Source organism: Scyliorhinus canicula, chromosome 13, assembly GCF_902713615.1.
Source record: "Scyliorhinus canicula chromosome 13, sScyCan1.1, whole genome shotgun sequence".
Lineage (NCBI taxonomy): Eukaryota > Metazoa > Chordata > Chondrichthyes > Carcharhiniformes > Scyliorhinidae > Scyliorhinus > Scyliorhinus canicula.
Genome location: NC_052158.1, coordinates 70,369,379 through 70,497,955, shown reverse-complemented (window position 1 = coordinate 70,497,955; position 128,577 = coordinate 70,369,379). Strand labels below are relative to the sequence as shown.

Below are 128,577 nucleotides of genomic sequence, written 5' to 3'. Positions count from 1 at the left end.
CTCAGTTGTTTTAAACCGAGACTAAAATATGAAAAAGGCATGAAACCGGGTGGACCACCTGGCTTCGACCCAGGCACCGGAAATGACAACGGCAGGCGCAGCTCTGTCGACCCTGCAAAGTCCTGCTTACTAACATCTGGGTGCTTGTGCCAAAGTTAAGAAAGCTGCCTCACAGACTAATCAAGCAACAGCCTAGCATAGTCATACTCACAGAATGTCTTACCGACAATGTTCCAGAAACCACTATCACCATTCCTGGGTATGTCCTGTCTCACTGGCAGGACAGACCCAGCACAGGTGGCATCACAGTGGCACAGTCGGGAGAGAGTTAACCTGGGAGTCCTCAACATCGACTCTGGACCCCATGAAGTCTCATAGCTTCAGGTTAAGGAAACCTCCTGCTGATTACCACGTACCGTCCACGGTCAGCTTATGAATCAGTACTCCTTCATGTTGAACGCCACGTGGAGAAAGCACTGAGGGGGGTTAGGGTGCTAAATATACTCTGGGTGGGGGACTTGAATATCCATCACCAAGAGTGGCTCGGTAGTACAACCACAGGTCAAGCTGGCTAAAGGACATGACTGCTAGACTGGGACTGCAACAAGTGGTAAGGGATCCAACAAGAGGGATAAACATACGTGACCTCATCCTCACTAACCTGCCTGCTGCAGGTGCATCTGTCCATGACAATATCGGTAGAAGTGACCACTGCACAGCCCTTGTGGAGAAAAAGTCCTGTCTTCACATGGAGGGTACCTTCCATCGTGTTGTGTGGCACTACCACTGTGCTAAATGGGATAGATTTTGAACGAATCTAGCAATGTAAGACTGGGCACCCATGAAGCTCTGTGGGCCTTCAACAGCAGCAGAATTGTATTCAGCCACAATCTGTAACCACACAGCCCGGCATATCCCCAGTCTGCCATTATCACCAAGCCAGGAGATCAACCCTAGTTCAATGATAAGTGAAGGATAGCATGCCAGTAACAACACCATGTATACCGAAAAATGAGGTGTCAACCTAGTGAAGCTAGTGGGGCAGCAGGGTAGCATGGTGGTTAGCATAAATGCTTCACAGCTCCAGGGTCCCAGGTTCGATTCCCGGCTGGGTCACTGTCTGTGTGGAGTCTGCACGTCCTCCCCCTGTGTGCGTGGGTTTCCTCCGGGTGCTCCGGTTTCCTCCCACAGTCCAAAGATGTGCGGGTTAGGTGGATTGGCCATGCTAAATTGCCCGTAGTGTCCTAATAAAAATAAGGTTAAGGGGGGGTTGTTGGGTTACAGGTATAGGGTGGATACGTGGGTTTGAGTAGGGTGATCATGGCTCGGCACAACATTGAGGGCCGAAGGGCCTGTTCTGTGCTGTACTGTTCTATGTTCTATGTTCTATGGTGCACAGGGCTACTTGTGTGCCAAATAGCATAAGCAGCAAGTAATAGACATAGCTAAGTGATTCCATAAACACATTAGATCTAAACTCTAGAGTCCTGCCAAATTCAGCCGTGAATTGGTGGACAATTAAACAACTCACTGGGGGGAGGAGGCTCCACAAATTTCCCCATCCTCAATGATGGAGAAGCCCAGCATATCTGTGCAAAAGACAAGGCGGAAATATTCTCAACATTCTTCAGCCAGAAGTGCCGAGTGGATCACCCATCTCGGTCTCCTCCGGAGGCCCCCAGCATCACAGATGTAAGTCTTCAGCCAGCACGATTCACTCCACGTGATGGCAAGAAAAGATTGAATGCACTGGATATCTCAAAGGCTATGGGCCCTGACAATAATACTGAAGATTTGTGCTCCAGATCGTGAAGCACCCCTAGCCAAGCTGTTCCAGTACAGTTACAACACTGGCATCTACCTGGCAATGTGGAAAATTGCCCAGGTGTGTCCTGTACACGAGAAACAGGACAAATCCAACCCAGCCAATTACCACCCTATCAGCAAAGTGATGGAAAGTATCAGTGCTATCAAGCAGCACTTACTCAGCAATAAGCTGATTACGGACACTCAGATTGGGTTCCGCCAGGGTCACTCAGTTCCTATCCTCATTACATCTTGGTTCAAATATGGACAAAAGAGGTAAATGCTAGAGGTGAGGTGAGAGTGACTACCCTTGATATCAAGGCTGCATTTGACCGAATATGGCATCAAGCAGCCTTAGCTAAACTGGAGTCAATGGGAATCAGGAGAAAAACTCTTTGCTAGTTGCAGTCATACCTAGCACAAAGGAAGATGATTGTGGTGGTTGGAGGTCAATCATCTCAGCTTCAGGATATCACTGCAGGAGTTCCTCAGGGTCCTAGGCCCAACCATCTTCAGCTGTTTCATCAATGGCCTGCCTTCCACCCACATAGTCATAAATGGGGATGATCACAGATGAGTGCACAATGTTCAGGCGCCATTCGTGACTCCTTAGGTAAATAAGCAGTCCATGTCCAAAGGCAGCAAAACCTGGACAATATCCAGGCTTGGGCTGACAAGTGGCAAGTTACATTCACTCCACACAGGTTTTTAAAAATTAATTTATGGAATGTGGGCATCGCTAGTTAGGCCAGCATTTATTGCCCATCCCTAGCTACCCTTCAGAAGATGGTGGTGAGTTGCCTTCTTGAATCGCTGCAGTCCTTGAGGTGTAGATACACCCACAGTGCTGTTAGAGAGGGAGTTCCAGGTTGTTTCCCCAGCGACAGTGAAGGAACGGCGATATATTTCCAAGTCAGGGTGGTGAGTGACTTGGAGGAGAACCTCCAGGTGGTGAGGTTCCCAGGAATCTGCTCTTCTTGTCCTTCTAGATGGTCATGGGTTTGGAAGGTGTTGTCTAAGGAACCTTAGTGAGTTACTGCAACAGGGAATACCTGCTGCAGTTGTGGCTGATGACGCCTATCCAGAGGCCACAGACCAACATGGAGACCCGCTACAACGATGCCCATGCAGTGACCAAGGGCGTGATCAAGTGGTGGTTTGGCATCCTGAAGATGCGGTTCAGGTGCCTGGACCACCCGGGAGGGGCCCTCCAGTATAGCACTGGGAGGATCTCTCACATTGTGGTGTGTCCTACACAACACTGCGCAGCAGAGGAGTGACGTGCTGGAGGAGGAGGAGGATGAATGCAAGTCCTTCTCTACTGAGGATGATGCAGGGGAGGGTGAGGCTGGATAGGACATGGGACCTAGGCAGGCACGGGAGGCTGCACAATGTTCGTGCTTGGGCCAACGTGCACAGGACGCTCTAATTGGCTCCAGGTTCACTGACTAGGGGGGGACTGGCCAGGGGCACGACACCGCATTGCACCTCCTCACCGGCCCTTCCCCAGCCATCCCCATGCTTGCAAGACCCTCATTGATTCCTACCTGCCTCACTACGGGGTGCAGCAGTTACTGTGAGTCTGGCCCATGGGATGGAGGATGATGGCAACCCGCTCTGGGATAAGCTTGGATACTTTGCATCGTTTGAAAGCGTCTGACTCCGGCCCACAGTAGCACTTTCCACCGTCCACCTGGATGGTCCTTGTATGTGAACTGGCCATTCCAATACACAATGCTATTGAATCTCTGGGGTAGCGGAGGTGGGGACGGTGTGTGGGGAGTGGGGGGGGGGGGGGGACCGTCGCAGTGATCATAATGTAAGGAAGGGAAGGCTCGAGGGCACGAAAGGCCTCCTCTTGTTCCTATTTTCTATGTTTCTTTGTTATCCCAGTAACCTTGCACATTCTTTCTTTTCAGATAGCAAACAAATTCTCTTTTGAATAATGTGGTCAAACCTGTCTCCACCAGCCTCTCAGAAAGTTAATTTCAGACTCCAACAACCCTCTGCATGAAGGATATTTCCTCACATCCCTTCTAGAATATGATTTAACAGGAAGCTTCTCGCGAGATTTAAACGCCTCTATTCCTGCACCTCCGTTCGAGTCTCTCCCTTTATTTTATACTGTCCCTCCATATTCTTCCTGTCAAAATTAATCACCTCACACTTCTCTTCATTGAACTTCATCTGTCACTCCTCTGTCCAATGCGCTAATATGTCTGAGTCCTTTTGATGTTTAAGACTTCCTCATCACGGTTGACAGCACTTCCAATCGTAGAATAGAGATCGTATTTTGCTCACAAGTCTTTCATGTGGCACTGTATCAAATGCCTTTTGGAAATCCATATACACCACATCAACAGCATTGCCCTTATCAACCTTCTCTGTTATCACCTCAAAAAACGTTGGCAAGTTAGTTAAACATGATCTTCTCTTAATGAATCAATGCAGGCACTCCTTAATTATCCTGCACTTGTCTAAGTGTCTATGGATTTTTCCCCAAACTATAGTTTCCAGAATTTCCCCTACCACTGAAGTCAAACTGCCTGGTCTGTTATTGCTGGCATTATCCTTACACCCATTTTTGAACAAGGATGTAACATATGCCATTCTCCAATCCCCTGGCACCACCCCTGTGTCCAAGGGACACTGGAAGATTATCGCCTGTGCCTGTGAAATTTCCACTCTCACCTCCATCAGTATTTTTGTATGCATCTCATCTGGCCCTGGTGCTGTATCAATTTTACACAAAGCTAGTTCGTCTAATACCTCTTTCTTCTTCATTAGTGCTCAGTTTGGGTTTTACCTGCCCTCCAGCACTCACTTAATCCAAACATGGACCATAGATCTTCATTTTAGAGATTAGGTGAGAGTGCTGCCCTTGACATCAAGGTTCGTCTTCAGCTGCTTTATCCATTACCTTCCATCCATCTGAACTGTGCAGGGTTGTTGATGTTTACATCATGTTCAGCACCATTCATAACTCTTCAGATACTGAAACAGGCTTTGGGCACAGAACAAGATCAGAACAACATTCAGACTTGGGATGATAAGTGCAACTAATGTTCATGCCACACAAATGCCAGGCAATGACCATCTCCAAAAGAGAACCTACAATCTCTCCTCACCTTTCAGCGGCATTACTATCACTGAATCCCCAAACATCCTGGGGCATATCAATGACCGGAAACTTAACTAGGCTAGCCACATAAATTGTGGCAACAGAGGCCGTGAATTCTGCGGCAAGCACCTCAACTCCCGACTCACGGAAGCCTGTCTACCAGCTACAAGGTACAAGTCAGGAGTGTGATGGAATATTCTAACAACCCACAACCATTACCATCTAGAAGGTCACCATCACCTGCAAGTCCCCCCACCCCCCCCCAAGTCACTCACCATCCTGACTTGGATATATATTGCTGTTCCTTCGCTGTTGCTGGGTCAAAATCCTGGAACTCCCACCCTAACAGCACCGGGGGTGTACCTACACAATATGGACAGCTGCAGTTTAAGAAGGCAACTCACCCCTACTTTCTCAAGGGAAATTAGGTATGGACAATAAATGTTGGCCCAGCCAGTGACGTCCACATCTCACAAATGTACAGAAAAAAATATTTTTTTGCCTTGGTGACAAATTTTGTTTGATAACGTTTCTGTTGAGTGCCTTGGGATGTTTTAGTAAGTTAGAGATGCTATTTAAATGCACCCTGCTGTTACAGGAGGGAGCATCAGGAAAATAGCCTCCCCCCGTGCTATAAGTCTACAAACTGCTTCTTTATAGAGTCGGAGTCAATGGAGTGGCTTCAAAGTGTTGGTGCTGATCTGAGCTTAGAACAAGGTGCCTCGGGCCCTTGTGCCTATTGTGTGATCTCTCAGTTTTGATCAGGATGGCCTGTACTGGCCAGTTCTGACATGTGAAATTCAAGCACAGATTGACTCTTACTGAGGTTCTCCGTTCAGTTTTGTCACCTTCACTTGGAAACACAGACAGGAAGAGAGAACATGCTCATTAAAAGTTGCAGCAATTGCGGAGCCTTCCATACTTGGTGCAGTGCAGGAGATCGTCAGCTATAGTTTCAGTGTGACTATCAGTCAGTTATTATTATTAGTTGGTTAACACCTGTTATTACCAATCCTGTATGGAATATCAATAAGGTAATGCATTACTGTTGCCTGTGAAAGAAATCTGCATTGTTACAGTCAGGTGAGAAGTGATGGAATGGCCCTCCTGTGTTTCTGTTCCTTGATTGTCCACAGCGGGTGTTTATAAAGGAATACTCTTGCCAATTCAGTGAGTATTTAACTGTTTCAGCGCTGTGGCAGCAAAAGTCACATACAAAAAGGTTTATTTTGTATTTAACATTTTATCCAAATAAATAAAACAAAAATACACCAACTCCTACGCAAAGATGTATTTAAAGGCTCATTCATGCACACAAAAGTAAGTTAAAAAGTGAGAGGATAGGTTAAGTAAAGTCCAAAAATGCCAGTTGTATATAGATTCAACGGATTGATGTTCGGATGGTTTCAGACTGGGCTCAATGGTCTTTCCAAAATCTGTGACAGGCCAATTTAAAGAGGTTGACGGCCGATTTCTATTTATTTTTCTGGAGTCAGCAGCTGCAGGGTAGAACTTTAGAGCATTAGGAGAGGGGTGGGAGTTGGAAAGGAAATCCAGCAGGTCGGGTAATTTGGCATAATCTGTGTTCTTCATTTAAAATTCTTCACATTCGTCCAATGGCATGTCCTTTCAGTAATAATTCCTAGTTTATCTCACATTCCATGGCATATCGCTGGCCAAACAACAGGCAGGGTTCAATCTAGCAGGATGTATGGAGAGAGAGAGAGAGAGAAAGAGAAAGGGCAAGAGTAAAGGATGGCGAGAGGAAGGGAGGGAGAGATTAAGAGAGGGAGGGATAGTTGAAGAGAGGGAGAGAGGGAGGGACCAGTCAGGATCTGTGTTCCCACTGACCTGGAGAAACGCAGTTTCTTACACATCAAGAGAGTCAGCTGATTCATCACATGATCCCCACACACCATGTTGATGCACTTTCAATTACAACAAGACGAGAGTAGAGAGTAATCAAGGCTTTATTACGCAGAGATGTGATGCCTCCTACAGCTGCTGCCGAAATGGCTGCAGCTCGGTGAGCACACACAGTTATACTCCGCCTACTGGGCGGAGCCAGCAGGCAGGGATCTACCCCTGTACCTGTAGTACAGGAGCCTTACCGTATTACATCTCATATGTGTAATATACACAACAGTGGTGACTACCACACAAGTTACCAGTTACCTTAACATGGTCATAGCAAGTTGATTCCAGGCCATGTTTTAAAGATGATTAGATTATAGTTGGTGGAGTTACCTTCTTAGAGAGAGTCCATTATCCAAAGTATTGTGCCTCATGTTTTGTTCAGCTGAATACACAGGTTGATTTGTGCTTGGGTTAGAAGATGAACCATGCACAGTCCTCTAAGGTCATACCTTCTGTAGTGATCCACGGGAGGCAGGAGTTCCGTCACCACACCAATATTTATTTACAATAACGATATTACAGGAGCAGCTACAAACAGTGCTGCTAGCAGTCCAGTCAACTTAAGACTGCTCACAAAGCCTACACAGGTGATTATATGGGCCCCCTCAATGAGCTATCATTGAGGGAGCTCATACTCCAATTGGCCAACCAATAAAGCCAATTAAAGTTCATTACACCTTCTGACAGATTATTCAAGACAGCCTGGTTCCGTCTTAATGGTTTCGCAATTTGTCAGGTACATTTGTGCAAATTTTCAACCACCTCAACCTATTGCTTAAGTCATTTAAAAAAATGCTGTTCAGTCTTTTAAAACTCAACCAGTGGTATTAGCCCAATAATTAAATAAAGTAATTTTTGATAGAATATGTGAACAGAATTGCTATTGTTACCAGTGCAATTCCTCTAATCTCCCCTCTGTAAATCGCTCACCCACCCTCAGCTTTCTCTGTACACACACCCTCAGATTTCCCTGTTCCCCATCCTCAGATTCCCTTCTTCTGTTTCTTCAGTTCCCCCTGTGCACATGGATGGCCTCTCGATTCTTGGAGCTTCCCAGTTACTGGGATGAAGCCAACAAAATATAATCTCAATCACAGGGAGCCCAACCTTTATGCGGTAAATGCTATAAAATTTCTAGACGCCGCAAGGTCACGGGCCTGTTATCAGACCTCCAGAGTCAGTTACCCTTGGCCCATGGCCTCAGACTACTACCTGTCGCAAAAGACAGTACAGCCTGGAGTTAACATTTACCACATCAGCTAGCCATAGCATTGGGCTAATCCTACCATTGCAGGCCGCAGTTTAGCACCCACCACAGCAGGCAGATGTGGCCTCTGGTTCAAACCCAGCCACACAGGCTGCTGCAGGGCCACAAGCAATCACAATTATGAGGTTAACACCCATCACCGAGAAGGTTGTGAGCTTGCCTTAACACCCGTTACTGGAGGCAGTCGCTGTCTTGGGTTAATTCCCATCACTGACCTGAGTTTAACAGTTTAGCTAAAGAACAGCACCTCCCGTAAAGTGGCACCGGAATGTCAGTCTAGATTATAAACCCACGCCAGGAGTGGAATTTGAACCCATTGGTTTCTAACCTGGCACTGAGAAGCTACCACCAGAGCCAGGTTACTCATGGTACTAGTTCTCCTCCCAAAGTACAGGTATTTGCTGCATTATTCATCGAGCGTAACAAATGGAACAAAAGGCTCAGAAGGAGGGCCGGTGAAGAAGTTACAACTGCTCAAAGTACAAGATGGGAGAGCATTAGGAGAGGGGTGGGAGTTGGAAAGGAAATCCACCAGGTCGGGTAATTTGGCATAATCTGTGTTCTTCATTTAAAATTCTCCACATTCGTCCAATGGCATGTCCTTTCAGTAATAATTCCTAGCTTATCTCACATTCCATTGAAATATCTTTTGCTCCCCCCTTTCTTAGTCTCCGTCTTGCTCACCCTCTCTCTCTCCTTCGCTCTCTCTACGTCCCATGCATTTTCCCCCTTTTCTCTTTGTCCCTGTCTCACCTTGCACAGCTTTCTAACCCAAGTGTGACCTTCGCAAGTGAGATCAGCTTTCACTTCCCCTGCAATTGGAAGATTGTCAAACAATCTGATCAAGTGTGAGACTGTGAGAACTGACCAGACCGTCTGCTTATTTTAAACGGGTTAATTCACCTGGGTTAAACAAAAGGAGAGAGGGCCAGCTACACAGTGTGTTCTGTGTCTGATATTATCCCCTATAGTCATTTCTGGGCTTGGTTAGTTTCAGGTTTCATAAGTAGAACATATTTGAAATGCTCAACGGGCTGCGATGAGGTTATGAATTTGGGTGTGTCTCTATAGCAGATCTCCTTTCCATGGTTTGGTTGTGATGGTATTTATCCCACCCTTATCCCACATACTTTCAAATAAAAGTTGCCTGTTTAAAATAGTTAAACCAGCACAAATTGAATTCTGGCAAACCCTTCCGTGCTTCTGGAATACCATGGGACAATGCAATCATGGGCAAGTATAGACTTGTGCATGCCGAGAAGCCTGCCCGTTTAGATTAGTGTAAATGTGCTTTATAAAGGTTTCGGATCATCATTTAGTATCTGTCATAACCTGCATGGGATTTACGAAGTGGCAATGATTAAGCTCACTGTGAGTCTTGCGGGATACGAGCTCCCGCGTTAAAGGGGCGGTGAACTCTATCATTGAGTAGCTTAAGGAATGCATGCAGCTCAATTGTGTGGCGGCAACTTGGATTGTGCCCATCAAGATCAGAGTACAGGTAAATAGGCACCTGTTGGTCATGGAGTTTAATACCGCCGCTGCAGTGTCCGTTGTAGGACGCCAGACTTTCACCTGCATTAAAAAAAGGGATTCAATGCTTCGATTTGAGAGACCGAGGCCTGACTGGCCACTTACACCCGCGAACCGCTGGACGTAGTGGGGACCACACTGGCACTGGTGGTTTGTGGATGGCAATTGGTGCATCTCCCGCTAATAGTAGTGAAAGGTCAAGGTTTGAATTGGCAACACATCTTCCAAAAGGAATCTGGGAGCTTGAGCATAGTAATGGGAAAGTACGCTGAGGCCTTTCGGCCCGGTTTGGGGAAAGTAAAAAGCACAGTGGCCAAAATTCACGTTGACGTGGGTGCACAGCCAAGATATTTTAGAGCCCGTCCTGTCCCTTATACATTGCCGGAAGAAGTGGAGACTGAGTTTAGCCACCTGGAAGAATTAGGGATTATCCAGCCTGTGTGTTTTGCGGATTGGGCAGTGCCGGTGGTTCTGGTATTGAAGCCGGACAAGGCGGCCTGTATGAGCACATCATGTTGCCTTTTGGCATGTCATCGGCTTGTACTCGATTTCAGTACATGATTGAGAAGATCTTGCGTGAGTTACTGCAAGCCATGGTATATTTAGATGAAGTACTGGTCATCGGAGTGACCAAGCAGGAACATCTGGACAACTGGTCGTAGATTCTTCAATGTATTTTGGAGTCTGGCATCTGACTGCAAAGAGCCAAATGAGTGTTTCACGCGAAGGAAGTTGTGCACTTAGGTTATTGGGTGGACCGTGAGGGCTTACACCAGGTTGCAGAGAAGCTGCTTGTCATCCAGCAGACTCTTGCCCCTACGATTTCCGCAGAGCTTCGATTGTTTTTAGGGTTACTGAATTATAGTAGCAAGTTCATCCTGAATCTAGCAACGATGCTGGCCCCCCTATATCTGCTTTTGAAGAAAAACTAGGCGTGGGCGTGGGTTGGCCACAGGAAACAGTTTTCAGATAGGTGAAGAAGCAGCTTTCATCTTCTGTCGATTTACTCCCATCCCGCCAAAGCCCTCACTGTCACATGTGACACGTTGGCGCATGGCAATAGGGCTGTCCTCGCACATAGGATGCCAAAAGGCAGGGGTCGGCCAATCGCCTTCATCTCTCGAATCTTGGCTGTGGCTGAACTCAAGTATGCACAAATAGAAAAAGAGGGCCTGGCGGTGCTTTTTACAGTCAGGAAATTTCATCAGTACGTATATGGCTGCCATTTCACTGTCATCACCGATCACAAGTTGTTGCTCGAGTTATTCAAAAAAGACAAGGCCATCCCACCTATCGCTTCTGTGAGGATCCAGCGGTGGACCCTTTTGTTGGCCACCTATGAATACTCGTGCAAACATCAACTGGGCATCAAGATTGCTCACTCTGATCCTTTGAGCCAGCTACCCTTACCGATTCTCCCCACTCCCCCATTGCCTTCTACAATAGATAAATATGTCGCTGTTTTGTTATGCTCTTGACACAGCATAAGCTGCTTCCTTGATGTGCACTCTGACAAAGGAAGGTTCAGACTTGAAGATAGCTTTAACACGTTTATTTAAACTGTTAACAATTCTCCTACTTGGATTCGACTCTCCCGTTAATCCTGCTATAGCTACTCAGACTGACGAACCAGTCTGCTACAATCCAAGTGGTGGGTATGATGTGTTGTATCAACCCTGTGTACTCACTGAGTGATACACTGGAAAGAGGAAGATCATGTGTGCTGTTGCCTTTATATATGGGTTGGTGTAATGCCCTCCTGTGGTAGTGTCACCTTTGTGTGTATCGTGAATGCCCATTGGTCGTGTCCTATCTTACTGACCTATTGGTTGAATGTCTGTGTGTCATGTCTCTGGTGCTCCCTCTAGTGTCTAGCTAGTCTACGTGTATTTACATTAACCCCTTGTGTATTTACAGTGATGCATATCACCACAGTCGCCATCTTTAATTTTATGCACTCGTTGCCTGTCACAGCGTCAAGGATCCATGAGTGGACCTAAATGAATCCAGTTCTGTCTAAAGTTCGACATCTCATGAGCAGGAAGGTGGCACAGTGGTTAGCACTGCTGTCTCACAGATCCAGAGACCCGGGTTCGATTCTAATCTCGGGTGACTGTCTGTGCGGAGTCTGTACATTCTCCCCAGGTCTGCGTGGCTTTCCTCCAGGTGCTCCGCTTTCCCCCCACAGTCCAAAGATGTGCAGGTTAGGTGGATTGGCCATGCTAAATTGTCCCTAGATGGGGCTACGGGATAGGGTGGGGGATTGAGTCTAGGTAGGGTGCTCTTTCAAAGGATGGATGCAGACTCGATGGGCCGAGTGGTCTCCTTCTGCACTGTAGGGATTCAATGGATTTTGATGGACTGACACACTGCATAATACAGGACTAGGTCAGAGTTACGTGCAGGGTATGTGATTTCTTGGTTTCAGATAAGCTTTCCAGAGGAAAGCCTGTGAGAGGGAAGCCCTGCCCTGGACCTCGGCCACCACCGAGTGCCCTGGCCTTGGACCCATAGCCGAAATCTTCGATCCCAAGGCCTCCATTGCAGTCGCCACCCCTGCAGTGATTGCACGCATGGTTGGCACCACCTCCTGCTGTTGCATACGGTTGGACTCCTCCAACTGCACTTGCAGGTGCTGGATGGATGCAGACACCCCCCATGCAGGCCCTGGCTGTTTCTGCATCTCCACTATAGATGGGGCCGGCCTTTCCTGAAGTCCGAAACCAGCCTGGACGGCAGCTAGTTCCTGGGGTCGGGATGCCCTCCGACCATCCGCCCCTTGGTGGTAACTGCCTTCCCACCCTGGCGTACAGCGTGGCCTGCCTCTCCTCCATGGCGTCCAACAGGGTCTCAGGTTCAGCATCAGTACTCCACCTGCTGTACCGCTGTTCATGTGCGGTACTCTCCAGGTGCCTCAGGTGCCTCTTCGCTTACAAGCCCATCCAAAGTGAGTGTCTCTGGTGGAGGGTGTTGGAGACAGCTGTGATGGGAAGTCAGTGTCGTCCCCGGACTGGTGGTCTGGGGTGTCTCAGGCTCCTGGTCGAGGGCTCCCATCGCTGTCCATATCCTCTTCCTTGCTGCTCTGCACTGGATTGTGGTTGAGGTTGGGGGACACCAGAGGAGCCTGCCTCAGCGGCAGGAGATCCTGCAGGACACAGGACATGACGCATAATTGAATCGCGGGTTGGGTGGAATGTGGTGGTGGAAGGGGTGTGTGGAGATGGTGGTAGAGGCGGGGCTGTGGGGGTGGTGATGGAGGTGGTGTTGGAGGGGTGTGGGAATGGTGGTGGTGGGGTGGTGCTGGTGGAGGGAGTGTGCGGATGGTGATGGAGGTGGTATTGGAGGGGGGGTGTGGGAATGATGGTGGAGGGGGGTGTGGGGATGGTGATAGAGGTGATGGTGGAGGGGGGAGGGAATGGTGGTGGAGGGGGGTGTGGGGATGGTGATAGAGGTGATGGTGGAGGGGGGGTGGGAATGGTGGTGGAGGGGGTATGGGGATGGTGGTGGAGGGGGTGTGGGGAGTGGGGTGGAGGGGGTGTGGGGATGGTGCTGGAGGGGGTGTGTGGGGAGGGGGGTGTGGGGATGGTGGTGGAGGGGGTGTGTGGGGATGGTGGTGAAGGGGTGTTTGGGGATGGTGGTGGAGGGGGTGTTTGGGAATGGTGGTGGAGGGGGTGTGGGGATGGTGGTGGAGGGGGTGTGGGGATGGTGGTGGAGGGGGTGTGGGGATGGTGGTGGGGTGTGGGGATGGTGGTGGAGGGGGTGTGGGGATGGTGGTGGAGGGGGTGTGGGGATGGAGATGGAGGGGGGTGTGAGGATGGTGGTGGAGGGGGTGTGGGGAGGAGGGTGTGGGGATGGTGGTGGAGGGGGTGTGGGGATGGTGGTGGAGGGGGTGTGGGGATGGTGGTGGAGGGCGGTGTGGGGATGGAGATGGAGGGGGGTGTGAGGATGGTGGTGGAGGGGGTGTGGGGAGGAGGGTGTGGAGATGGTGGTGGAGGGGGTGTGGGGATGGTGGTGGAGGGGGTGTGGGGATGGTGGTGGAGGGAGTGTGGGGATGGTGGTGGAGGGGGTGTGGGGATGGTGGTGGAGGGCGGTGTGGGGATGGAGATGGAGGGGGGTGTGAGGATTGTGGTGGAGGGGGTGTGGGGAGGAGGGTGTGGAGATGGTGGTGGAGGGGGTGTGGGGATGGTGGTGGAGGGGGTGTGGGGATGGTGGTGGAGGGGGTGTGGGGATGGTGGTGGAGGGGGTGTGGGGATGGTGGTGGAGGGGGTGTGGGGATGGTGGTGGAGGGGGTGTGGGGATGGTGGTGGAGGGCGTGTGTGGGGATGGTGGTGGAGGGGGGTATGGGGATGGTGGTGGAGGGGGTGTGGGGACGGTGATGGGGGGGGGCGTGGGGAGGGGGGCTGTGGGGATGGTGGTGGCGGGGGGGGTGGGGATGGTGGTGGAGGGGGTGTTGGGATGATGGTGGAGGGGGTGCGGGGATGGTGGTGGAGGGGGTGTTGGGATGGTGGTGGAGGTGATGGTGGAGGGAGGGGTATGGGGATGGTGGTGGAGGGGGGTGTGGGGAGGGGGTGTGTGGGGATGGTGGTGGAGGGGGTGTGGGGATGGTGGTGGAGGGGGTATGAGATGGTGGAGGGGGGTATGGGGATGGTTGTGGAGGGGGGTGTGGGGAGGGGGGTTGCGGGGATGGTGGTGGAGGGGGTATGAGATGGTGGAGGGGGGTATGGGGATGGTGGTGGAGGGAGATGTGGGGAGGGGGGTTGCGGGGATGGTGGTGGAGGGGTGTGGGGATGGTGGTGGAGGGGGGATGGGGATGGTGGTGGAGGGGGGTTGCGGGGATGGTGGTGGAGGGGGTATGGGGATGGTGGTGGAGGGGGGGTGGGGATGGTGGTGGAGGGGGGTTGCGGGGATGGTGGTGGAGGGGGTGTAGGGATGGTGGTTGAGGGGGTGTGTGGGGATGGTGGTTGAGGGAGATGTGGGGAGGGGGGTTGCGGGGATGGTGGTTGAGGGGGTGTGGGGATGGTGGTGGAGGGGGTGTGGGGAGGGGGGTGGGGATGGTGGTGGAGGGGGTGTGAGGATGGTGGTGGAGGGGGTGTGGGGAGGGGGGGTGGGGATGGTGGAGGGGGTGTGTGGGGATGGTGGTGGAGGGGGTGTGGGGAGGGGGGTAGGGATGGTGGTGGAGGGGGTGTGAGGATGGTGGTGGAGGGGGTGTGGGGAGGGGGGGTGGGGATGGTGGAGGGGGTGTGTGGGGATGGTGGTTGAGGGAGGTGTGGGGAGGGGGGTTGCGGGGATGGTGGAGTGGGTGTGTGGGGATGGTGGTGGAGGGGGTGTGGGGATGGTGGTGGAGGGGGGGTGGGGATGGTGGTGGAGGGGGTGTGGGGATGGTGGTGGAGGGGGTGTGGGGATGGTGGTGGAGGTGATGGTGGTGGAGGGGGGGTGGGGACGGTGGTGGAGGGGGGTGGGGAGGGGGGTTGCGGGGATGGTGGTGGAGGGGGTGTGGGGATGGTGGTGGAGGGGGGGTGGGGATGGTGGTGGAGGGGGTGTGGGGAGGGGGGTCGCGGGGATGGTGGTGGAGGGGGTGTGTGGGGATGGTGGTGGAGGGAGGTGTGGGGAGGGGCGTGTGGGGACGGTGATGGAGGGGGACTGAGGATAGTTGTGGAGGGGGTGTGGGGATGGTGGTGGAGGGGGTGTGGGGATGGTGGTGGAGGGGGTGTGGGGAGGGGGGCTATGGGGGACTGTGAGGATGGTGGTGTGGCTGTCGGGGTGGTGACACACATACCACGGGGAACTGCAACTCAGCGGGGTCTTACTTGTTCGCCCGATGCCGACCTCTGCCTCGATGACTGCCCTCTCTCAGACCCACCAATCAGATCCAGTGCCCGCTGCTGTGCTGTGGTGAGGACCCACAGGTTTGCTTGGCCCCTTCCAGTCTTTTCCCTCTCCCAGCAGTTGTGGGCTACCTTCTCCTGGGGTGGGGTGGGGGAGGGGGGGGAGGGGGGGTGGGCAATGGAGAGACAGAAAACACACAGTGTTCAGATAATAGGACTCATGCAGTACAGGAGGTGGGTAGCTGGTGGCCTTCATGACAGGGCACCCAGCCATGGTGGCCGGTATAGGTGTTGGTATGTGGTGAAGGGTGGGGGTTAGGTCACCCTCCGGGTGGGGAAGAGGCGGGGATGCGGGTGTTTGGGATGGGTTTAGTGCCAGGGGCACAGCGCTGTCTGCTCACCCTGGCCGCCCCGAGGAGGTTGTGCGGTCCTTTCCTGCACTGCTGGCCTGTCCTGGCAGAGCTGCCCCCGGCACTCACAACCTCTGCCACCCACGCCCAGGCCCGGTGCACGGTGGCGGATGGCAACCTCCTTCCCATCCCGGGATAAGGGTGGCCTGCCTCTCCTCCACGGCGTCCAATAGGATGTCGAGTTCAGCGCCAGTGAACTGGGGTGCCGCTCTCCTTGCTGCCATCTTGTTGGCTGGGATTAGTGTGTGTGGGGAGTAGAGTCAGCCTCACGTGCCAATCCCGAGTCCGGTGAATCGGACACCGTTTTTCATTGGATACGATCGTGTTCCACATGGCACCAGCTAACCCATGAATACTGGGTGAATTTATGGAGTGGCATCAATTTTGCTGTCACAGTCCACCGGTTCAGTCCCGGCGTCAACACTTAGTCTCTGAAACAGAGAATACCGGCCAGTCTATACGGGTTTTGTGTGTCAAGGAAATATAAAGGTTTTTTTGTTGTTCGAAGAGAGATAAATTGTACACATTCTCAGCTTATGATGTCACTATTTGAATCTGGGAAAATTTTATAAAAGCAATATTTGTTTTCTTTTTAGTGTTACCTGTAATGAGTAAATGGTAATGCATATGTAACATGCAAACTCTGTTGCCTTAATTCTATGTAATTAAATGCTAATATAGAATTGGAATTAATGACTTTTTGTGAAAGATGTGCAGATGCCGGCGTTGGACTGGGGTAAGCACAGTAAGAAGTCTTACAGGTTAAAGTCTAGCAGGTTTGTTTCAAATCTCTAACTTTCGGAGCACTGCTCCTTCCTCAGGTGAATGAAGAGGTAAGCTCCAGAAACATATATATATAGACAAAGTCAAAGATGCAAGATGATACTTTGAATGCGAGCATTTGCAGGTAATTATGTTGTTACAGATCCAGAGATAGGGGGAACCCCAGGTTAAAGAGGTGTGAATTATCTCAAGCCAGGACAGCTGGTAGGATTTTGCAAACCCAGGCCAGATGGTGGGGGTTGAATGTACATAGAACATAGAACACAGAACATTACAGCGCAGTACTGGCCCTTCGGCCCTCGATGTTGCGCCGACCTGTGAAACCACTCTAAAGCCCATCTACACTATTCCCTTATCGTCCATATGCCTATCTAATGACCATTTGAATGCCCTTAGTGTTGGCGAGTCCACTACTGTTACAGGTAGGGCATTCCACGCCCTTACTACTCTCTGAGTAAAGAGCCTACCTCTGACATCTGTCCTGTATCTATCTCCCCTCAATTTAAAGCTATGTCCCCTCGTGCCAGACATCACCATCCGAGGAAAAAGGCTCTCACTGTCCAGAATGTAATGTGACCTGAATCCATGGTCCCGGTTGAGGCCGCACTCATGTGTGCGGAACTTGGCTATAAGTTTCTGCTCGGCGATTCTGCGTTGTCGCGTGACCTGAAGGCCGCCTTGGAGAACGCTTACCCAGAAATCAGAGGCTGAATGCCCTTGACTGCTGAAGTGTTCCCCGTTTGGAAAGGAACAGTCCTGCCTGGCGATTGTCACACAATGTCCGTTCATCCGTTGTTGCAGCGTCTGCATGGTCTCGCCAATGTACCACGCTTCAGGGCATCCTTTCCTGCAGCGTATCGGGTAGACAACGTTGGCCGAATCGCACAAGTATGTACTGCGTACCTGGTGGGTGGTGTTCTCACGTGTAATGGTGGTATCCATATCGATGGTACTGGTATTCTGACCTGGTATTCTCCGGGCCTCCGCGATTCTCCGCCTCCGATGCACCGAGATCCTGACGGTGATGTCCACTTGTGCTTTTAAAAATCGTGAAACCAGAGTCATGGCAGTTGAAGGAGAGAGAGGAGGTCGGGCACAGATAGGCGCGACGGTGGGTTGCCTGGCAGGACACTGGCCGGTCTGGCTGGGGTGGTGGGGCCTGGTCAGGGCCAGAGAAGGGGAAGCTGGCCGAGTGACTGGGGTGACCCACCACGGGACTAGGGTGGTCCCCAGGCCGCGTCCCACAAGGCAGTCATCTTGCTGCGCACCCCATTGACCACCAACCTTGGTCCCTAGTTCTGCAGAGTGACTCCGGCCGTATGGGGGCCCCCACTCATTGCCACCCACACCACCCTCACCCGGCTGCCACCCGCCAGCAACCCACCCAGGGCAACAGTCACAGCAGCCCCTTTGTGGGTTGTGGTGCATATCTCTGGTGAGGGCAGTGTCAGCCGATGGTACCTCTGGCGCTAGGGCCAGAGGCCCCCACGGTGGCGGCCAATGATGGGCGGAGCGTGCCGCAGAGAGTGTGCCGCAGAGGAGCGGGCCGCAGAGAGACAGGTGGCAGCCGCCCAGGATAGAGAGTGAGCCGCCCAACAGGCCCAAGAGCAGGAGGTGCCAAGGAGGCACTGCATGAGGCCTAGTGTGTACCGTCACCGTCTGTTATTCGAGGACCTGCCAGACCGGGTATGCCATCCAATACTCTGGCTGAGCAAAGATAGTGCAACATATCTGCCAGATCATGGCACACCTGGCACTGCGGGGATATGGGAGAGGACACTTGGTGGCCATTAAGGCCTGTTGTGATTCCTGCCTTGCGTCCTGGGTCCCCCTTGGCGGGTATCTTCTGGGGCAACCTGGAAGGGGAGGACTGCTGCTCGGGTGCCATTCTGTGCTACCCATCAGATGCCCTAGGGACAGGAGCGGGGGGAGTCCGAGGTGCTGTGGTGTCCCGGCACCTCCCCTGCAGGAGTCACTGACACGGGCTCCATCATCTCCTCCTCCCTCGGGTGCCTGATGGCTCCTGAGCTACTCCATGGAAAGGGGGTACGGATGGGGTTAGCCTCTGAGGCTCTCCCACCATCTGGTGCTGCCAGTCCGGGAAGCCCTTTGCCGTCTCGCCCAGGGTCCGCAAGCTCACGGCCATGGAACACAGCGAGTGGACCATCTCCCTCTGGGACTGGGCCACCTCCCTCTGTGTCTGCGTCGCATCGGCCAGCACCTGGGCAATGCTGCCGATGTTCCCAGCTATGGCCTGCTGTGACTTGGCCATGCTCAGGAATGCCACTGCGATATCCAGGTGGCTCTGGCACATGTTGCCTGTGAATTGACGAGCCTGCCCTGGGCCACGACCAGCGCCTGCACAGAATGCCCCAGCATTTGGACAAGCTGATCCATAACCAAAACTGTCGTCCCCAATGCCTCCACCATGGACACCACCTGTGCGTTGTTGGCCTGGGCGGCACACATTGTTGGCACCACCTCTTGCCCCTGCACGCGGTTGGACTCCTCCAACTGCACCTGCAGCTACTGGATGTTCGCCGACAACCCCTCATGTAGACCCTGGCTCTGCGACTGCATCTCTACTATAGATGGGGCTTTCTGTTTTAGAAGTCCAAGACCCATCTGGTCGGCAGTTAGTCCCTGGGTTCGGCCCGCCCTACGACTGCCTGCCCCCAAGGATCAACTGTGTGGTGAGCACCAGAGAGTGTCCCAGGAGCCTCTTCACTAAAGTGCCCAACCGAGCCGAGTGTCTCTGGGATGGTGGAGGGTGTAGGTAACAGCTGTGGCAGAAAATCACTGTCATCCTCTAACCCGAACTCCATGGTCTCCTGAGTCTCGGGGGGGAAGGGCTGGTGTCCGAGCTGCTCCCACCACTGCTCGGCTCACAGGGGGCTCCGGCTGTGGCACTGGCTGGGGGCGAGGGAAACCCGATGGGCGTGTCCCACCCCCAGCAGGTCCTGTAAGACACAAGAAAAAACGCATGATTAGACCGCAGGCTGGGTGGTGGTGGGTGTGATCGTGTGGTGGAGGTGGGGTTGGTGGGGTGGGGGTGTTGGAGGGTGAGGGTGGTGTGGAGGTGAGGGTGGTGGGGGGTTGGTATTAGGGGGTGGAGTGTTGACACACGTGTCACGGGGAACCGCAACTAAGCCGAGTCTCACTTCCTTGCCAGAGCATCCACCTCGATGACCTCCTTTTCCTCTCAGCCACCAATCACGCCCAGGGCCCTCTGCTCAGCCAGAGTGAGGGGTCGCAGGTCCGGTGGTTCCCCTCCTGTTTCTTCTCCCGCTCCCGTTGATTGTGTGTGGCCGTCTCCTGGGGTGGGGGCGCGGGGAGGGGGGGAAACAAAAAAAGACAGTGTTAGACAGTCCAACGCATACAGCCCAGGGGGTAGGTAGCTGGTGGCCTTAGAGGCCAGGGCATCCGGCCATGGTGGCTGGTATGGGTGCCGGCATGTGGTGCAAGTTGGGGATTTGTCCACCCTCTGGGTAGGGGTGTAGGGTTACAGGTGTGTGGGATGGGGGTCACTGCCAGCGGCACAGTGCTGCCTACTCAGAATGCCCCTTCAGAGTAGGATAGACAGTTTTTGCGGCACTGTTGGCCAGTCCGGACCACGTTGCCCACAGCACTGACCGCCCCTGCCACCTGCGCCTAGGCACACGAATGGTGGTGGCTGGCAACCTCCTTCCCTGGCTCATCCCCATTCTCTTGCCTTCTTCCCATAACCCCTGATTCCATTATCAATGAAGAACCTATCTATCTCTGTCTTAAAGACACTCAGTGATTTGGTCACCACAGCCTTCTGTGGCAAAGAGATCCACAGATTCACCACCCTCTGGCTGAAGAAATTCCTCCTCATCTCAGTTTTAAAGGATCGTCCCTTTAGTCTGAGATTGTGCCCTCTGGTTCTGGTTTTTCCCACAAGTGGAAACATCCTCTCCACATCCACTCTACCCAGACCTCGCAGTATCCTATAAGTTTCAATAAGATCCCCCCTCATCTTTCTAAACTCCAACAAGTACAGAGCCAGAGTCCTCAACCGTTCCTCATACGACAAGCTCTTTATTTCAGGGATCATTCTTGTGAACCTCCTCTGGACCCTTTCCAAGGCCACCACATCCTTCCTTAGATATGGGCCCTAAACTGCTCACAATACTCCAAGTGGGATCTGACCAGAGCCTTATATAGCCTCAGACGTACATCCCTGGTCTTGTATTCTAGCCGTCTCGACATGAATGCAAACATTACATTTGCCTTCCTAATTTGCCTTACTAATTTCCAAAAGGATCTCCAGCTTGGCGTCCATGAACCTTGGTGCCGCTCTCCTTACTGCCATCTTGTTGGCTGGGACGGTGTGTGTGGGGACTGAAGTGCGTATATGCGGCTGCAGCTTGTCATCCTTCTGAGTGTCAATCATGAAACCGGTGAATCCGGCACCGTTTCTCATTGGAATCGATTATGTTCCACGTGGTGCCAGTGCTAGCCCCCTAACAGTACCAGAATCGGTCCAGGTGCGGCGCCAGCTTTGCTGTCGTGAAAGTCCACGAATTCTGCGTCAGCATCAACACTTGGGGCTGGATTCTCCCATTTTTAGGCTATGTCCAGAGGAAGTGCCTAGTTTTACAATGAAAAAGTCGGTGCCGCCCCCACACCGATGCTCTGCCCGATGGGGGGCTAGCAGCTGTGCCACGTAAACATCTCCCGACAGAAACGTCCAGAGAATTGCTGGGTCCATGGCCGTGCATGTGCACGGCGACGACCTGCAGTGGTCATGCCGTACAACATGGCGGCAGCTGCATGCAGACCCAGCCTGTCAGATAGTGCCCTCTTGTAACCGTCATCACCCCGCCACCAGTCCCCCCAGCCTCCACCAAAGCCTGCCCGGCCAGCGGAACGGCTTCCTCCCGACTGTGGCGGCGCTGGACACAGTCCACAGCCTCCATGTGAGGTTGACAAAAACTCAGGGGACACGCTTCCCATGTCATCAGGAAGTCGGCCCATCGGGGTGGAGCATCGGGGGAGAACCTTCAGGTGACTTCCTGAGGCCGTTCCAACGGCATGCAGCGCACTCACCAATGACGCCGTTTTGGAGGGGGCAGAGCATCCAAAAACAGGTGCCAAACACGATTTTGGCGTCAAAAGGGATTCTCCACCCAACTGTCGAATACGATTTGGGCATTGGCAAGCGAAGAATCCCGCCATTAGTCTCAGAAATGGAGAATCCCGCCCAAGGACTCTTTCATGTCCATGAGCAAGGGGATCTGTAGGTGGGGAGATAATGTTAAATCTAGAGAGTGTCAATGAAGTTGCAACAGATAATAAGATCTTTAGTAGTTGAGGAATAGAAATCAATACCTTAAAAGAGGAATAAATAATAGAATTTGTGCAGATCATGAACTATTCCTTCATGAACTAAGAAGGAGTGGTCAAGAACAATGATGAGGCAATGAAGAAGGAGTTTCTTCCACAATGTGTTACGGTGGCATAAAAATTTATTGAGTCACTCTTTACCTGCACGGAATTATTTAAACCTGAAGGGAACATAGCTTGAATATGTTAATAGAAGGCAAAAACATTTTGAGATAGGCTATTGGGAATTTGGAAGGAAAACATATTAAAGCCGAGAATAATATAGAATGTTTGATTGTTGAAAGGAATAAACAAACTTTGTATTCAACAGTATAATTTTTTCAATGATAGGATGATAACCAAAGGGGTGTGTAACTGTGTAAATTGTATGAAGGCAGAATTGATTGAGAGTAAGACAGAGTAAAGGGAGATTTCACAATAACAAATTGGAATTAATTATGGGTTTATCCTGGTTTCAATATGAGTTTGAGTGAAAATCAAGAAAGAGTAGGTTAAATTAGTAATTTAATGGGTTTCTCTTGGTTATGCTTGTGCCCTTGATTGCAAATTTATTTTTAAGAGACTTGAAATTGATAGTCTCGCTGTCGTCCAAGACATTGGGGCAATGCAGTGGGAGCTAAGCAAAAACTCTGTCACGTAGACCTCCATGTGTCTATACACTGGTCTTTTGACCTGATGTCCAGAAAGGATGACGTGATGTTGAGATACCAATAGGAGTGTGCAGTTGTGGTTTGATAAGTGTCATTTCACAATTGTGTGGAATGGCAGACATGTGAAAAAGCATGGTGAAATAAACCGAACAGGTCTCCAACATGATTAGCTACTGGACAACAGCACAATATGGTTAAGATGGCTGCTACTGGAACAGGACATTTTTAGATTATCAAGGCGTTGACTCATATTGTCTACAAAAACTGATTTGACAATGATTAGATAGAAGGGTTAAAATAAAATACGCACCTTTTCTGGTAACGCCACCCTCCTCATTGTTGGAGGAGGTGCTGTTGGTGATGGGGCTGGAGGGGGGTTGATCTCGGCAATCTAAGGGAGAGTTTTGGAGGAGGATATGGCGTCTCTGGACTAAGGGTTAAGGCCAAGTGGGAGGAGAAGCTGGGGATGGCGCTGAAGGAGGGGTTGTGGTATGTAGAGTGCCTCTGACGAAGTTGCTTGAAGGTGTGGAGGATACTTGTAAGCGGTGCGGGAGGGGCATGGCCAATCACACACATATGTTCTGGTCCTGCCCTAAATTGGAGAGATTTTTCAGGGCATCCTTCAGCACCATGCCGCTGATCTTGCACTTGGATTTGGCGGCCACACCCCTGGGGGCTATATTTGGGGTGTGCGACTTGCTGGAGCTGCAGATGGGAGCTGGGGCAGATGCATTAGCCTTCGCCTCACTGATCGCTCGCAGGCAGGTCCTGTTGGGGTGGAGGTCAGTTGCTCCACCCTGTGCCTCAGTGTGACTGGGGGATCAAATGGAGTTTTTGTATCTGGAAAAGGTGAAATTTGCTTTGTGTGTGTGGGGGGGGGGGGGGGGGGGGGGGTGCGAGTGAAGGCTTCCAGAAGAGATGGGGTTGTTTGTACTACATTTGAAGGAGCTAGTTACCGTCAGCTAAATGGGGTGTTTGGTTGAGGTTACTGGGGGATACTGGGAGTTGGTGTTGTTTTTCCTTTGTTATGTTGTGTGTTTAAAATGTGAAAGTATCGAAAATTTTAATTAAAATATATTTTTAAAAACAAAATAAAATATGATGCAATTGGTTAAGTCAATTGAAGGATTCGGTAACTAATAATAGGGAATGTTCATATGATAGGTTCAACAGAGTGGCAGCAGAATTTGAGGATTTAATTTGTGTTTTGGAACACAGTAGAGAACGAATGTTAAAATGAGACTGAAATTGTGACAAGGCCTGGATTTGGATGGTAACTCGTAAAGTAGGCAGGTATAATTATGATGCAATTTGGTGACTCTCAATGGATCAAAGGGAGGAACGTAGACTAATAGGTATTGTTGCTCATTCTGGGTGAGTGTGCTTTACACTCAATTTGGCTCTGTTTCGTTCCTTAGCTCTAGAGTTAAGATACCGCCACAAGTTTCAAGTTCAAGTTCAGACCAATAACTCAATACACCAGTTATTAAGTTCAAACAAGACACGTTTATTATAATAGTTACCTATTACTTATGCATATAAAACTAAAAGACTAGGCTATTCCTACCACTAACAGGCCAATACTTATCTGGAATAAGGGAACTGCCGGATCAGGGAACAATGGCCTCTTGCTTTGTCCTGGATCCGCAGGCTTCCAGTTGGTGTGGACACAAGGGGTCAGGAGTGTCTACTCTCGTAGCATGCGTTGTATGACACTTACTTGATGGCGGCTGCTGACCAGGCCTCTCCTTCTCAAGGTCTTCTGCTGCAAAGGTGTTCTGTCTGAAAAGCCAGTCAAGAATTAGAGAAAATTGTAAAACGTGCCACTTCTAGCATTCTGAATTATTAGACCCAATTATTTATTTACGGCTGGTCAAGAAGAAGGAATCAGTCCTGGGACCTGACTTTTATAGGTCCCAGGGGCTTTGCGTCCTTCTGGGCGGACCCTCTCTAAACCTGCAATCGATTGGGTCTCTTCCCAATCGATTGATTTGAATTTCCCCAATAACGGGGCTGTTCCTCGATCACCGGGCGGTTCCTTCCATTTTGTGTGAGGAAGTGGCCAACCCAGGTGGTTACAGTATTCACAATTACACCAGCAAATTGAAGGCACCAGCAAAGCCTAATGGTTAAAAAGGCTAACTCTGTAACATCATAAGCAGCATACACAGCAGGGGTCTGCAGTGAAGAACAGGATGTGTAGCCAAGGTGTGAGTACAGGAGCTGATTGGACAATGACTGTTGCTATGCCTTGGACAGACAGTAATTAAACACAGACCCTTGTGTATTGTGCTCCTGAGAAGAAATGCAATCCCTGAATGAGTCACGACTCTTTGAGCATTCATGACCAGAAAAGACACTGATTGATTAATGCTGTCCTGTGTGTAAGTGACTGGAAGCATGAAGGAGATCTGGATAAAAACTAGTGACAAAGAGATTTCCGATGCAATAACCTGCAGGAATAACCATCGTAAGAAGCTGTGTCCTGGGTCCTAGGCCGGGAAGCAGAGAGGACATCAGGATCCACCAAAAGGGAATCTGATCACCTTGCCCCTTTACAGGTGGGACTTTGGTCCAAGCCATGAGTTTTGACAGCTTTGTAAACAGACTTTTTATAATGTGTGTAAAAGAGGTTTTGATACTTTGTGCAATGGAGCTTTGACACAGTGAATGATAGAGCCTCTCGTGTAGTGGTAATAGGCATGAAGGTTTTTATATTGTGTTTAATAAAGAAGTGATTGAATACAAAATTAAAGGTGTCGTGTCTATCAATCAACTGTAACGAGGGTCCCAGTCAACAGGGATAACTAGTCAGTCACCATACCATGCCAATGCAGCATCTAATCAAATTGTCCAGGTAAGTAATTAAAAATTTTTTACTCAATTAAAATTTGATGATGGCACATTCTACAAATGTCCGGTTTTCCGACAACTCCAGTTTTTGGACAACCGGATTTGAGACAACGTATCTGTACCTCTATAATAAATTTCTCATCTTAACTCAAAGACATCTCCAATAATGTCTTAGCTGAAAACTAATTATTAACCCTAGTTTTAATGCTCACACCATGGTGTGTGAAACTTAAGTGCAGCCTCAACTGAAATTTAAACCAAATCCCATCCCTAACCTTAACCCTAGCTTTAACCTGAATAATGTGTTACGGAAAAATAATAGTGTAATCAACACAAAAGCAAGGTACTTTGACATCTATAGTAATGCCTTAACCTGAACATTAGCCCTGACACTAATGCAGCAGTCAGTTAAAATGTCCATAACTGTAATCCCACTGCTGTGGCTTAACAAATCCTACTTTTAAGTATAACCCTAACAATAACCAAATAGCAATTTACTGTCTATACTACTATTCTAACCCTAACCATTGAATATAAATAAGCAATAAATAATTGGGTCTAATAATTCAGAATGCTAGAAGTGGCACGTTTTACAATTTTCTCTAATTCTTGACTGGCTTTTCAGACAGATGCCTTGTAAACTAAACTCCACATGCAATGAGCAATATGGGCAGATTGGTGTGTGGGGTGGGACAGGGGAGGGTTTCTATACAAAAGAATGCAGCCTCATGTCAATAAATGGAGGTGAATTACTTTGTCTTGAACTGAGAGGTGTATCTGTGTTGGTTGTGATCCCTGAATCGGGTTAGCCTGGGACTGAGTACAGTACCGCCCACCACTGATGTGAGAAGTCACCTGACCTAGAGCTTAGGTTGGCAGTGTAGAGCTAGGGAGCAACATGCAAGGACATTGCATCCTCTCCATATCTGTGCCCTCTACTGTAAATATGTAGATAGTTAGTAAAGACATCTTGGCAACTTCTACAAGACTGTTTAATGGTGCCTAAGCAGTATACACCATAGGTAGCAAGAGCCTAATAAAACATAGTGGCAGCAGAAGATCAAAATCCATACCCTCTATAAGAAGACCAGGGAATTCAAAAAAGTAGGACACCAGCAATAGATTCCTGTTCAATTAAAAAACTTCACTCAAGAAGCAGAAAGCTGAGGGAACTCATCTGAAAAGCTCAGGAGTCGGAAGAGCCTGGCAGCAGAAAAACAGGCAGAAGTCGAGGTTAAGCTAAAGTCGTCACCAGATCCCTGTGGAAGCAGCTTCAACAAAGCAGAGCTAGTAGCCAGCAGCCTGCAGGATGATATACAGGGCAAAATTCTCCGCGCCCGCGATAAATCGGGAAGGCCGTCATGAACTCGGACGAGTTTCACGACGGCCTCGGAGGCCACTCCTCGCACCTAATTCACTCCCACCCGGGGGGCTAGGAGTGGCGCTCCGTAACTCTCGGCCGCCGGGCCTTGACACTTGCGTCAAGGCGGCGCACCGAGACTGACGCGACGGCAGCGCCTTTGTGACGTCAACCGCGCATGCGCAGGTTGGCCGGCTCCAACCCGCGCATGCGCGGCTGACGTCCTGATGGCTGACGGCTCAAACCCGCGCATGCACGGTTGCCGTCTTCCCCTCCGCTGCCCCGCAAGACGTGGTGGCTTGATCTTGCGGGGCGGTGGAGGGGAAAGAGTGCGTTGCTTTGAGACGCCGACCCGACGATCGGTGGGCACCGATCACGGGCCAGTCCCCTCCCGAGCACGGCCGTGGTGCTCACTCCCCTCTCCGCCCCCCACAAGCTTCAAACGGAACTTTGGCGCCCATGTTCACGACAGCAGCGACCAGGTGTGGTTGCCGCCGTCGTGAACCGGTCAGGAACGGCAGGCCGCTCGGCCCTTCCGGGCCGGAGAATTGCCGGTCGACGTGAAAAACGGTGAGCGGCGATTCTTCCGAGGTGGAGGGGGGGGTGGTAGAATCGCGGTGGGCACAAGGGGGGCGTGTCGTGAATCGCCCAGCCCTCCCACGATTCTCCCACCCGGCGTGGGGAGCGGAGAATTCTGCCCACAGCCTTTTTAAAATACCAGGGAGCCACTCCTGTGAACTATTTATTTTCAAAATCAGTCAGGCGGAAAACTCAGTTGCACATTTGTGACCGGCCCAACCCCTGACTCGGCACTCCCTCCACATGGCCACAGTGTCCACAGCGTAACAAAAGAGAAAAAAAATCGGCCGCACGGAAACCCCCATTTAAACGAAAACCCGAAGGCCTTGCAAAATTATAGGCCTCCCAGCCAACCAGGCTTCTGCCTCCTGACCCGGACCCAACCTGCAGCAGGTCAACCACTGTCACAACCTGACCTATAGCTTCTTAATTGAGCCAAATTTCCGAAGTGTGGGAAAATGTTCTCGGCAGTACCATTTTGAAATCCTGGGCTCTCTTAAAGGGGCTCCCACACTTTAAAACCTTTTCAACAATGCATCCCAATTCCACCACTCCAAATCCAACAGGACATTTGGCATCCTTGAGAAACAATTTTCACATTGCTTGGTTGCATCAGGCATCTTAAAATTAAGAGCAACACCAGAACAAACTCATTTTTTCTACTGGTTTGGTGATTTTGCGAATCACACTGTCCTGAGGCACTGATGAATCTGACACCAGTCCCAGGCTGGTTAATAGCCTTTGATGGATATTTTAATCTGCAAGCTGAGGAGGGTGCAGGGCTTGAGAAGAGGCACAAACAAAACCACTACAAAACGAAGAAAAGACAAAAGATGAAACCCAAATGATCCGCACGAGGGCGCAAAGTGACACAGTACAGGCCAGAACCCCAGCCGAGTTATCTTTATGGTCGGGCCCTGAGGCCAGCAGAACCAAATTACTTATTTCGCGATGACCCAGACATGTTTCCTGGCTCTTACCAAAGGCTGCTAATGGACAACATGGAACAAGCCCTGTGCCAGAAGAAGCAAGACAAATCACAGATACAAGCTGAAAATACTTCCCTCAAAGCGGTGCTGGAGGGCCTCAACGTGAGGTACAGCCAGCCGTGGCAGCAGACAAGAAAGGTGCACACTGAACTCATTCCATCGAAATAATCTTTGACAAACCGATACCTATCATTTGTAAAACAAGAGGAGCTGGCAAGGACCTTGACAGCTACTTCAGAGGAAGCTGCACTGGAGCTGTCAGCAATGGCATGGTAACACAGTGGGTAGCACTGTTGCTTCACAACTCCAGGGTCCCAGGTTCGATTCCCGGCTTGTGTCACTGTCTGCACATTCTCCATGTGTCTCCCTGGGTTTCCTTCCGCAAGTCTCGAAAGACGTGCTAATAGGTGAATTGGATATTCAGAATTCTCCCTCAGTGTACCCGAACAGGCGCCGAAATGTGGCGACTCGAGGCTTTTTACAGTAACTTCATTGCATTGTTAAGGTAAGCCTACTTGTGACAATAAAGATTATTTTATTTATTTATAAATGTACTCACTGAGACACAGCTTGATAAGCCAAGAGCTGAACAAGGGGATAAACATTTGAAAGACCTGCTACATGTACTTCGAGAGCAGATGCAACATAGTCTTATCTTATGGCAAGATAGCGAAATACACTTTCAGCAACAGAATGGTAGAACAGGCTCAATGAGCCTCTGCTAAATTACATAAGGATTCAAGATGAAGTACTTGAACTCCACAACAATGAGGAAAACCTGTTGAAGAACCTCAGGTACAGGCTTGCCCATCGGGAACCATACGGAGTGAGACAAAATGTGTTTACTGCTGCTGTGAATGAAACGACTACCCTGTTTTCATGCAAGACTCAGGAATGTTCCCTGATCTGGGAAGAAGTTGGGAGGCATGACAATGAGGCTGCTGTACTGAAGGAACAGTTACACATCTGAAAGGAACCTTTGACCTCCCAAAGTGGTCCACGTGAAGATCGAGAACAAGGAATGGAAAGAAATGGTTCACGAAAGAGCGTGAGCTCTTGCAAAACCAATTGGTGGGAGAACAATCACAGAACGAGCCCACAAAAGGTTGGATAGAGGAATTGAACTCCACCACGGAAGAACCGATCAATGGGGACAAAGCTTCATGAGGCGGAAACCAGCCCTCAGTCGTAATTCAGCTGGAGCAGCATTCACCCAAAGGCTCAACCACAAGATCACATTTGTACATTAACTTTAAAACTTCACCTTCCTGCTCGCCGACAGTTGTTCTTCCCCTTTTCAGGTCCCCAAACCGAACCAAGGGTCAGACCAACCCAAGATCATCAGAACCTACCACTCTCTCAACCAACAGAAAATGAGATGTAGCAGGGGTACGAGACACCTGCATGCCTCAAACACTGATTAAAGAGCTGGAGGGGGGAAGATAGGGTAGTATGAACTATGTTAATGCATGCTGTTAATGGGGTTAATCATGAAGCAGTTTAAAATAGCTCTGGTTGCAACATTGAAGTACACAAGCATTATGACAACACAAAGCTTGAATCAAAATGTAAGCACTATTGTCAGTCTATAACCAGGGTGGGCGGACGGGGAACGACGGGGGTTGGGGGGAGATGAGGGGTTGCTACTGCCCACTAGTGATGTAAGGAGGCACCTGACCTGGAGTTTAGGTCAGCTATGTAGATTTAAGTAGCAACATGTAAGGACATAGAATCATAGAATCCCTACAGTGAAGAAGAAGGCCATTCGGCCCTACGAGCCTGCATCAACCCTCTGAAAGAGCACCCTACCTAGGCACACAACCTCGCCCTGTCCCCATAACCTCACCCAACCTTTGGACACTAAGGGGCAATTTGGCGTGGCTAATCCACCTAACCTGCACATCTTTGGACTGTGGGAAGAAACTCCAGCTCCCGGAGGAAACCCACGCAGGCACGGGAAGAACGTACAAACTCCACATGGACAGTCATCCAAGGTCGGAATTGAACCCGGGTCCCTGGTGCTATGAGGCATAGTGCTAACCACTGTACTACCATGCCACCCCATGGAGCCCTCTCCATACCTGTACTCTGTACTGTAATTATGTATATAGTTCAGTTATATTAATAAAGATTTCTTGGAAATTCAACAAGACTGTTTAATGATGTCTCAGTAGTATACACTGTAGACAGTGACAACCCAAACATCTACCAAGCGGAATATTGAAACTATGACCTAAAGTCTAGTCACGGCACTAAACCCTTGACAATCTGTTGCATCCTCATGGGGGTGGTACCATGGTTGCAAAACTAGTCAGTGGAGGTTCACTGCCCAGTTTCCTGGATTTGCATTGTGTGTTTAGAGTCTCTTTGTAAGTACACTGACAACTAGGTTCTGTTCCGTACAAACATTTTAAATTGCTTATACACTTTGTAACAGGTAAGGGAATAACATCATGAGGCTGCAAATTCACTTGGCAGACTTTGACCTCAGACCAGGCTCTGGTTATATATCCTTTAATCTTATCTTTATCAAATTGGTTAATAGTCAGCTCATAGTACAATAAAAGGGGCGGCAGGGTGGCACAGTGGTTAGCACTGCTGCCTCACAGCTCCAGGGATCGGGTTCAATTCCGGCCTCGGTGACTATCTGTGTGGAGTTTGCACTTTCTCCCCCGTGTCTGGGTGGGTTTCCTCCAGATGCTCTGGTTTCCTCCCACAGTACGAAGATGTGCAGGTTAGGTGGATTGACCATGCTAAATTACCCCTTAGTGTCCAGACGGTTAGGTGAGGTTACTGGGTTACGGGGATAGGGTGGAGGTGTGGGCTTAAGTAGGGTCACTTTCCGAGGGCCAATGCAGACGTGATGGGCCGACTGGCCTCCTGCACTGTAGGAATTCTATGATTCTATGAAAAAGTTGATTAAAACAAGGGAAAGGCCGTCTGAATTATTTTTTTTTCTAAAATTTAGAGTACCCAATTTTTTCCAATTAAGTGCCAATTTAGCGTGTTCAATCCACCTACCCTTGCACATCTTTTGGGCTGTGGGGGCGAAACCCACGCAAACACGGGGAGAATGTGCAAACTCCACACGGACAGTGACCCAGAGCCGGGATCGAACCTGGGACCTCAGCGCCGTGAGACTGCAATGCTACCACTGCGCCACCGTGCTGCCCTGCCATCTGAATTATTAATGTGCAGGAATGATGGGCGGGATTCTTCGGTCTCCGACGCCAGAATCGTGTTTTGGAATCAGCCAGAAAATCCCCATTTGTTCCGAAATTGGGGGCGGCGCTGCTCTTGCAATGCTGCGCCCCTCCCAAAGCTGCCTACCCTGTGAGTGTCAGGATGTCACCTGAGGCCCTTCCCCGATGCTCCACCCCCGTTGTGCCGAATTCCGCCGATCCGCGGGCAGGGGGAGCTTTGGCGGGAGCTGGGGGCACTGGTGGGAGGGGAGTGGTCCAGGGGTGGCGAGCCTGGCCAAAGGGGGGCACTATTTGGCAGGCTAGGTCTGCACACAGCTGGCGCGATGTTGCACCTTGTCATGGGCAATCAGTCTTGTTTCTGGTAGACTTGGGCCTATATTAACAAATGCCATCTTTAATCCAGCATTGACTATTTTATAAATGGTAGGTTTGGAAAATGGAAAAACCTCATGTTGGTACAAAATGGAACGTTTACAGGGTCAGTGTAGACAGAGGAGCTGTAATCTGTATCTAAGCTGTGTGTTCTTGCCTTGGGAGTGCTGGGACCAATAATGGTTCTTGTCTCTGGTACCGAACATCGGAGTTTTTCCTGTGTCCAGGTTTTAGCTGTACAGCTACATTCACTAAACATGGTGGGTTCTTGTCCATCTCCTGCAATCTGGCTGCTTCTGCAACTGGAATATAAAAGGGATGGGGGCTGGACATCATGGTTACAGCCCACTTCCTTCTCTTCACTGTGCCCGGGAGTTCTGGTTTCCCAGCTGGTGGACAATTAACAACTAACTGGGGAAGGTGACTGTATGATCATCTCCACCCTGATTGATGACAGAGCCCATAATGCCCCAGAAACATTTGCAACTATCTCAGATGACCCAACTAGGCGTCCGCTTGAGGTCACTAGCATCACATATGCCAGACTTCAGCTAATTTGATTCACTCCCATCACATCAAGAAATAGCAGAACGCACTGAAATAGTATGGGCCTGGGCAACATCCCGCTATAATACTATAAGTCGTGTGCTCCAAAAACTTCCATGCCCTTAGCCAGCTACAACACCAACATTTATCAAATAATGTGGAAAAATTGCCCAATTATGTCCTGTCCATAAAATGTAGAACAAATCCTGCCAACCAGGACAATTATTCTCAGCAAAGTGATGGAAAGTATAGTCGACAATGGTATTAAATGGCATTTACTCAGCAATAACCTGCCCACTGACGCTCAGTTTCAGCTCTGCCAGGGTTACTCAGCTCCTGATCTCATCACAACCTTGGTCCAAATATGGACAAAAGATCTGGACTCCAGGGGCGGGATTCTCCCGCAACTGGCCGGTTGGCCCAGCGCCAAGAGCGGTGTGAACCACTCCGGCGTCAGGCCGCCCGAAAGTTGCGAAATCCTCCGCACTTCCAGGGGCTAGGTCGGCGACAGAGGGGTTGGTGCTGCGCTAACTGGCGCCGAAGGGCCGCCGTGCGCCGGTGTGAGTTTGCGCATGGGGAGAACCGCCGGCATGTTCTGGCGCATGTGCAGAACCGCTGCCGTGTTTCCTGCACATGCACAGGGGGTTTCTTCTCCGTGCCGGCCATGGCGGAGCCTTACAGAGGCCGGCACGGAGGGAAAGAGTGCCCCCATGGCACAGGCCCGCCCGCAGATCGATGGGCCCCGATCGCGGGCCAGGCCACCATGCCCCCCCCCCCCCGGGCCGGATCCTCCCGCACCCCCCCGAGGACAATGGGAATAAGGGGGGAAACTCTCCATTGGTTGGAGTCATACTTAGCACAAAGGAAATGGTTGTGGTTGTTGGAGGTCAATTATCTCAGCTCCAGGACATATTACAGGGGTTCGTCAGGGTAGTGTCTGAGGCCCAACCAGCTTTGGCTGCTTCATTAATAGCCTTCCCTTTTTCAGAAGGTCAGAATTGGGGATGGGGACAATATTCAGACTAAGGCTGTGATGTACCATCAATTGGACTTGAGACACGATGAAGATCCAAACTGTGGCTTTAATCAGCTAGTTGTTAGCCCGGTGGTCGACTACAGAGAAAGGCCGACCCCCGGGAAACCTGGGTACTTATACCCCGCCTCGGAGGCGGGGTCTACTTGCCTCTCGACTGATTGGTGAGCAGTCACATGACTAGTCCCAGCCAATCGGACGAGAGGCACATGACCAGCCAGAGCCAATGGGGAACCAATGCTCTGCACCAATGGCAGTGCTCACATTCACACCACCACAGGCTGACAAATGGCAAGTAACATTGTTGCCACACAAGTGCCAGGCAATGACCATCTCCTGAAAGAGAATCTAACCATCATCCCTTGACATTCAATGGCATTACCATCACTAACTCCTCCACTATCAAAATCCTGGAGGTTAACATTGACCAGAACTGAATTGGACTCTCCATATAAATACTTGGCTACAAGCACAGGTCAACGGCTAGGAATCCTGTGATGAGTAACTCACCTCCCGACCCCACCAAAGCCTGTCCACCATTTACAAGGCACATGTCAGGAGCGTAATGGAATACTCTCCACTTGCCTGGATGAGTGCAGCTCCAACAACACTCAAGAAGCTCAACACCATCCAAGACAAAGTAGCCTGCTTGAGTGTCACCCCTTCCACAAACATTCACTCCCTCCACCACCGATGCACAGTGGCAGGCATGTGTACCATCTACAGGGTGCACTGCAGGAACTCACCAAGGCTGCCTTAACAGCACCTTCCAAAACTGCAATCTCTGAGGGGCTGGTTTAGCTCACTGGGCTAAATAGCTGGCTTTTAAAGCAAACCAAGGCAGGCCAGCAGCCCGGTCAATTTCCATACCAGCCTCCCCGAACAGGTGCCGGAATGTGGCGACTAGGGGCTTTTCACAGTAACTTCATTTGAAGCCTACTTGTGACAATAAGCGATTTTCATTTCATTTCATTAACACCGAGAAGGGCAAGGGCAGCAGACACATGGGAACACCACCTGCAGTTTGGGCAGGGGAGTAATCTATCACCCCTGGCACCCAGTCACCATGTGACACTGCTCACCTGAAGATTGGCAGGCATGAGAGACAGCTTTGCTGCCTCTTGTCCCCCTGCCACCTGCCAACAGAGTGACACAGGAGTCTGTCAGAGGAGAGAGAGAGGGCGAGGGAGGAAGGGATAAACAGAAAGATGATATATGGAGACAAGAGGTGTTGGCTACATCTTCGGAAAATGATCAGTTGGAAAAATCAGACAATGGGCGATTAGCTTGTCGGGAAGGGCAGCAGGAGTTAGTCCAAAAGTTACTGCCATTATCTTTATTGTGGGCTGAACATTGCACTGTGTATCTTTAACCCAAGTACGTGACTACACCCGATCCGGTAACTGAACTCTCCTGGTGTGTGTGTGTGTTTGCTGACAGAAGCAGCCTCTCAGCTGGGAGACAGGACAGATGGTTAAGAGTTGCTCACCGCCATGGTTCCTCACCGGTGCCTCCTTGCTGTCAAGGATGGGGACCTGGAAACCTTGAAGGAGCTGGACGCCAGCGGCACGCTGAACGAGAGCATCGAGGACCACCTGGGGGCCAGCCCTGTCCACCACGCAGCCAGGAGCGGCCGGCTGGACTGTCTGCAGTTCCTCATCACCCAGGCCAGGCTGCCGGCCAACAAAAGAGCCAGAAACGGAGCGACCCCCACCCACGATGCTGCTGCCACCGGGAACCTGGCGGCGCTGCAGTGGCTGAGCAGAGAGGCTGGCTGTGACATTCATGTAGGTGACTGAGGGGGTGACTGAGGGAGGGGGGTGAGGGTGGACACAGCTAGACCCACAACACTCAGTGGCTTATAGCAGGGAGGCAGATTCTCCCGTGTCACAGTCAGTAACAGGCAGAGGGTTGGGTTAGCAATGCATAACAGGAGTTGTACATAACTGGTATGGGAGTATATAGAGGGGTGAATATTATATATAGGAACTAGACAGTGCCCAACAACATCTGTACCATGTATACTTCACTGGTATGGGAGTTATAGAGGAAGTGTATATTATATATAGGAGCTAGACCGTGCATATTGCATATGCACCATATATACTTTACTGGTATGGGAGATGTACAAGGAGTATATATTATATATAGGAGCCAGATAGTATGCATACAGCATCTGTACGGTATATTCCTTCCTGGTATGGGAGATGTACAAGGAATGTATATTATATATACGAACCAGAGAGTATGCATACAGCACCTGTACCATATATATGTTACTGGTATGGGAGATGTACAAGGAGTGTATATTATATATAGGAGCCAGATAGTATGCATACAGTATCTGTACGGTTTATACCTTACTGGTATGGGAGATGTACAAGGAATGTATATTATATATAGGAGCTAGACGGTACCCATATAGCACTCTGCCCCGGCAGCAGGGGTTTGATGTTGGCAGGACTGGAAGAGAACGGTGCAAAGTCCCCCCCAATTTTTCGGAGTCTAAAGAAGTCACATCAAGACTCGAAGAAATGCTGAGTATTTCCAGCAATTCCTATTTTTATTTCCGATTTCTGTCAGTCTCAGCATTTTGCTTTTATTTTAGTGCTCTGTGGGACGGGTTCAAATTCTACCATGGCAGCTGATGGAATTTAAATTCAGTTAACAAATTGGAGTGCTAGGCTCAGTCATGGTGACTGTGAAATCATCACTGAGTGTTGTAAAAAACCTAACTGGTTCACTACTGTCCTTTAGGTAAGGAAATCTGCCGCCCTAACCTGGTCTGGCCTACAGACCCACAGCAATGTGGTTGACTCTGAAGTGCCCTCTGAAATGGCCGAGTAAGCCATTCAGTTCAGGGGCAACAGAGAATGGGCAGCACATTCTGGCCTTGTCAGAGACCCCCACATCCCATGAAAGAGTGAAGAAGGAACGATGCTGTACTGGACTGGGTACATCTATCCTCCAGTGGCTCATCACCATCTTCTCAATGGCAGCTATACCGACAACGATAGATGTCAGAAGGATTTCAGAAATAGTCAATGGCTATTCAGAAAAGGGTTGCAACCTTAAACTTAGACAAATGTATGAGCATTGATTAGATTGTTGAGGGCCACAAGCTGTATGCGAGCGGAATTACCAGGATGACAAAACAGTTTAACAGAGTTTTCAGCTTGTTAACAGAATTGATTTTGTGTGATCGGTGAGACATGTACGATGAGGAGGTGTAATTTGCCTGAAATATCAACATTCTGGTGGAAATTACAATTTATTGCAGGAGGCAGGAAGCAGGTAAGAGAAAGGCATCCTCTGTCATGTTTTTGGACTGCTAATGGAGCTGGTCCTGGCACTCTCGTCCCTCAGTGTCTCCGTGTGAATGGCTGTTTGGGGAGTGATGATTCAGTGAGCGCAGCAAATCCTGATGACCCAAGGAATCTGGGATTGACTTGGGTTCAAATCAAGAAAAGCAATTAAAAGAGTCATTCTCGCGAGTAGTATGCTCGCGCATCCGTTGAGGAAGCAGGCAGCGGTGAGAGAGATTTCATGGGTGAGGGATGAGAGGGGAACGCTGGTATTGGAGCCGGAGAGGGTGACTGGGGTTTTTAAGGCCTTCCACCGGAGGTTTTATAACTCAGAGCCACCGGTGGGGGATGAAGGGATGAGACGGTTTTTGGACGGGTTGGAGTTCCCAAGGGTTGAGGAGGAGAAGGTGTAGGGATTGGTGTCCCGGATTGGGCTGAGGGAGGTGATGGATTGTGTGGGGGTGATGTAGGTAGGGAAGGCCTCGGGGTCGGAATGGTTCCCAGCACAGTTTTATAAGAGGTTTGGGTTGGGGCTGGGGCCCCTGCTAGTTGGTACGGGGAGAGTTACCCTCCCCCCCCACGCTGTCGCAGGTTTCTATATTGCTCATTTTAAAGAAGGACAAAGACCCGGAGCAGTGTGGATCGTACCGCCCGATCTCATTGTTGAATGTAAATGGGAAGATGTTGGCCAAAGTGCTGGCATCGCAGATAGAGGATTGCGTGTTGGGGATAAGAGAGGACCAGACGAGGTTCGTGAAGGGGCAGCAGCGAATGTACAGAGGCTGCTTAATGTTATTATGGTGGCCTTGGAGTGGCGAGAAGTAGAAGTGGTGGTGGCAATGGATGCGGAGAAGACGTTCGATCGAGTTGAAATGGCGTATCTGTTTGAGGTGTGGGTTCGATTCGGGTTTGGGCAGGGGTTTGGCTGCTGTATAAGGCACCTAAGGCAAGTGCTCGGACAAACAAGGTTAGTTCAGATGACTCTGGGTTACACCCAGGGTGTGTGAAGGCAGGCTGGTGAACCATGTGCATATGTTTAATAATAATCTTTATTAGTGTCACAAGTAGGCTTACATTATCACTGCAATGAAGTTCCTGTGAAAATCCCCTAGTCACCACACTCCGGCGCCTGTTCGTATACACGGAGGGAGAATTCAGAATGTCCACTTCATCGAACAAGCACATCTTTCAGGGCTTGTGGGAGGAAACCGGAGCACCCGGAGGAAACCCACGCAGACACGGGGAGAACGTGCAGACTTCGCTCAGACAGTGACCCAAGTCGGTAATCGAACCTGGGTTCGTGGTGCTGTGAAGCAACAGTGCTAACTACAGTGCTGCCGTGCTGCCCAATTTTGGGTGTGTCCGAGGTTGAGGGGTTTTGGAACGGATTTTCGGATGTAATGTTAAAGATTTTAGGGGTAGAGGTAGCTCCGAGTTCGGAGGTGGAGATATTTGGAGTGTCGGAGGACCTGGGAGTTCAGGTGGGAAGGCCGACATCTTGGCCTTTGGCTCCTTGATTGGCCGGAGGTGGATTTTGCTGTGTTAGCGCGACTCGGAGCGGCCAAAGGCGGGGGTGTTGCAGAGTTCCTGCATTTGGAAAATATTAAGTTTGCCATCCAAGGGGCGGAGGGGGGAATTCACCTTGAGGTGGAAGCTGCTTATTGACTTCCTTAAGGAGTATTGAGTCATCAGCGGGGGACGGGGAGTGGGTTGTTTACTTTCTCTTTGCGGGTGGGGCGCAATAAGTCGGAAAAGGGAGGCGGGGACCAGGGTGGCAGTAAGATGAGTGGGGGCTGTTGTTGGGGGATGTGCAGGGTGAGGGGGTATTTGTTACCTATTGCTGCGGTTGGCTTTTGCATTTAGGTGATTATGTATATGGTTAAAATGCTTTCAATAAAATGTTTTTTTAAAAAAAGAGTCATTACCAACAAAATGCCCGATTAGGAGCAATCTTGTTCCGTAGATCACTGTGCACGAAGAGCTGTATTGAAACCAAACAGATTTTGCACAGGAGCCTGAGAGCCGGAGGAAACCCACGCAGACATGGGGAGAACGTGCAGGATATTTCCGTATAGGTGTGGAGCTGGTGACCTGATCTGATGAGATTTCTTTTTGAGAAAGATGCTGATCGAAATATTTCTCCTTTAGGACTGCGATGACTATGGTGCGTCTGTTCTGCATCTGGCAGCTCGGTTTGGTCGATCGGACACTGTTCAGTGGTTGCTGCAGGAGGGATGTGATCCCATGATGGAGACCGACAATGGGGCAGTACCAGCGCACTATGCAGCGGCAAAGGGAGACTTGACGTGTTTGAAACTCCTCATCACCCACACGCCAAGGTAAGGGAGGCATTTGTTCAGCTGTTGCATCTGACAACTTTTAAAGGTGAACGGGTACAGGTAAATCTACACTCTAGCCTGAGCCAACTCATCTCATTTGCCCCTGGCTTTGAAATGGGTGATAGAATGTACTTCCTACAATGCAGAAGGAACCCATTCTGCCCATCCAGTCTACAGCAAACCTCTGAGAGAGCACCCTACCTAGGTCGACTCCGTCCTGTCCTATCTCCGTAACCCCATAAGCACACCTACCTTCACATCTTTTGGATACTAAGGGGCAATTTTTGCAGGGTCAATCCAATTGATCGCACATATTTGGACTGTGGGAGGTAAATGGAACATCCGGAGGAAACCCACTCAACATGGGGAGTAAGTAAACTCCACACAGACATTCACCGAAAGCCAGAATTGAACCTGGGTCCCTCGGCACTGTGAGGCAGCAGTGCAAACCACAGTGCCACCCTGCCGCACCCCTGCCCTCTGTCCAGTGATTCCTTTTGAACTGAGGCCCTGTCTACCAGTAAAGATCTCATGGACTGTCACAAAGGTTAACAGGGGATTGGTGCTCCTGTCCTGGCCAAAATGTATCACTAAATCAATGTTAATTTGTTTTTATTTATGCAGATTATATAGTCGTTATCATAATGATGTTTGTGGGAGCTTGGTGTGTGTTAATTGGCATACTTTGTAACAAAACTATACTTCAGATGTAGTTCATTGGCTGAAAAGCACTTTGGGAATTCCTGAGATTGTGAAAGGAGCTATATAGATGCAAGTTTTTTCTTTAAAAGTTGTTCGGTGGAGGGGGTGCACTGACCCAGTGTGCTGACCCAGGAGCAGATTTTTAAAAAAATCAATGGAGTCTTCCCACCATAAGGAGCAGCAGAGAGCATGTTACAAGCCCGTACACTGATATCACGTGCTCTGGACATGAGAGAGATTCTACCATTTTGAGCAGTCAGCAAGCAAGCAACAGGACTAAAGAACTGAACATGGAAAATAAGGAAGAGAGGGCCAGAGACACAGACAGGCCAGGATCTCACAACTGAATCTGCTGGAGAGAGCTTCACAGGAGAGTCCACAGTCAGACAGAGCAGTGCTGGTGTGAGTTCTAGAGCCTCCGATGAACAACCCACTAAGAAGAAGCTGCAATTGGGAGCAAATCAAGAAAGACAATTTCTTGAGGTATGACTTTATTAATTGTGCCAACGCAAATCTGCACGCAATGCCTGTGTGCATTATGTGCCGCAAAGTATTGACAAATGAAAGTTTAAGACCCTCAAAACCTCAAAGGCATGGCGAGTTTGAGGACGCAGTGAGAACTTAAACCATCAGCTGAAGTCCTTAGCAGAAATGTAACGTTGAATGACAAAGCAAGTGAGACGGTGAGGACCAAGTAGGCTCATCAGTCATATTGAAGGTAAGAAAGGGTTCATGAAGTTCGGGTGGCATGTGTTGCGAAGGTCGGCTGGCATGGGTCGCGAAGGTCGGCTGGCATCGGTCATAAAGGTCGATCAGCATGAGTTGCGATGGTCGGCCGGCATGAGTACCGAAGGTTGGCCTATTGGTACAAATTGTGTCCTGGGAAAAAAAACTATGAAAAATACTGATTTATAATCTTTATTATTGCCACAAGTAGGCTTACATTAACACTGCAATGAAGTTACTGTGAAAATCTCCGAGTCATCACACTACGGCACCTGTTCGGGTACACAGAGGGAGAAATCAGAATGTCCAATTCACCTTTAGGATTTGTGAGAGGAAACCGTTGCACCCGGAGGAAACCCACGCATACACGGGGAGAACGTGCAGACTCCGCACAGACAGTGATCCAAGCCAGAAATCGAACCCAGGTCCCTGGTGCTGTGAAGCAACAGTGCTAACCACTGAAAGAAAACGCTGGAAAATCTCAGCTGCTCTGGTAGCATCTGTAGGGAGATGCTACCCACTGTGCTACTGTGATTTTACGGGTTGTGGGCGTCACCTGTTAGGTCAGCATTTGTTGCCAATCCCCAATTGTCTTTCAGAAGGTGTTGGTAAGCTGCCTTCTTGAACCACTGCAGTCCCTGTGGTATAGGTACATCCACTGCGTTGTTACGGAACCAGAATTTTGCCCCAACGACAATGAAGGAACAGTGATATATTTCCAAGTCAGGATGGTGAGTGACTTGGAAGGGAACCTCCGGGTGGTGGAGTTCCCAGATATTTCTGCTCTTGTCCTTCTAGGTGGCAGCGGTCGTGGATTTGGAAGGTGCTGTTTAAGGAACCTTGCTGAGTTACTGCAGTGCATCTTGTAGATGGTACACACGGCTGCCACTGTTTGTCGGTGGTAGAGAGTTAAAATGTTTGTGGAACGGGGAGCAATCAAGCAGGCTGCTTTGTCCTGGATGATGTCGAGCTTCTTGTGTGTTGGAGCTGCACTCATCCAGGCAACTGGAGATTATTTCATTACACTCCTGACTGGTGTGCTGTAGATGGTTATCAGGCTTTGGGGGTCAGGAGGTGAGTTACTAACTGTAGGATTCCTAGCCTTTGACCTGCCCTGGTAGCCACATTATTAATATGGTTAGTCCAGTTCAGTTTCTGATCAATGGTAACCCCCAGAATGTTGATGGTGGGGGATTCAGTGATGGTAATGCCATTGAATGTCAAAGGGCGATGGTTGGATATCTCTTGTAGCAGACAGTCATTGCCTGCCATTTGTGTGGCGCAAATGTAACTTGCCACTTGTTAACCTAAGCCTGGATATTGCCCAGATCTTGCTGCATTTGGACATGGAATGCTTCAGTATCTGAGGAGTCGCGAATGGTGCTGGACATTGTGCAGTCATCCGCGAACATCCCCACTTCTTACCTTATGATGGAAGGGAGGTCATTAATACAGCACAATGGTATTGATTCCATCCTCTTAGTGAGGCAAGTCCAATGGAGGTTTTGTGGCTCAGCAGCCTTGCCTCTAGGCCAGAAACTCCAGTTTTCTTTGGATGGGACTTGGTGGACACAGGAGTGTCCAAGGCATGGTTCAACAGGCCGATAACCCGCTTGCCAATCCAGCAATACTTTCCCACCATTCCCCAAAGGAGAAACAAAGTGTGGCTAAAATATAGGAAATTAATCAACCTGTTTCAATCCAGTTCCATTTGTCACTGTGAATAAAATCCAAACCAAATTGCTTTGGTCAGGGAATGTGAAGAGCGGTTAGATGGAAAGGCTGGGCTGATAGCTGCCAGACATCTGTGAAATGGCTCCCATGCCAAGAGTCTTTGTCATGATATTGTAACAGACTATTCATCAGTTGTGTGGATGATCAATGAAGCGTAGGACAGCTGTGGCCATTCGTTAGATCTGATGCCCCACTCTCGGGTGCTGTCTGTTCAGGGATCAATCAGTACTTCATATCTAATGCAGACATTTTCCCTTTCAGCCACTTAGTGATGTGCTTCAGCTCCATTTCATCGCTTCCTTAGACATTGCCACTCTGAGCAGCTCAATTTGAAAGTCTTTCGAAGAGACAGAAATATTGCGCTCTTCTGAAAATACTTTGTGGTTCCTCTTCAAGCTACCGCTCCACACTCTGCTCAGCGAAATGTCACAGGGGCCTCGCGGTTTCCCTGGGACTTGCACTGACTCCTCCCAGAGCCATTGCTGTGTATCTTTCTCTGATGACTCCTGAGTGAGCCTCCAACACGGTGGCAGCCCCCTTGTCAAACTAATTAACAGAAGCAAGGAGCCTCATGCGTGGTTGATGCAACATATGGAATTTAGCAGTAGCTGGAACCTGCCTGCCGACTGGCCACACGTTGTCCCACTGTCAACATGTCCGTTTGGGGCCGTTATATATCCATCCAATGCATACCAATTTCTACCCCCAGTGTGGGTCAGTAAGCTAATGATCAAAGAAGTGCCTCGCAGGGCGGCAAGGTGGCACAGTGATTAGCACTGCTGCCTCATGGTGCCGAAGACCCGGGTTCGATCCCTGCCCCGGGTCACTTGTGGAGTTTGAACATTCTCCCCGCGTCTGCGTGGGTCTCAACCCTCACAATCAGACGATGTGCAGGGTAGGTGGATTGGCTATGCTCAATGGCCGCTTAATAAAACAGGAGCATCGCAGCTGAGATTCATCCTGTCTTAGCGCAGAGCCTGTACATATATGGTTCAGTAGTGTAGAAGCCGCACAGAGTGACAAGAAGGAATGATGGATAAGATACAAAAATAAAGGTTTATTAACACGTAAGTTAAACTACTTCACTCCTTGAAGGATTCTCCCGCCCGACCTTCACACACGCTTAATTCCCTACTCTTCCCCTCCACTCTTTTAAACCTCTACATGGTCAGGAGAGGGAGCATAAGACACAACTGAGCTGTAGCTGATCCAAGGATTTTCTATTTTACTGGGGTCCACTCAGAAGCCAACTACGCTTCAGTTTGCTCATATTTGAAGCCCACCTTTAGTAGCTGGCACATCGCAATCTCTAAACTGTGTTTCAGTATGTGGTCTTCCCCATGCTTTTCATTTCAACATGGGTTTACATGCACTTTGATAAGTCTAGAGGAATGCGGGCAGCACGGTGGCGCAGTGGTTAGCAATGCGGCCTCACGGCGCCGAGGTCCCAGGTTCGATCCAGGCTCTGGTTCACTGCCCGTGTGGAGTTTACACATTCTCCCCGTGTTTGCGTGGGTTTCGCCCCCACAACCCAAGAGATGTGCAGGATAGGTGGATTGGCCATGCTAAATTCCTTAATTAGAAGAAATGAATTGGGCACTCTAAATTTATTTTTAAAAATTCTCTGCGCTTTTTCATAGAATCCCTCGTGTGCAGAAGGAGGCCATTCAGCCCATCAAGTCTGCACTAGCACTGCCCAAAAGAGCACCTTAGCCCAGGCCGACTTTATTAATCTCCATATCCTTACTCCGATAAAAAGGCAGGAACTGTGTACACAGTGAGTGAACCTGCCCTACTGAAGAAGCAAGGTTTGCATAAATACTCTTCAAATAACCCTTATACCATCGAATAAAGAGCTACACTGAATGAGTTCTCCTTTCCTTACTAATGTTAACCGTGCCACGTGTCAACACTTATTCAAAACGCCGCATGTTTTGTGTAGTTACTTTCCAAACACTGGCCATGGTTTCAGGATCCACTGAAGGAAGCAGATTTCTTTTACCCAGTCATTCTGTCTTCTTCTCCTGACGTCGCTGAGCCTCCGCACCAACAGCTTCCTGATGCTTCACTCAATCTCAACCTTTGTGGTCTGACTATTCAACCGTGGAATGCTCCACCAGCCTTTCCCAACCATGTCCTCACCTTAGCAAAAGGTTTTTTTTTGCAACAAGGGTCCCCGGACAGCGGCCAGGAGCCAGAATCCTGATTGACGCCTCCCTTCTCAGTGTCCCTTCTCCTGGCCCAGCGGACGCCAACCAGCTCTGCACGAATCAAGGTCTCCAAAGGAGCCGAGACTCCAGGAGGTGTCCACTCACTATCATGGCTAACATAGCAAATATTTCCCGAAAGCATCATCTGAAAATATACTCCAGCCAGGATTGCAGTGCATGGCTACATTAGGGAACGCCTTTCAAAGCGTCATAAAAGCTCTAACTCCATCTGTCACTGGGCTGTATCTGAAACCTGTACTAGGATGACGACTGCCTCATCGAAACAATAAGTTGCATTTGTCCAGCACCGTCAACATATGAAAATGAATGGCAGGCACAGGCTAGCTGGCCCATCCAGCCTGCCCCACACTCATGATGCCTGGAGCATCAAGACCAAAGACTTGCACCCTCCCACCAGCAGCTCCCACATCCCAATAACCCAGAGAGAGGCAAAAAAAAATAAGGAAAAAAACCCCAGGGCCGATAGGAGAAAAAAATATTCCGGCAAATCTGCCTCCAACACCCTCAGTTGGCCAAACCCCCCACACATTCATCTGCCACCCCACCGTCCTTAGGTTCAAATGTCAATATTGAGATAGCTTAAAATATTTACGTTTTGCTAATCCTGACACACTCTTAGACTAGGTGCCACCTCTAGGTTTAGAAACAATCATTTTCACCTTGTAGCCCGGGATTATCCAGTCTCACTGTGGTGAATGTATAGTACTAGTAATTCACCAGTGTATTAGTATCATGTTCTGCCATTGTGTTACAGCTATGTTATGTTGTTGACCTTGTGGGCTCCACCTATGGGCCATTGTGTGGCTTCACCCACAGGGGGATATGTTGGGACATGTACGGGCTCCGCCCATGGCTCCTCCCCTTGAAAGGAAGTATAAAGAGCAGTTGACCTGTAGGCGGTCCACAGTATTGTACTAGTCGCAGGCAGGCTCTGTTCTAAGCTGATTAAAACCTCGGTTTGCTTCTACTCGTGTCTTTGAGTGAATTGATGGTCGCATCACTCGCCCACGACGATACCTGGCAGGACTGGAAGGTCCCACCCCTGTGGTAAAACTAGAGTTTCCAACCCTCCAGGATTAAACCTGCAACCTCCAAACTCCATCTCCGGGACACAACTCTGTGCAATCCTGGAGAAAAATCATTGGGACATTAAAAAAGATTGGGCGGGGCGGGGGGCTGTCATTTTCTTTGAACATTTCTCTTTGCGAGACATAAAAAGGGGGAAAGGTTGTTTGGCTGACAGTCGAGCATCATCCAATTGGGTAATGAGTCTTTTTTGCTTTCCAGTTGTGGAGGAAGGCAGTGTGTCACAGGGATGGGTGTGTTGGCTGACTAATGGCTGGAGTGTGAGGGAAAGTCATGTGAAGATATCTCCAGGAATACACTTAATCACAGTTGGCAACCCTAAATAAAACGACCCATGCGCATTATAAGAGTATGATCGGACAAATTTGTTCATGAGATGTGAGCGTCACTGCCAACCCCTAATTGCCCTTGAGAAGGTGGTGGTGAGCTGCCTTCTTTGCCTCTGCAGTCCATGTGGTGTAGGGACATGCAGAGCGGTTAGAGAGGGAGTCCCAGGATTTTCACCCAGCAGCAGTGAATAAATGACGCTACATTTTCAAGTCAGGATGGTGTGTGGTTTGGAGCTGGTGGTGTTCCCGTGTGCCCGCTGGAACGCTACAGTGGATATTAAAAAGGTGGTCAATGGCTTGAAAAAAAACAATTGAAGGAGGGCCGGGGAGAGGTTCAGAATGATGGGGCAGGCAGAAGATTAGCCAGGGTCATACTTTCTCAGTTAACATGATACAATGCACTTGTTGCTGGGCTGTGTTCCCAATGCAGTTAAAGTAACTTAAGGAGCTCAGCATGTGGGCTGGCACAACACAGGAGCAGCCATCTGGGGAACATGAGACACTGCTATCAAGTCAATTAACTCTTAAGCAGCTGTCACACTCCAACTTATCAGGGAATGAAATGCTCCAGTAATTCTCGGTCTCGTCCTTTTATTTTCCTGCTCAGTTTCGAAGATTTAACTTTACATCTCACAAAGTGTTTGCACTTACAATATAATCATCAATTTCACCCCCCCCCCCCCCCCCCCCCCCCCCCCCCGCCCATCCTCCACCCCAGCCCTCACCCTGTCCAGGATATCCTTGTTTGAGTGCTCTGACAGAACAGTGCCTACCTTGAACAAAATGTGACCGAGCTGTGTGTGTTGGCACCCAGCCGGTTGCCAATCCTCCCTGGGGGACACTGCAGGTCATGCTATTCCGTATGTAAATCTATATGCGCTTATACAAAGCATGCACTGTAATTTTGAGTTTTTCGCAATGTTTTTGAGTTTGATGTGCCAGTTGCATTGCACACAACAGTTTGCGTTGCACGTGGAGGCTTGTTCAAATTTGGTCATGGGATGTGGGTGTCGTTGCCCACCCCTAATTGCCCTTCAGAAGATGATGGGTGAGCTACCTTCTTGAACCGCTGCAGCCCATGTGGTGTAAGTACATCCACTTTGCTGTTAGGGAGGGAGAGAGTTCGAGGAATTTCATCCCAGCGACAGTGAAGGAACAGCGATACATTTCCAAGTCGGGATGGTGAGTAGTTTGGAGGTGGTGGTGTCCCCATGCATCTGGTGCCCTTGTCCTTCTCAGTGGTAGAGATTTGGGAGGCGGTGTTGAGGTTAGTGGCCTGCACCCCTGTATCTGGTGTATACGACAGCGCTGAAGTGTGCCGCCGGTGGAGGAAGTGAACGTTGAGAGTCTTGCCCACAATGAGTGTCATACACAGTGTGGTACTATGACTAGTATGACCCAGCCCGATCGGCAACGTGCAAGGGCTGCGGGAAGAAAGGCCATCTTTTGTCCGTCTGGCAGGCCAAGCGCCTTACCGTGGTAGGGTGTACGAAACTCTTCGTGCTCCCGGAGTCCAGTAGGCAGGTCGTTTCGTGCCCGTCCTGGGCAGCGACCGCGGGACCCCCCCTCTCTCCAAGGGCCCCGTGCGGCCTGCAAACTTTTCTGCCCCCCCATCCCCCAATGCCACGTGCGGGCTCCGGGCACCGCCACCTTGTGTTTCCGATGCCACATGCGGGGGACGGGTGCCGCCATTATGTCCACCCAGCGCCACGTGTGACCGATGGGTGGCGCCATCTTGGATCGGCTCCGAGGACCCCGGCGCGGGTGGCTACGCACCGCCTGATGACGACTCCGATTTTCTGCCACGACTCGCTTCAGTCACTCTGGACCAGTCTAGACTCTGCACCCTCTCTACGGCAACAACGAAGGTCCTGCTCAACGGGCACGACACAACCTGCCTATCGCCCTGGCCTCTGGCTCCCATTCAGTGGAGATCACGGGGTTTTGTATAGCGGACCTCATGGTCCAGGGGAGGGAGTTTAAAAATTACAGACTCTACGTCCTCCCCCACCTCTGCACGGCCGCACTCCTCGGGTTAGAATTCCAATGTAACATTTAAATTCGGCGGCCCTATACCTCCCCTCACTGTCTGCAGCCTCGCGACCCTCAAGGTCGATCACCCGTCCTTGTTTACAAACCTCACCCCGGATTGCAAACCTGTCGCCACCAGGAGCAGACGGTACAGTGCCCAGGACCGGACTTTCATCAGGTCCGAGTTCCAACGGCTTATGAAGGAAGGGATAATCGAGGCTAGTAACAGCCCCTGGCAAGCACAAGTTCTGGTGGTAAAGTCCGGGAAGAAGAATAGGATTGTCATAGACCATCAACAGGTTTACGCAGCTGGACGCGTACCCTCTCCCCCCGTATATCCGACCTGGTCAACAGGATCGCACAGTACAAGGTCTTCTCCACGGTGGACCTCAATTCCACCTACCGCCAGCTCCCCATCCACGCGAGTGATCGCAAGGGCAGCATGGTAGCATGGTGGTTAGCATAAATGCTTCACAGCTCCAGGGTCCCAGGTTCGATTCCCGGCTGGGTCACTGTGCGGAGTCTGCACGTCCTCCCCGTGTGTGCGTGGGTTTCCTCCGGGTGCTCCGGTTTCCTCCCACAGTCCAAAGATGTGCGGGTTAGGTGGATTGGCCATGCTAAATTGCCCGTAGTGTCCTAAAAAGTAAGGTTAAGGGGGGGTTGTTGGGTTATGGGTATAGGGTGGATATGTGGGTTTGAGTAGGGTGATCATGGCTCGGCACAACATCGAGGGCCGAAGGGCCTGTTCTGTGCTGTACTGTTCTAATGTTCTAAAGTACACTGCATTCGAAGCGGACGGGCGGCTCTACCACTTTTTAAGGGTTCCCTTCAGTGTCACAAACAGGGTCTCGATTTTCCAACGAGAGATGGACCGAATTGTCGACCAATACGGTTTACGGGCAACCTTCCCGTATCTCGATAACGTCAACATCTGCGGCCACGATCAGCAGGACCACGACACCAATCTCCGCAAATTCCTCCAAACCACAAAACTCCTGAATTTGACTTATAACAAAGACAAATGCGTGTTCAGCACCGACCGACTAGCCATCCTCGGCTACGTAGTGCGAAATGGAGTGATAGGCCCCGACCCGGAACACATGCACCCCCTGATGGGACTCCCCCTCTCCCACTGCTCCAAGGCCCTGAAGCACTGCCTCGGGTCCTTCTCGTATTATGCCCAGTGGGTCCCCAACTACGCAGACAAAGCCCGTCCCCTCATCCAAACAGCCACTTTCCCCCAGTCGATGGAGGCCCGCCAGGCCTTCAGCCGCATCAAAGCGGATATTGCAAAGGCCACGATGCGCGCCATCGATGAGTCCCTCCCCTTACAGGTCGAGAGCGACGCGTCCGACGTAGCTCTGGCAGCCACCCTCAACCAAGGGGGAAGACCCGTGGCCTTCTTCTCCCGTACCCTCCATGCTTCCGAAATCCGCCACTCCTCGGTCGAGAAGGAAGCACAGGCCATAGTAGAAGCTGTGACACTGGAGGCATTATCCGGCTGGCAGGAGGTTCACCCTCCTCATAGACCAAAGGTCGGTGGCTTTCATGTTTGACAACGCACAGAGGGGCAAGATAAAAAACGACAAGATCTTGCGGTGGAGGATCTAGTTATCCACCTACAACTACGACATCTTGTACCGTCCTGGGAAGCTGAACGAGCCTCCCGATGCCCTGTCCCGCGGCACCTGTGCCAATGCACAAGTGGACCGCCTCCAAGCCCTCCACGTGGACCACTGCCACCCGGGGGTCACCCACTTCTTTCATTTTGTAAAGACCCGCAACGTGCCCTACTCCATCGAGGAGGTCAGGACAGTCATGGGGAACTGCCACATCTGTGCGGAGTGCAAGCCGCACTCTACAGCCCCGAAAAAGCGCATCTGATAAAGGCTTCTCGTCCCTTTGAACGCCTCAGCATGGACTTCAAAGGTCCCCTCCCCTCTACCAACCGCAACACGTACTTCCTCAATGTGATTGACAAGTACTCCCACTTCCCGTTCGCCATCCCCTGCCCCGACATGACCACAACCACCATCATAAAAGCCCTCCACAGCATTTTCTCCCTGTTCGGATTCCCGCTTACATACACAGCGATAGAGGGTCCTCCTTTATGAGTGACGAACTGCGTCAATTCCTGCTCAGCAAGGGCATTGCCTCAAGCAGGACGACCAGTTATAACCCCCGGGGTAACGGACAGGTCGAGAGGGAGAACGGCACAGTCTGGAAGACCGTCCTACTGGCCCTACGGTCCAGAAATCTCCCAGTCTCCCTCTGGCAGGAGGTCCTCCCAGACGCCCTCCACTCCATCCGGTCGCTACTTTGCACGTCTACAAATCAAACTCCCCATGAACGCCTCCTTGTCTTCCCCAGGAAGTCTTCCTCAGGGACCCTGCTCCCGACCTGGCTGGTTGCCCCCGGGCCCATCCTGCTCCGGAAACACGTGCGGGCGCACAGATCGGACCCGTTGGTCGAGAGGGTCCAGCTGCTCCACGCTAACCCGCAATATGCGTATGTGGAGTATCCCGACGGCCGACAAGACACGGTCTCTCTACGGGACCTGGCGCCCGCCGGATCCCCGCCATCGCCTCCGGCACCAGCCCCACCCACCCCCCTCCAACCGCAACTGCTCCCCGCAGGCGCTGCCCTCCCTGGCCCGCCAACCCCCTCACCCGCGCCGCCTAGAGGACCAGAAACCCCCCCCACGGCCTGGCCCTCACCAGTTCTGTCTTGGGGCGTTGAAACCTCCACAAGGACCGGATCATCGCTCCCGTAGTCATGGACGCCCGCATCTCCAACATCTCCGACGAAGCTCCACCGGTCGCAGAGGATGTCCAAGGCCCCCGAATATGGTAGTATGACGAGAGGTACTACGGTACCTGGGAGTGTGAGCTACCATTGGTGGAGAAGGCTCGCTGCTCATTGGCCCAAGTGTTGCTTTCTCATTATCAAGACGTAAGGTAGCTCCGCCCATGAGGCGGAGTATAAGACCCCGTGTTCCCAGCAGCCATCGTTCTTTCTGTACTCAAGCTGCTGGGGAAACATCTTGGGCGCGATTCTCCTCAACCACGATGGGTGGGAGAATGGCGTGTCCGGTTTTCCGACACGCCGCTCGGAGAAATGCGGGCCGCCGTTTTTCACGGCGGCCTGCGATTCTCCACCCGGATGGGCCGAGCGGCCTGCCGTTCCCGACCTGTTCACGACGGCGGCAACCACACCTGGTCGCTGCCGTCGTGAACATGGCGCGCCAGGTAAGTGTGGGGCTAGGGGGGGATCGAGCACCACGACCGTGCTCGGGAGGGGACTGGCCCACGATCGGTGCCCACCAATCGTCGGGCCGGCGTCTCAAGGGGGCACACTCTTTCCCCTCCACCGCCCCGCAAGATCAAGCCGCCACGTCTTGCGGGACGGCGGAGGGGAAAGACGGCAACCGTGCATGCGTGGGTTGAGCTGTCCAACCTGCGCATGCATGGCTGATGTCATTAGGCTCTGCCACGGCGTCATTCTTGGCGCGCCGGGCCTTAAAGCCAGGGACAAGGCCCGGCCGCCGAGTTTCCCGGTACGGCCCGCCTATCCCCCCGGGTAGGGGAGAATAGGGGGCCGGGAGAGGCTTCCGACGCTGTCATGAACCTCTCCAGGTTTCACGACGGTGTCAGGCCTTGTGGAGAATTCCGCCCCTTGTAGATTAAAGCCTTCAATTCGGGCTACTCCTTCGTTTCAGTGGTTATTAATCGCGAATCACACAGCAGCTTTGTGGAAATGTTTTCAACAATGAATGAAAGCAAGTTCCTGAGCTTTCTTTTGTAACAGAGCAATGATGAGGAATGTTGTGGAGGATGCTTCTGTGATTGACAGGGCTTGGCACTGCTAAAAGTAATTCCAAACGAGGAGGTTAATGCAGATGAGTATCATTGGCAAATTTACCTGAGCAGAAACAACATCAGGGCCGGAATGGCTCGGGGAGGGCGAAACTCTGAATGGCAATTAGTCATCCATTACACTTTGGACAGTTTAAGTATTCACACAACAGTATCACTCCTCCCTTCCCGTTGTGGAGATTAGAATTGGAATGGTTTCTGTGCAGTAGTGTCTCACTCAGGAATGCTGTGCCATGGAATGGAGTCTGTGATTTCTACCCACGCCATGAGCTCTGAGTTCAGTTATGTATCCATGGACACCAGGCATTCCCCACGTTCAAAGAGAAAAAGAAAACAAATTGCTTGATTTTTGACAAGGAGAGGAAAGAACTGGCATTTTTATAGCATCTTAAACAACCTCAAGTGTTGCTCCAAGTGCTTCATGGTGCCTTGAAGCGTACAGTAAGAAGTCTTTCAACACCAGGTTAAAGTCCAACAGGTCTGTTTCGAATCACTAGCTTTCGGAGCGCAGCTCCTTCACCGGATGAAAGAGCTACGATCCAAAAGCTAGTGATTCCAAACAAACCTGTTGGACCTTAACCTGGTGTTGTAAGACTCTCCTCCCCCCACCAAGACTTGGTCTTTGGTCAGGGACAGGAGGGTCTGAAGGCAGCTATAAGGAACTAGGATGGAGAGGTGGCGATGCCTCAGTCCCTGCAATTGCCCAACAGATTCAAAGCTCTTTCAGCCGTGTGGACAAGAGCAGGGACTGCATTGGGGACGGCGGCCATCCGCTCCCCCGAGACTCACTTCACTGACAGCGGCTCATCTTGGGAGTCAGCACCCGGAACAGGGTGGCATGACGGGGAATGTGCCTGGGCCCTCCAGCTCCAGAGCCCCCAGAAGACGCCTGCCAGGGGCATTGAAGGCCACGGGACATGGTAGCACCCGCTGCCTCCAGCTCTGATGGGAATCCTGGGGGCACAGCGGTAGGGCACGAAAGGCTAAGCAGGTTGAGGATCACTGAGAGGGCACTGGTGGGGGAGGGGTGGGGAGGGGGTGAGGTAGTTGGGGAAGCGGGGGTGGCACCATCGGGGACACACTTGTAAATAACAAAAATCATTGACCTCAACCAACATGACGGCGCTGGCAAAATTCTTCCGTAATCCGGACAATGTGCCAATCCCATTCCCCATCTCTCCAGACAGGGAGGTCCTGGATGCCTCTTCCCGTCTCCCCCTCCCCCGACCCTGGCCTGCCCAGCCCAGCCCAACCCATGGGCGACCACCCCCTCCCCCATTGGCTCCTACTTTGACCGAGCCTGGCCCTTTGGCATGTCACTTGCAGGAGAGGCTGTTAGATCACGGGCCATTAGTTAAGGGGTTGATCCCGTTATAGAGATTGGGTTTAAGTGGTGATTATTGGTTTCTCGCCACGCTATGGTGGGATCTTGATTTTGCCAATGGTGGCGGGCCGTTAGATCACAAACAGGTTCTCGATTTTGACCTCTCCTGCGAATTAACGGCCTTGTCGCACTCTCGCTTAATCCTCGTGTCCCATGTAAAAAGCCAAGTTACAGTTTTGATGGTCACAACATGGTATTTATTGCCATCTTGTGGCAGCATCCATGTTTGCAGGCACTCCCATTTCCTATTATTATGTTTACTATTTTCCCATATGCTACCATATCAACAGGTCGGAATAAGATTCTGAGGTCAGCAGTGATGTTAATCGAAAGCATCTTTGCCATGGCCTTTATTCAATTCTATCCCTTTCATGTCAATGGTGCTGTCGATCTAATAAGGCACAGCAAGAAGTCTTCCACCACCAGGTTAATGTCCAACAGGTTTGTTTCGAATCACTAGCTTTCGGAGCACTGCTCCTTTCTCAGGTGAATGAACATAGAACATAGAACATAGAAAAATACAGCACAGAACAGGCCCTTTGGCCCAAAATGTTGTGCCGAACTTTTGTCCTTGATTAAGAACAAATTAATCTGCACCCCATCATTCTACCGTAATCCATGTACCTATCCAAAAGCCGCTTGAAGTTCCCTAATGTTTCCGACTCAACTACTTCCACAGGCAGTGCATTCCATGCTCCCACTACTCTCCGGGTAAAGAACCTACCTCTGACATCCCCCTATATCTTCCACCATTCACCTTAAATTTATGTCCCCCTTGTAATGGTTTGTTCCACCCGGGGAAAAAGTCTCTGACTGTCTACTCTATCTATTCCCCTGATCATCTTATAAACCTCTATCAAGTCGCCCCTCATCCTTCTCCGTTCTAATGAGAAAAGGCTGCGCACCCTCAACCTTTCCTTGTAAGATCTACTCTCCATTCCAGGCAACATCCTGGTAAATCTCCTTTGCACCTTTTCCAAAGCTTCCACATCCTTCCTAAAATGAAGCGACCAGAACTGCACACAGTACTCCAAATGTGGCCTTACCAAGATTTTGTACAGCTGCATCATCACTTCACGGCTCTTAAATTCAATCCCTCTGCTAATGAACGCTAGCACACCATAGGCCTTCTTCACAGCTCTATCCACTTGCGTGGCAACTTTCAAAGATCTATGAACATAGACCCTAAGGTATCTCTGCTCCTCCACATTGCCAACCCTGTATTCCGCATTCATATTTGTCCTTCCAAAATGGACAACCTCACACTTTTCAGGGTTTAACTCCATCTGCCTCTTCTCAGCCCAGTTCTGCATCCTATCTATGTCTCTTTGAAGCCTACAAAGGCCCTCCTCACTATCCACAAATCCACCAATCTTTGTATCGTCTGCAAATTTACTGACCCACCCTTCAACTCCCTCATCCAAGTCATTAATGAAAAGCACAAACAGCAGAGGACCCAGAACTGATCCCTGCGGTACACCACTGGTAACTGGACTCCAGGCTGAATATTTTCCATCCACCACCACTCTCTGACTTCTATCAGTTTGCCAGTTTGTTATCCAACTGGCCAAATTTCCCACTATCCCATGCCTCCTTACTTTCTGCAGAAGCCTACCATGGGGAACCTTATCAAATGCCTTACTAAAATCCATGTATACCACATCCACTACTTTACCTTCATCCACGTGCTTGGTCACCTCCTCAAAGAATTCAATAAGACTTGTGAGGCAAGACCTACCCCTCACAAATCCATGCTAACTATCCCTAATCAAGCAGTGTCTTTCTAGATGCTCAGAAATCCTATCGCTCATACCCTTTGCATTACTTTGCCTACCACCGAAGTAAGACTAACTGGCCTATAATTCCCAGGGTTATCCCTATTTCCTTTTTTGAACAGGGGCATGGCATTCGCCACTCTCCAATCCCCTGGTACCACCCCTGTTGGCAGTGAGGACGAAAAGATCATTGCCAACGGCTCTGTAATTTAATCTCTTGCTTCCCGTAGAATCCTTGGATATATCCCGTCAGGCCCGGGGGACTTGTCTATCCTCAAGTTTTTCAAAATGCCTAAAACATCTTCCTTCCTAACAAGTATCTCCTCGAGTTTACCAGTCTGCTTCACACTGTCCTCTCCAACAATGAAGAGGTGGATTACAGAAACATTTATGCAGACAAAGTCAAAGATGCAATACGATACTTTGAATGTGAGTCTTTGCAGGTAATTAAGTCGTTACAGGTCCAGATGGAGCAGGTTAAAGAGGTGTGAATTGTCTCAAGCCAGGACAGTTGGTAGGATTTTGCAAGCCCAGGCCAGATGGTGGGGGGTGAATGTGATGCGACATGAATCCAAGGTCCCGGTTGAGGCCGTACTCATGTGTGCGGAACTTGGCTATATGTTACCGCTCGGCAATTCTGTGTTGTCGCACGTCCTGAAGGCTGCCTTGGAGAATGCTTACCCGAAGATCAGAGGCTGAATGCCCTTGACTGCTGAAGTGTTCCCCGACTGGAAGGGAACCTTCCTCAACCAGGACCTTGGATTCATGTTGCATTACATTTACTTATTCTTTCATGGGATGGAGGCATTGCTTTCTCGTTATTCCTAGCTCACTCTCGAGCCTGCACCACCATTAAATAAGATAATGATCTGATAGTAACCTCAAATTTGAACGCTACCTATTCCCCATAACCTATCACTCCCTTGTTTCTAAATAATCTAACCACCGCTGTCTTAAAGATATTCATTGACTCTGCTTCCACCACCTTTTCAGGAAGAGAGTTCTAAAACACTCATGACCCTGTGAGTGAAAATATTTTATCTCCATTTTAAATTCTGTTTTAAATGGGTGACCTCTTATTTCTAAACAGTGACCCCTACTTCTAGATTCTCCCACAAGAGGAACCATCCTCTCCACATCCACCCTGTCAAGACCCCTCAGGATCTTACATGTTTCAGCCAGGTCGTCTCTTACTCTTCTAAACTCCAGTGGATACAAGTTTGGGGCCTTTCCTCATAAGACAATCCATACTTTCTAGGTAAAATAAAGTTACCATTGTCTCAGATGACCAATCGGCTGCTTTCCCCTTTGAGGGGGAGAGCTGACTGATGGTGGTTTAACCTGAGGATCACCACATCTCAGGCGAGGGACAAGGTTGAGAAGGCGGGACCTTCATCAATAACCTCAGCCTGTACAGGAACCTCGCTGTGCGTCACGAACCAGCTGTCCAGCCAACTGAGCTAATTAGTCTGGTAAACAATCCCTGAACTGCTTCCAATGCATTTACATTTTTCTTTAAATGAAATGATCAAAAGGGCAGCATGGTGGCACAGTGGGTTAGCACTGTTGCCTCATGGAGCCGAGGTCCCAGGTTCGATTCCAGTTCTGGGTCACTGGCCGTGTGGAGTTTGCACATTCTCCCCATGTTTGTGTGGGTTTCACCCCCACAACCCAAAGATGTGCAGAGTAGGTGGATTGGCCACGCTAAATTGCCCCTTAATTGGAAAAAAATGAATTGGGTACTCTAAATTTTGAAAAATTAATGAAATGATCAATTCTATACACTATACTCCAAATGTGGTCTCACTAGTGCCCTGTATCACTGAAGCATAACCTCCCTACTTTTGTATTCAATTCCCCTCACAATAACATTCTATTAGCTTTCCTAATTACTCTCTGTACCTGCAAACTCACCTTTTGTGATTCATGCACGAGGACACCAAGATCCCTCCGCATATCAGATCTCTGCAATCTCTCACCATTTAGCTAATGTGCTTCTTTTTTATTCTTCTTGACAAAATGGAGAATTTCACAATTGGCAGATCTTTTTCCACTCACTTCACCTATCTCTATCTTTTTGTAGCCTCCTTATGTCCTCATTACAACTTACTTTCCTACCTATCTTTGTGTCATCAGTAAATTTGGCAACCATCCCTTCAATCCCTTCACTCAAGTCATTTATATCAATTGTAAACAGTTGAAGCCCCAACACCGATCCCTGTGGCAAAGCAGTCATCACATCCTGCCACCCAGAAAAAGACCTATTTGAGTAAACTCTCTGCTTCCCATTAGCTAGTCAATCTTCAATCCAGGATCCATGCCAATAGATTAAATCCTATAACATGAGCTTCTCATTCCATAATCATCTTTGATATAAAACTTCCTCAAATGCCTTCTGGAAATCTAAGTACAGTACATCCATATGTTTCCCTTTATCTACAGCATGTATTACTTCCTCAAAGAACTCCAATAAGTTGGTTAAACATGATTTTCTGGGCAGCACGGTGGCGCAGTGGGTTAGCCCTGCAGCCTCACGGCGCCGAGACCCCAGGTTCGATCCCGGCTCTGGGTCACTGTCCGTGTGGAGTTTTGCACATTCTCCCCGTGTCTGCGTGGGTTTCGCCCCCACAACCCAAAGATGTGCAGGTTAGGTGGATTGGCCAGGCTAAATTGCCCCTTAATTGGAAAAAATGAATTGGGTACTCTAAATCTATATAAAGAAAAACATGGGGCGGGTTTCTCTGACCCCCGCCGGGACGGGGAATCGCCGGAGTGCGGCCTGAATCCCACCCCGCCGCCCCAATGCCGGCTGCTGAATTCTCCGGCGCCAGTTCTTTGGCGGAGGTGGGAATTGCGTCACGCCGGTCGAGGGCCGTTGGCAGCGTCCCCTCCCCCCCGCCCCGGCGATTCTCCGCTTCGTGATGGGCCGAGCAGCCGCCCGTTTTCGGCCTGTCCTGCCGGTAAGAACCTTGTGTAATTTACGCCAGCGGGACTTGGCTCTGCGGACGGCCTGCAGAGTCTTCGGGGGGGGGGGGGGGGGGGGGCGAGAGGATCTGGATCTGGGGGGGACCCCCATAGTGGCCTGGCCCGTGATCGGGGCCCCACCGATCTGCGGGTGGGCCTGTGCCATGGGGGCACTCTTTCCCTCCGCACCGGCCACTGTAAAGCACAGCCATGGCCAGTGCGGAGAAGAAACCCACTGTGCATGTGCAGGAATCACGGCAGAGGTTCTGGGAACATGCTGGTGCTCCTGCGCATGCGGCAACTCGCGCTGGCCGCCGAGGCCCTTCGGCCCCGGATTCCGCACCTTCCGGCGGCCCGACCCCGGAGTGGTTCACGCCACTCTTTGGCACCGGTACGGCCCGCCCGTCGGATACCAGAGAATCCCGGCCATGATTTTCCTTTCACAAAATCATGTTGACTGTCTGATTACCTTGGGCTGATCCAAACACCCTGCTATAACTTCATTAATAATAGTTTCTCACATTTTCCCAATCACAGATGTTTAGCTAATTGGCCTGTAATTTACCACTTTCTATTTCCTTTTTGAATAATGGAGTTACATTTGCTATCCTCCAACCTCATGTGAACTTCCCCGAATCTAGTGAGGTTTGAAAATTTAAAACCAATGCATCAACTATCTTACTCAACCTTTCCTTTAAGAGTCTAGGATGAAGTCCAGTAGGACCTGGACTATGTCAGCCTGCGGCTCCAACAATTTACTCAGTACCACTTCCCTGGTGACTGTAATTTTCCTGAGTTCCTCCTTCCCTTTCACATCCTGGTTTATAGCTGCATCTGGGATCTCCTATAGTGAAGACTGATGCAAAATACAATTCATCTGCCGTATCCTTGTTTTGATTATCAATTCTCCAGACTCACTTTCTATAGCACCAGTGACCACTTACTAACACTTAGTAAAAGTTTTAAATAATATTTTTAAAATCTGTTTTGTATCTCTGGATAGCTTTCTTTCATACTCTCATATTTTATTCATCTTTTCCTTTCCTTACATTTTGTCAAATCTTGTGACCTGCAATCTGTGTTTGCACAATGAAATGCTTTCGCTTTGAGTGCAATACTAGATTTAACCATGCCTTGGACTTTTTCTTACACATTGAAACTATTCTGAAATAAAGCCTTAAATGTTGACCACTGCACCTCTATTGACCTATCCCTTAACCTTAGTTTTGCTGACATTAAGAGAAAGATTGTTGTCATTGCAACATGCCACGAGGTTCTCTATCTCTCTCCTGTACTCTGACTCATCGTTGTTTAAGATCTGACCAACTACAGTCGCGTCATCAGCAAACCTGTAGATGGAGTTGGAACAATTTTAGTGTTTTACCATTTATACCGACCCTGCATCCATCATTTCTGTCTTCACCTTTTACCATCTCCTTTGCCTGCCACCAAAACTTGTTTTCTCATTTAGTCCCTCCTGCTTTCCACCCTATCACACACCTTCCCTGTTGTCCTTCCCTCCCCTCCCCCTTTCCCTGCCTGTACTTGCTTCAGAGCTGTGCCGTTTCTCGTGTTTTCCAGCTTCCGCAGTTCATTGAGCTGAAATGTTAACTTTGACCCTCCACAAGTGATACCATATCCAGCAATTTTTGTTTTCATTTAATCACAGACACATTGTACAGCTTCGGGCAGCTTCTTTATCCTGATTCCTAATGTGGAGTGATTGGGCAGGACTCTGATCCACTGTGAATCTGTGCAGCCAGAGATTTTTTTGAATGTGAGCCAAAGTCTTTGAAGTCGTCCTTGAAATATTGTAAAATATTTATTTTGACTGCTCGTGTCAATCAGGAGGTGGCTGAGTCCTGGGGTAGAATGAAACTACAATGTTCCTTTGCTCATCCCACAGTATGCAGGTTACAAGAGCAAGTGTGGGACAGAAAGGGACAATGCTGGAAAATCTCAGCAGGTCTGGCAGCATCTGTAGGGAGAGAAAAGAGCTAACGTTTCGAGTCCGATGATTCTTTGTCAAAGCAAAGTGTGGGACAGTGTGTGTTGTAATGTGCCTTTAAGATACAGGAGCATACCATCACTGAAAGGAAAGTGCGTCAGTGTAATAACCCTCACAAGATCTACGGGGGCACCCCAATTGATCTCCCTGTGGGACTCATGGACTATGAGATCCCTCTTAGTGGGCAGAGTCCAGCAGTTGGGGCTCGTAGAAATCACCTCATAAAAGCCGGCCCGGACTGGGACTAATGAGAGTAGTCCCGATTAGGACCTTGGAACTGAAAGCTACCTTGTGGCCTTTACATTTCTTTACGAATTAAACCTCTTTTGGATTACCTTCTCGGGCCTCCTGAGTTTTCATACTGGCGACGAGGAAAACAATGGCCGCGATGCTGGTCATCCTGACCTCACTGGAACTCCCCAGCACGAGAACGAGGTCAGCTTTAAAAATGCTACTTTTCGCAAGGCTAGAGGCCTTTGACGCAGGCGTAGAAGACTAGGCCCAGTATACCGAATGGATGTGGTATTTCTTCCAGGCAAATTATATTGTTGGAGATGAATGGCAAAAGGTAATACTCTGGACTGCCTATGGGGCTCTGACATCCGGCATCAAGGGCCTCACCTAAATGGCGGACTTGGACTGGAGAAACTTTAGCAAACTCGTGGAGCTAGTTTTGAATCATTACGACACTAAGCTGTCAGTAATAATGCAGAAATACTGTTTCAATACAGCCAGGCGAGCCCTGAGAAATCAGTTATGGAATTTCTGATACATCTTTGCAAGGATAGGGCTTACATAGAACATAGAACAGTACAGCACAGAACAGGCCCTTCAGCCCTCGATGTTGTGCCGAGCAATGATCACCCTACTCAAACCCACGTATCCACCCTATACCCGTAACCCAGCAACCTCCCCTTAACCTTACTTTTTTAGGACACTACGGGCAATTTAGCATGGCCAATCCACCTAACCCGCACATCTTTGGACTGTTTGAGGAAACCGGAGCACCCGGAGGAAACCCACGCACACACGGGGAGGACGTGCAGACTCCACACAGACAGTGACCCAGCCGGGAATCGAACCTGGGACCCTGGAGCTGTGAAGCATTTATGCTAACCACCATGCTACCGTGCTGCCCGATGTCACCATCAAAACAGCGTTGTGGTCAGACCCGCTGGTCATGGGCTACCAACGCCTGATGGGACAGTGAGGGGTACCCACAACAGTGCTTCACTTGTCGCCCGGGCCAGGTGACACAAGCAACCTGAACCAGTGCCTTGCATATTGCCCAATTGAGTAAGACTACTTCATGCAGTTAAACTGCATCAGGGCTCCCAAAATAGCCCCAATAAGAATAATGTTCTAAGTTAACGGTCACCCCTTGCACTTGGAAATCTATTGGGGACTTGCATAAGCTCCGTCTGGGGAATCAGAACCTGGATATGAAGGATACCATCCGGTCCCGTGCGCCCTGCTCAAGAAGGTGGATGATGAACTGAGCCAGCTAGAAAACTTAGGCATCATATGCCCAGTCCAGTTCACAGACGGGCAAAGCCAGTGGTCCCCAGGACAAGTCCGTTCACCTGTGTGGCGATTTCAAAATGACAGGGCCTCCCGCTTGGCGAGGTAACCCCATGCCGTACGTAGAGGACCTACACACAAAGTTAGCTGGAGCCACTCATTCGCAAAGCTGGATATGAGCCACGCTTCCCTCCAGCGGGATGGGTGGCGTGTTACTGTGAGGAAGATGGAGAAGATCGTTGGTGCGATGATGCAGCCCTGTTTGACCCCGGTTTGTACATTAGGTCTGTGGTGGTTCCGTTGGTAAGGATCTCGCCTTCCATGTCATTGTTGAGCGGACAGAAAATGATGACGTATTTCTGCGGGCAACCGAATTGGAGGAGGACGTTCCTCACGGTTGACAGTCGACGGCCTATGCACGATCGAAGGAGGCCATGTACATGGGTTGATGCTGCTCTCTGCACTTTTCCTGGATTTGTCGTACACTGAAAATCATGTCTATTGAGCCTCTTAATTTAGAAGCCACACTGGGACTTAGGGAGGAGCTCTTCAGCCACTGGGAGAAGACAATTGAGAAGTACTCACGGTGGCCTTCCGATGGTGGAGAGTAGGGAAATCCCGCCATAATTACCGCAGTCGGACCTGTCTCCTTTCTTGAAGATGGTCATGTGGTAGGCTATATTAGGGTATCGCGGTACCTAGGTGAGATGTACCTTATACTGTAGTATGAGTGGTAGAACCTGCCTGCTGGTTCCGCCCAGCAGGCGGAGCATAAGAGTCTGTGTTTCACCCACAGCAGTCATTCTGTACTGGAGCTGCTGGGGTAACTACTTGTTCATAAAAGCCTTCAATTGGACCACAATCTCGCTTCAGTAGTGATTGATCGTGCATCAGGTCAGAATTAAGGTGCCTCTGACATCATCTGACATGATCTCTTCCTTCCAGCCAAAAAGCACAACCATGGGCAAAATGGGAAGCAGACCCCCTCTGCAACCGGATACAGGGGGACCTTTGGATTATGAGGGGGAGGGATGTAATAACCCACACGAGACCCACGGGGACACCACAATTGATCTCCCCGTGGGACTTGTGTAATACGAGCTCCCCTGATAGTGGGTGGAGGCCCAGCAGCTGGGGATTGTAAGAAACGCCTATTCAAAGCCAGCCTGGACTGCGAACGATGAGAGCAGTCGTCCCGATTGGGGCCTTGGGGACTGTAAGCTGCTTCACAGCCTTTACTTTTGTTGTCACATTAAACTTCTTTTGGATTGACCTTCTTGGGGCTCCTGAGCCTTTATAGTCAGGTGGCCTCGCCTCAGCCTCACTTTGGCCTGTGAGCAGGACACAACACGCACAGCTCTGCTGCTGATGTCTTCAAGTTTTCTATCCATGGATATCCATTCTCTTGAGCCTCCTTTGCATAAATGGATCCATAACATGTTTACCAGATCCCTAACAGTGATTGGTGTTTCTATATCATTATGAAAAATATAACCGTGTTATAACCGTGTCCGCTAGTACTCTCTGGAGTAGAGTCTCCACAGTCACTGACTATCTCTGGGGTACATGTTTACAGACTGACTCTCTCTGGGGTACAGGTTCCTCAGGCGCTGACTATCTCTGGGGTGCAGGTTCCTCAGGCACTGACTCTCTCTGGGGTGCAGGTTCCTCAGGCACTGACTCTCTCTGGGGTGCAAGTTCCTCAGGCACTGACTCTCTCTGGGGTACAGGTTCCTCAGGCACTGACTATCTCTGGGGTACATGTTTACAGGCACATTCTCTCTGGAGTACAGGTTTACAGGCACTGACTCTCTCTGGGGTACAGGTTCTTCAGGCACTGACTCTCTCTGGGGTACAGGTTCCTCAGGCACTGACTCTCTCTGGGGTGCAGGTTCCTCAGGCACTGACTCTGTCTGGGGTACAGGTTCCTCAGGCACTGACTCTCTCTGGGGTGCAGGTTCCTCAGGCGCTGACTCTCTCTGGGGTACAGGTTCCTCAGGCGCTGACTCTCTCTGGGGTACGGATTCCTCAGGCACTGACTCTCTCTGGGGTGCAGGTTCCTCAGGCACTGACTTTGTCTGGGGTACAGGTTCCTCAGGCACTGACTCTCTCTGGGGTGCAGGTTCCTCAGGCACTGACTCTCTCTGGGGTGCAGGTTCCTCAGGCACTGACTCTGTCTGGGGTACAGGTTCCTCAGGCACTGACTCTCTCTGGGGTGCAGGTTCCTCAGGCGCTGACTCTCTCTGGGGTACAGGTTCCTCAGGCGCTGACTCTCTCTGGGGTACGGATTCCTCAGGCACTGACTCTCTCTGGGGTGCAGGTTCCTCAGGCACTGACTTTGTCTGGGGTACAGGTTCCTCAGGCACTGACTCTCTCTGGGGTGCAGGTTCCTCAGGCGCTGACTCTCTCTGGGGTACAGGTTCCTCAGGCGCTGACTCTCTCTGGGGTACAGGTTCCTCAGGCACTGACTCTCTCTGGGGTACAGGTTCCTCAGGCACTTGCTCTCTGCGCTATGGGTTCTGTGTGTTTGGTGGTGAAGGTTGGGTGCTGTATTGTTTGTTTGGGGGAGGAGTAGGTCTTGGCCAGAATCATGCTGATTGCTGACCGGCAGATGGGATTGTGATCACGAGGTGAAATCCTAGCCCAGGGCACTTGGAACCCTCCTGACTACTTCTCCATCTGTTGGCCACAAACCCCGGACACACCTAACGCCAGGCACAATGGCTCCCACTGACTCTCAAGGATTATGTCGGCAGTTGTTACTGAAGTCTGCTCCAGGATTTGTACTGAAGTCATTGCTTGCTCCTTCTCTGTAGGGCTCTGGACAAACAGACTCGGAATGGTGCCACCCCTCTCTATCTGGCCTGTCAGGCGGGCCACATTCACATTGTGGAATTCCTGGTGAAAGACTGCAATGCCAACTTGAATCTTCGGGCACACGATGGCATGACCGGTCTCCATGCGGCAGCACAGATGGGACATTGTGCCTTGGTGGTGTGGCTGGTAAGTCACTGTCCCTTAAGTCCCTTAAATTCCATTGGTCTGTGGGAAGGGAGGGAGAGGGAGAACTCTCCATGGGTCGAAGGGTCAAAGGATTCCCTCTCTGGACCAAGGGGAGCAAAAATCTTTCCCAGCAAGAAAGAGCTGGGGGTGTGGGGGATCTCAACCTGGAAAGGAGAGGAGGAAAATGGGGTGAGATGTGTGTGTATGAGGTGTGTTGGTGTGTATGGGGTGTCTGTGTGAGGTATGTGTGTGTGTTTCAGGTGAGTGTGTATGAAGTGAATTTGAGTGAGGCGAGTGTGTGTGTGTGAGTTGTGTGGGTGTATGAATTGTGTGAGTAAAGCGTGAAGTGTGTGTTTGCATGAAGAGTGTGTGGGTAAAACATGTGTATGTGTGAGGTGTGTGATTATTGTGTCACTGTGTATGGGTTTTGGGTGTGTGAGGTGTGTGAAATATGGGTGTGAGATGATGTTTGTGTGTGTTTGTCATGAGTGTGTGTGAGGTGCGTGTGTGCAAGGTTTGTGTGTGAGGTTTCTGTATGGGGTAATGTGTGAGGTGTGTGCCTGTGGGGAGTGTGTGTGTGAAGTGCATGTGCGAGGTTGTGTGTGTGTGGAATAGAGGACATTTCTCAACGGCGTCGAGATGGCCCCAGGATCAGCAATTCTGGCCCTTCAGGAGGCCAGCACGGCACTGGAGCGACCCACGCCGCTCCAGCTGCTGATCCCGGCATCCGGGCATGCTTAGTGGCACCGGTGCCGACGCGCGAATGCACGGTGGCTCCCTTCTCCACGCTGGCCCCGATGCAACATGGCGTAGGGCTACAGGGGCCGGCGCGGAAGAAAGGAAGCCCCCAGCCCGAGAGGCCAGCCCGCCAATCGTTGGGCCCCGATCGCGGGCCGTCACAGCGGAGGCCTCCCACGGGTTGGACCCCCCTCCACCCCCACAGGCCACCCCGGACCCTACAGCGCCTGGACCCCCCTCCTCCCCCACAGGCCACCCCGGACCCTACAGCGCCTGGACCCCCCTCCTCCCCCACAGGCCACCCCGGACCCTACAGCGCCTGGACCCCCCTCCTCCCCCACAGGCCACCCCGGACCATACAGTGCCTGGACCCCCCTCCTCCCCCACAGGCCACCCCGGACCCTACAGCGCCTGGACCCCCCTCCTCCCCCACAGGCCACCCCGGACCCTACAGCGCCTGGACCCCCCTCCTCCCTCACAGGCCACCCCGGACCCTACCGCGCCGAGGTCCCGCCAGGTAAGACCTCACATGGATGGCGCCGGCGGGACTCGGGATTTTTGTTACGGCCACTCGGCCCATCCCGGGCCAAGAATCGGCGGGGGTGCCCACATAGAACGGTCCCCGACTGGTGCCGCGCCAACCACGCTAGCGCCAATGGCGCCGATTCTCCGCTCTCTGGAGAATCGCATCCCGGCGTCGGGGTGGCGTGGCGCGATTTGCGCCAGCCGAGGCAATTCTCCGGCCCGGCCCCGGGCTGAGAGAATCCCGCCCAGAATCCCTACAGTGCAGAAGGAGGTTATTCAGCCCATCGAGTCTGCACCGACCCTCTGAAAGACTTTCCCACCTATGCCCACTCTCCTATTCCATCCCCATAACCCCACTTAACCTACACATCTTTGGATACTAAGGGGCAATTTAGCATGGCCAATCCACCTAACCTGCACATCTTTGGACTATGGGAGGAAACCAGAGCACCCAGAGGAAACCCATGCAGACATTGGGAAAATGTGCAAACTCAACGCAGCCACCTGAGATTGTAATTGCCCCTGGGTCCCTGGCACTGTGAGGCAGTAGTGCTAACCACTGTGAGGTGGGTGTGTGTGATGTGTGAGTTTGAGGTCTGTTTGTGAGGTGCTGTGTGTGGGTGTGAGGTGTGTTTGGGTTGTGCGCATGTGTGTGTAACCCAGGTGTGTGTGAGGTGTGGGTGTGAGGTATGTGTGATGTGTGTGAGGTATGTGTAGGTGTGAAGTATGGGGTGCTTGCTTGAGATGTGTGTGTGAGTGTTGAGGTGTGTGTGTGAATTGTGAGCTGTGTGTTTGTGTGTGAAGTGTGATGTGTGTGTATTAGTGAGTGAGGTGTGAGTGTGAGAGGTGTGTGTGTTAGTGAATGTGGTGTATGAGTGTGAGTGTGGTGTGTATCAGAGGTGTGTGTGAGTGATGAGGGAGGTGTGTAAGAGAGAATTGTGTGTGTGTGTGTGAGGACAGCGGTGTGTGGGTGAGTGAATTGTGTGTGTGAGGAGAGAGGTGTTTGTGAGAGAATTGTGTGAGACGTGTGTGTGTGAGTTGGATGCGCGATCAATAAGCACAGAGACGAAGCAGTAGTCCGAATCGAAGGCTTTAATCTACAAGTAGTGTGCCCAGCAGCTTGAGTGCAGAAAGAACAATGGCTGCTGGGAAACACGGGTTGTTATACTCTGCCTCGTGGGCGGAGCTACCTTCATCTTGACCAATGGGAAAGGGCCGGAGAATCCCCGCGACCGGCACGAATCACGCCACACTCCCCCGACGCCGGCACGCGATTCTCCGCAGAGCAGAGAATCGGTGCCATTGGCGCCGGCATGGTTGGCGCGGCGCCGGTCAGGGACGTTCTTTGCAGCCCCCCCCCCCACCGATTCTCGGCCCGGGATGGGCCGGATGGCCGTCGTGGAAAAACCCAAATCCCATCGGCGCCGTCCACACCTGTTCTCAGCCGGCGTGAATACGGCGTAGAAGGGTCGGGGGGGGGGGGGGGGGGGGGCGGCCTGTGGGGGGGGGGGGGGGGGGGGGGGGGGGGCTGATCCCGGAGGCCGTGTTGACGCCGTCGAGAAACGCAATGCCGTTTCCGACAACGTCAACACTTGGCCTCAGGATCACAGAGTCCCGCCGGATGTGTGTGGGAGAGAGAGGTGTATGTATGCGTGTGAGTGTTTGAGGAGTGAGGTGTGAGACAATTGTGTGTGTGTCTGAGAGAGAGAAGTGTGTGTGTGTGTGAGAGAGAGAGAGGTGTCTGAGTATGTGAGGTGTGAGACAATTGTGTGTGTGTGTGAGAGAGGTGTGTGTGTCTGTGTGTGTGTGAGAGAGAGGCGTGCGTTATTCCTTAATAAAATTGTGGCCTCACGGTAGCATGGTGGTTAGCATCAATGCTTCACAGCTCCAGGGTCCCAGGTTCGATTCCCGGCTGGGTCACTGTCTGTGTGGAGTCTGCACGTCCTCCCCGTGTGTGCGTGGGTTTCCTCTGGGTGCTCCGGTTTCCTCCCACAGTCCAAAGATGTGCGGGTTAGGTGGGTTGGCCATGCTAAATTGCCCGTAGTGTAAGGTTAATGGGGGGATTGTTGGGTTACGGGTATACGGGTTACGTGGGTTTAAGTAGGGTAATCATTGCTCGGCACAACATCGAGGGCCGAAGGGCCTGTTCTGTGCTGTACTGTTCTATGTTCTATGTTCTAAAAGCAACTTACTGCGGATGCTGGAGTTTGAAACCAAAAGAGAAAATGCTGGAAAATCTCAGCAGGTCTGCCAGCATCTGCAGACAGAGAAAAGAGCTAACGTTTCGAGTCCGATGACCCTTTGTCAAAGCAGATTCCAGCATCCAAAGTAATTTGCTTTTATCTAGTGTTCAACTCACTGCCACTTCTCCTCCAGGAATGCCTACCCTGAAGAAGTACTGCTCTTCTCTCCAGCTTTGACAAAGGGTCATCTGGACTCGAAACGTTAGCTCTTTTCTCCTCCCTCCAGATGCTGCCAGACCTGTTGAGATTTTCCAGCATTTTCTCTTTTGGTGTTTAATTCCTTTCTGTCCAGCCCCCTGTTTCGCTGACCGTACATGTACTAGTGTTAAACCAGTTCCCTCACACAGTCAGGGTCAGTAACCTCTCCCAGTTTACCCTGTCACACTGACTTCCTGAAACTCTCACCTCCTCCTCCTTTAATTCACTCCTTAAATCTGCCTCGCCCTTCTGATACCTCTTTACAACTCAGGTCAAACTTCATCTGATTAGACTCCTTTGAAACATTGGAATATTTTTACTCTGTTAAAGGTGTGCATCTGTACAGCTTTGCAATAGACCTTTCTGGTGCAATATTTGCCCTTTCCTTTTCCTATGCGTGATGCAGAGGTCGTTCACAGACACGGACCTGTCTGCACAGGACAACGAGGGAGCAACTGCAATGCACTTTGCTGCCAGCGGAGGGCATGCTGAGATCTTGAACCGATTAATAAGGATGGGGGCAAGGATCCTGAAGGACCACTGGGGTGGAACACCACTGCACGATGCTGCTGAGAACGGTGAGCTGGAGGTGAGTATTCAGTCAGATGGACGACTCTCTGCTATTTCAGTAACTGGAATTGTTGCCCCTCACTCTCCAGCTTTGGGGACTATGACCCATGACCCCGGAGCCACATCAGCTATTTAACATTTCAACTCAGATGTCCAGTCTTTTTCACCTGGATGATATATCAACATAAGAAATTCCTTTAAAAAAAAGTCAGGAAAAATTAAGAAGCGTATTTCAATTGTGGGGACAAAATTACATTTTATAGCTTCAAATTATTTATTTTTTTGTTTTTATTAATTTAGAGTACCCAATTATTTTTAAATTTTCCAATTAAGGGGCAATTCAGTGTGGCCAATCCACTTAACCAGCTGACAGGCGTTTCTGTGTCCGCAGACGTGACTCCAGGATGGTGTCTTCCCTCCCTGCTGCCAGGATCAAGGATATCATTGGACGGCTACAGGGGATTCTGAAGGGGGGGGGGGGGTCGAGGGTGAACAGTCAGAGGTCATGGTTCATATTGGTACCAACGACATTGGTAGAAAGAGGGATGAGGTTCTGCAGCAAGACTTTAGGGAGCTAGATAGCAGATTGAAAAGCAGGATCTGTGGATTACTACAGGTGTCACAAGCTAGTGGGTATAGGAATAGGAGGATAGAGCAGATGAATGCGTGGCTGAAGAAATGGTACCAGAGGGAGGGCTTTAGTTTCCTGGATCACTGGGTCTGTTTCTGAGAAAAATGGGACCTGTACAAGTCGGACAGGTTGCACCTGAATTGTAATGGAACCAATATTCTTGCAGGGTTTGCTAGTGCTGTTTGGGGGTGGGGGGGGGGGGGGGGGGGGGGCTTAAACTAGTTGGTAGGGGGATGGGTTTCAGAGTGGAGGGGATGATGGGCAGGTGGGGGGATGATGCACTGCTAAATGTAGAATAAAAGCCAATTCAGTCTGGAAGGCAGAACAAAGAGAGGCATGTTAAAGGGACAAGGAAATATGACAAGCTGGATGGCATTTATTTTAATTGAAGGAGTCTTACGACCACTTTAGTGAGGGGTGAATAACCAGGTTTCATAGGTTTACGGTAATGGGCAGAATATTTAGAGGAGATTTGAGGAAAGACGTCTTCACCCTGAGGGTGTGTGGTCGTCGATATTAGGGGTATTACGGTACCTAGGTTGGAGGTACCTGATGCTGTAAGGTCATTGACGAAGCCTGCCTGCTGGTTCCGCCCAGTAAGGCGGAGTATAAGAGTGTGTGTTTCCCTAGCTGCTGCATTCTGTATCTGCGCTGCTGGGGGAAACATCTAGTTCAATAAAGCCTTCAATTGTCCTACAATGTCGCTTCGGGAGTTATTGATCGTGCATCAATTTATTGAACTAGATTTGAAGAATAGAGCTCGGCATCAAGCCGGAGTGTCTGCAACTTAGCCCCCACGCAGCAAACTCAGCGACAACCTTTAAACACTGGCTGGCGTGTTCCAACGGATACATCAGGACGGCCACAACTACACCCATGGAGGATCAGAAACTGCAAGTTCTCCACTCAAGGATGAGCCCGGAAATCTACACGCTGATCGAAGACGCGGACGGTTTCGAGGCCGCGATGACCCTGCTGAAAGGACACTACATCCGCCCAGTAAATCAGGTTTACGGCCGGCATCTTTTAGCCACCAGATGACAAATTCCGGGGGAATCGCTAGACAAATTCTACCGCGCACTGCTGGTACGAGATAGGAACTATGACTGTCCGCAGGTTTCAGCCAACGACCACACCGAACTTTTAATCCAGGACGCTTTCGTTGCAGGTATGCTGTCCTCTCAGATCCGCCAGCGGCTGCTGAAAAAAGAGACGTTACGTCTCAAGGAGGCACGGGCCCTCGCAAGCTCCTTAGACGTAACCTCCCGCAACGCCCGAGCGTATGTCCCCGACCGCGCGGCAGCTCCATGGGCAGCGTGGACCCCATCAGCAGCCGATTCCGATGCATCCCCCAAACCCCACAAGCGTGCGCTGCGTGGCTGCCAGGCAACCCCGGGGTGCCACAATGTTATTTTTGCGGGCAAGCCAAGAGCCCCCAGCAATGCTGCCCGGCCCGCTCCGCAATTTGCAAGGGCTGTGGAAAAAAGGGGCATTTTGTGGCGGTGTGCCAAGCCCGGGCGGTCGGCGCTGTCTCCGGGGGCGACCCGGGGCCGCTGCCATTACTCTCATCGCAGGCCACATGCGGCCCATGGGCGCCGCCATCTTCGATCCCGTGAGCCATGTGTGGACCCCGGGTGCCGCCATCTTGTTCTCCAGGGACCACGTGTGATTCATGGGCACCGCCATCTTGCCCACCTCCGGCCATGTGTGACCCGTGGGCGCCGCCATCTTGGCTGGAGTCTCAAGACCCCGATTCGGATGACCGCACACCGCCCGAGGAATCCCACCAGCTTCTGCCACAACTCGCCTCGGTGACTCTGGACCAGTCTCGGCCCTGAACTCTTTCGACCGCTACGACGACGGTACTTCAATAAAGCCTTCAATTTTGTCCTACAATCTCGTTTCGGGAGTTATTGATCATGCATCAGGGTGGTGGTAGAATCGGGAACCCTCACAGCATTTAAGAAGGATTTAGATGAGCACTTTAAATACCATAACGTACAGGCTATGGACTAAATGCAGGAAAACAGGATTAGAACAGATATGGGCTTGATGGCTGGGGCAGACACGATGGGCCAAAGGACCTGTTTCTGTAAAACTCTATGACTCTATGAATTTTACACATAAAAAGTACTCGAAAACACTGGGGAATAAAAGAACCGAATATTTAATCTCTCCTGCCATCCCAGGAATCAGTCCGGCAAACGTTTGTTATACTCGCTCTGTGGCACAGTAGGATTGGGACAAATGAAAGTAGTAGGAAGCAAAGTGAAAGGCCCCCTTGTCCAATAGATTGCAGAAATTTTGTAAAGAATCTTTCCCGTTTCGCTGAGATGCCTTTAAGAAAATTAAATTTGAAGGAAACCTGTCCCAATCTATGTATCATGAGATGGGGATAGACGGGTTTTAAAGAATTGGAGGCCTGTCAGTTCTTGAATGAGGATCATGAGGTCATGGTGAAGACGAAGGAAAGTCTCACAAAGGACGTGATGTCACAGGTAGTTCCACTCTCTCTGCCCTCTGGAATCATAACCCAGGACATTACAGAATTGTCACGGCACAAGAGGAGGCCATTCATCATGTCAGGACCAGCTCTCCAAACATGCATCATGACATTGTGCCATTCCCTTACCCCTGCACATTGTTTCTATTTCAGTAATAACCTAATAAACCATTTCAAGCATTACGTTCAACAGTCGTACAAGGTTTTGTTCCTGGAGTTGGGGGGGGGGGGGGGGGGGTGTGTGTGAGAGAAATGGAGATCCATTTTGAAGTAAACAATAAAGTCCGCGGTGGAGATTCATTTGAAGGACAGCATGGCCTAATTTATGATCGTTCAATGAAGGAATGCATGGTTTTGTAAGGGGAGAGTAATAAATCTGAAAGTATATTACTAATATAGGCTAAAATAGCTTTAGAAAGCTCAGTGGATTAAAATTAATTTGAGGGTCACATTTTTTTGACGAAATTTTGATGTTCAGTAAATTAACATGGGCCGGAATTTTCCAGCAGTTCACGCTGGCGAGATCTTCCAGTCACGCTGACGGCGGATCCTCGATGAGGTTTCCCGGCAGCGAGGGGTGCCTCCCACTGCCCTGAAACATCCCTCCCATAGAGTTAATTTCTCAAGCTGTTTAACGGTAAAAGAAAAACTGTACAGAATAATAATGTAGTTAAAATCTTGAATTTTAATTTCTGTAGCTAAAAGCTGTTAATATACGATTGCGTGGGGTAAAGGAATGGTCACTTGTCTTGTAAATGCGTTTAATTTTTAAATAAATCCACAAACGCTTGAAAAAAATATTAAACTAGCAACTGGAGATTGTGAGTTCAAATCTGGTAAACAGTTGGCCTCTCAGTGCTGAGGTGAGGAGAAATTTCCGGAGGGATTCTCCGGTCCGGCAGCCGGCCAATGAAGTTTCTCATTGTGGCCACCCCATGCCATGAGGAAACCGGCGGGCGTGGGTGCGATGCTGGCAGTCAGGGGAAATTCTCATTGAGTATGTTCAATTTGAGTCTGGAAGGGGGTGGCGAGGACGGTGTCAAAGGTGGTGGGATCCAGGGTCAAGCCAGGATGGGGACTCGTGATCTTTGGGGTTGGGGCAGAGCCGGGAGTGCAGGAGGCGAAAGAGGCCGGTGTGCTGGCCTTTGCGTCCCTAGTAGCCCGGCGAAGGATCTTGCTACAGTGGAAGGATGCGAGGCCCCCAAGCATGGAGACCTGGATCAATGACATGGCGGGTTTCATTAAGCTAGAGAAGGTCAAATTCGACCTGAGAGGATCGGTGCAAGGGTTCTTTAAACGGTGGCAACCTTTCCTCGACTTTCTGGCTCAACGATAGGGTACTGGGACAGTAGCAGCAGCAACCCGGGAGGGTGGGGAGGGGGGGGGGGGGGGGGGGGGGGGGGGGGAGGACGTTGATTATGTTTGCTTATTTTATTTAAATTTGATTTATTTAATTTTAATTTATGGTTAAGTTCTCTTTTTGGGGGGAGGTGGATGCATGCAATGTTACGGTTTGGGGGGAATTGTGGGTGTTATGGGGCTGTTAATTGTATATTACTGCTTGTTGCTATACTTGTTGTTATATTTTTGTTTTTTCTGTAAAAAATTCCAATAAAAATTATTTTTTAAAAAAAGAGTATGTTCAAGTCAGAGATCAATAGATATTGGAGCACTGACCGAATAAAGGGCTGTTGCAGGAAAGCGAAGTTGATGGTGAAGGTCAGCCATGAACTTATTCAGGTTCTTTCAATCTTATCCGTCTCCGGTATGTTATGTAATGCAAGAGGAGGGAGCGGCTTCTGTATCAGGGAGGTTGAGGGAGGAGGGAGAGACGTATGCAACAGCAGAGTCAGTATTATGAAAGTTTTGAGACCTCTGAGGGGAAGCTGGCTGCGCCGTCAGGAAAACATTAATCTTCCGTCCGATGAGCCTACCAGTTCAGTCAAGAATAGAAACTGAAGAATAATGTCATGACCTTGCTTTATCCAACCCATTACACTCCACTCTTCTGAATTTCAGTGTTGCGAGATTCTTGTCACGAATCATGTGGATCCCACCGTTCGAGATGATGATGGGTATACCGCCGCAGAGCTGGCAGACTACAATGGAAACGTGGAGTGCGCCAATTACTTGAGGCAGATTGAGAAAATGGTAAGGAGCATCCAGGCGTTTGATCTATGTGTAGACTGTGTTTAAAATAGCCTCCAACATTGAAGGACCTGAATCTGCCCGTCCTGGATTGAAGCTATTGGGACTAATTGCTAAGGGTGTTGCAGTGACACAGGGCAGATGAGCACACTTTCAATTTTTAAGCCGAGTGTTCATAAATTAGCCTCAGTGCCCTTAAATTAAACCAACCAGGATACTGTTCCTGTCCCCGACCTAATGACTCTGCTGGAAACGGAGAGAGACGAAGAGTGCGATAGGGACAGTGCCAGTGACCATTTGGAACATTGAGATGTTCTATGCCGGCTACTCAATTAATCAGTGTTGGAGTGGTTTTGCTTTGTGGTGCCACTGTTGCTTCATGGGATTGGATGAATGGAGCATGTGCACTGTTCAAGAGTGTTGCCGTTGATTTTTTTTGAGAAACCCGTGAAACACCACCAATGTGCAATAACAACACCCGCATTTATATATCACCTTTTTAAAGTGGTAAAACATTTTGACCAACATAGCTGAAACAGTATCAGAAAAACCTTGACACTGGGCCACATGAAGGGCTGTGTAGGAGCAACAAGAGCTGGGGATGGAGGGTGTACGTACGCAAATCTTTGAAGGTGGTAGGACAAGTTGAAAAGGCTGTTGAGAAGGCACATGGCTCTAAGAAACACAAAAGCTAAGAAGTTATGCTAAACCTTTGTGAAACACTGGTTAGGCCTCAGCCCAAACATTGTGGCCACTGCTGATGTTAGACTGAATAACAAAGCCTTAGAGAGAGTTTTATTGTTAGAGCAGAAGGGAGGGAGGGAGTAGGTGATGTGCAATAGGCCGGGGTTGGAGGATCACAGGACTGGAGGAAAATGGTAGGAGAGAAGACAGTAATAATAATAATCTTTATTAGTGTCACAAGTAGGCTTATATTAACACTGAAATGAAATGACTGTGAAAACCCCCTAGTCGCCAGATTCCAGCGCCTGTTCGGGTACACTGAGGGAGAATTCAGAATGTCCAATTCACTAACAAGCAAGTCTTTTGGAACTTAGTGGAAGGAAACCAGAGCACCCGGAGGAAACCCGGATGCGGGAAGAACGTGCAGACTGCACAGACTGTGACCCACACCGGGAATCAAACCCGGGTCCTTGGCCCTGTGAAGCAACAGTGCTAACCACTGTGCGACCGCGCCAACTTATAGTGATCAAGGCAAGGACATGGAATATTACTTCATGAATTATCAGTATCTGTGAGTTGTGGTTGTATGGGTAGATGGCAGTTTGGGAATCCAGATTTTGAATAACTTTGCATGACAGAAGTACAATAGGCTGACATAATGCATGGTGCTCAAGGTCCTATGAAAGCAGGCACCAATGAATTAATAATGGAAGGAAGTGGATGACTTCTAACTGTGACAAGCCACGAGAAAGGCAGCTATATTTCGTGTTCCTCAGAGTCATAGATCAAGGTAATGCCGTGTTTAGTCAGCATTGTTCAGGGCTTCTACTCCATTTGCTCTGTATGTTCTCCTTATTGATATTTTATTAATAACTCCTTTAGTAAATATGTTTCTTGTTGACCATTTAAATAGGAAGAACATCTTTAGTTTTGTTCACTGGCTATGTTGCCTTGTCTCAGCTCAGGGCCGAGACAGAAAGATCTCACGCTTGAAAATGCGTTTGAAATGTGCCATTTACATCAATTATCAAAAAGTCAGTATAATTAACTTTTTCTCCGTGTAAAGGTCGTGAAAACGAATCTCGAGGTAGAATGTGTTAAGGCAGTGTCGCAAATGAAGAAAATGCGCATTTCGGATGGCAGGCAACTTGCGCGCGTGCATTCTAAACCTACACATGCGCACTTCGCTAAAAGATGCAAGACAGCCAAAGACCGATCTGCACATGCGCAAAGATGTTTGGTGCGTGATGACGTATGCGTAATGATGTGTGGAAGGTGTGGAACCGCCCAGCCTCCAAAATCTTTCCTGCTCCAGGAAAGATTTGCTCACAATGTGGCAAACACAACCACTTTGCTGCTCAGTGCAGATCCACTCCCACATTTAAATCTGCAAAGTCAAATTCAAACAGATTAATGTTAGAAGTGTGGATACAAAGAAAGAAGGTTTTGAAGACAATTTTTCCAATGATTGAGGTGCTTATTCTTTGGAAGACTCATCCTTCGTTGGCATCAAAGAGAAGTATGATAGAACCACAGAAGTATCATCACATCACTTCTTTTGGCCAGGGTTGAGTTTGAAGTTGAAGAAATTGATTGCTGGAGCCAAGTTCTGTTTCTTCCACGTCCGTCAGAGATCCTGGGCAGATGTTATGGGCTGGATTTTCCTCTACTATTTGGTGACACAAACTACCACCAAGTTGGGTCAGCAGGGGCACCATCGCCTTGCCTCCCCCACCTCAAGCTCTTTGACCCTCACGTCTGCCCCCCCCCCCCCCCCCCCCCCTCCAGAGTCACCACTGCTCCCTCCCAAAAGCTGCATGAAAATAAGAGCATGTCTCATCCACTCGCATTGCTGTTTGGCCCAGTTCATAGAATTTACAGTGCAGAAGGAGGCCATTCGGCCCATCGAGTCTGCACCGGCTCTTGGAAAGAGCACACTACCCAAGGTCAACACCTCCCCCTATCCCAATAACCCAGTAACCCCACCCAACACTAAATTTTGGACACTAAGGGCAATTTATCATGGCCAATCCACCTAACCTGCACATCTTTGGACTGTGGGAGGAAACCGGAGCACCCGGAGGAAACCCACGCACACACGGGGAGGATGTGCAGACTCCGCACAGACAGTGACCCAAGCCGGACTCGAACCTGGGACCCTGGAGCTGTGAAGCCATTGTGCTATCCACAATGCTACCGTGCTGCCCAACTGGGGAGTTACTCACCACTCCCCAGGATCACTGGGTAAAATTTGATGCTGCCCCTTGAGGTAATGGAGGAAAGGCCCCAAAGGCCACAGACTGAAGGGGGTACAGCCTTGTAAGAAAGCAAAGAGAGACGAAGACACATAATACCTTTTATCGCCTCCCAAATCAGGATACAGTCAATGAACAGTCAGTTACTGTTTTGAAGGAAATGTGACATCCAATCTATGCACAGCAAGCTCCCACAAACAACAATGAGGTAATGACCAGCAAATTTGGTTTTAGGTGCTGGTTGAGGGATAAATATTGAACAAGGCACCATGGAAAAGTGCCCTGCCCTTCTTCAGAATAGGACAAGTAGGTGTTTTATATCCACCTGAGAGGACAGGTGTAATGACTCACCTGAATATCAGCAGCTTCAATAATGCAGCACACCACCAGTACTGCACCATGGCATCACCTTAGAGTGGAGCTTGAACCCAGGATTCTCTAACTCCCAGGTTGAAGACTTTTGAGCTTGATGTTCTCTTTCTTGTGGCTCCCTCCTCCCCCATCTCGGTGGTGTGGCTCCCATGTTTCCTGACTGAACCCTCTCTGAGTAACTCACATGTGCCAGTGGGGAATCCTGTCAGGAGCTCATCAAATGCTTAATAACCCAGGAAACGGGGCCGGCATCGCAGTAATTTGGGGGGTAGATAAATAGAAGCCAACATCAGAATATGTCACAGATTTTTTAAAAATACTTCACTTGAAAGGGAATTGGAGAATAGGAAGGGTGTAAAATGGAAAAGGGCAGGAAATTAGTATTAGAGGAGCTGGCTTCAATGTGAAGCAAACACTGGCATGGGCAGAGTGAAGTTTAGATTATTACCTTGGGGAATTGAGCACGATCACGCTGTGTTAATGAGTCAGTGCAAAGCACTGGCCTGCATTTGAGATGGTTCTTGAAGTAACGCTATGGTTAATGCAGGGATGGCCGGGGTATTCATACCTGGCCAGTACCTTAATTCAGAGCAAACTAGAGAAAGGAAAACGGAATGAAGAGAGGTTTTGATTACAAACCCGTACTGGTTGTGAAAGAAGACGCTTGGCTATCTGTGTGTTGCCATGTTAATTATCCACTTACCCTTCAGGCATTCGCTGATGTGTGAGCTGTGTTTTCAATCACCAGGCTTCAGCATCAGCGCACTTCAGCTCAATATATCTTTACTTTCCTTTATGCCTCCTGTCAAGGAAGAGATAGGCGGCATGAATTTGTTTGAGTTGGTTCAATATTAACGACACCTGACACAAGTGGTTGGATGGACATTTACCCAGCGGCTTTGTGTAAAAAAACCCACAGTAGCATAGTCCTAGTGACAAGAGACAATGCTAAAAGATAATAGTTCATGCTGAATGAAGGGTACACGAGCAGATACTGAGATACACAGATGACATACAGTACAAGCTGGAGTAAATCATTCCTTTTTACCTGTTATGTATTATGTGCACTGACACTGAAGCAATGAAGATGTATAGCCACAGAGTTAATCCCCTTTAACCCTGTGTGTACCATACACCCACAGGAGCTAACTGAGTGATACATAATTAGGCTGAATCGTTCCTTTTAGCTGACATATATTTTTGATCGATTGTGGTGTGCAGTGCTCCCCACACATTGCCTAGATCATTCTTGGCAGAATCATTAAAAACGGCTCAAAAATCTTCGCATTTCTAATATAAACTAGAGGCTAGAGTGCTACCACTGACCAGCGCTGGCTCTTGAGATGGCTAATGTTTAGGTTCGGGTGGAGAGATGGATTGCCTTTGTGGATCTATTCCTTGCCCGAGGTTGAATGGGTTAGAATCATAGAATTTACAGTGGAGAAGGAGCCCATTCAGCCCATCAAGTCTGCACTGGCCCTTGGAAAGAGCACCCCACCCAAGACAAGCCCACGCCACCACCCTATCCCAGTAACCCCACCTAATCTTTTTGGACACTAAGGGGCAATTTAGCATGGCCAATCCATCTAACCTGCACTTCTTTGGAGCTGTGGGAGGAAACCAGAGCACCCGGAGAAAACCCACGCAGACATGGGGAGAACGTGCAGACTCCGCACAGGCAGTGACCCAAGCCGGGAATCGAACCTGGGACCCTGGAGTTGTTGAAGCAACTATCCTAACCACTGTGCTACTGTGCTGGCCACACAGAGTCCACACTGCAAGCACTTTCACACCTACAAATAATATAAGAATGTGGATTGAAAGCAATGACTGGGAGTAGCAAGTTTTCCTGGTAAACATGCGTCATTGCTGTGCTGCTTGAAGCCCTGTATTTATTGAGTAACTACACAACCAAACACAAGTAACAAGGAGATCACATTCCTCATTAAACATGGAATACTGATAGGATTACAGTGCTCAGACAGAGTGACCACAGAAACAATCACAGTTAGCAGCTGGATCCAATCCTTCTAACAACTGGCCATTGATACTATTTCATTATAAATTGCTAGAATTAAGGGTAGGCTTTTCCATTCATTTAAGTTTATCCCATTGCATTGTTTTCTGTTCAAGAGGAGGCAGAGTGTCAGACTTTGTGTCAATACTTTTCAGAACTATTAAACAGGTAAGTAAAGTCACCACAGTCCCAGATGACCATGGGCTGCTTTTCCCTTTGAGGTGGAGAGCTGACTGGTGGCAATTACTAATTACTCAATTTACAATTGAGGATCACTGTACCTGAAGCGAGGGGGCAAGATTGAGATGGCAGGGCCTTCATGAATAACCTCAGCCGGTAGAGGAATTGAACCCCGTGCTGCTGGCCATGATCTGCATCACAAACCAATTGCCCAGCCTACCTGGCGAGCAACTTGGTGAGATTTCTCTTGTCAAAACTTCCTGGACTGATGCCAAGCTCACCAAATGTGCAAGGATTGTGTTAGTGACTGAAGATGGCTGCCACCCTGGTTCTCCGTCCGTGCATCTCACTGAGTGCGAGTATAAACCAGGTCCCTCTGAGTGTAAATGGGTCACTGCAAGTGCACCGTTGAGTAAGGGAAAATCAGGAGCAGGAAATGTTATAATATACCTTTAAGGGATAGCAGCGTGCCGTCACTTTAAGGAAAGTGTGATCTAGCTTCAGTTTCACTTTGGCCTGGAGCAGAACACAGACACACAGTTCTGCAGCTCTGATGTCCCCAAGCTTTCTGTCCATATCTATCTGTTCACATGTATTTAGGATTAATAAATGAACCTACAACCTGCTTGCACAAGCCCAAGAGCGATTGGCGCCTTAATATCATTATAAAACCACAACCTGGTGTTGCAGCAGTGGTTCCTTCTTAACATCATCTGCTCAATCTGGCAAAGGATTTGCAGGGAGTGACCACAAGCCACTGGAGAAGGTTTGGTGAAAACTATTGTCCAGTGCTCCACCAAAGTTGCAACGTCTCTTGACGAAGATTCAAGGTTAGGTACAAGCCTGGTAACTTCAAGGCCACATCAATCTTAGCAGATTACCTAGCCCAGTGAAAACAGAAGATGTATCTCTAGATTTACAAGTTGACCTCATTGACAGCGAACTAGAAGATGTTCTCCAAATTGATCAGGTGCGTTTTGCGCAACGCAAATGCCAGCAGCTACAAGAAGAAACGGCAAAAGGTTCCACATGGCAGAAGCTACATAAAACTGTTACTAATAGAACAGTACAGCACAGAACAGGCCCTTCGGCCCTCAATGTTGTGCCGAGCCATGATCACCCTACTCAAACCCATGTATCCACCCTATACCCGTAACCCAACAAACCCCCTTACTTTTTATTAGGACACTACGGGCAATTTAGCATGGCCAATCCACCTAACCCGCACATCTTTGGACTGTGGGAGGAAACCGGAGCACCCGGAGGAAACCCACGCACACAGGGGGAGGACGTGCAGACTCCACACAGACAGTGACCCAGCTGGGAATTGAACCTGGGACCCTGGAGCTGTGAAGCATTTATGCTAACCACCGTGCTACCCTGCTGCCCTGAATGAATGGCCTGACTCAATTCATCATCTCCACGAACATGTGAGACCATTTTGGCCTTGTCAGGGTGAGCTAGGCATCTGCTGGGGAGTTATTGGTAAAGGGAGGCAGGTCAACATACTGGAATCCTTGTCACCTGATATTCTCAACAATGTGCCTAGAATTATTAAATAACATATTTACACAATCCCTTATGAGCGATCGGTGCCTTTATATTATTGTTATTCCACATGACAGAAATATTAAAGGAGCTTGGAGCTCTTGTACTGCATTGTTCTTTGAAATCATCCCCCCCCCCCCCCCTCCCACAAATTGAATCCTCAGATAGCCAACCCAATCAATTCAGGGTCATCAGGGTAGGAGGGATGAAAACTGATCAACAGTGCACATCGGAACATCTGTCCATGCCTTTCCGCCCATGAAAGTGGCTGGCAGAAAATAAGGGAGTGAGGAATGTCGAGATGGAAAACCCTAGTCGGGGTAGACAGGAGCAAAACTATGAATTCCTGTCCATTCCTCCTGCTTAGGAAATATATCCCACAGAAAGCTCAGATTCCCTCCTGCAGATTTGTCCCTGGATGCAACAATAATTTGCATTTCTATAATGCCTTTAATGGATTAAAACATCCCAAGGAGCTTCATAGGAGAATTATTGATCACAGTTCAACACTGAGTCAGATAAGGAGACATTGGGACGTGTAAGCAAAATCTTGGACAATGGGAGAGGCTTTTAAGGCATACCTTAACTGAGGGGTGGAAGGGAAAAATGGTTTAAAGGGAGATGAAGGCTCGACACCAATGGCAGAGAAATTAAACTTTGGGTTTGGCAAGGAGTGTAGAGATCTTGTTTGATTATTGCCCTGGAGGTGAATGCAGAGAAAGAAAACCTTTGGAAGTACATGAAAACAAGGCTCAGAGTTGTAAAATTGAGGCATTGCCACCGTAGGTTAACAGTGATCAGGAACAATGGGTGAATGGAGTCACAGAGTTTCACAGTACAAAAAGAAGCTCTTTGGCCCATGGTGTCTGTGCCGACCATGAGAAACTTACCTATTCTAATTCCATTTTCCCGCACATAGTCCATAGCCTTGTATGCTGTGGTGTTTCAACTGCTCTTCTAAACGCTTCTTAAATGTGCTAAGGGATCCTACCTCTACCACCCTTTCAGGCAGTGAGTTCCAGATCCTCACCACCCTCTGGGTGAAAAAGGTTTCCCTCAAATCCCCTCTTAAATCCGCTGCCCTTTACCTTAAATCTATGCCCCCTGATTATTGACCCCTCTACGAAGGGAAAAGTTCCTTCCTATCTACCCTATCTATGTCCCTCATAATTTTGTACATCTCAATGAGATCCTCCCTCAACCTTCTCTGCTCGAAGGCAAACAACCCCAGCTTATTCAGCCTCTCTTTACAGCTGAAACGCTCCAGCCCCAGCAACTATTCTTCAAAAAGCTTGCATAGGACCTGTCACAGCCTCGAGATATCCCCAGCCAGATGAGATTCAATTCAGTATTTTGGAAGTGTTGTCCTGCAGGAAAGATGGGAACCAATTTACATGGCAGCAAACAGCAATGGGTTATTGACTAAATGAGCGTTTTGGTGATGTTTCGGTATTGTGTGCAAGTTTCTGTGGGAGGACTGGGACCCATCTCCTTCTGACTGAACAACAACAATCACTAGTATTTACATAGAGACTTTAATGTCATAAAATGCCACAAAGTGCCAAACGAGGAGGTTATTAAGCAACATTTGACGGTGAGCCACATAAGGAGGTGTTAGGACAGAGATGGTGGCATAATGGTAATGTCACTGGACTAATAACACAGAGGCTCAAGCTAATTCTCCAGGGGAATGGGTTCAAATCCCATCATAGCAGCTGGTGAAGTTTGAAGTCAGTGACAGAAAAATATATGGAATTGAGATCCAGACCATGAAACTATCAGTGATTGTTGTTTTTTTTAAACCATCTGGTTCACTAACGTCCTTGAGGGAAAGAAGAATAAATAAAACAAGAAATGTCTGAGACCGAAAGGGGTTGCAGGATTTCATCCGACTGTTTTGCAAATTGAATGCTATTTTTCCATAAACTCAGCCACCTTGGTAATGTCCCATGATGCCACATTGAAAAGAGAGTTTGGAAAGCCAATGCTATGATCTGATTGGTGAGGCATTCATCCCACCACCATAACCGAACCAAGTTGTGACAGGGACATCCATTACAGAGGGACTGCTTTGGTTGCTTCGATCATGCCCATGGGATTCGACTGGCTGTCCAGGCTCTATCTACAGTTTAACAGGGCCATAACTTAAGAGGGAAACAATCTACTTTACTTAAAAATGCCTTGCATTGTTTCAGAGTGACATAAGAGAAGGGGAGAGCAGTGATGCAGAGCAGAGGCACTGCAGCAAGGCACAATAGCTTCAATAAATCCCTCCTAACTGGACCACGGTTGATGACCTAATTAGTCACATGAGCCTATCTTAAATAATTGAGCGACTGCTAATTGCAGCTCCATAAAACTAGTATTACAGCCTTTATAACTTAGATCATTCCGAAACACGGGGGATGTGGGAGTCCAATCAGTAGCCATAACACCAGGAATAGCAAGCCTGAAGGATAGAGCTTGCTCGATGGAACAAGGATCGGTTGTTATTTGGTGTGTTCAATACCTGTCAAATCAGTGATTTGATAAACCCTGCCTGAGTTCAATGGATGTCCAAGCGCAGAGCACTTAAGCAGTGTACAGCCTGAGAATGTGAGTATTCCAAATGGATGGGGTTAGTCTGTCAGTAGCTCTGTTGCTCGGATGCACATCAATGTTCCTTCAGAGCTGGAGGTAATGCGGGCAGTCTATGCAAAACGTGGGACTAATCCCAGCCTTGTGTTACACTCAGGGTTAGGTGTATGGTGAGAAGATTCATGAATGGTTGTGAAAGATTATCTATTGATGCCACTTCATCTGCATGGCAGAGTGCCGCATAAGTGATGAGCAGTGTCTAACTGACAAGTGCTGTGTAACTCGGGAACACTATTAATAGGCCAGTGCTGATAGATGGGAAAGGGTGCTGCTGGGTCCATGAAACTGATGTGTGCCTTGTAAGAGCCATGCACATTGATGGAACCATCAATTCACGAGACACGTGCTTTCAGATATGAACAATGGTTTTAATCTACTTACTTCAGAGCCAGCCTGTTACCCGTTGAACTGACGATGAACTCAGGCTGGCTCTGGACACGGTTATTTGTACAGCAGTCTAGGGGGAGGAGTCGTGGGCGGAGCCAAGGGTGAAGCCCTGTACAAACTCCTGAGCATTTCCAGAGCTACTCCCCCTAGTGGTTGGATAACGCTACTGCGCTTACAATAGTATTGGTAAATACAGTGTGAATTACCAAGTTACATTTACCACACACATGCAACTGAAAAGCATTCTGTAAGGGACAGTATGATATAACTGAGGAGCTTTGTGCAGGGACCAACTGAACTACTGCTGTATAACAAGAATACAGCGTACCTGGAGTCAGCTCCATGCACCAATGCAAGAATTGCATACCTGGAGAGAGCACGCTGTACCTGAGGTGAGCACCGTGTATGTGGGCAAGTGCTGCCATACACTGCTTGGGCACTCTACATTGGGGAAGGCGTCATGTACCTGGAGTGAGCGGCGTGTACCTGGAGTGAGCAGCGTGTATTTGGATTGAGCGCTCTGTACCTGGAGAGAGCGCTGTGTACTTGGGGTGAGCGTTGTATACTGGAGAGAGTGCCGTGAACCTAGAGTGAGCGCGTGTACCTGGAGAGAGCACCGTGTACCTGGGTGAGCGCTGTGTACTGGAGAGAGTGCAGTGTACCTGGGGTGAGCGCTGTGTACTGGAGAGAGTGCCGTGTACCTGGGGTGCGCGCTGTGTACTGGAGAGAATGCCATGTACCTGGGGTGAGCGCTGTGTACTGGAGAGAATGCTGTGTACCTGGGGTGAGCGCTGTGTACTGGAGAGAATGCCGTGTACCTGGGGTGAGCGCGTGTACCTGGAGAGAGCACCATGCACCTGAGTGAGCGCTGTGTACTGGAGAGAGTGCAGTGTACCTGGGGTGAGCGCTGTGTACTGGAGAGAGTGCCGTGTACCTGGGGTGAGTGCTGTGTACTGGAGAGAGTCCCGTGTACCTGAGGTGAGCGCTGTGTACTGGAGAGAGTGCCGTGTACCTGGGGTGAGCGCTGTGTACTGGAGAGAGTGCCGTGTACCTGGGGTGACCGCTGTGTACTGGAGAGAGTGCCGTGTACCTGGGGTGAGCGCTGTGAACTGGAGAGAGTGCCGTGTACCTGGGGTGAGCGCTGTGTACTGGAGAGAATGCCGTGTACCTGGGGTGAGCGCTGTGTACTGGAGAAAATGCTGTGTACCTGGGGTGAGCACTGTGAACAGGAGAGAATGCCGTGTACCTGGGGTTAGCGCTGTGTACTGGAGAGAGTGCCGTGTACCTGGGCTGAGCGCTGTGTACTGGAGAGAATGCCGTGTACCTGGGGTGAGCGCTGTGTACTGGAGAGAATGCCGTGTACCTGGGGTGAGCGCTGTGTACTGGACAGAATGCTGTGTACCTGGGCTGAGCGCTGTGAACTGGAGAGAGTGCCGTGTACCTGGGGTGAGCGCTGTGTACTGGGGAGAGTGCCATGTAACTGGGGTGAGCGCGTGTACCTGGAGAGAGTGCCATGTACCTGGGGTGAGCGCTGTGTACTGGAGAGAGTGCCGTGTACCTGGGGTGACCGCTGTGTACTGGAGAGAATACCGTGTACCTGGGGTGAGCGCTGTGTACTGGAGAGAGTGCAGTGTACCTGGGGTGAGCGCTGTGTACTGGAGAGAATGCTGTGTACCTGGGGTGAGCGCTGTGTACTGGAGAGAATGCCGTGTACCTGGGGTGAGCGCTGTGTACTGGAGAGAATGCCGTGTACCTGGGGTGAGCGCTGTGTACTGGAGAGAGTGCAGTGTACCTGGGGTGAGCGCTGTGTACTGGAGAGAATGCTGTGTACCTGGGGTGAGCGCTGTGTACTGGAGAGAATGCCGTGTACCTGGGGTGAGCGCTGTGTACTGGAGAGAATGCCGTATACCTGGGGTGAGCGCTGTGTACTGGAGAGAATGCCGTGTACCTGGGGTGAGCGCTGTGTATTGGAGAGAATGCCGTGTACCTGGGGTGAGCGCTGTGTATTGGAGAGAATGCCGTGTACCTGGGGTGAGTGCTGTGTACTAGAGAGAGTGCCGTGTACCTGGGGTGAGTGCTGTGTGCTGGAGAGAATGCAGTGTACCTGGGGTGAGCACTGTGTACTGGAGAGAATGCCGTGTACCTGGGGTGAGTGCTGTGTACTGGAGAGAATGCAGTGTACCTGGGGTGAGCACTGTGAACAGGAGAGAATGCCGTGTACCTGGGGTGAGCGCTGTGTACTGGAGAGAATGCTGTGTACCTGGGGTGAGTGCTGTGTACTGGAGAGAATGCCATGTACCTGGGGTTAGCGCTGTGTACTGGAGAGAGTCCCGTGTACCTGGGGTGAGTGCTGTGTACTGGAGAGAGTGCCGTGTACCTGGGGTGAGGGCTGTGTACTGGAGAGAGTGCAGTGTACCTGGGGTGAGCACTGTGTATTGGGGAGAGTGCCATGTACCTGGGGTGAGTGCTGTGTACTGGAGAGAGTGCCGTGTACCTGGGGTGAGCACTGTGTATTAGGGAGAGTGCCATGTACCTGGGGTGAGTGCTGTGTACTGGAGAGAGTGCCGTGTACCTGGGGTGAGCGCTGTGTACTGGAGAGAGTGCCGTGTACCTGGGGTGAACGCTGTGTACTGGAGAGAATGCCGTGTACCTGGGGTGAGCGCTGTGTACTGGAGAGAGTGCCGTGTACCTGGGGTGTGCGCTGTGTACTGGAGAGAGTGCCGTGTACCTGGGGTGAGCGCTGTGTACTGGAGAGAGTGCCGTGTACCTGGGGTGAGCGCTGTGTACCTGGGGTGAGCGCTGTGTACTGGAGAGAGTGCCGTGTACCTGGGGTGAGCGCTGTGTACTGGAGAGAGTGCCGTGTACCTGGGGTGAGCGCTGTGTACTGGAGAGAGTGCCGTGAACCTGGGGTGAGCGCTGTGTACTGGAGAGAGTGCCGTGTACCTGGGGTGAGCGCTGTGTACTGGAGAGAGTGCCGTGTACCTGGGGTGAGCGCTGTGTACTGGAGAGAGTCCCGTGTACCTGGGGTGAGCGCTGTGTACTGGAGAGAGTGCAGTGTACCTGGGGTGAACGCTGTGTACTGGAGAGAATGCCGTGTACCTGGGGTGAGCGCTGTGTATTGGGGAGAGTGCCATGTACCTGGGGTGAGCACTGTGTACTGGAGAGAGTGCCGTGTACCTGGGGTGAGCGCTGTGTACTGGAGAGAGTGCCGTGTACCTGGGGTGAGCGCTGTGTACTGGAGAGAATGCCATGTACCTTGACTGAGCCAGTGTACCTGGAGTGAGCACCGTGTACCTAAAGTGAGCACCATGTACCTAGAGTGAGCATTCTGTACCTGGAGTGAACACGGTGTACCTGGAGTGAACACCGTGTACCTGGTGTGAGCGCCATGTATGTTGGTGAGAGCCATCTACCAAGTAAGTGTCGTGTACCTAGGCAAGCGGCATATACTGGAGTGAGCACTGTGTACCTTGGCGAGAGCCATATACTGGGGTCAATGCCGTGTACTTATCCCATATACTGGGTTGAGTGCTGTGTATCTAGGCGAGCGCTCTGTACCTAGGCGAACTTTGTGTACCTAGGCGAGCACTGTGTGTTGGGGTGAGCTGTGAGCATGGTGTAAATCTCTTCTGCATCCTTTCCAAAGCTGTCATATCCTACCGAACTAATAGTGCCCCGAACTGAATACATTTCAGAGTCTGGGCTGAATCAGAGTTTTATAATAGGTTTAACATAACTTCTGGCTTTTGTTCATTATGTCTATATTCTCTTCCTAAACATAAGAAATAGGAGCAGGAGCAGACCCGTACAGCCACTCCGTGCTAATCTCTAGTTTCTGCTTTATTTCCAGCCACCGCTGGACGACCCTCTGGCTTCTGTTCAGAGGCAAGAATCCTTTCGGAAAACCAAGAACATCGTAAGACAGCAGAGCAGTGGTGACTACTACAGGTCAATCAACGAGGGCCATAGGGAGTCACGTGACTTTCAGAAAGGAATGGAGAATGGCAAGGTACTCCTCCCAGCTGACCTGTGCCTGACGCCCGTCTTCAGAAGGACAGGTTTTCAAGTATCTTTATTTTCAGTCCCCTTTTAACGAAGGGCAAACTCGGGTTTATAGCATTCCCTCAGTCTGGACTGAGAGGGGTTAGTTCGTGCTCATGAGGGTGCAGGGCACAGATTTACAGTCAGCACCTGTGGTGGTATGATTAACATAGCTGCCTGCCATTGGTGCAGAACACCGGCTTACCATTGGCCCTGGTCGGTCATGTGCCTCTCGACCGATTGGTTGAGACCAGTCATGTGACGGCTCCCCGATTGGTCGAGAGGCTGAGTTAACCCCGCCTCCAGGGCGAGGTATAAATACCCAGTACGCCTGGCGGTTGTCCATTTACTGTAGTCGACCGCAGGGCTAACATCTAGCTTATTAAAGCCTAACTTTTGTACAGCAACTCGTCTCGCGTTCAATTGATGGTTCATCAGCACCTATCAATGATATGACTGATATGTTGTTTGAGCATTTGAAGGGACCATTGTTATCACTGACTGACCTTCATGGATGGAGATTTGCGGAGAGCTGACGTGCTTACCCTGTCATTGGCTGGTGGTTTAGTGAATGGTGAACTGCCTCTCACTCTGCGTGCAATTTCATTTCAGAGTACGATCCTGGAGAAACCTGAATCTGCTCAAATATCTCCACAGCTGCAGCCCCCCGAGGCCCCACCATTGTCGTCCCCAAAACAACCGGTGCCCCCACCAGCCCCAGAGCTGCCGAGGCAGAGCATTCAGAATTCAAGTGGCGAGTATGATTAGCTCTAATCTCCTTTTGTCTCTCTGTCTTTCCTTCTTCCTGTGTAAAGCAAAGGCAGTTTGGGTCCCATTGTCACTCACCCATGTGGGGTAGCCTTTGAATGCTTGCTCCAGTCAAATTGAAACTCACCCTGAAAACACTTGTAAGTGTTAAACAGATTTGGGGCATCCTGCCCTGCCTTTTGATTAAGAACAAATCTCAGTGTTGGCGGGGCGGGAGAGCTTTTTATTCCCATTCATTCAAGCGATATGGGCATCACTGGCTAGGCCAATATTTATTGCCGATCCAGAAACGTCCTTGGGAAGGTGATGGTGAGCCACCTTCTTGACCTGCTGTACTCCACGTGGTTCAGGCCAGCATCCCCAGCATTGAAGCTTGACCACGCTGGATCAGCTCCACTGGACCGGCCTCTACTCGGAGCTTCAACTTGGCACGCGAGCCACTGGAGGGCCGAGGAAACGCTTCAAGGACACCCTCAAAGCGTGCTTGAAAAAGTGCAACATCCCCTCCGACACCTGGGAATCCCTGGCTCATGCCCACCAGAAGTGGAGGAAAAGCATCCAGGAAGGAGCTGAATACCGAGTTTCGTCGGCGAGAGCAAGTTGAAGCCAAGCTTCGACAGCGGAAGGCGTGCGCGGTAACCCAACCACTGTGTGCCCCACCGGTGACAAAGACTGGACGTCACTGTTATGTATCTGGGAAGACATTCTTGCTGGTTCTGCATCACGTAATGTGGCAGTGACGTCAGCAGAGTGTTTACATGGGCTTTGGGCAGGTCGCCATCTTGATTGTATGAGCAATAACTTTAATATACCTCTAATCATGTTTTACAAGAATCCAGATGTGGGCACCTCGCTTTGCAGCAACAAAGAAATAGAACAGTCGTGCATTGGGCTCCTCAGTCACCTGTTAATTCACTTTTGGTGTGGAAGCAAGTTATCCTCGACTCCGAGGGACTACCTAAGCCAAGACACAGACAAGTAGATACGTCCGCAGCGCTATTAGGAAATGAAGCTTGAGACACATGTTGGCTGCAGGCATGAATTGGATCACTTGGTGACAAAAATGAGTTTAGAAATTTCTCAAACACCAAGCAATAAAATGAGAGCTGAGGTGTATAATTTTATAATTTAAAAATACTGCAAACATCACGGAGGCGCAGTGGTTGGCACTGCTGTCTGACAGCGACAGGGACCAGCGTTCGATTCCAACCTTGGGTGACTGCCTGTGTGGAGTTTGCACATTCGCCCCGTGCACAGGTTTCCTCCGGGTGCTCCGGTTTCCTCCTGCAGTCCAACGATGTGCAGGTTCGGTGGATTAGCCATGCTAAATTCCCCCTTGGTGTCCAAAGGTTAGATGGGGTTGCAGGGTGGATAGGGTGGGGTGGGAAAGGGGGCCTAGTTAGGATGTTCTTTTGAAGGGTCGGTGCCGACTCGATGGACTGAATGGCCTCCTTCTGCACTGCAGGGATACAATGGATTCTACGGATCCTTTGCTTTCTCCAGGTAATCCAGACTGTCTTCAAATGGCTTCCGGGATCTGAGGCCTCCTGTGGTCACACTGATGTAGGATTGCCTGCAGTGAGGCTGACTATCAGCATTCCTGCAACCAAGCTGAGGAGAGGCCTTCCTGAATCCTGACTGTGTTACAGCTTCCTGTGGCCAGGCTAACGGGAGGCCTCATGGAGCCAGGCTGAGTTTATACATTCCAGCTTCAAACTGAGCTATTTTCTGTTTTCTTTCTCTGTAGGTGGGAAGACCTTCAACATGGTACATCCCAACCAGAATGACAACACTGCCCTCATAGCGGAGCTCAAATCAGGAAAGACATTAAAACCCGTAGATGGTGGTACTGTGTTGGTTGGCACCACAGCACAGACAGTAAGTAATTCTGAGAAAGACTCCATTATCTGGGTCTTTGTCACTCTGTTATATACTACAGCACCAGCACTGAGACACATAGAACACAGGTATGTGGGCACACATCGACCAAGTCCTGGGTGAATGTGTAACTGTGGTTGACCGGATGATGCGACTTAACCTTTTGAATCATTTCTCTTATTCCCGACTGACCAGGAGAGTAACATTTCAACAGCTCTGAATGGGAGGGGAGAGGAGGTGTGGGGAAGGTCTGTCAGTGGGGCTTGCTGACTCAAACCAACCTATGGTTACCAGAGTGTATAATCAGTCATTGAGATTGAAGGCCATGTTTTTTTTCTTGTCAACAACCTGTGTCTGACAGCATACCTTTGACCATTGCTGCCGGGAGTGTTGGGGCTGGCCGCAAAAATGGCACGATAGTCCTCCGTGGTGGGCGGGTGGCCACGCGGCGCAGGTCTGGGGCAGCCTTTGGTCGGGGGTCCACGATGGGGTCGCGTGATCGGACGGGAACGCAGTTAGGCTTTGGAAAGCGACATCCAGCGAGGTCGCCAGTTTTACCGTGTCCTCCAGGTCCTGGGCCCCTTTCTCAAGGAGACGCTGCCGCACATAATTTGATTGGACCCCTGCAATGTACACGTCTCGGACGGTGAGTTCCATGTGCTGAGTGGCTGTCACGGCCTGGTAGTTACAGTTGCGTGCTAGGGCTTTGAGGTCGCGTAGATAGTCATCTTGTGACTCCCCAGGGCGCTGGTGATGTGCTGTGAAGATGTGTCGCGCGTAGACTTCGTTCACGGGCCGCACGTACAGGCGGTCAAGTAACGCGAGGGCCTTGGTGTAAGAGTTAGCTTCATCAAGTTGAGTAGAAATACGATGGCTCACCCGTGCGTGGAGAAGACTTAGGGCGCGATTCTCCCAAAACGGGAGAAATCGTAAAGCTGGCGTAAAACCCGGGCGGGTTTTACGGCAGCGCGCCCCTTCCCTAGCAGCCCGACGCCGTAGGCTCCGGCAAGACGGGCTTAACGAAAATCGTTAAGCCCGCTTGCCGGAGTTAGCGCCGGCTGACGCGTCATATGACGTCAGCCGCGCATGCGCAGTTTGGAAGACTCCAACCCGCGCATGCGCGAGTGACGTCATCGCGTTTTTGCGCGAAACCCGCGCATGCGCGGGCCGGGTTGCCCCTCAGCCGCCCCGCGAATGGATACTGCGGGGCGGCGGAAGGACAAGTAGTGCGCGGGCATCGGGCCCGCTGCCCGCGATCGGTGCCCACCGATCGCGGGCCCATGGCACCCTTGGCACCTTTGAGGTCGCGTAGATAGTCATCTTGTGACTCCCCAGGGCGCTGGTGATGTGCTGTGAAGATGTGTCGCGCGTAGACTTCGTTCACGGGCCGCACGTACAGGCGGTCGAGTAACGCGAGGGCCTTGGTGTAAGAGTTATGGCACCATGGCACCACAAATCGGTGCCATGGTTATTAATAGCGAGATAGTCACGGCGTTTTTACGAACGGCAAGACCAGGTGTGTTTGCCGTTCGTAAAAACGGCGTAAAGGGCTGGGACTTCGGCCCATCTAACAGCTGAGAATCGCTGCCGGCCGTAAAAAAATGGCGGCAGCGATTCGGGTCGGGACTTCGGCGGGGGGGGGGGGGGGAGAATAGCGGGAGGGCGGCAAAAATGTCGGGAAGGCCCTCCCGCTATTCTCCCACCCGTCGTGGGGGGCGGAGAATTTCGCCCTTAGTTTCTGTTCATCTGTAATGGAGGAAGTCGTCGACGCAGCCAGGTAGGCCTTGAAGCACCAAAGCCAGTGCAAAAAAATTTCCTTTGCCTCTGCGGCCTGTGGATTGAGTTCCAGTCGGTCAGGTTTAAGGGCTGATTCCATAGTAGTTCTTTAAGTCGATTAAATTGATGCAACCATCAATTCACTCTGAGACACGAGTTGGAGTAAACTGTGGCTTTAATCGGCTTACAACTGAGCCTGCCTGCGACTGTGCTGAATTGAGGGCAGACTCGCAGGACCGCAGCACTTATACTCCCTGAAGGAGGCGGAGCCTAGATGGAGCCCTGTTCATGCTCCTCATCTCCCCCTGTGGGCAGAGCCAGACAGTGACTCACAGATGGGGCCCACAGGGACAACAGTAAGGTACAGTGTGAATTACCAGTTACACATTCACCACAGGGGTATTACGGTACCCTGGACAATGCTGTAAGACCATTGGTGCGGGAGATACCTGAGACTGCTGTATCATTGGTGAAGCCTGCCTGCTGGTTCCGCCCAATAAGTCGGAGTATAAGAGCCCTTGTCTCCCCAGCAGCTGCATTCTGTACCTGCGCTGCTGGGGGAAACATCTAGTCCAATAAAGCCGTCAATAGTCTCCCAATCTCGCTTCTGGAGTCATTGATCGAGGATCAATTTATTGTACTAGATTTTAAAGAATGGAGCTCCGAATCAAGCGGGAATGTCTGCAACTGAGCCCCCACGCGGCAAATGCAGCAGCAACCTTCAAACACTGGCTGGCGTGCTTCAATGGGTACCTCAGGACGGCCACAACTGCACCCACGGAGGACCAGAAGGTGCAAGTTCTTTACTCGAGGGTGAGCCCAGAGATCTACACCCTCATCGAGGATGCGGAGAATTTCGAGACCGCGATGGCCCTGTTCAAAGGACACTACATTCGCCCAGTGAATCATGTCTACCCCCGACATCTGCGAGCGACGAGACGGCAAATCCCCGGGAATCACTGGAGGACTTCTACCGTACGCTCCTGGTGTTAGGTAGGAACTGTGACTGTTCACAAGTTTCAGCCAGCGACCACACAGAGCTTTTTATCTGGGACGCATTTGTTGCAGGTATACTGTCCTTCCAAATCTGCCAGCGGCTGTTTGAAAAAGTGACCCTAGGCCTCAAGGAGGCACGGGCCCTTGCTAGCTCCATGGATGTAGCCTCCCTTTAGCAGCGTGGAACTCCCCTGCGGCCGACTCCGATGCATCACCCGCTTGTGCGGCACGACTACCAGGCTACCCCGGGACACCCTGCTGCTATTTTTGCGGGCAAGCCAAGCATCCCCGGCGGCTCTGCCTGACCCGCTCCTCCATCTGCAAAGGGTGCGGCAAAAAGGGCTATTTTGTGGCGGTATGCCAGGCCCGGGCGGTCTCCGGGGGCGAAACAGGACCGCCACCCCAACCTTCTTCACGAGTCACGTGCGGCCAGCGGGCGCCGCCATCATCCTTTCCCTGAGGCACATGTGGGCCCGCATGCCGCCATCTTGCTCCCCAGGGACCACGTGCGACGGATGGGCGCCGCCATCTTGCACACCCCCAGCCATGTGCGACCAGTGGGCGCCGCCATCTTGGCTGGAGTCTCAGGACCCCGATTCGGATGACCACTCATCGGCAGAAGAAAATTTCCAGCTTTTGACGCGACTTGCCTCGGTGACCCTGGACCAGTCTCGGCCCCAAACTCTCGCGACCGCGACGACGACCGTGCTCATCAATGGGCATAAATCATCCTGCCTGATCGACTCCAGAGAGCTTCATACACCCCAACACGGTAAGGCGCTGTTCTCTTCCCATCCACCCAGTTAATCAAAAATTCTCCCTGGCCTCCGGGTCTCACTCTGTAGAGATCAAAGGGTTCTGTGTAGCAAACCTCACAGTCCAGGAAAGGGAATTAAAAAATTCCCGTCTCTACGTCCTCCCTCACCTCTGCGCTGCCACGCTCCTAGGGTTAGACTTCCAATGTAACCTCCAAAGATTAACTTTTAAATTCGGCGGCCCTATACCCCCCTCACTGTCTGCAGCCTCGCGACCCTCAAGGTCGACCCGCCTTCCCATTTTGCGAACCTCACCCCGGATTGCAAACCTGTCGCCACCAGAAGCAGACGGTACAGTGCCCAGGACCGGACCTTCATTAGGTCGGAAGTCCAGCAGTTACTGAAGGAAGGTATTATCGAGGCGAGCAACAGCCCCTGGAGAGCTGAAGTAGTGATTGTAAAGACCGGGGAGAAGCACAGGATGGTCAAAGATTATAGTCAAACCATCAACAGGTATACGCAGCTCGACGCGTACCCTCTTCCCCGCATATCTGATTTGGTCAACCAGATTGCACAATACAAAGTCTTTTCCAAGGTTTTCAAGTCCGCCTACCACCAGCTCCCCATCCGCCCTGGCGACCGCAGATACACTGCATTCGAAGCAGATGGGCGGCTCTACCACTTCCTAACGGTTCCCTTTGGTGTCACAAATGGAGTCTCGGTCTTCCAACGGGAGATGGACCGAATGGTTGACCGGTACGATTTGCGGGCCACGTTTCCGTACCTCGATAACGTCACCATCTGAGGCCACGACCAGCAGGACCATGACACCAACCTCTGTAAATTCCTCCATACTGCAAAAATCCTAAATCTAACCTGCAACAAGGGCAAATGCGAGTTCAGCACCAACCGTCTAGCCATCCTCGGCTACGTAGTGCATGATGGAGTTATAGACCCAGATCCCGAATGCATGCACCCACTCATGGAGTTCCCCCTCCCACACTGCTCCAAGGCCCTGAAACGCTGCCTGGGATTTTTTTCATATTATGCCTAGTGGATCCTCAATTATGCGGACAAGGCCCGCCCACTAATCCAATCCACGGTTTTTCCCCTGTCGGCAGAGGCCCGCCAGGCCTTCAGCTGCATAAAAGTGGACATCGCAAAGGCCACGATGCATGCAATCGACGAATCCTTTCCCTTCCAAGTTAAGAACGATGCATCCGACATAGCTCTGGCGGCCACCCTCAACCAAGCGGATAGACCCGTGGCCTTCTTCTCACGCACCCTCCACAGTTCAGAAATCCGCCATTCCTCAGTTGAAAAGGAGGCCCAAGCCATAGTAGAAGCTGTGCGGCATTGGAGGCATTACCTGGCCGGCAGGAGATTCACTCTCCTCACTGACCAACGGTCGGTTGCTTTCATGTTCGATAATGCACAGCGGGTCAAGATAAAGAACGATAAGATCTTACGGTGGAGGATCGAGCTCTCCACCTACAACTATGAGATCTTGTATCATTCCGGGAAGCTAAACTTGCCTCCTGATGCCCTATCCCGCGGCAGATGTGCCAACGCACAAGTGGTCCGACTCCGGGCCCTCCACGAGGACCTCTGCCACCCGGGGGTCACTCGATTCTTCCATTTCATCAAGACCTTCAACCTGCCCTACTCCATCGAGGAGGTCAGGACAGCCACCAGGAACTGCCAAATATGCGCGGAGTGCAAGCCGCACTTCTATAGGCCAGAGAAAGCGCGCCTGATAAAGGCTTCCCATCCCTTTGAACGCCTCAGTGTGGACTTCAAAGGGCCCCTCCCCTCCACCGACCGCAACACGTACTTCCTGAACGTGATTAACGAGTATTCCCGGTTCCCATTCGCCATCTCCTGCCCCGACATGACCGCAGCCACCGTCATAAAACCCCTCCACAGTATCTTTACACGGTTCGGTTTCCCCCCCTACATACGCAGCGATAGGGGGTCCTCCTTTATGAGCGACGAACTGCGTCAATTCCTGCTCAGCAAGGGCATTGCCTCAAGCAGGACGACCAGTTAAAACACCCGGAGAAATGGACAGGTAGAGAGGGAGAACGGAATGGCCTGGAAGACCATCTACTGGCCCTACGGTCAAGGACTCTCCCAGTCTCCCGCTGGCAGGAGGTCCTTCCTGATGCTCTCCACTCCATCCGATCACTGCTGTGTACCACGACCAACCAAACACCTCACGAATGTCTCCTTGTCTTCCCTAGGAGGTCCTCCTCCGGGACCTCGCTCCCGACCTGGCTGGCAGCTCCTGGACCCAACCTGCTCCGCAAACACGTGCGGGTGCCCAAGTCGGACCCATTGGTCGAGAGGGTCCATCTCCTTCACGCTAACCCTCAATACGCCTACGTAGCGTACCCCGACGACCGACAGGATACGGTCTCCCTTCGGCACCTGGTGCCCGCTGGATCCCCACCCACACCACCAACCCCACCACCACCACCACCCTCCCTCCCACCGGTGCACCCCACAGCTGCCCCCTTCCCAGGTGGATCGGTCCTCCCACTGGTCCCATCCAGGGGTGATGAAGCTACCGAAGAAACCAAAGCCATGCTCCCGGAGTCACGGATGCCGAGCCGGCGTCTGCATCACCGCCGAAACTGCGACGATCACAGAGGACGACCAGGGCCCCCGATCGACTAATTGCTTCATTCTGATTGTAAATAAATACTGTAAATAGTTGTGACATGGAATGAGGCAAAACACTGTGCTAATGTATACCGGGTTCCACCATAACCTCTACCTCTACCTCGCCGGACTCTTTTTTTTAACAGGGGGTGAAAAGGCAGTCGGTATTAGGGGTATTACGGTATCCTGGACAATGCTGTGAGATCATTGGTGTGGGAGGTACCTGAGACTGCTGTGTCATTGGTGAAGCCTGCCTGCTGGTTCCGCCCAGTAAGGTGGAGTATAAGAGCCCATGTCTCCCCATGTGGTAGTATGACTAGGGGTATTACGGTACCTTGGAAGTGAGCTGCTATTGGTGCAGAGGACTCGCTGCCCATTGGCCCGAGTAAGTCATGTGCCTCTCAGCCAATTGGCTGAGAGGTAGGTAGCTCCGCCTACAAGGTGGGATATAAGAACCCGTGCTTCCCGGCAGTCGGCCTTTCTTCCGTACGTCTGCTGCCAGGCACACATCTTGTGCATTAAAGCCTATCGTTTGGATACATACATTTACCCCTACTAATTTTTAAATATTTACAACACAATCCTCGTAGGCAAATGTCCCTCCCTCGCCCGCCCTCTCCGCACAGCACCAGTCCTCCCCACCACCACCCACCCCCCAAGTGCACCTTAACAACCAGGCAAGCCTACAGTTTCAGACAATGAGGCAGCGAGCAGGACTTGCCCTGAGTTACAGTCGTCATGTCCCCACATACGACCCTTGCTGGGCCCCCCCCCCTCCCTCCCCCCCTCACCTCCCCTCCCCCCTCCCTCCCTCCCCCCCTCCCCCCCATCACCCCCCCCCTCCCCCAACCCCCCTCCCTCCCCCCCTCCCCCTCCCTCCTCCTCCCCCCTTCCCCCCCCCCCCCCGGTGTGCTGCTGCCACGGACCCCGAACGTCTATCTCTGATCTAAAAGTCAATGGGAAAGGTTGGCACACCAGCCTGGCGAATCCCTGTACCGACCCTCTCAGGGCAAATTTGATCCTTTCTAGCTGAATATAGCTAGCCATATCGTTAATCCAAGTTTCAACGCTTGGAGGCCTCGCGTCCTTCCATTGAATTAATATCCTTCGTCGAGCCACTAGGGACGCAAAGGCCAGTATTCCGGCCTCCCTAGCCTCCTGTACCCCCGGTTCTACCCCGACCCCAAAGATCGCAAGCCCCCATCCTGGTTTGACCCTGGACCCCACCACCTTCGACACCGTCCTTGCCACCCCCTTCCAGAACCCTTCCAGCACCGGACATGCCCAGAACATATGCACATGGTTCGCTGGGCTTCCCAGACATCTGACACACCTGTCCTCACCCCCAAAGAACCGGCTCATCCTTGTCCCCGTCATGTGAGCTCTATGCAGCACCTTAAATTGAATGAGGCTCAGCCTCGCACACGAGGAGGAAGAATTGACCTTCTCCAGTGCATCCGCCCACGTCCCGTCTTCTATCTGCTCTCCCAGCTCCCTTCCCACTTGGCTTTCAGCTCCTCCCCTCATGCTTCTTCCGCCTCCTGCATTATCTTGTAGATGTCTGATATCTCCCCCCTCCGACCCAGACCCCCGAGAGCACCCTATCACTCGCCCCCTTACTGGGGAGCAGGGGAAACCCCTCCACCTGCCGCCTAGCAAATGCCTTCACTTGTAAATATCTGAACATGTTTCCCGGGGGGAGCTCAAACTTCTCCTCCAGCCCTCCCAGGCTCGCAAACCTCCCCTCTATAAACAGGTCCTTCAGCTGCCGTATGCCCACCCTGTACCAGCTCTGAAATCCCCCGTCGATGTTCCCCGGGATGAATCTATGGTTCCCTCTTATTGGCGCCGCCAACAGACCTCCCATTTCCCCCCTATGTCGCCTCCACTGCCCCCATATCTTGAGGGTGGCCGCCACCACCGGGCTCGTGGTGTACCTCGTGGGGGGGAGCGGCCATGGTGCCGTTACTAGGGCCCCCAGGCTTGTGTTGCCACAGGACGCCCTCTCCATTCGTTTCCAAGCTGCCCCCTCCCCTTCCATCATCCACTTGCGCACCATTGACACATTTGCCGCCCAGTAGTACCCCGAAAGATTGGGTAGTGCCAGCCCTCCACTGTCCCTACTCCGCTCCAAAAAGACCCTCCTCACCCTTGGGGTGCCATGCGCCCACACGTAGCTCATGATGCTACTCGTCACCTTTTTGAAGAAGGCCTAGGGAGGAAGATGGGCAAGCACTGAAATAAAAACAAGAACCTTGGGAGGACCGTCATTTTGATTGACTGCACCCCCCCCCGCCAGCGACAACGGTACCATGTCCCACCTCTTAAACTCCTCCTCCATCTGTTCCACCAGCCTGGAAAAGTTCAACTTGTGGAGGGTCCCCCAGTTCCTTGCCACCTGCACCCCTAAGTACCTAAAGCTCTTTCCTGCTCGCTTGAAGGGGAGTCTCCCAATACCCTCTCCCTGGTCCCCCGGGTGTATCACAAAAACCTCGCTTTTGCCCAAATTTAATTTGTACCCCGAAAAGTCCCCAAAACTCTGCTAATAGTTCCATTATCTCCGGCATTCCCCCTTCTGGGTCTGCCACGTACAGCAGTAGATCATCCGCATACAGCGATACTCGATGTTCCTCCCCTCCCCTAGTCAGTCCTCTCCACCCCCCTGACCCCTCAGTGCCATCGCCAACGGTTCAATCGCCAGTGCGAAAAGTAGGGGGGATAGGGGACATCCCTGCCTGGTCCCTCGGTGGAGCCCGAAATACTCCGACCTCCTCCCGTTTGTCACTACACTCGCCGTCGGGGCCGAGTAGAGCAACTTCACCCACTTAATAAACCCTTCCCCAAACCCAAACCGTTTCAACGTCTCCCACAGGTACTCCCACTCCACCCTATCGAATGCCTTCTCCGCGTCCAGCGCTACCACTATCTCAGCCTCCCCCTCCACTGCCGGCATCATAATTACATTCAGCAATCTCCGCACGTTCGTGTTGAGCTGCCGCCCCTTCACGAACCCCGTCTGGTCCTCATGGATTACCCCTGGCACACAATCCTCTATTCTAGCTGCCAGGATCTTTGCCAGCAACTTGGCATCCACGTTCAGAAGCGAGATAGGCCTGTAGGACCCGCACTGCACGGGGTCTTTATCCCGCTTCAATATCAGGGAGATCAGAGCCTGCGACATTGTCGGGGGCAGAACCCCCCCCTCTCGCGCCTCATTAAAGGCTCGTACCAGTACCGGTCCCACCAAGTCCACATTTTTCTTATAGAATTCCACCGGGAACCCATCTGGCCCCGGCGCCTTCCCCGCTTGCATCTGACCTATTCCCTTGACTAGCTCCTCTAGCCCTATTGGCGCCCCCAGCCCTTCTACCAGCCCCTCCTGGACCCTTGGGAACCTCAATTTGTTTAGGAAGTCCTCCATTCCCCCTCTCCTGTCGGCGGCTCAGACCGATACAACTCCTTGTAAAAATCCCTGAAGACCCCGTTCACTTCTTGCCCCTTCTGCACTACCTTCCCGCCCCTCTCCTTCACTCCCCCAATCTCCCTAGCCGCATCTCGTTTGCGAAGCTGGTGTGCCAGCATCCTGCTCGCCTTTTCCCCATACTCATAGACCGCGCCCTGTGCCCTTCTCCACTGCGTCTCTGCCTTCCTGGTGGTCAGCAGGTCGAACTTGACCTGCAGGCTGCGCCGTTCTTCCAGCAGCCCCTCCTCTGGTGCCTCCGCATATCTCCTATCCACTTCCAATAGCTCCCCCACCAGCCTCTCCCTCTCCTGCCTCTCCTTTCTTTCTCTATGCGCCCTTATGGAGATCAGCTCTCCCCTGATCACTGCCTTCAGGGCCTCCCAGACCATCCCCACCTGCACCTCACCCGTGTCATTCAAGTCCAGATAGCTCTCAATGCTCTTCCGGACCCTTTTACACACCTCGTCGTCCGCTAACAGCCCCACATCCAGCCGCCACAGCGGGCGCTGGTCCCGCGCCTCCCCCATTTCCACATCCACCCAATGCGGTGCATGATCAGAGATCGCAAATGGCCGAGTACTCAGCTTCCCGTACCCTCGGGATCAGCCCCCTGCTCAACACGAAGAAATCGATTCTGGAGTACACTCTATGGACGTGGGAGAAAAAGGAATACTCCCTCGCCCTCGGCCTACCAAACCTCCATGGGTCTACTCCTCCCATCTGCTCCATGTACCCCCCTCAGCACTTCTGCCGCTGCCGGCCTCCTATTGGTCCTTGCGCTCGATCTGTCTAGCCCGGGGTCCAGCACTGTGTTAAAGTCCCCCCCCATGATCAAGCCCCCTGCCTCCAGTCCCGGAATGAGGCCCAATAGGCGCCTCATAAAACCCGCGTCATCCCAGTTCGGGCATATACGTTGACCATCACCACTTTCTCCCCCTGCAGCTTACCCTTCACCATCACATACCTACCCTCCTTATCCGCCACCACCTCCTCCGCCACGAACGACACCCTCTTTCCCACCAGAATCGCCACCCCCCGGTTCTTTGCGTCCAATCCAGAGTGGAACACCTGTCCCACCCACCCCCTTCTCAGGCGAACCTGGTCCACTACCTTCAAATGGGTCTCCTGTAAATTGCTACATCAGCCTTCAGTCCCTTCAGGTGTGAGAATACCCTTGATCTCTTGACCGGCCCATTCAACCCCCTCACGTTCCAAGTGATCAGCCGGGTCGCGGGACGACCCGCCCCCTTCCCCTGCCGATTAGCCATGTCCTGTTCCCTGCTCGCCCGGGTCGCCCCTCCCCTTCTGGCCCGCTCCCCATGGCGATGTCCCCCTCCCCCCCCCTCTCCAGTCCTCCACTTCCCGTTTCTGGTCTTTTCAGCAGCAACCCGGTGTCCCTCCCTAACCCCCCCTCCCCCCCCCCCAGGCTAGGACCCCTCCTAGCCGCGATGTACCCTCCATCGTACTCCCGTAAGTCAGCTGGTTCACGCTGACCCGGCTGCTCCTGCCCCACTCCGACTCCCCCCGGCTCGGGGGGGCCTCCCCCCCCCCTTGCCACTCCTCCCTGGCCCCGCTCCAGCGCGGGAAAGGTCGCCATTGCTAGCCAAGCCCGCACTCCTCCCCTCCCCCCTCCCCTGCCCCGCGCGCGGGAAAACAGAGGAAAGCCCGCGCTTTCGCCCTGCCACACCCCACCCCGCCATCTTCAGTTCCACCCCCGTCCCCGTCCATGCCTGTAAAAGAACCCCCCCTAGGAGCCCAATCCCCGATCTGCTCTCCCCCCCGTCCCACCTCCCCAACTTAACATTATAAATAACAGATAAATAACAAATAACAATGTACTTAACAGTCTCGCCCTCTACCAAACAGCATAAATAACCATAAATAACCATGAATAACCACAATAACAATAACTAAGGGAAGTTGGCAAAGGGGGAAAAAACATCAGAAGAAAAACCACAGCAAGAGTTCAAAATCCAAACAAAGAATTCAGCTGAAAGTACCCGAGCGGCTACGGCCGCCAAGTATCCCCTGGGTCTAATTCGAGTCCAGTTTCTCTTCCTGTACAAAGGCCCACGCCTCCTCTGGGGACTCAAAATAGTGGTGTTGGTTCCTGTAGGTGACCCACAAGCGCGCTGGCTGCAGCATTCCGAACCTGATCCGTTTTGCATGTAGCACCGCCTTCGTCCGGTTGTACCGGGCCCGCCGCTTTGCCACCTCCGCACTCCAGTCCTGGTAGACCCTCACCGTCGAATTCTCCCACTTGCTGCTCCTTTCCCTCTTGGCCCACTCCAGCACTCTCTCACGGTCGCTGAGTCGCTGGAACCGCACCAGCACCGCCCTCGGGGGCTCATTTGCTCTTGGCCTCCTAGCCATGACCCTGTAGGCCTCTTCCAGCTCCAGGGGCGAAGGGACGGCCCCTGCCCCCATCAGGGAGCTCAGCATTTCTGCTACATATCCCGGGAGGTCTGACCCCTCCAGGCCTTCTGCCAGGCCCAAGATCCTCAGGTTCTTCCGCCTCATTCGGGTATCCAGCTCCTCAAAACGGCTCTGCCATTTCAGGTGGAGTGCCTCGTGCACCTCTACCTTTCCCACGAGGACCGTGGCCTCCTCCTCCCTCACAGTCATCTCCTGTTGCAGCTCCCGAATCGACGCCTCTTGGGTCGCCTGGGCTCCCATCAGCCTGGTGGTCGTCGCATTCATTGACTCCAAGAGCTCCATTTTCAGCTCCGTAAAGAAGCGCAGGAGAGCGGCCTGCTGCTCCTCCGCCCATTTCCTCCATTCCTCGGGTGCTCCACCGGCCGCCATTTTGGTCTTCTTCCCCCGCTTTTTTTTGGGAGCTGCTGTTGCTTTCTTTACCACCCCACTCCGGGTACCGACCATAAAGTTGGTCTGGTTCTCTTCAGGGAGCCTTCCCCCACCGGGATTTGTCCTTACAGCGCTGTTGGGGCCCTCCAATCGGCCCGAAAACACCTTTGTAGCAGGAGCAGCCAAACGTGCGACTTAGCTGGTCATAGCCGCAACCGGAAGTCTCAGCAGCGTCGGCCTTTCTTCTTACATCTACTGCGGGCACACATCTTGTGCATTAAAGCCTATCGTTTGGATCTCATCCTCGTCTCGTGTCCATTGATTGTGCATCACCCCAGCAGCTGCATTCTGTACCTGCGCTGCTGGGAGAAACATCTAGTCCAATAAGGCCTTCAATTGTCATCCAATCTCGCTTCTGGAGTCATTGATCGTGCATCAAAGGCTACTGTTATGTATTCCTGTCTTTTGGTTCCCATGTTGCTAACGATCATACTTCAAGCATGGAAAGATCAGAAACTCTTAAAGTTTAATGTTGCCTGGTATAACAAAGGACTGGATTGAACTGGTTCTGTAAAAATACTTCATATCAGTCTCTACTACAGCTGTGTAACATGACTCCTGGAACACATCCACATAACACATTCCTAGCCAAGTAGTTCCTCACTATTTACAAATAATACACCAACAGCTAGCAAACAGATCCAAACTGACACTTAAGGTGTAGCGAAGAATAATCCATTCTTTGTGAAATACTTTAGGGCATTTCTATGAGAAGGTTTCACATGAATGCAATTGTTCCTTATTGTACAATGCTTCAAATATGACAACAAGTAAGAAGCCAAAATTACTGGGTTTGGAAATCAATCCAACTTCTCTTTCTTATTGCCAAATTTCTCACTGCATTTTATTGCAATCACATTTTACAGAGCCAAAACGTAATGTCCAAAGAGGAGTTAAAAGAAAATGGATTAAATGTTGACGAGGTCACCGCTACTGATGTTGATTTGCTGGTACCCACACATGACGAGAAGGGATGCCCCATCCCGGAGTGGAAACGCCAAGTCATGGTACGAAAACTGCAGGCACGACTTAAGGATGAAGAAGAGCACCGGAGAAAGGTGAGGTGATGGTTTGCATGAGAAGTTTGCTGAGTATGTCTTTGTTACCTTGTGACTGTATGTATGTGTGTAATCTGAACTTCACGGTAGCATGGTAGCGCCTGGGACCCGGGTTCAATTCCGACCTTGGTTGACTGTCTGTGTGAAGTTAGTACTTTCTCCCTGTGTCTGCGTGGGTTTCCTCCTGGTGCTCCGGTTTCCTCCCACAGTCCAAAGATGTGTAGGTTAGATGGATTGGCCATGCTAAATTGCCCTTTAGTATCGAGGAATGTACAGGTTAGGCTACGGGATAGGATAAGGGAATGGGCCTGGTCGGCTGCTCTGGTTGGTGCAGACTTGATGAGCTGAATGGCTTCCTTCTGCACTGGCGGAGGTCCATGATCCTATGATTAATGGACTTGTGGATAATGGGCTGATAGGAATTTTCAACACTGAGATTGCTAGATTTTTGTTTGGTAAGCGAATCAATGGACATGAAGCAAAGATGGGTAAGTGGAATTTTAGTGTCGATTAGATACAACTTAAAGAAATGAACAAGATCAAGATGAACAATGGCCTACTTAGCTCCTGTCCCATTGGCATATAGGGCAGGATTTTCAAACCCGGTCCTGCCGAAAGTCAGAGGAGTTTTGGTTGGATTACCGAAACTCCCGCGGTGAGTCCAGCCACAACGGGGCCGGAATATCCCTGCCATAGTAACAGAGTACACCGCTGTGTGTTGGTGAGACCTGCTGTATTCGGATGTGTTACTGCATTTCCAGTTGATGATGCTGTGTATTTTGTAAATCTGCAGTATATTCGTGTGTAATGCTGTGTATTTTGTATGCCTGCAATCCATTCGCATTGCTGTCTGTTTGCACGTCTCCAGACTCCATGTACATCACTGTGTATTTTACAAACCTCGTGTGTTTTGCTGTGGACGTCGGGATGTGTTGCTGTGTGTTTCTGTCGGCTTTGCACTGCTGCAGTTCAGTGTGGATTTCTCAATATTGTGCAGAGCTGCAGTATCTGATTGTATTTGTATGGTTTGCCAGCCTGGTGTTTCAGTGGGGATTTCACCTTTATATAGATGTGCCACCTCCGCATGCTTGTAGACCATACAGAATTACACCCGGTGACAGTGTGAATTTCTGTGCATTTTGCAGATCTGCGGTGTGGGTGTGTTTCTATGGGTTTTACTGATCTGGAGTTTCAGTGTGAATTATGATTGCACTGTAATATATTTTTTAAACCCTTACTTGGTATTTGTACAAAACCGTTAAGGATAAGGCTAATCTTGCAACAACCAGAAAATTGGATTCTAAATGATTCAAACCAAAAATGTCTATCATTTTGACCTGCATTCAAGGAACTAGAAAATGCTTATTGAGCTTGGAAGGGTGTCAGTTGCTGGGAAATAGAACATTTGCAAGCTAGGCACGTGCTGATCAGAGTAATGATCCTTCTGCACTGTTCTATGAGCATTCCAGAGCAACAAAAGTGTAGGTTAGATAGAGTATCGCTCCTCGATACTGTTCTAAATTGAACACATGCATCCTCTGAAAATAACAGAGTAGACTGACCTAAGCGGTAAGAGTGTGAAAACAGTTTTAGAGGTGTGGAAAGTTATAATAATCCAGAATTATAATCGAGTCTTAGTCTGTTGGGTTAGATGGACCTTGGATTGACTTTAGATTGAAGTTAGACTGACTGAGTGGTTAAGAGTTCTTTGGGTTAGAATTGGGTTCGAGTGATTCAGCGGCATCAGAGTGATTGCCATTTTGGGGGTGGTGGAGAGGGGTAATGGTGGATTTAGTGACTCTGGTATGGTTAGATAGACTGAGCGGACGTTAGAATGAATAGAGGGGCTAGAGTGACTCTGGGCAGGTTCGAGTAACTGGGAGCATGAGGCAGTTAGAAAGCACCTTGCTACTTGGGGAGTTAGAGTGAGTCACGCCCTTGTGTTAGAGTGAGTCGGGGTTGGTGTGGGTGGCAGTGTGCTCCTTGTGGTAACCAGCGAGTTAGAGTATCCTATTACACAGCTCTGACACCTTTCACAAGCAGAAACAATAACATTGAACAAAAAGGAGGGTATGTTATCAATCAGGTAGGAAAAAGTCACCATTTGAAACTGTAAACTGTAAAAACTGGGAGAAACATAACTCAAGATCCTTACATATTAGAAAATAAAAATTGAACTTCCTGAGATAAAATGGATGACATCAACCAACCTCCTCTGGAAGCTCTGACTCTATTCCTAGTATTCTGTTGCATTTGAATTGGAAGACTGCCTTATCCTTAGTCATAGATTGTGTTGTGGTTTGCGGCTCTATTTCAAATCTTCTTTGCTCTATCAAGCACAATGGGAATGGTTATCTACAGTCGGAGATATGGAGGTATTCCCAGGAACACAATGCCATATTGGGTCCATTTGGAGAGCTTCTGACTGAGGATGACCTCGTCTACCTGGAGAAGCAGATCGAGACTGTCCAAGTGATGAAGAAGTGCCAAGAGTACGAGACGGAGTTGAACCAGTTGGCAGTACAGCTGCGAACCATTCTCCCTGCTCCCATTGTCAACCTAACTGTCAATACTCAACTTCTGCATGAGGAGGCAGGAAAGGGGGAACACGTGCCTTTGCCTGTGTGGTGCAACAGGATATCCGGCATTGTGAGGACTATGTCACTGCTCCTGGCGAATTTGAATGACAAGGATCGTGCGGAGTCCGAAAGCCGGGAAATGCAAAATACGGAATTGGCAGCAGTCTTCTCTCCAACACCTGCCCAAAGGTCCACGGGAATGAGCAAGAACAAAGTGGAAAATGAGATTCAGCAATTTGGTGTCTCTGTACGCACACTCAAAGCAAACTTTGAAAAGCAATGTTCGATGAAAGAAAAAGTATTGGTGTCCGGTGACACACAGGGAAATCAGCAAGAAATGGCAATGGAAGACACGAGCAGTGGGAAGTCTAACTCTAAGCCATCTGAATGTAGAGTTAGGACTCAAAGTGCAGAAGATACTCTTTATGGTACCATTATTGTTGAAGATGAATCTTGTCAAGAGGAGATCAACGGAGCTCAGCAGAGTGGGTTGAGTGATGGACGATTAACCAATCCTGCGTGGTCAGGCAGCAAGGAAGACGGAAGGGAGTCAGGAATTAGTTCGAAAGATGATTTAAACAGCATTGCACATTCGCTTGTGGCGGAGACAACAAGCCTGAGGAAAGAAAGAATAGTTGTGTTGTTCCTGGGTCACTGGAAAAAGTCAACGTACACCATGTCTTTGAGAATGAAAGTCAGAGACATGCGTAATGTTGCCAGCATTGAAAACAAGAGTGACACAACAAAAGATGGAGAGATGGCTGACACAGGGGAGAGCGGTCAAAGCCCAGAGTTGGAAACACAGCTGGAAACCCAATCTAAGCAATCCATTCAAAATGGAAAATGTAGGCATCTGTTCCTGCAGCAAAGAGCATCACCAAACTCATTGGCAAACTGGCGAAATATCATATCCCACGTCCCTTCCAGGCAATTAGACGGAACTGAATCGGCAGAGAATCACCTACTCGCCTGAACAGTTCTCCCCCGTGTCAATGGTGCCCCCGCTGATCACAATAGTCTGACCCTTGACCTTTTCATGCTGGGATACTTTCACATCCTTGAACTCGACCTGCCCCCAGATGAAAGAAAGATGAGGCATCTTCTGTGCTTTGAGGTGTTTGACCACTTGGGGAAGTTCAGTTGGGACTTGGTCCGTGCGTTCCATAAGGCCGTCATTGAGGAGATCGATGCCGGCAAAAGGGAATGGAAGGATGGGTTTGAAGATATTAAGCAAAGGTTCTTCAGCAACCCTGAGAACATGATGGCCTCAATGGACTCCACCACACAGCGTGTGACAGCTGTGAGACCAGTGCCCAAAGTCATCGTGCAAAGTGCCACACCTGAAGAGGATGAGTTCTCAATAGGACAAGGCTACTGCTCCGACCTCGGAGGTTTCAGCAATGATGAGATTTGCAAGTATATTGACAGAAGCTTTGCTTTCTGGAAGGACAAGGAAGCTGAAATTTTTGATTTTGAGGAGTAGCTACGGGGTGATTGTTCATTCTAATGGTCTGTGGTTAGAATTCCTCCAGCCGATTGGGAGAACAGGAGGAGTTCTGAATTCTCTGGCCCAGGTGGATTTGAGTTTCCTACAATTGTAACCTAGAACCAAAGAGGAGCCACATTTTCCGGTGCTGGGAAGGTCACTGACTACATACAAGTTGAATCCGACCAGTGGAAACATCAGTTATACCTAGTGTTGAAATCATTGAAGTGTCATCCATTAATCAGCAGAACCACTCATCCACTCTCCTCTCCCTAATGAACAGAACTCAATACTTCCCTTTCCATAATGACTCGACCATTACAGAAACCTTGAATCTCACCTAGGACTCCATCCATGTGCACCTCTAGCAAAAACAATTGTGTAATTCCTGATGACAGAAGTCAGGCTGGAGAAGTGTTTTTTAAAAACAAGTGATCCGATCAATTCAAATCTAATCATCAATGAGCTACATATATTAAAAAATAACTCTACATCTTTCCAAATATGTTGTTAGAGGTCCAACACATTCAACGCGCTGAACAGGATCACCTTGTAATACTGTACTACCAATGGAGTCAAGCTCATAGATAGCTTTCCTCAGTTGTTTTATTCTTGCACCTTACTCTACCCCTTGCAGTGTATAATCTAACCTATCTTGCACTTTACCCCATCCATTTATCTCTGTCTCTATGGAATACAATCTATCCTTTCCTAGATTCAATGGCATTTATTTAATTTCCTGCATTAGTAATCTATTTTATTATGGACTCTACCTAAACTCATTTTACTGCTCTATATCATATCCTCTGGAAAGCTTGCCTGAACCATACTCTGCACTAACTCTGACCTAGCCGCAGTTGTATCAATGTCCATCAATGTATTAGAATCCATAGTGCTGAAAGAGGCCATTCAGCTCATCGGGTTTGCACGATCATCTGAAAGAAACTACCTACGTTAACCACCCCATATCCTCCATAACCCCACCTAGCCCACACATCTTTGTGATTATAACGGGAAATTTTAGCATGGCCTGTTCACCTAATCTGCACATCTTCAGACTGTGGGAGGAAACAGGAAAAGCTAGAGGAAACCACTCAGACACAGGGAGAATCTGCAAACTCCACACAGACAGTCACCCTAGGCTGGAAGTAAATACGGGTTCCTGGTGTAACCACTGTACCACCGTACTGCCCATTAATAACTTGACAGTAACTTGTTTTGCTTTCACACTGCCCAAGGCACATAGTAATACTATCCTGAAGCAACACAACAAAAGAGATGCATCACCAATTCCAGCAGCAATAAGGTTTCTTGTTGCTGTACGGTATACACAAAAACAGTTTCTATGTAGTATCTTATAAATTATTATAAATGAGAACATTTCTTGCAGTGTGGTGAATGTTATTCAGGCAACTGTCCAAAATAATTTGCATGTAACAAGATGCCATAAACATCAATGCTTTGGGTGCCTAGTTAATCTATTTGGGGTTGAAGTATTTCAGGGAAATAATGTGGGTTAGGGCAGCACAGCACTGGCAGATGGTTGCTCAGATGAAATGCTTCATCTGAAACTCACAACTAGAACAGGACTTCAGGCAACGACCTTTCAACCCGGGCGCGAGTTCTGCCAGTTGAGCCAAGGATAAGCTAACACTGCATTCCAGAATAGTGATAGGTTCAGGATATCAGCAAAATGAGCTTTCTTCATCACGCACCACTGGTAGAACTTGAACAACTTTTCAAACTTTTCCCTTCTCTTACTTCCTTCCCCCATCTTACTATGGTTGGGAAGAGTTGCCGAGTTTTTCTGCGGGGTTTTTCGTTAAAAAGGTGGCTATTTTTCAGATCCACGGGGAGAAGAGCCACCTGACGTGCGACTGCTCAGCACATCGTCGTCACTAGAAGTCGAACTTAAACAACCTTTAACTTGACCAGTTGAAAGCAACTCATTTGAAACTGCCTTGAAATGTAATCATAGCTTAAAATGTGCCCGACCACTATTCCTTCACTTTGAAACCCTTCACCTCCATATAATAGTATGAGGAGTAAGTAAGGACGTAAGATAGTACGAGTCCTGATGAATAAAGAGAAAGGATGAATTAGAAAAGATATAATCAAAATCAATGTTCACGTTATTTGATTTGAACGTGAAAGCAAAAGTAACTATTGATTTGTTTGTCTCGATGGATGTGGTCTAGTCCAGCTCACTCTCTGGGGAGATGGAGTTTACCCAACACAAAGGTAAGAACAAAGAAGGGAAAGTATAAACTTGTGTTGATATAACGACTTTCACAATCACATGCATTCCAAATATAGCCGATGGACATGTACTTTGAAGGCTGTCACTGTTAAATGTAAGAAAGAGCAGCCAATGTCCACAAGGAAAATCCCAACAGCAATGTAACATTGACAGATATCTGTTACGGTCACTTTCGTTCTGATTGAAAGTACAGTGCAAATGTATCACAGCATTCTTTGCAGTTGAAATTTCATTCTGTCAGTGCTCCCTTTGCTTTACCCTCTCCACATGGAAAATCAAAATATATCTGATTAGTGACCTGACCCCACTCATCAAACCCACCCATCGAAGAGGCTGCATTTGGTCACCCAATCCACTGATCAAACGTTTTGGCTCTGGCAATGAGGCCATGAACAAGGTTGATGCCTTTAATCAACAACTGAGGATCACGTTCATTCTATCAACCTTTCCCAACTCCAGCAAGCGCCGTTGAAACTTGCATTAATTCGTCTCAGCTCCAAATCTTTGGGAATGCTGCAAGTGTAAATTTGGACGAATAGTTATTTCCAGATCCACCCCAGTTTGCCCCGAGCGATGAAGAATAGCCACATGGCTCTTTAGAAAACTCCCCTCGGCATTTAATAAGGACAAAAACTAGCCTTCAAATGTTGTATGCCTTCTTCAGGAAATATTGTCCACTTTGTTCATTAATTAAATCATAAGCACGCTAAAAATGTTTTTCTTAGCTCAGTCCTTTGGGGATCATTGTGAGGAGATCGGATTGGTTTCAGTGGAGGTTTAGCTGAAGCGGTGATGTCAGATATCTTGCAAGACACTGATATTCCTGTGTTTGTGTGTCACTGTTTGATTTGCTAAATTATTAAAGAAAAGTTAACGATTTTCAAATATTTGTCATGATTGGAATGAAATGCTGGTGCCTGTGAATGGAGTTTATCTGCCGCTGCATTTGCACTCACAGAAATGTGGCCTTCCTATGGCACGTAACCAACCTTTCTACACAAAACAGGCCCCCGTGACAGTCAACTGACCTCGGGCCAATTACGTGTTAGTATCAAAATGTATAATGATCTATGCATCTCAATACTAACAATCTGTGTCCTGTTAAATCTTTCACATTGGTGACAGCCTCGTCATGCCAATTCACATTCCTGCTTGTCTATTCGTGAGATTTGTCAGCTTCTGACACTTGAGATTGGGATTCCTCCCACTCAAGCTCTAGTTAATTCTGCCATCCAGTGCCTTTCTGTGGTCTTGGGTGGAAGATTGCCAGTGCTCAGCATTGGTAAGCTGCCAGCTTTTAATTCATTAAATACCAGCCATGACCTTGCACTCGTTTCACCTCCAATTGGCTCTACCAACCAGTGCCTAAGCTTTCAGGTCTTTGTGGGTGGCGAGGGGCGGTCAATGGCATCTATCCCTACAGCAAAAGAGAGAGAGAGAGCTAATTCGGAATCAGGTAAATAGAAGTCACAGATAGGTTGAGAGCCGATAGATTTAAAACTGAGATGAGAGGAACTATTTCTCGCAGAGGGTGGTGAATTTGTGGAACTCACTGCCCCATAGTGGGGTGGAGCCTGAATCATTAAATTATTTCAGTTTGGAGGTATATACATTTCTGATTTTTAAAAAACAGGTTGAAGGAACAGGCAGGGGTGTGGTTTTGAAACTAAGACAGCACGGTAGCACAATGGTTAGCACAGTTGCTTCACAGCTCCAGGGTCCCAGGTTCGATTCCTGGCTTGGGTCACTGTCTGTGCGGAGTCTGCACGTTCTCCCCGTGTGTGCGTGGGTTTCCTCTGGGTGCTCCAGTTTCCTCCCCACAGTCCAAAGATGTGCAGTTTCGGTGGATTGGCCATGATAAATTGTCTCTTAGTGACCAAACAGGTTAGGTGGGGTTACGTGGATAAGGTAGAGGCATGGGCTTAAGTAGGGTGCTCTTTCCAAGGGCCGGTGCAGACTCAATGGCCCGAATGGCCTCCTTCTGCACTGCAAATTCTATGATTCTATGAGGAAGAGATCAGCCATGATCTGATTTAATGGCGGAGCAGACTCAAAGGGCTTCCTCTGCTCCTAAGGGGATACATTTTTGACGATAGCATAGCATACAGTTTCTGATTGAGGCGAAAATCAAATCATGTAAGCTGATTTTTACGATTCTTCCATCTATCCGACATGGCTGCTTCTCCTGCAGTGATCGAGACGTTGATGGTAAGAATTTTGCATGTTGTGAGAACATTCTAAGATTCTAAGATTCTTGGATCTGACAAAGGAAGTCAACAGAGAAACGGATTTGTTTGTCATCATTTGGGAAAATTTATTCAGTATAAAAATTAACAAACCAGAGGATCGTTTAAAGGTTGTGACAAGTGTTACACCCATGTTACCCTTGGACATGGAGCATGCCACTTGCTGTCGACCTTGCTGTCTCACTCTCTTGAGCCTTACTGACGCTGCTTCTTTTTCTGTGTCTTGCTATGATGTCTGCATGCTGAGGTGAGGTGGTCCGCTGTGATGATCTTCCCCGACATGAAGATGGGCTCTTGGCTGTGATGCTCTTTTATCTAGTTTCGGACGTGAGGGTGACCGTCTGTGTGGAGTTTGCACTTTCTCCCCGTGTCTGTGTGGGTTTCCTCCGGGTGCTCCGGTTTCCTCCCACAGTCCAAAGATGGGCAGGTTGGGTGGATTGGCCATGCTAAATCGCCCCCTAATGTCCAAAAGGTTGGGTTATGTGAATAGGGTGGAGGTGTGGGCTTGGGTGGGGTGCTCTTTCCAGGGGAGGGTGCAGACTCGATGGGCCGAATGGCCTCCATTTTGCACTGTAAGTTTTAAATTCTAAAGAAATTCTACATGGCACTTTGGCCTGCCCTATTTTTATGCACAAACAGTTACACCTAATATGCCTTTGGAATGTGACTACATTCCCCTTTGTAATAGCCTGAGGTATCGATAAGGATGCTTCTTAAATAACAAAGTGATTTATTGGAATAACAACGAGGATAAAATCTGTACAGGAACAGCAATTGAAATACAAGTCTTCAGACTTCCGGTGGCAGCCATGGAGTGAGTGGTTGCCCATTTGGTGGCTCCCACTCGAGGCGGATTTGTTTGGTCCTTTTCCACCCTATTTACGGGTTTTGTTGGTGTGAGATGCATGATCACTGAGAGATAGAAGTGCACCCCTGGTGGGGCCGTTTTATGGCTTATAGGACGAGGAGTGTAACGGGCAGAAGGCAGCATCTGGCCAGTAGGTTTTTCGAAGTGCGACAGAGGGAACGATGGCGGAGGGTTCTGGGGCGTCATTGCCTGCCCAGTGGTCTACTGAGAAACTGGTGGACATCTTGAATGCTACGTTCCAGTAGCAGGGGCTAAAGAGTAAAGGGCCTCAGAGTACCTGGTTAAGGTAGTGGAGCCGCTCAGGTCGACTGTTGAGAGAGTGGAGCAGACAGAGGCGGGAGGTGCAGAGTTCAGTGCTCCAGAAGGGGAGTCAGCGGTGGAACATGAGGACCGCTGGCCTCCTTGGAGGCAGAGATGATGATGGAGGTCTAGAAGCGGCTGAGGGAGAAGGTGGAGGTCCTGGAAAATCGCTCCGGGAGACAAAATCTCCTGATTGTGAGGCTGCTTGAAGGGATTGAGGAAACGCAGGCCACAAAGTACATGGTGTATATGTTCGAGAAGTTGGTGGGGGAGGGTGTCTTTGACCATTCCACCAAGATGGATCGAGCGCACAGGGTGTTCAGGAGAAGGCGGGGGAGCAGCCGAGGGCGATGATGGTGCGGTTGCACCTTTTTCTCGAGAAGAAGATTCTGAGGTGGGTGAAGGAGTGCACCTGGGAAGTAAACGTGCTGTGGATCTACCAGGACTTGGGTACGGAGCCCCCAACCCAGTTGATTACGTGGAACATTCGAACGGCTCGGTTAATAGGCCTCGCGTTTTCGCGCATTTAAGAGGTTTGAAGGCAGACGTTGTGTTTCTTCAGGAGACGCACTTGAGGTTGGGGGACCAGACGAGCAAGTGGGCAGGTGTTCCATTCGGGGTTGGATATGAAGGCGGGGGCGTGGGGGGGGGGGGCAGACCTGTGGCGGTTTGAGAGGCGGAGGGCGAAGGGGTTTTCGTATACTGCCAGATTGATTTCTTTGTCTTAGCTAAGGTGCTGTTGGCGGGAGTATTCAGTGATAGTGGTATCGGACCATCCTTCGCATTGGGTGGACTTGCGGGTGGCGAAGGGGAATGCCCAGTGGAGGTTGGATGTGGGGCTATTGTCAGATATGGGGGTCTGCGAAAGGCCATCTGGAACTGTATGGTGCAGAAGAAGATGGGGAGGTTTCTACCTCCACGCCGTGGGAGGTGCTGAAGGCAGTGGTAATAGGGACCTTATTTCGATTCGGATGCATGGGGAGTTGGTGGAGAGGGCTGAGAGGCTGAGGTTGGTGAAGCCCATTCTGAGGGTGGACTGGAGGTACTCGGTGGCACCTGAGGAGGTGTTACTAAAGGAGACGTAGAGGCTTCAGATGGAGCTTGGGCTGGTGTCCATGGGAAAGGCGGTGGGACAATTGCGTAAGGCCACAGGGGCGGTATATGAGTAAGGGGAGAAAGCCAGCACAATGTGTGCGCACCAGCTGAGGAAGCTGGCAGTGGCGAGGGAGATTGTGAGGATAAGAGACAATAGGGGTACGGTGGTATCCGAGCGGGAGGAGGTGAACGAGGTTTGTGAGGCTTTTTATCGGAATTATATAGCTCAGAGCCTCCGGGGGAGGGGGCGGGGATGAAGGGATGGCACGGTAGCACAGTGGTTAGCAATGTTGCTTCACAGCTCTAGGGTCCCAGGTTTGATTCCTGGCTTGGATCACTGACTGTGCCGAGTCTGCAAGTTCTCCCTGTGGCTGCGTGGGTTTCCTCCGGATGCTCCGGTTTTCTCTCACAGTCTAAAGATGTGCAGGTTAGGTAGATTGGTCATGATAAATTGCCTTTAGGGCCACAAGAAAACGTTAGGTGGGGTTACTGGGTTACAAGGATAGTGTGGAGGTGTGGGCTTAAGTGGGGTATTCTTTCAGGGGCCGGTTTAGACTCGATGGGCCGAATGACCTTCTTCTGCACTGTAAATTCTATAACAAGCGGATTTTGGTTGGGCTGTTAGTTCTGAGGGTGGAGAAGTCAACGGTACAGGGGCTGGGGTCCCAATCGGGTTGAGGGAGGTGATGGATTGAGGTGGGGTCGGTGCAGGCGGGGAAGGCCCTGGGTCCGGATGGACTCCTGGCCGAGTTCTATAAGAAGTTTGGGTCAGATCTGGGACCCCTGCTAGCCGAGATGTAAAATGAGTCGATGGAGAGCTTCCCCTCACGCTGTCTCAGGCTTCGATCGATAAAGAAAGACAAGGACCCAGAGCAGTGTGGATCGGACCGCCCAATCCCGTTGTTGAATGTAGATGCAAAGTTGCTACCGAAGGTGCTGGTAACGCAGATAGAGGACTGTGTGCTGGGTGACAGCTGAAGACCAGACAGGATTTATGAATGGACAGCAGCTTTCGGCCAATGTGTGGAGGTTACTTAATGTAATTATGATGCCCTCGGAGGGCCGGGATATTGAAGTGGTTGTGGCGATGGACCCGGAGAAAGCTTTCGATCAGGTGGAGTGGGCGTACTTATCCGAGCTGCTGGGGAGGTTCGGGTTTAGGCAGGGATTTGTGGACTGGGTTTGGCTGCTCTATAAGGCACCTGAGGCAAATATTCAGGCTAACAAGGTCAGCTCAGAGTACTCTGGGTTGTACCAGGGGACAAGGCAGGAGTGTCCGCTCCCCCCCGTTATTCTTTGCCCCAGTGATTGAGACGTTGGCAATGGTGCTTAGGAGCTCGAGGGGGTAGAGGGGAATTGCGAAGGCGGGGGAGAGGCGGGGCAAGTACTGGTTTTCTTTGTGTGCAGATGAACTCCTGCTGTACATTTCGGACCCGGGGGGCTTCGACAGGGTCATGGGGATTTGGGGGAGGGGGGGGGGTTGCAACTTTTCTGGGTACAAGCTTAACATAGGGGAAAGTGAGATATTCACGATTAATGATTGGGGACAGGAGAGGAGGTTGGAGGAACTGCCGCTTCGGTTGGGAGTGGGGAGGTTTTGTTACCTTGGGATACAGGTAGTGCGGAATTGTGCCCAGCTCTATAAGTTGAACTTGGCACGGTTGGTGGAGGGAATGAAAGCGGACTTTGAGACCTGGAATTGTCGTTGGTTGCTCGGGTCCAGACGGTAAAGATGATGGTGTGGTAAAGGTTATGTTTGTGTTCCTCATTTTTGTACCCAAGTCTTTCTTTAGGAAGGTTAAAGGGATGATTTTGAGGTTTGTGTGGGCACGGTAGGCTTTGCGGGTTAGGAGGGTGTCCTTGGAGAGGGATCTTGCTAAACTACTATTGGGCAGCAAACATTGCAATGGTTAGGAAATGGGCGGTGGAGGAGCGGTCGGTTTGGGGGCTGATGGCGGCGGTCTCGCCGGTCAGATACTCCACAAGCTTAGGTGGTGGTATCAGCACTGAGGGTTTGGAACCAGTTTCGGCAGCACTTTGGTATGGAAGGTATGTCCCTGTGGGAACCGATTTGCTCCAATCATAGGTTTGCTCCGGCGGGGTTGGATGGGAGGTTCCAGAGATGGCGGCAGGTGGGGATTGAATATGTTAGAGATTTGCTTCTTCGAGGGAAGTTTGCAGACTTGGGGGATCTGGAGGGGGGGTGTACCAGTTGCTGAAGGGGAATGGGTTCAGGTATCTGTAGGTTAGCGGCTTCATGAGGAAGGAGGTGCCGTCGTTTCTGATGCTTCCGTCCCCCTGTGCTGCAGGACAAACTCCAGCCCGAGGAGGAAATAGGGGAGGGCAAGGTTGCGGATATATAAGGGATGCTGTTGAAGAAAGAGAGTGGCCCGTTGGAGAAGCTTAGCCGTAAGTGTGAGGAGGAGCTGGTGTGGTGCGCTGGGGGCTGGAGTAAGGAGTGAAGCTTTGCGGGGGTTAATGCATCCTCTTCATGTGCAAGACAAAGCCTCATCCAGTTTAAAATGGTGCGCAGGGCCCACATGAGGGTGTCCAGGATGATTTGGTTCTTTTTGGGGGTGGTAGACAGGTGTGGGTGGCATGTGGTGGGGGGAGGGGGCGGTGCAAATCACGTCCATATGTTTTGGGCGTCCAAGGGGGTTTTGGATGGGATTTGCGGACGTAATGCCAAAGGTTTTGGGGTAGCGGTAGCCCCGAGGTTGGAGGTGATGATATTTGGAGTGTCGGAGGATCCGGGAGTGCAGACAGGGAGAGAGGCCGATGTGTTGGCCTTTGCCTGCCTGATAGCCTGGAGACGGATTCTGCTGTGCTGGTGGGACTCAGGGCCACCGAGGACAGGGTGAGCAATTTGGCAGAGTTTTTGCCTTTGGGGAAGATAAAGTTTGCCATTCGAGGTGCAGAGGTGAGGGTTCATCTAATCGTGGAAGCTGTTCATCGACTTCTTTGAGGAGCATTGAGTCGTCAGTGGTGGGGGGGGGGTTCAGTTTTTTTTGTTTGGGCTGGGGATTTCTGTGAAAAACTAGAAAAGGAGGGGGGGGGGTGCATGTTGAGGGGTGTGTAGGGAGCAGGGTGGTTGTTTTTCCTGTTGCCGTAATTGTTTTTTGTGTTTATTTGTTATGTATCTATTTGAAAATGCCTTCAATAAAACGTTTTCAAGAAAAAGAAATACAAGTCTTTAATCCTTGACTCCCGTGTCCACATTCCCTGGGCTCCTGTTCTCCGGGCTCCGCCCTTTCTACCCATTGGCCAGGGTTCACATGTTCCCACGCCATAGTTCCCAGGCAGGTCATGTGGCCCACGAACGATCGCCCCAATTTTCATTTCCAATTGACATTCTGCCACTTTTGGAGGAAGCTGGCAGAAGCTGGTAGTTTGGGCTGTGGGTGAGAAGGAGGGGGAGGGGTGGGGTTGGGGGTGTGGGTGAGGTGGTTTGAAGGATGTGGCATGGGAGAGGAGGCTGGAGGGAGAGGGATTGGGGCAGTGGGAGAGGAGGCTGGGGGGGGGGGCTGGGATTGGAGCAGTGGGAGAGGAGGTTGGAGGGGAAGGGTGTAGGGGAGGAGGGGGGCTGTGGGTGCGAGTGAGGAAGTTGGAGGAGGTGGAGTGTGGCAGAGGAGGATGGCAGGAGGGGAACGGGAAAGGCAGTTGGAGGGGTTGGGTTGTGGGAGAGGAGGTTGGAGGGGTTGTGGGTGAGGAGGTTGGAGGGGTTGTGGGTGAGGGAGAGGAGGTTGGAGGGGTTGTGGGTGAGGGAGAGGTTGGAGGGGTTGGGGGTGGGGAGAGGAGGTTGGAGGGTTTGCGGGTGGGGAGGAGGTTGGAGGGGTTGGGGTTGCGGAAGAGGAGGTTGGAGGGGTTGTGGGTGGGGAGTGGAGGTTGGAGGGTTTGCGGGTGGGGAGAGGAGGTTGAAGGGTTTGCGGGTGGGGAGAGGAGGTTGGAGGGTTTGCGGGTGGGGAGAGGAGGTTGGAGGGTTTGCGGGTGGGGAGAGGAGGTTGGAGGGTTTGCGGGTGGGGAGAGGAGGTTGGAGGGTTTGCGGGTGGGGAGAGGAGGTTGGAGGGGTTGGGGTGGGGAGAGGAGGTTGGAGGGTTTGCGGGTGGGGAGAGGAGGTTGGAGGGGTTGGGGTGGGGAGAGGAGGTTGGAGGGTTTGCGGGTGGGGAGAGGAGGTTGGAGGGGTTGGGGTGGGGAGAGGAGGTTGGAGGGGTTGGGGTGGGGAGAGGAGGTTGGAGGGTTTGCGGGTGGGGAGAGGAGGTTGGAGGGGTTGGGGTGGGGAGAGGAGGTTGGAGGGTTTGCAGGTGGGGAGAGGAGGTTGGAGGGGTTGTGGGTGTGGGAGAGGAGGTTGGAGGGGTTGGGAGAGGAGGTTGGAGGGGTTGGGGTTGCGGAAGAGGAGGTTGGAGGGGTTGTGGGTGTGAGAGAGGAGGTTGGAGGGGTTCTGGGTGTGAGAGAGGAAGTTGGAGGGGTTGTGGGTGGGGAGAGGAGGTTGGAGGGTTTGCGGGTGGGGAGAGGAGGTTGGAGGGGTTGGGTTGCGGAAGAGGAGGTTGGAGGGGTTGTGGGTGTGAGAGAGGAGGTTGGAGGGGTCAGGGGTGCGGGATAGGAGGTCGGAGGGGTTGGGGGTGTCGGAGAGGAAATTGAGGGTGTGGAAGAGGAGGCTATTGAGGGTGTGGAAGAGGAGGGGATTCGGAGTGTGGGAGGGGAGTTTGGAGGGGCTTTGGAGTGCAGGAAAGGAGGATGAAGGAGCTGGGGATCCTGGAGAAAAGTTTAAACTTTTTGTTCTTGAGTTGAGTACGATTGGGGGGTGGGAGAGTAGGTTGGACGAAGAGGCACGTGGGAGAGAATTTTAGAGGGTTTGGGGCAGTGTAAGAGGAGGTTTGAGGATTTGAGGGAATGGGAGAGGATGTTGGAAGCGTTGGGTGTGGAGGAAGAGTAGGTTGGAGGGGCTGGGATGTGGGAGAGAATGTTGGAGGTATTGGGGGTGTAGGAGAGAAGGTTGGAGGTGGTTAGGGATGTGGGGGAAGAGGTTGTAAGGGTTGGGTGTGGGGGAGATGACGGTGAACAGGTTGGGGATACTGGAGAGAAGTTTGAATGTGTTGGAGAATGGTTGGGAGGGGTTGGGCGAGTGGGACAGGAATTTGGAGGAGGAGGAATGTGGGAGAGGAGGATGAGGGTGTGTGGGAGAGGGATTTGGAGGTGTTAGGGGTGTGGGAGAGGGGTTTGGAATAGTTGGAGGTGTGGGAGGGGGGTTTAGAATAGTTGGAGGTGTGGGAGAAGGGTTTGGAATAGTTGGAGGTGTGGGAGAGGAGGTTGGAAGCATTGGGGGTGTGGGAGAGCGTTTTGGAATAGTTGGGGGTGTGGGAGAGGAGGTCTGAAGGGTTGAGGGAGGTGTTTGGAGGGGTTGATGGTGTAGGAAAGGAGGATGGAGGAGTTGGGGGTGTGGGAGCGGCGGTTGGAGGGGTTGGGGTGCCAGAGAGGAGGTTGGAGGGGTTGGGGTGTGGGAGCGGAGGTTGGGGGGGTTGGGGTGAGGGAGAGGAGGTTGGAGGGGTTGGGGTGCTGGAGAGGAGGTTGGATGGGTTGGGGGTGCCAGAGAGGAGGTTGGATGGGTTGGGGGTGTGGGAGCGGAGGTTGGAGGGGGGTTGGGGTGCCGGAGAAGAGGTTGGAGGGAATGGGGCAGTGGGAGAGGAGGTTGGAGGGGAAGGGTTTAGGGGTGGATGGGGTGCTGTGGGTGCGAGTGAGGAGGTTGGAGGAGGAGGAGTGTGGCAGAGGAGGATGGCAGGAGGGGAATGGGAAAGGCAGTTGGGGTTGGGTTGTGGGAGAGGAGGTTGGAGGGGTTGGGTTGCTGGAGTGGAGGTTGAAGGGTCAGGGGTGCGGGATAGGAGGTTGGAGGGGTTGGGGGTGTCGGAGAGGAGATTGGAAGGGTTGGGGTGCCGGAGAGGAGGTTGGAGGGCTTGGGGGTGTGGGAGCGGACGTTGGGGGGGTTGGGGTGCTGGAGAGGAGGTTGGAGGGATTGGGGTTCCAGAGAGGAGGTTGGAGGGGTTGGGGTGCTGGAGAGGAGGTTGGAGGGATTGGGGCTCCAGAGAGGAGGTTGGAGGGGTTGGGGTTCCAGAGAGGAGGTTGGAGGGGTTGGGGTGCTGGAGAGGAGGTTGGAGGGATTGGGGTTCCAGAGAGGAGGTTGGAGGGGTTGGGGTGCTGGAGAGGAGGTTGGAGGGGTTGGGGTTCCAGAGAGGAGTTTGGAGGGGTTGGGGTGCTGGAGAGGAGGTTGGAGGAGTTGGGGGTGTGGGAGCGGAGGTTGGGGGATTTGGGGTGTCGGAGAGGAGGTTGGAGGGGTTGGTGGTGTCGGAGAGGAGATTGGAGGGGTTGGGGGTGTGGGAGTGGAGGTTGGGGGGGTTGGAGTGCCGGGGAAGAGATTGGAGGGAATGGGGAAGTGGGAGAGGAGGTTGGAGGGTTGGGGCTCCAGTGAGGAGGTTGGAGGGGTTGGGGTTCCAGAGAGGAGGTTGGAGGGGTTGGGGTGCTGGAGAGGAGGTTGGAGGGATTGGGGCTCCAGAGAGGAGGTTGGAGGGGTTGGGGTGCTGGAGAGGAGGTTGGAGGGTTTGGGGTTCCAGAGAGGAGTTTGGAGGGGTTGGGGTGCTGGAGAGGAGGTTGGAGGAGTTGGGGGTGTGGGAGCGGAGGTTGGGGGATTTGGGGTGTCGGAGAGGAGGTTGGAGGGGTTGGTGGTGTCGGAGAGGAGATTGGAGGGGTTGGGGGTGTGGGAGTGGAGGTTGGGGGGGTTGGAGTGCCGGGGAAGAGATTGGAGGGAATGGGGCAGTGGGAGAGGAGGTTGGAGGGGAAGGGTTTAGGGGTGGATGGGGTGCTGTGGGTGCGAGTGAGGAGGTTGGAGGAGGAGGAGTGTGGCAGAGGAGGATGGCAGGAGGGGAATGGGAAAGGCAGTTGGGGTTGGGTTGTGGGAGAGGAGGTTGGAGGGGTTGGGTTGCTGGAGTGGAGGTTGAAGGGGTCAGGGGTGCGGGATAGGAGGTTGGAGGGGTTGGGGGTGTCGGAGAGGAGATTGGAAGGGTTGGGGTGCCGGAGAGGAGGTTGGAGGGCTTGGGGGTGTGGGAGCGGACGTTGGGGGGGTTGGGGTGCTGGAGAGGAGGTTGAAGGGATTGGGGTTCCAGAGAGGAGGTTGGAGGGGTTGGGGTGCTGGAGAGGAGGTTGGAGGGATTGGGGCTCCAGAGAGGAGGTTGGAGGGGTTGGGGTTCCAGAGAGGAGGTTGGAGGGGTTGGGGTGCTGGAGAGGAGGTTGGAGGGATTGGGGCTCCAGAGAGGAGGTTGGAGGGGTTGGGGTGCTGGAGAGGAGGTTGGAGGGTTTGGGGTTCCAGAGAGGAGTTTGGAGGGGTTGGGGTGCTGGAGAGGAGGTTGGAGGAGTTGGGGGTGTGGGAGCGGAGGTTGGGGGATTTGGGGTGTCGGAGAGGAGGTTGGAGGGGTTGGTGGTGTCGGAGAGGAGATTGGAGGGGTTGGGGGTGTGGGAGTGGAGGTTGGGGGGGTTGGAGTGCCGGGGAAGAGATTGGAGGGAATGGGGAAGTGGGAGAGGAGGTTGGAGGGTTGGGGTGCCAGAGAGGAGGTTGGAGGGGTTGGGGTGCTGGAGAGGAGGTTGGAGGGGTTGGGGGTGTGGGAGCGGAGGTTGGGGGATTTGGGGTGTCGGAGAGGAGGTTGGAGGGGTTGGGGGTGTCGGAGAGGAGATTGGAGGGGTTGGGGGTGTGGGAGCGGAGGTTGGGGGATTTGGGGTGTCGGAGAGGAGGTTGGAGGGGTTGGGGGTGTCGGAGAGGAGATTGGAGGGGTTGGGGGTGTGGGAGCGGAGGTTGGGGGATTTGGGGTGTCGGAGAGGAGGTTGGAGGGGTTGGGGGTGTCGGAGAGGAGATTGGAGGGGTTGGGGGTGTGGGAGCGGAGGTTGGGGGGGGGGGGTTGGAGTGCCGGGGAAGAGATTGGAGGGAATGGGGCAGTGGGAGAGGAGGTTGGAGGGGCTGGGGTGCCAGAGAGGAGGTTGGAGGGGTTGGGGTGTGGGAGCGGAGGTTGGGGGGGTTGGGGTGAGGGAGAGGACGTTGGAGGGGTTGGGGGTGCCAGAGAGGAGGTTGGAGGGGTTGGGGGTGTGGGAGCGGAGGTTGGAGGGATTGGGGTGAGGGAGAGGAGGTTGGAGGGGAAGGGTTTAGGGGTGGATGGGGTGCTGTGGGTGCAAGTGAGGAGGTTGGAGGAGGAGGAGTGTGGCAGAGGAGGATGGCAGGAGGGGAACGGGAAAGGCAGTTGGGGTTGGGTTGTGGGAGAGGAGGTTGGAGGGGTTGTGGGTGTGGGAGAGGAGGTTGGAGGGGTTGGGGTGGGGAGAGGAGGTTGGAGGGGTTGGGTTGCTGGAGAGGAGGTTGGAGGGGTTGTGGGTGTGGGAGAGGAGGCTGGAGGGGTCAGGGTGCGGGATAGGAGGTTGGAGGGGTTGGGGGTGTCGGAGAGGAGATTGGAAGGGTTGGGGTGCCGGAGAGGAGGTTGGAGGGATTGGGGTTCCCGAGAGGAGGTTGGAAGGGTTGGGGTGCTGGAGAGGAGGTTGGAGGGGTTGGAGGTGTGGGAGCGGAGGTTGGGGGGGGGGGGGGGGGGGGGGGGGGGGGGGGGGGGGGTTGGGGTGCCGGGGAAGAGGTTGGAGGGAATGGGGCAGTGAGAGAGGAGGTTGGAGGGGAAGGGTTTAGGGGTGGATGGGCTGCTGTGGGTGCGAGTGAGGAGGTTGGAGGAGGAGGAGTGTGGCAGAGGAGGATGGCAGGAGGGGAGTGGGAAAGGCAGTTGGGGTTGGGGGTGTGGGAGGAGGTTGGAGGGGTTGTGGGTGTGGGAGAGGAGGCTGGAGGGGTCAGGGGTGCGGGATAGGTTGGAGGGGTTGGGGATGTCGGAGAGGAGATTGGAAGGGTTGGGGTGCCGGAGAGGAGGTTGGAGGGCTTGGGGGTGTGGGAGCGGACGTTGGGGGTGGGGGGGGTTGGGGTGCTGGAGAGGAGGTTGGAGGGATTGGGGTTCCAGAGAGGAGGTTGGAGGGGTTGGGGTGCTGGAGAGGAGGTTGGAGGGATTGGGGTGTCAGAGAGGAGGTTGGAGCGGTCAGGGGTGTCGGAGAGGAGATTGGAGGGGTTGGGGGTTTGGGAGCGGAGGTTGGGGGAGTTGGGGTGCCAGAGAGGAGGTTGGAGCAGTCAGGGGTGTGGAATAGGAGGTTGGAGGGGTTGGGGGTGTTGGAGAGGAGATTGGAGGGGTTGGGGGTGTGGGAGCGGAGGTTGGGGGGGTTGGGGTGCTGGAGAGGAGGTTGGAGGGGTTGGGGTGAGGGAGAGGAGGTTGGAGCGGTTGGGGGTGTGGGAGCAGAGGTTGGAAGGGCTAGGGTGCCGGAGAGGAGGTTGGAGGGGTTGGGGGTTTGGGACCGGAGGTTGGGGGGGGTTGGGGTGCCGGAGAGGAGGTTGGAGCGGTCAGGGGTGTGGAATAGGAGGTTGGAGGGGTTGGGGGTGTCGGAGAGGAGATTGGAGGGGTGGAGGGTGTGGAAGAGGAGGCTGGGGGAACTGGAGGGGCTTAGAGGGTTGGGTGTGGGGGAGAAGAGGGTGAAAAGGTTGGGGATACTGGAGAGAAGTTTAGATGTGTTGGTGAATGGTTGAGAGGGGTTGGGCAAGTGGGACAGGAATTTGGTGGGGGAGGAATGTGGGAGAGGAGGATGGGGGTGTGTGGGAGAGGGATTTGGAGGTGTTAGGGGTGTGGGAGAGAGGTTTGGAATAGTTGGAGGTGTGGGAGACGGGTTTGGAATGGTTGGGGGTGTGGGAGACGGGTTTGGAGGAGTTGGGGGTGTGGGAGAGAGGTTTGGAATGGTTGGGGGTGCGGGTTAGGAGGTTGGAAGAGTTGGGGGTGTGGTAGAGAGGTTTGGAATGGTTGTGGGTGTGGGAGAGGAGGTCTGAAGGGTTGAGGGAGGTGTTTGGAGGGGTTGATGGTGTAGGAGAGGAGGTTGGAGGGGTTGGGGGTGTGGGAGCAGAGGTTGGGGTGCCGGAGAACAGGTTGGAGGGGTTGGGGTGTGGGAGAGGACGTTGAAGTGTGTGAGGATATGCATGAGCAGTCATGTATATCGTGATAGACAGGACCTCCAACCAGCAGGTGGCAGTACAGAGCAAACATGTGACACTGGGTGCTCCGGTTTCCTCCCACAGTCCAAAGATGTGCGGGTTAGGTGGATTGGTCATGCTAAATTGCCCGTAGTGTCCCAAAAAGTAAGGGGGGGGGGTTGTTGGGTTACGGGTATAGGGTGGATACGTGGGTTTGGGTAGGGTGATCATTGCTCGGCACAACATCGAGGTACGAAGGGCCTGTTCTGTGCTGTACTGTTCTATACTGGTACCTCAGGGGGTTGAAAGAGGGTGTACGTCGTGGATGGTCACAATTTGTAGTAGCTCATAATTAATTAATTACAGTTAGTACTTTTTGATAATATTCTTATGCTTATTTCACCCATGCAATTGTTCAACAATAAAAGTCTGAGAACTAGACATTCTTTAGTCCATTTATTCCTACCGGCCAAGCACCAGAACATAACAGAGTGGTTGTGATTGGAGGAGAGGAGGTTGGATGGGTTGGGAGTGTGGGAGAGGAGGTTGCAAGGGTCGGGGGTGGGGAGAGGAGTTTGGAGGGGTTGGGGGTTAGGGAGAGGAGGTTGGTGGGGTTGGGGCTGGGAAGAGGAGGTTGGAGGGGTCAGGGGTGGGAAGAGGAGGTTGGAAGGGTTGGGGGTGCAGGTGAGGAGGTTGGAGGATTGGGGTGAGGAAGAGGAGGTTGGAGGGGTCAGGGGTGGCGAGAGAAGGTTGGAAGGGTTGGGGGTGTGGGAGCGGAGGTTGGAGGGTTTGGGGTCCGGAGAGGATGTTGGAGGGGTTGGGGTGTGGGAGCGGAGGTTGGAGGGGTTGGGGTACCAGAGAGGAGATTGGAGGGGTATGGGATGAGTGGGTGGAGATTGGAGGGATTGGGGGTGAGGGAGAGGAGGTTGGAGGGGTTGGGGTGAGGGAGAGGTGGTTGGGGGGCTTGGGGTGCCGGAGAGGAGGTTGGAGGGGTTGGGCTTGAAGGAGAGGAGGTTGGAGGGGTTGGGGTTGAGGGAGAGGAGGTTGGAGGGGTCGGGGGTGAAGGAGAGGAGGTTGAGGGGTTGGGAGTGTGGGAGAGGAGGTTGCAAAGGTCGGGGGTGAAGGAGAGGAGGTTGGAGGGGTCAGGGGTGAGGGAGAGTAGGTTGGTGGGGTTGGGGTGAGGGAGAGGTGGTTGGGGGGCATGGGGTGCCGGAGAGGAGGTTGGAGGGGTTGGGCTTGAAGGAGAGGAGGTTGGAGGGGTTGGGGTTGAGGGAGAGGAGGTTGGAGGGGTTGGGCTTGAAGGAGAGGAGGTTGGAGGGGTTGGTGTTGACGAACAGGAGGTTGGAGGGGTTGCGGGTGAGGGAGCAGATTGGAGGGATTGGGACTGAAGGAGAGGAGGTTGGAGAGGTTGGGATGAGGGAGAGGAGGTTGGAGGGGTTGGGGTTGAGGGAGAGGAGGTTGGAGGGGTCGGGGGTGAAGGAGAGGAGGTTGAGGGGTTGGGAGTGTGGGAGAGGAGGTTGCAAAGGTCGGGGGTGAAGGAGAGGAGGTTGGAGGGGTCAGGGGTGAGGGAGAGTAGGTTGGTGGGGTTGGGGTGAGGGAGAGGTGGTTGGGGGGCATGGGGTGCCGGAGAGGAGGTTGGAGGGGTTGGGCTTGAAGGAGAGGAGGTTGGAGGGGTTGGGGTTGAGGGAGAGGAGGTTGGAGGGGTTGGGCTTGAAGGAGAGGAGGTTGGAGGGGTTGGTGTTGACGAACAGGAGGTTGGAGGGGTTGCGGGTGAGGGAGCAGATTGGAGGGATTGGGACTGAAGGAGAGGAGGTTGGAGAGGTTGGGATGAGGGAGAGGAGGTTGGGGTGCCGGAGCGGAGATTGGATAGGTTGGGGGTGAGGGAGCGGGGGTTGGAGGGGTCGGGGGTGAAGGAGAGGTTGGAGGGGTCGGGGGTGAAGGAGAGGAGTTTGGAGGGGTCAGGGGTGGGGAGAGGAAGTTGGAAGGGTTGGGGGTGCAGGTGAGGATGTTGGAGGATTGGGGTGAGGGAGAGGAGATTGGAGGGTTTGGGGGTGGGAAGGGGAGGTTGGAGGGGTCAGGGGTGGGAGAGGAGGTTGGAAGGGTTGGGGGTGTGGGAGTGGTGGTTGGAAGGGTTGGGGGTGTGGGAGTGGAGGTTGGAGGGCTTGGGGGTGGGAAGAGGAGGTTGGAGGGGTTAGGGGTGGGGAGAGGAGGGTTTGGGGTGCCGGAGAGGACGTTGGAGGAGTTGGGGTGCTGGAGAAGAAGTTGGAGGGGTTGCGGGTGAGGGAGCGGATTGGAGGGATTGGGACTGAAGGAGAGGAGGTTGGAGAGGTTGGGATGAGGGAGAGGAGGTTGGGGTGCCGGAGCGGAGATTGGAGAGGTTGGGGGTGAGGGAGAGGAGGTTGGAGGGGTCGGGGGTGAAGGAGAGGAGGTTGGAGGGGTTGGGAGTGTGGGAGAGGAGGTTGCAAAGGTCGGGGGTGAAGGAGAGGAGGTTGGAGGGGTCAGGGGTGAGGGAGAGGAGGTTGGTGGGGTTGGGGTGAGGGAGAGGTGGTTGGGGGGCTTGGGGTGCCGGAGAGGAGGTTGGAGGGGTTGGGCTTGAAGGAGAGGAGGTTGGAGGGGTTGGGGTTGAGGGAGAGGAGGTTGGAGGGGTTGGGCTTGAAGGAGAGGAGGTTGGAGGGGTTGGGGTTGAGGGAGAGGAGGTTGGAGGGGTCGGGGGTGAAGGAGAGGAGTTTGGAGGGGTCAGGGGTGAGGGAGAGGAGGTTGGTGGGGTTGGGGCTGGGAAGAGGAGGTTCGAGGGGTCGGGGTGGGGAGAGGAAGTTGGAAGGGTTGGGGGTGCAGGTGGGGAGGTTGGAGGATTGGGGTGAGGGAGAGGAGATTGGAGGGTTGGGGGTGTGGGAGTGGAGGTTGGAGGGCTTGGGGGTGGGAAGAGGAGGTTGGAGGGGTCAGGGGTGGGGAGAGGAGGTTGGAAGGGTTGGGGGTGTGGGAGTGGAGGTTGGAGGGCTTGGGGGAGGGAAGAGGAGGTCGGAGGGGTCAGGGGTGGGGAGAGGAGGGTTTGGGATGCCGGAGAGGACGTTGGAGGAGTTGGGGTGCTGGAGAAGAAGTTGGAGGGGTTGCGGGTGAGTGAGCGGATTGGAGGGATTGGGACTG

At 51.3% G+C, this 128,577-nt stretch overlaps 1 protein-coding gene across 1 annotated transcript; it reads left to right on the top strand.

The window, feature by feature from the left end:
• Window positions 1–35,026: 35,026 nt before the first annotated feature.
• Window positions 35,027–109,011, top strand: LOC119976324 (espin-like protein). Its single transcript, XM_038816778.1, is given in 12 exon segments — window positions 35,027–35,404; window positions 39,071–39,261; window positions 64,444–64,630; window positions 68,741–68,923; window positions 74,058–74,189; window positions 88,117–88,275; window positions 88,920–89,061; window positions 90,823–90,953; window positions 104,339–104,530; window positions 106,868–108,043; window positions 108,045–108,087; window positions 108,090–109,011. Coding segments are annotated over 12 exon segments (3,333 nt in total). The 5' UTR covers window positions 35,027–35,110; the 3' UTR covers window positions 108,593–109,011.
• Window positions 109,012–128,577: the final 19,566 nt, after the last annotated feature.